Source organism: Chlamydotis macqueenii, chromosome 4 (assembly GCF_036417535.1).
Source record: "Chlamydotis macqueenii isolate bChlMac1 chromosome 4, bChlMac1.mat, whole genome shotgun sequence".
NCBI lineage: Eukaryota > Metazoa > Chordata > Aves > Otidiformes > Otididae > Chlamydotis > Chlamydotis macqueenii.
Window position 1 is genome coordinate 42,285,604 of NC_141559.1, and position 121,896 is coordinate 42,407,499.

Genomic DNA, 121,896 nt, shown 5'->3' on the forward strand with positions numbered 1-121,896 from the left:
AGTCAACTCCCCTAACCAAGAAACTGGAGCTTTACTTGCCAGCTTCCTTTAGGTTAGTTTGTTTTCTTGTGCGGCATAGACAGCTGGCTATACCAGGCCCACAGAGGACTTCTCCTGCAAAGGTGAATCTTTCACTTCTACAAAAGCAGTTGAGGTTGCACCGTTAACACCATCTTTCCCCTCAGCTCCTGGGAAATTTATAAAGGGGCGGATACAGCAGCAGCGTAGGGGCTAATGAGGCTTAATGGACCAGAATCAGCTCAGCTGCAGTACAAGTTTCTAACAACAAGAAGGCAAAAGCTCTCCACTACATTCATAAGCCTAAGCCCAGTAACACTTTTCTAGTTACGGACTTTATTGTATACCTGTGTAACTCTTGCAGACAGTAACAGAGTAGAACTGCAGCAACTCAGAAGCTGTAAACATGGATAATAAACTGATGTTGTAGAAGTACAAAAGACATCACGTAGCATCTATAGAAAATGTCAGTGTCATCATTTCATAGACCATTAAGTAACCAGTGAAACATGCCAGTTAGTTAATGCCAAATAATCAGGTAAGTAGGACTTAATGGTGCCTTAAGTTGGTCATTTCAGTCCATATAGGGTAACTAAGAGGACAGAGAACTGATTTTCACACATATTCAGTATTTTCCGTGTATATTAGAGATGCAGTATAAGTGAACCTTCTCCTTCCTGTTTTTGCATGGCCCCTGCTAGAGCTCCCACATGTTACCACAGCACCACTACATTTACACAAGTAGATCCACTGGCTACCACTACAATGTAAGTAAAGATTATGCCAAAAGGTTTGTCATTTTCTCCTAATGAACATGCTTTTTGTTAGCAATTCCTGGCTTTCACAGCTTTCCATTGCAGTGTAACAGCGCAGGAACCGTGTGGGTATCAGTCACACTTAAACTATATTGCAAAAAACAGCCCTTGCTACCTTTTATGAGCATTACAGACTGTGCCTGCCATGGAACATGGCAGATAGGGTGTTTTTATCCTCATTCCCACTTTTGTCTCAGCTAAATAAAGCAGCAAACAGATAGGGATCCCTTTATCCTTAACAGTAAATCCAACATTTTTACTTCTTACTCAGATATTTAGATCTTGGTGACATCATATACTTTGTTTAAAATCTATCAGTGTCTATTGAGTCTCTTATTAAGCTAATATTATGCACTAACACACAGCAGTAGGAAACTATATAAAAAGCTATATATATCGCAACATATTTTAATCCGGTTTTACTATTGCCTTATTCTGGACAACAAGCTCACAACCAAAATATGCAGCAGTTTCCAATTCTTTTTCTTTGGCCTGCAATAAATAAAAACTTGAAAAGGTAGTCATATTTACTCTGCTATTACACAGTGGCAAGAGTGGCTACCCCAGCCCCAGCCCTGTCCTGGCAGCATCAAGAGAACATCTGCCCAGGGCCTTCTTCCTTGTGGAAGGCTGCTCCCTCTGTGCAGCCATCCAGGAGACAAAAGGGTTGCTGAAGGGAGATGTGAATATCCTCCTATAGCAATGGAGAAGGTCGCTGCAAGTGCAGGTGTAGTCAGTCATCTTTTATCACAGGGGTCTGGGAGAGGAACAGGCTGGCTTGAGAGCAAAAGAAGGAAACCCTTCTTTGAAGGGTTTGACTGTCCTCTGGGCACTCCCAGCTCACCTTCCTTACTGAGAATCCCCCTTCACCAGCAATCTCCAGCAGTCCACCATGACCCACTGTCCAGTTCTCGCATCACTTCTGAGCTTCACTGATTTCCTCCATGTTCTTCCCACAGTCCCTGAGAACTCCTACAAGTCTCTTCATAGTGCGCCCTGCCAGCCTCCCAAAGCTTCACAGCCCCACATTTCTCTTTCTCTGACCCTTGCCAGACCTAACCACCAAAACCTCCCAATACATCTAAATAAATATTGCACGTTTCTACAGATAACTGGATGCACAAACTACCTAAACACACATATATGTTTTGGTTTTGTTTTGTTTTGTTTTGTTTTTCTCTAAGTGAGCCATAATGGTTGAATTTGAAAAAGCAGCCAAAAAATACAGAAAGAATCTATAAAGAATTTGCCAAGATGAAACCTGCTATATTCTTGGCCTACTTTTACAGTCTTTCCCAAGGACCGACTGCTGCTTGTTCTCAGTCAGGAAACTGTCTTAAATACACAATTGCTCTGACATGCTTTTATATTCATGGTTAAAAACAAGCAGTTGTTTATGAAAATCTTTAAAGCCGGTCATCTTTCATAAACAATTTTTTCCCCTCTCTTCTTTTGCTTGACATTGTAAGAATTACTAATCCTGTACATTTGACTTCCAAAGTAGTTGTCATGGAAATTAAGGTGATCTTGCAAACAGTAAACATGATTTCCCTCTAAACATGATTTCCCTGTACAGGGAGAGAAACAAGAGGTCTTGTTTGAAAGTGAAACAACAAAGTCTGTTTTGAGCTAGACTATCATATTTCACTCAACGTCAGACAGTAAGAGTTAGATCACAAGCCAGCAGAGACTATCATATCTCTACTGCAGAATTTATCTAAATTTACCTCGGCTAAGACTACATCCTCCCTCTGTCCCTGAATATTTTATAGTAGTCTTAAAATCAGTTTGGAATTGCATCAGTAATTACTCAAAGACATTAATTTCTGCTTATTTCAAAAGTGTTGTAGTAAATAAAAATGGACCTAAGCTCACCTACCACATATTCCAAAACTGTAGTGTGGAATGAGGAATTTCAGTATTAATCAAGTTAGCAGTAGGCAAGTGACAAAACAAGTTAAAAAATTATTTATAATTCCAGTGTAGACAGTTTCTGGCACAAACCTCATTTAAAAAAAATGTTGCCCTCAGTAACATACTTGAGTAAAATACACAGAAGTACTTAGAGCAGTTTTCACTCACCTCTTTTTATGTGGCACCTCCTTCTTCAATGTTTGCATAGAGCTGGCTTTTATGAAGTTATAACATGACTACTTTGCTGTCTGGTTTCAATCACAGCAGTTAAAATACTAACTTTTTTTAAAAACAACTGCTCTCCTGCTTGTTCTCTGGAAGTTTCAAGGAGAAAAATGTGCCCTTAGCTCATGTTCCCCTTGCCAAGAGAAAGTCAGGGCCTCTCAGCATCACCTTTTCAGAGGCAGGTTCTCTTCTCCACATTCATACTAACACCAGACAATGAGGACACAGAATAGGTGCAGCTGCATGGCTGATCTGTGCTGGGGATTGACAGTATTTCCATGCTGAACCCCAGAAAATTTGATGCTAACTAACATTTCAGAGGAACAAGACAAGGAGCAAAAAACCATAAAGGCTTATGTATACATTCAAGCAGTGAGAACTACATATTGAAGACTTTAAATATTAACAATTTTTAGCAGGAGGCTTGAATGCCCAAGAGCGCCCAACACCAAAGAAAGGAGAGTCTAGTCTAAGGTATGGGGCAGATAGTGTGTAATACAAAAAATAAAAAATTCATATAAGCTATTTGTTCAGGTATTGGAGATGTATATGCTATATATGTAAACCAAAACAGAATGAATCTTGTGAAACTGAGTGTCTAAATTAGTCCTCAAAGAAGAAGTAATATGTACAGTTCTGTAAGTACTAACTTGAAGCAAATGGTGTTAAGCTTTGTCTTTCGTTTAGTCACAGAAAAAAAAAAAGAGCAACTGTTGATTTAATAAACTTGTAACAGAGGATCTCAATTCTCTTAATTATGGTAGCTTACAAAACTTTCTAATGGTTTGAAAGCTCCCATTATTTTATAGTTCTTCAGCTTCAAATGCAGAAAGTTCCTCAAGCTGACAACCTCCAAATGAACACACTGCAAGGGCAGCCATCATGTCTATTTGCCCATTGGGATTTATACCTCATCACTCAACACTGTTTTACATGCAGCTTGTGAACAGCTACAGTGTCCCCCTATACCCACTTAGTTCTGTATTTATTTACTTCTTTCTCTTCAAACTCCTGATCAGCTAGAGGCATTGAAGACTGTCAGTTCTTCGTTGCTGCTCAGAAGAGAGGCTCATCAGAATTCTACCTCCTATATGTATAGCAGCTACACTTAACATTTTAGCTACTTAAGATTATTTATCGTTAGATTCTCAGCTTAATGGCACCTCATCATACTTGTAAGATATTTCTCTCTCAAAAAAGTTCAGCTCAAACTTTGTACTTGTGATAGAAAACAAGAGGTTTCGCTTTCAAATTTACTATTTGCTATTTGCTTCTGTATTTTAAGCTTCACATTTGGTAGCTACAGACTCAAAACTGCAATTACTTGCAGCTTTAAGTTTTTTGGTTGCTTGTGTATTGGTGTGGGTTTTTTGGAACAAGTAATTAGTTGCTGGTACCAAAGTTTCAAAAAGAAGAGTGGTTCATCTCCATTTTTGTAGATGTCACTGCCAAGATTTGAAGGCAGATGCTAGAAGTGGAGCAACTTTGAAAATCAGGACACCTAGTTAGGCATAAAAATGACATCTAATGCATTTCAGTTCTGAAAGCCTGGAAACAAAATTCACTAGTATATCATCAGTAGATCATACGTTGAACTGCTTTTACTTCAAAATTTTAGGAATTAATACCTAGACCTCTAGCTTAGCTTATCAGGCAAGGTTTCAAGTGACATATCTCTATATGGAAAGTGAGCATGTATGCAGTGGATGCTGAAATGTATTGCTGTTTCTTCTTCTACACACACCGTTTGAAATGCTTATGAATATAAGACAGTATTTTGGCACCTTGGATTTTTCTCCCCAGCCTAACCAGATAGTGCAGAAGCATAAGAAAAACACAGCAAACAGAGGAGGTCAATCAGCATAGTGGATTTGGCTCCTCTTGCATGCTGATGATCTGATTTGGAATTTTTCCCCCAAAACCTCATGGAAGCTCTTCCTTATCCCCAAGGAAAATATCATTTGCTTTGCTGGATTTTTCACTTCCTTCCCTTCCAACTGTACCCATACAACTAAAGAAACAATAGTTGTAAATAGTCCAAACTTGGAAAGAAAAAAAAAATATAACTGTGAGCCCCCTAAAAGCATTTTTCTTCCTTTCTTTCCCTTCCCTTCTTTTCAGTACCGGAAATACTGAAAGTACAGCCTACAGCTGTAGCCAAGGACTCAGTCACAGGAGTGTAACTGCAAGCCTCCAGTGTAATTTCCCCTAAAGATAAATAATAAAACATTCGTTTCACTTGCCTACACTTTTCTTTTTTCCTATACTAAAAAGAAGTGGGATGTTAACGGGATAGTGAAGTAGCTTCATCCTCATTTCCAGTACACAGTGTGGATAATTACATAGCTGTGGGAGGACTGAGACAATACTTGTCACACATTGTACTTCGTCCTTTAAGGATTCAGCAGCTTCCATTTATCCTTTTTAAATGCACGAGCATTGCCAGAAAAACCCCAATGCACTACTGCACATTAACTAGCAAAATGTGTGTAATTATCTAATAAACAGGCTGATGGATCATTTTGGATAATTTTCTACTAAAACACTGCCCAGATCACGAAGTGCAAATGATTATAAAAGCAGTTTAACTTCATGTACAGTATATATCACTTCAAAAATTTAGGCAGATTTTCACTGCATTATTAACAGAGATTAACAGCATTAACAGCGAGTCCAAACCCTATGTTTTTAGCAATCTGCTGAACTGCACACAATACTATCTCTACACAGCTGCATAGCTACACTGGTTTGAAGCTGCTGTCTGCAAGTACATGCTATTCAGGTGTCTATTTTTCCAAACAGTTCTGCTTCAAAGCCAGTCAAGTTGCGTCCTTCCTGCAGCTAAACAAATTTAAGCTCATCCGTATTCATCAGAAATAAGTTGGCATGAGTTGAAAATAATTCTTTTTAGAAAAAAAAAAAGAAAGGAAGTAAATCTGGCTATGTTAAACATGTTACTTTCCTAAAACCTAAAAGGAAATTATTTTACCAGGAAAGCTCTGTTTCATGAAAAATGTTTAGACATATTAAAGTACTATATTTTCCGAAGGTCTGACAACATATAAAATTTCCCTGAATTGTAGCATCTGAAGTGTTGGTTTTAAACTATCAAAGAGTCAGTATCTGCACAACCAAGAGTCGCCTACTGAAGATCAAGTCATAATTTCTCTGGCTCTTTTCCCCCAAACTGTAAGAATCCTTCCATCACAGAAGCCAGGTAAGTAATTACGAAATTAGAGGAAAATTCACAGATACCCTCAATTCTTCTTCTGCTGTTCTAAACCTTACTCATCTGTTTCTAGGTGCTTCTAGACAGAATAACTGACATAATACTCAGTGGTAATATTAATCATCAGAAATATGTATCTATGATTTCAAAACTGTATTTCTAAGTCAGTTGCTGTGTATTAGGCCCCGTAAGGAGCTCTTGTAGTGAGTCTGCCAGCAGCACAGACCCTGACACTACCTACAGCATCAGCAGGTAAAGAAGACAAGGAGAGCCCTTCATGAAAGAAATTTAATTTCACAATGTGCTATGTTCTTTCCACGCTCATGAAACAATGCTGACTTGGGGCTGGGTTTGCACTGCTCTACTGGGACAATCAGTAGCAGCTGAAGAATCTGGGAATGATAGAGGAGATCTGCATGAAGCTCACAGTGCAGCAGCTGAGCCATCCTGTGTCAGAAAGCATGCCGACTGCTAGCGGTCGGTAGCTAACTCGTGTGCTGGAGATGTGGCTGTTCTCGGCTGGAAAAGGCACTGAGCAATTTGCTATAACTGCAGCTGGTCTCATCTCCTTTGAAATAGTTTCGGGGCTCTTATATATTGATCTATTCCGTGAGAGTAAGAAGATCCTGGCTCCAAGTGACCTGCACAAGGCACACAGACCATTGCTAGATTTCCAGTAACAGGCATTTGTTACCACAACAGCCTCCTCGGAAAGTTAATTGTAAATGGGTGTCAACATTGTCTTTCTCCCTTTAATTATCCATGGTAGCATATTTGTCTTTTTAAGAGGCTTATAGAAGAATAAGTGAGTCAAGTAAGGTGATTATGAAGTTTTACCATTGTGTCTTCAGAGAGCTGTAACAGAAGAAGCCAGGCAAGCTGAAAGATGCGTGCTAATTGAGAAACAACACAAGAGGTAATTAAGAAGATTTCACAACGAGAGGAGGAGCTAACAACTGAACAGTAAACTTGTATTATCCTGTGATTTCCCATTGCCTAATCATTGCTGGGGGAAAAAGAACAAAAATCATTTACAGGGCTAGAAAGGAAGTTCTTGTTTTCCAGACTGACCAAGAAATAGCAGGATTCACAAAGCTGTTTTTCCTCTGTGTTTCTCACACCCTGCCAGGTAAAGGGAGTGGATGATCCACAGAAAGTGCTTTGGCAAAAGAAGTAGGGAGGATGAGGAGAATTTCACAGGCAATGTACAACAGCGCATTTAAGCTATCATCCTCCTGAAGAGGAAAACACTGAAATAAAGAACAACTAAAAAACAAACTAAAGCAAACAAATAAGTTTGAAAAATATATTCTGAAATGTGATGGTTTAAGCTCTCCTTCCATAGCCATTTCCACCACAGAAATTATTTCATCCTTACAGGAATAGGCTAAAATAACACCATTCTTTCGTGGTTAAACCTCGCTTAATAATATAATTTACTCTCAGTGATCTGATTAATAGATTATATGCTACTTCTCAAACAGCATTAGACATACTGGATTGCTCTTGGAGCATGCCACATCCATACTAGGCTGAGGACGTACAAGGGTCTGTGCTGAAGGGCCTCCCCAGCAATCCCCACTGCAAGCTCCCCACCACGTCCTAACATGGTGGTTAGCTGCCTAGCAGCCCACCTCTGACAAAACACAGCTGCATCACCTTGACTCAGACTGCTTTACACTTTTGAGCTGTATTTATGTCACTCACAGAGCTTTTCTGCACCTACTAGAGACACGCAAACGCCCCAACTCAAAAGGGGAGCCATAGTGGTGTGAATGCCTGGCTGAAGGCAAGTAACACTTGCTTCAAAATTTTGAAAAAATCCTCTCCTAATGATAAAGAGGAGAAGAGCGAAAGAGGCGCACACCAACACCAGTCAATGCTATGTTAGTGTTCACAGCCCTTACAAGCAGAAGCATTATTAAACATGGGAATTTCTCCCACCAAGGCAAGTTAAGAGCTGTACCAGGCAGACAGGGGTCACTTCAATGGTGCCAGGCAAGCTGGGTGCAAATTACACCCCTGGCTATAGACTGCCTTCAGAGGTGTTTGTTTAAACACATTTTTTTTTCTTCTGAAGTTCTGACAGAGATACCCATCAACATACTTTCTTGAAAACTTTATGAATCACTATTGAAGGAGGAAACATTGCTCAGATAGTGCCTTTTTTTCTTAAGGACCCGGCTTCAGCTACACTATGAAACAGGATTGCCACCTCTGCCTCCTGTCTGGAGACTTCCTTACAGGGAAGAGTGACTCTCTGCTGAGCAGTTCAGAAATGCCAGTGTGCTGAGAAGAAATACCTACTCAGAAGCCAGAATCAAGAGAACAGATGTTAGCCTGAAAAAATCAGCAGAAGAGTCAGCAATTTTTAAATTTGACTTAGAGGAAAGTTAATGGATCCTCTGTGACAGCAAATCTTCAGTAAACCTGATTTTCATTCAGCAGCTTGCTTCATAGAATTCCTAACATCTTCTATTATTTTCTTCTTATACAAAACAGAAGGAATAATAAGGAGCCATGGTGCTTAATACAAGCCTTAGGAAGATCAAATCCATGATGCTGATAGGTAAAGATCCATAGAAAAGCATTAATTAACATCTAATTAATTAATTCTAATGGTTTACTCATGGAATTATTAATGATTGTGATGTCCTCAGATCCTTCTTTGCCAGAATTAACAATTTACAGGATTCACCAGGCAGTATCTAAAAATATTCAGAAATATAATTCCATAAAAGGATGACTGAAGTGCTGGTTCAGCAAGACAAAAATTAATGCATTTTTTCCAATGTGCTGCCCTACATCTACCCTGTAGGACTTTTTCAGTTACTATGTAAGTATGAAGTGAATTTTAATTGCCCACACTATGTTTTCTGCTCAGTGACTTCTTCCCAAATGACTTTCAAAGATATTTTACCTGTTCTGCTATGTTTGTGTCACCATCATAGTCTAAGGCAGGCACCCCAACAGCAATGTTACTTTTTCAAAGCTCTCACATAGCTCAGAATTTCATTCTTAGTCCTCATATGTTAGAGGAATAGCCAAAACCAAGATAAGTATTAGCTTGGTTTTGCTTTTTAAAACCTAATACTTACACCAGATGAATGTTTCTGAATGTTCCTCCTTAGTAGTACTGCAGTATTTTAATTGAGCCAGTAACAGTTCTGTGTCCACATTTGTTACTGTCACCTCCAACCACTGGTTCAAGGGTGTAGAGGCTCAGAGTCTTCTCACAACTTGTTTCATCGTCCACTGGAACTAATCTCACTGTATGGTGAAAAGCAGGAGTATTCCTGAAGGATATGAAGACACTCTTTTGTGTCCTGCCTAGCTTTTGTACTTTGCCAAGGGAAGTTAATCCATGACTCTTCCATATGTTAGAGTCAGAGAAACATGGAAACATCTGTAATCAAAGTTTTGAGTTGTTAAGGTTCAAAGACAAACAGCTATAATGAGTGTAAACACAAGGCTGTATTCAAATTATAGCCTCTTCTGTGAAATCTTCAGTCAATCGGTCATGAGGAAAATGTCAGAGGAAGGATATTGAATCAAAATCATAGACTATAGTATTCAAGGCAAATGGCTGCAATATTTACATGAGTCATCTGTACAACATTTTGAGACTGTAGGCAATAGAAAAGAGAAAAAAAAAAGCAGAATAGAGAAGGAAGATCCACTGATTACAGTTTTGATGACAGATTTTGTAGAACTTGGACCGAAGGCCACTGAGGTTTCTGATGGGAATGTTAATTAGAGATTTTGCACAACATCAACAAAAGGCGAAGATAGCATTACTGGGTAGGTCTCTTATTGATAGAGGAAAAAAAAAGGATTTGTGTATTTTTTTAAAAATTCCCTAAAAGAGAGTAAGTGTAAAGGAATAACTATAAAATATTGATTAAATAGATCTGACAAATGGGTTTCCCAGCATAATGCTGTCATGGCTCCTCTGTGTGGAGAGATGTTCATCTGAATACCTAAATACGGCAGGAACATAGGCCATTTTGGCAAGTGTAATGAGCTTGGAAAGAATGAGAAGGAAGTATAATCCAAGTTGCACAAGTTTCTACACAATTTAAAATCTGTATGGTTGTATACATCCTCAGGCTTAAAAATAAGATGCTACATACAGAGAACAATAATAATTTTGTTTGGATGTACATAAATTCTGTAGACTAGAGGCTACATTGCCTTTGAATGTGCACAAAAATTAATGGTGTTCTTTCCATCTGGAGATCAGATCGATCACAAATACAGTTTTCGTTTGCCTCCTGACAATAAAAGAAACAGGACTCATATCTTCATTGCCAGGGAAAGCAAGTTGGAAATCGAGTTCATACTGTTTATTTTCAGACTAATGTAGTCTTTTCTGCCTCCTGCTTTGTAAGTTATTTATTTTCAAAGGGTAATACATTGCATACAAGATAAAGCCGTATGTCCATATCAGTTCTTACTTAATGCTTTTCACAAACAGCATCTAAGTAACTTTATAAAAGGCATCATTATACCCACTTATAGAGGGAAGATGGAGGCACAGACAGGTACGTTAACTTTCCCATGGGGCCTCAGCCCATTGAGTGCATATTGAACAGAAACCAGGCATCTCAAAGGCCGTTTTATCAATTCTTTCTCACACCCCTGAAAATGATGACCAAAATACAGAAATCATAATCTCAAATTATCACAGAAAAGAGTCATGTTCTCAACACTGGGAGAGGTTTCAGATGATTCTTACTTTTTAAGGCCAACTTCAGAAAGCTAGGCTTATGTTATTGGCTATGTCTCTAAGCTTTCCTCCTTAGGCATAGTAGACATAAATAATATTATTTTTTCAGATGAAAGTGCATATGCTAGTACCAACCTCACTCCAGTTACTAGGGCAACAAGGATAACACACACACAAAATGCACAAGCCAGATAAAATCAACTCCTGTTTATGCATGAGTTGTGACTGTCAGCATTGGCAAAGATTTTAAAAAACAGACAACTGGCGCTAGTTTATTAAAGAGGCAGCATTAATTTTACTCTTTCTTCTGCTGCACACACCAATTTTCATCACATTTCACTTATGTCCTTTTGACTTCACTCGCAAGCAGAAAATTGTTTTGCTTTAAGTATGGAAGTTATTATCATTCCTCCCTTCAGATTCAAGCATCCAAATAAATGAAATTTCAACAGTGCTTAGCATCAAGCAGCTTATAGGCTCTAAGGCTAGTGGAAACTCTCGGGATTAAAAGTGGTAAGAACAGGCTTAACTGTCTGGAATAATGTAGGCAAAATATCATGTCACTTTTATGTGAACTAATTTGACAGTGAAGCAATAATATTGAGCCTTATATTGCACCTAATCAAGGCTAAGTTATAGCATCATATCAAACTTTTATTAAACTAATCTTTGGAAAACAATTCTCACAGAAGTTGATTCACTCTATCAATAACACTTTAGTCACAGCAGTTGCAGCTCTGCTGTAAACAACTTGCTAATTGTATTTCTCAGCCTTTATGGTGGGAGACGTGCTAACGGATTTAAGCATGTCATTACAACAGAAAAGTTCCTCGCGAGAAACAAAAGCTTTCAAATAAGCTACCCTCTCCAGATAAATTGTAGTTGCCCCCGTGCACACCCACAGCCACTTTGCTTCTTTCTGAAAGCTCGCATGGGAGATGAGCAACATCTATTATCAGCACAAGCATGCAGTGAAGAAATGTTCCGTCCTCTGCAAGATCAAGTGTGTGCATAATGGAAACAGCGCTGTAATTTGACAGCTTAGCGTACAAGAAATCATACATTCGTTATGTTTTCTACAAGCATCTGTGTAAATCAGTGGTCTATAACCACTGATATATTGTATATGCTGGTTTTGGTATAACTTATAACACATGACAAGACTTACAATACTTAAACTAGGCATCAATGTAGAAAGTTACAGTTAGATCTTCCAAACACAGCTGGGCTGAAAAAAATTACCTAAATTCACAATATTTTGTATTTTATTTATATACATTTCATTCTAAAAGTGATGTGCTGTCTATGGGAGCATAGTGAATATTTCATTGTATAAATAAAGTAATCCTTGAACATTCTTCATGAAACATATCAAATCCTTGAAGCGCTTGCAGTATATTCTATATGTATCATTATCTCTTTTATTTTTAAACTGTTATCAGATAAATTACATGTCTATAAGATTCATCTGTCATGAAACCAATAAAGTTAGTAATTAAATATTGTGTTAATCAGAATCAAGAGTTCATCCTTATATAGCTGTATTTCCAGAGAACCATATTAAACTGGAACACCGTTGTACCAGGAATGCTATGAAACATTGCTGCCATCTACACAAATTAGTAGTGTAGAAATTTGGTGAATGTTTCTTTTTCATTTTGCAATAATATTTTAGGCAGCAGCTTTAGGAACCTTACTGCAGGGGTAATTATATGGTTTATGGCATCTTCCGATTTTTTTCTTCCTTTCTGTGTATATTTTCTGAAAGGAATACCTTTTTCCTCTGTTATGGCTCTCTAGCTGAAGGAGATTTTGTTGAAATTAATAAAACAAGGCATTTTTGAACACTGCGTAAAACATCCAGAAGAATGTTTTAAGTAGTTTTTAGAACAATTCTGCTTAAGCGTAAGAAAACAACTCCTAGGAGGACTCATTCCACTCACCCATATTTCCACTACCTCAACACATAACTTCCTGAATATATCATAGATCCACTATATTCTGTAAGTTTATATTTGCCTCAGGCATAAATTAATTCTCTCCACAACACATCCTAATTCTCCGGCCCAGCCACCCTTTGAACAGCCTAACATTCATTTAAAAAGTCAAAATGAAGAAAGAGTTCATGTAGCACTGGACTACAGCCAGTTTTTCTAGGTGAGCAGAAATCTGTTTTAGTTGATACAAATATTTCCTTCCTACAGTGAACATATTTAAAGCTTAGGTTTTTTCTTATAAATGCTAATTACTTTAGCCTTCTGAGCTATCCAAGAGAAAAGACTAGAGGGAAATTGCTAAGAAAAAAACTCCTAGGGTAACATTAAAAGAAAGCATTTTCATACATTTTAAGGGTGAAAGAAGCACTCGCGATGCCTTTTATGGACCCTTGCAAGGGCTCCTTATGCCTCAAAGTACAGCTCTGTTTACTAAACTTTTCTTTAAATTCCTATGCAAGTTTTTTCATCTGCTTTTCCACAATATAGTTCATTTCAATTTCCACAGCAGTCGTATTTTTGAGAACTTCACATGTATTCTGGTTTTTACATTAGTATACATGAAGTGTTATTCAGAGAGATGCCAGCATAGAACTTAAGTGCAGACATATCCACACCTACTCAAATGGACAATAGACAATCATCTGAACCACAGCTACACAAGAAAAAAGCCAGAAAGCTGGACACATCACACAGCAGAGTGTAGCACATACCCAAGGTGGGTATGTATAACCACACCTCCCAAAAGCGGTACAGAACTGTTGGCGCTGTGTTCAGCCTGAATTGATAAGCCCTCCCACTCAGAAGCAAATCAAAGCTAGTCTAGTTTACAGCAACTAGACTGTGTGGCATTTATGCCTGATGATTAGTCTCATTCCCTCCCCTGAGATAGCCCTGATGGGATATACTTGAGTCAACCTATCACCATACCAGGCTGCTTTCACTAGACCAACATTTCTGAGAGTCTTCCTGTGAATGGGAATCTGTGCTAACCACAGGAGAGTGGTTTTACTAAAAGGGCTGAAAGCCTTGACACTTGCTGCCACCTCTGCTACTCTCTTCCTAGGTAATATCACACAAATCGCTTAATCTCTATTTCCTTCATTTGTAAAATATGAAAAGAATATTCATCTTCTGGGGAGAGCATACTATAAATCAAAATGTTAAACATATTCATTGAGTATAAGGTGCTACAAACATGAACGGTCAGCAGACACTTCTCTGAAGCAAGAAACTGATGGGAAAATGGAATTATGGAGTTAATCACACAGTTTTTACTTAAGGAAATTATCTTTTAAGCTTCATATTCAAGAAACCCTGAAGGTGCTAAAAACTTTCACAAATTCCAGGATAATTTACTAAGCAGTGGTAAAATAAGCAGAATAGCTCTCAGCATGAGATACAACCTGTAAATAATGATGGTTGTGAAAAGACCTTGCCTTTCATTTGCTAATTTGAATGTCTACAGTTTTCACTCATTAATCTTTTGCTCAGTTTTACTGTAATCTTGGGAAATACAGTAGTTGAGAGATAAACAAGGGAAACAGGATTAGACATAAACTATCAAATGTGAAAAAAAAAGCCAACTTTCAAATAAAGGAATAATAAATTAGACAAAGCAGAACAGTTTTATTGTATACTCAACGTTTGAGGCAATATAAGTGCTATGCATTTCTTTGACAAATACATACTGTATTTGAAGTCATAAAAACAATTACAATGACATTTCCCTCCATCTGTATTGCACAGCTTACCATGCTATCCATGACTAAACATTTTAAACTAACTTCTGTGAACAAAACATCTGTGAACGAGGATAAAAGTCAGTTCAGTTTATAAGTAAAATAATTCTTAATACCAGTTACCAGTTGCCATGGTGATAACGGAGACTCAAGAAATACATATTTTGCTTGTTTGGCATAGACCATCTACTTCCCAGAAAGGTGCACACAGAGAAAGTTAAATGTCTGTAGGAAGATAATACCAAGGTCAGATACTCATCCTACTGGCATTTACACATTACCACTGAAGTTACATGCTAACACTATTGATTACGCTTGGCTGCCTCCTTTTCCTTTTTTTTTTTTTAAGCAAATAATTGGGAAGTTTTACTACAGTGAAAAATTCCTTCCATGGTAGTTAGTGAAAAATATTTTGAAATAATGTTATTTTCCTTGCAGTATTAGGTTGGCCACTGTCATTGGGTTTTTTTTGTTGTTTTTTTTTTTATTGCATGCATTCCAATTTTATATTTAAATTGTGAATCTTTAAAAAATGCATCCATGGTGATTCAAATACAACCATTCCAAAAGTGTCAGAAGTTCTGCTGAAATATTTTTATACGGCTTTAATGGGTTTTTAATGAAAAGTTTTTCTTGGCTGGAAATGTAGAGTTATTTTTCATTTAGTTACCAGACTTTAAGCATGTGAATGTTAAGTCCTTCATTAACACAGGTGTTAGAAATATCACATGCATAAAGATGTTTGCTTTAATACTTCCTCAAGGTTCAGGAAAACAGTTATAGGAATTTTAGAAACACATGTAAACTTGTCAGTAGAAGTAAGGTCCAAAGAGTGAGAAATCTTCCTTGAAATAAATTCGTATCAACTACTTGCATTGCTAAATACAAATTTGTAGAAACAATTTTCACACACTTAAAGCACAAAAGTTACTCACAAACACTAGCACTGTACTGTACAACAAGAATAACTTGATAGGAGAACACAGCATGAAATTAGGGAAACATATCTAAATAATACATCTAAATAATATATAAAAAATATATATTCTTCCACAGAAAGAAGCCAGGACTTCTTGCTGAGAAGAGCATGCTCCAAGCAGTTCCCCAAATGAAGTGATCAGAACCCTAGGAAACCAGGGACATATGTCTGACATAGTTTTAAACATAACCTAAACAGGTTAAACATGAAAGAGCAATTACAGTGGCAGAATTAGTCTACAGAGTAAGATAAAAATCATAAAATAAATTTCTATATCCATCCCATTAAAAACAAAATCTCTACCAGAAAAGTCTAAAATAGTGAGTACAGTGACAACTGAATATATTAATGTTCACCCTCCCTTGCCTAACAGTAGACTAAATGAAGCTTGTATATTTGAGAGGCGCAGATAGAAATAAAACATTTGAGGGATCAAATGTGGGGGGGTTTGTGAGGCAGCAGTACTAGCAGGGGGAATCTCATCCACCAGAACTACAATCTACTGCACACAGACTGCCAGAACCTGCCAATCCTTTCATCGCACTCAAAAAGCTGCTCATAGAAACAAATTATTTGGGGTGTGTTTGATATTTCTTTAAATTATTATTTTTCTTTTTTTTTTAGTACTTTCTCTTAAATCACAGATCTGTGCTTTTGATATGCTGAAAGACTGTTCTTTTTTAGATGAACTATGCTTGTCCCAAGAGAAGTCAAGAGAAGATCCTCTCTGGGTTTACAGGTCATAAAAATCTGGAGTCTCTTTTCAGTTCCTTAACTTTCCTTCAGTTTTTTTCCCTCCCCAGCCTCACATGGCTACTGCTGTAATAACACACAAGATCTTTTGTAGAGGAAAATGCCTGTTTAAAACAAAAAAAAATCTTGAACTTTCCAAAGTCTACACTTGAGAATTACTCAATAAGCTTCAGAGTCCCAGTCTACAAAAAGGCTTAGCTACCTGGTTACCACTTTAGACAGCTAAGCCCATGAGACACTGATGTCTCTCAAATTCTCATGGCCATGGCTATGCCTAGCTCCCAGGTAGAGGCAAGCATCTTTATCACACCCCAGCTTCATGATGGAACAAAAATCGAGCTGTTTTGCTCCTTCAGCCCTTATCTCTAGTTTAAATGGGTACCCACCCAGTATGGATAATCAGGGGACCAGGATGACCAGGGTTGCTAGCGAGCCCATCTACCCCAGAGAACAAATATGGCTTAAGAAGCTGCTGGTGCAATCCCTAACTCCTTCCAAATAAATCTTCCCTGTAGCACGTCACTTGAGATTCAAAGAAGAGCTGAACATGCTTGTTGGCCTTATCTCTGTATTGGCAGAGCAAGTTTGAAAGAAGGAAAAGGGAAGAGGAAAGAGAGAAGATCCACTGGACCTCTGCTTTCAGCAGCTCCCTCTGGGGTGCCAAAACTGCGAATGGTGGCTGCAATGGGATTGTCTCTACCCCCCAGCCTTGGAGACTTGCAGCCACTTCACAGTTTGTAGGGGCAAGAAAGGATGTCACGAAACATGCACCATGGAGCTTTATGGTTTGTACGGTGGAAAAAGCCTGCAATTTTTTGTGGGAAACAGTAAGCACTTGGAGAAATTAAAGGAAGGTGTTCTGCATCTCCCCTAGCTTTAAGTAATCTGTTAACTGATACCTAAAAATGAAGTCACCTCCAACAGTGGTGAAGATGGTAATTTGGAGGATTAGAGCTTTGCCATACATGTGTCACTGTTTGGGTTTGGGCAGCCAGTATGCAAATATTTTAACAAATAATCTGTTAGCTGTTGTCAAAGTAGAATCCTGGGCAATTACTACTTCACTACAATTATTATTCTATTTAGGAGTGTTTTATAATATAGGGCTCTGAGCAAGGGCGTTCCAGAAAGGCAAAAAACATCAGTGCAAGCCTGGCATAATTTTCTGATATCCAAATCAGTGACGCTCAGGACTGAGAAAAGCTCTGTAGGCCCAAGACTTTTTTTACCTTCTACAGATGAACCACCCCAAACTGCAATTCTAAACTATATTGGCACAAGGGTGAAAAAAGAATTTTACATTCACTAAGTAATAATGCTTCTGCTCTTTCTAGAAAGCTACGTCCACTACACCTTTCACTATCCACTGTCTCATTCAAACTCTATTCTCTTATTTAAAAGCCTCCATCACTTCTTGTGGTCACCCTTCTGTCGCTGACTATATCCTGAATGGCAGCTGGTGGTCACCCTTCCAAGGCCCAGACTACCAGCTCCACAGTCCTCACAGTATTTGGTATTGCCTCCTGTGTACACGTATCATGCTCAGAGCTCTTCTCAGAAAGAGGGCAGAACATGGCCCTGGCAACCCTAAGGGGAACTGATAGGTAGACAAGCGCCTAAATTTCTTTTGTAATATAAATACAGACTTGGTAGTTGCGAAAGTTAAATTTGACTCATAGATCCTATGGTGATTCATTGTGTTAAGGTATTTACCAACAAATACTTCATTTAATCATGGTGAGTAAGATTCTATACATGACTGCAAGCTCTTACAGTGAGTATAATTCCCATTGCCACATTTTCAAATGCCCAAGACTGTTGCTATTACACTACAGCTAGAGATTACCTTTCCACCACTACTTCTTCACCTTTGTCGTGTGCTCACGCACTCTCTGCTCTGGTGAGGGCTAGCAATTCCACCAGCTCTGGTTGCATTCAGATTTTCTTTCCACCACATAAACTGCATGCTCAGCAGCACAGAGTATAAAGTCCCATGTTTTTAACACATTACTGCTTGCCAGTGCGCTAATACTGGACAAAAACAGCAGTACAAATGTCATTATTAGTGTCCACATTTTGATTATCTGAAGGGACTTCAGAGTAATACCTGAAGCTTATTATACCAATACTGTGAATTTTGGTTTTAATTTATGTGTAACTAGATATGCTAGAACATTTTCAGGGAAAACAAATAGAATAATTTCATATTAAATCATTTTCACTTCTCACTTTAACTAAACCATTCTTTTTTAGAAGTATATGGATCTCTAATTAGAAATTAATTATGTCTCATTATTTTTACTCAAGGTTTCCATCAGAACAACATGGAAACGATCAGTGCAATGTCTAAGCCTAAGCACATCAATGAGCAGGTCAGGGGAAGTTTGAGGAAGAATATTTAGCACAGGTGAGAAATTCCATTGTCTGGGAGGACCTGAAGAAAAGGAACTGACCCCTCCTCGCTCTACAGAAAAGAATTAAGTCTCTCTAAAAAGAGAGAACAAGTAACAAAGTGAGAGAGGAGGAAATTAAGAAGGAACAGAAACAGGAAAATTTTTAGCAAGAAAAAGAGGAAGGAAAGCAACCAGGTGCCCACAACAGTAATAAAGATCTCACCCTATAACTGAGTTAGAATTGTAAAGATTAAACAGAGAGAGAAACAGAAAAAGAGCCTTTCATCTGTCCATTGTGAACAGGACAAACTATTTTTTTCACTTCTTCTTGCAGCAGCTTTTATTTTCTAGTCTAAACAAACCAAGTGTTTCCTCTCTTTCTGCATAAGTAATTATTTCTACTTTTTCCTGCAGTCTCTTCAAGTAGTCCTTTTTTTTTTTTAATATGAGACTGCCAAAACCACTTGCAATATAACTTATTTGATTTTCCCCAAAAAAGCTCCTCCCCTAGAAATGATTCACACTTCTGACCTCATGAGTCTTGAAGAAAATGCAAAGGTGAGATTAGGTTCAACATGTTCACTCTGGTACACAAACACTGGATCCATTTTGCTGAGCTTTACGTGGACAAATATATTTTGCACTTCCTTGTCATAAGCCCTGCCTCTTGCCTTGGAGGGGGCACAGCAGGAAAGGACAGCCAAAGGACACTCACAGGGAAAAGGAGGCTGAAACCTTGGCTTCTGTTGAACGCTTTCTCTCCTGTTTCTTCTAGACTCTCTCATGGCTTTTATTAGAAAGAGTGATTAAAACCAGAATCTAGTTCAGTAATCAGTTAAGTGCTTTCCTCACATTATATGCCAGGTATTAGTATTTCATAGAACAATTTTTGTCTACTTATTTACACCTTATGATACCTGATCACTGAAAGTTTTGACACAACAGGCTACAACATTATTGTAATCCTGTAAACTTAATCCATTTTGTGTTGTACTGAAGATTAACCGTATTACATTTTAATTATAGCAAGGAAATGCACGTAAAATTAGAGTTTGAAAAAGAGAGGCTTAAAAGGTTCTCATATTCTTATCATGGCTTTAAAATACACATTGTCAGGAGAATGGATCCTACTCTACGTGCCACCTTCAGCACCTTGCAGATGCCATCTTCTAACCAGCCAGACCAGATTCTTTATGGATCATTTTGCTTAGCGGTAAAGTGGGAATATATTTCCCAGTCATCCTCAAAGAGCACTTGAGATACAGAGATTACAGTAAGTGCTTGGTACAATTATAATAAAGAAAAATACTTACCATAGCCCTAGTGAAAAAAAGAGAAAGCAAAGACCTGCCAGGCTGAAGCCCTTGTTTCACATGTGTATGCTTCTTCGTGAAACTCTTCCAGCTATTACTGCAGACATACGTGTAGTCCTTATGCACAACACAGGCTGACACACAAAAGCTTGTACTCAAATCAATACTGCTGAGTTCATACAAGCCCAGAGATAATTTTTAATGATTCAGAGAGTTGTTAAGATATCAAGGATACAAAATATTTTTATTTAATTCTCTCCAAAGACTTCCTAAAGTAATTTTTAAAAATCAAGCTTTTAATAAGTGTTACAAAGCATGTGATGGATGCATTAAAAAAAAACGAAGAAAATTTTGAGTCATTTAATTCCCTTTTTCAGCTACTATTCCTGTCCAACTATTGCAGAAAAATTAGTTCTCTATACTGGTACTCAATCAGGACAATGGTAGCCTATGCCTTCCATTCAAGTTGTATTAGAGGATATATAGACTGATTCTGCACCTCTGTTTTATATTCCTGATTTTTTTTGAGAAAACTGTATTTTCTCAATGGTTTATCACAATAATAGTTATTAACAAAAAAAAATATGGTATTAGCTATGAAAAATAGTTTTGCTGTCAGTTGGATAGTTTGGATTCTGTATGTCTTCAAATGGAGCAATATTACAGGACTTTTGATCAGCTTTTTGCAGGATTTTGCAAATTGTAACTTGCATGAAAAGACCCTCATCTACATGGTTCCACTGAGGCCCGAGGATCTGCCCTCATTACTCCAGGTAACGCATAAGGGCTTTAAAGCATCTTCCTATGCATCCCAGGTACAAATAGTTACAAGTGATAAGCTGAGCGATTTCAGCACAAGGGAAAAAGGAACTTGACCAGGCTCAATCTGAAAAGTAAATCATTAACAAAAGCACTTTCTGTAGGTGAGCATTTCACTCTGTGACTAGCTGAATTCTGATTCTTAAAATCAACACAGCAGAACAGAGGGTGTCGTGCTAATGACTCTGTTTACTTATGTTATAATCACACTTATTCACATATGATTAATGACTAAGTATACAGTGAATCTATAAAACCCGAGGACGTACAGTACCAAGCGGTGTTCCTGCTTCATTGTTACCTTGGAGCCTAATGTGCTTGGTATCGGTTTGATTGGGTGGTTTCTCTCAATTCTCCAAAACAGAATAAGAGTTGACTATAACAATTCAGTTTACTGAACGGTTAGTTTTATTCCAGGAAGGCTACTATTTTCATCTAAACAGAACTTGAAGACTTGTATCAAAATGTATGGTGGAGATTATGTGAGTATAATGATCTGTTCTCTGAAATCTTCCGAAACTTTTAATTGCTCTTGAGTTGTCATCACACATGTTGGGACTCATTTCCCTGCACTGGTAGAAATTAATCTCACATGAAGTTAATTTATTTGTGATTTGTGTCTAATTCTGGGATTACTTACTGTATATACGAAGTGTCTGAAACGAAGATTAAGTATAAAGAATTATCAGTTTCTGCCTCATAATTTTAGAACTTTCAAGACAAAATGATTTGTCTTTCATCTCTTTGTGAGACTCTGTGGGTTTTCTATACTTGCACTTAGCCCTTACACAAGACACAAAATTGTGTACTATCACCTAGTTGTATTAAAAAGAAAAATGTGAGTTGTACAGAAGATACCCATTCATGGCACTGTTTTGGTGGATTTATATTTTCACAATACAGCCTGTAACTGCATAAAGTAACTGAATAGCTTTATCATTTATAAACATTTGGGTTTGTTCAAATTGTGAGAAATGTTTTAAAGCAAAGAAATGCTACCACTACAAGGGCCATAACACAGGAAAAGCTATCAATAATTGTTCCCCATCACTAAATTGTAGCAATATATTAAATGGTTTCGTTAATGCTCTTCCAGAAAATAAAAGTTCATCCTGCAATTTTAAATCTCCATTCTGAAAGCTACTATAGTTATTATTTCATGACAGCAAAATACGAAATTGCTTTCTGCATCTGGCATATTGATAATTATGTTCAGTAAGGACTTTCATATTCTTTTAATTATTAGTAGTAGGAAAAAAGATTAATTCCTCTCAAATGCTTTTTTTTTCATGTGCATTCCCAATAAATTTACAGATCAATATAGAATTTTCTAAGGGATTAACATTTTTTTCCTTACTTATTTTATTCAAAAGTATAATTGCACTAATTATTTCAATCTCATCAGTAAAGTATTTCTTCCTATAAAATTATATTGCATATGTTTGTTTTTCTAAAGTAATAGGTGTTGAATGGGTTTTACTAATGCATTTGGTTTTCTGCAATTTGGGATCTTGCATTCTTTACTGGTCCAATTAAGAACTGAAAAGGGATTTTATTCTTTGTTTCTTATTTTATCTTTTAATTACTATTAATGTATTCCTGATAATTAAAGGAAGACGAGGAATAACTCCTGCTGACAAAGCTAGCAGATCTGTTTCAGTTGGAGAAGTCAGGAAGTTCAGTTTCTTTTCTTCTACTGATATATTGAGACCAATTGTATTTAAATAATTAACACGGTATCTGCATATAGTATGTTACCTGATATTAACAGTAGTACATTATAAAATAACTTATAGAATAAATCATTTTGCTTTTAAGTCATTAAAATTGGTAAATATTATATGTGTAATAATAATGCAATAGTTTGATAGTATTATTAAAAAATCTAAGAGATTACATGTTAACTCTTAACTGTGGGAGATGTTTACACCATCTATTTTAGGCTTAATTTAATGTAATCATTTTGCATTGGTCAGCTTTTAGGACTGCTTGAACAGAGAGGGAAATTAAGTTCCTAATTTTGATCCTCTGAATTGCACCAAAATACTCCAAAATTAATGGTGTGACATATAAAGACACACTGATAAGCCCTTTTTTTTTTTTTTTTTTTGGTAATCATAGAAGTAAGAGAGCAGCGAAGAAAATGTAGGCAATGGCGTGCCTATTGGTCTCAGGAAAGACATAAAAACCTGATTACAGGCTTTCTCTGAAAAGTATTGTGATGGCCAAGCAAATTTTTATTCTTTATTCCCATTTTCATGTGTTGTGGGATGGGAAGGGAGAGAAATTAGGGGTTTGTATAAACTAGCTCACTGGATCCTAACCAGTGGAGCAGACTTCCTGGCTGAGGCATCCAGACAGAATGGGGACATGTAGTGTGGAGCCCAGGCAAATGTTCTCCCCTAAATGTCTGCTGGTTCCTCAAGATAAAGTCAGTCATGGAGTAGTGGCAGTTTTCTCAGATGAGACTCGGCAACAAAACATCAGAAAAATCACTTTCTAGCAAACCACGAGCAAGAAAGCAGGGCTTACACAGGACTGAATGATGAGGCTGTCACATTAATTTCTTGTCTGCTCTTCTTAAACACAACCTTAGATTGAGAACAAGTCTTACAAGCACACTTTAGACTTAAAGATATTTTTCAAGGAATCCCAAAACATTAATATACCATCAATTCAGAAGCATAAGAAACATGAAAAAAGAACTGGAAGTATTACTTTAAAAATTTACTTGGTTCTTCAAGATTATCTCATTTATAATTTATGTTACACATATTAGTAATTATATATGTTATATATGAACAACTGGATAGGATGGACTCCCGCAAGATCAAGAATGAGGTGTACAAAATGTTAACAGCAGCAGTTCTGCCAAATTCACCAATGCAGGGCAACATGATTATCAGAGATTACATATAGAAAACGGCTTCCCACAGTACCACGGAGGTAAAACTACCAGAAATTAGGTAAGATGGCATCTGTGACATCTCTAAAATACATATACAGGGAAAGATGGGAGGCTTTGGAGAAAGAATTTTCTATGTTTAAAAGTGCCCCTTTCATTGCTGTATCATATATTATTCAAATGAAGTGTAACACATACAATGAACTCACAGTAAATCAAAATACTAATGAAATTTTTATTTAATAAAGTTGCACACAAAGGATATCTTTGCAAAAGTGTAACTAGCTCATAGCATGTAGTTAGCTAATAAAGTAAGCATTTTATTTTAGTAGATATTCCTTATGGGAAACATTCAGATTACGGAGTCTGGCTCCGATTGTTTGTTATCAGCACAATGACTTACTGAACAAACATTTTTAGAAGGTTGTTCATATTTTAGATTGCTTTTTCCATCGCAAGACTGAATTCCCTGAACTTTACACATCATAATTTGATAAAAGCAGCCTCAGTTTTTACTGATACTTTGTTGAACTGCTTCTGGCTTTTGGTCAGGAAAAGCTGTAACTTCCTTGCTCTCGCACAGAAGGAAGGTAGAGCGCAAGTATCATTTTTCAGACTTACTGCAAATTTTACAGTCCCTTTCCAATCTCTTTTGTTGATTTTATTCATTCCACTAGGACCACACAAACCTGTTCTATCTGCACAGCTGTTTTGAAATCAGTTCCTTTCAAAAGAGTTAAATGCACATGTGCAAACACACAGAGATATGTATGAAGTGCCCACCTGGACCACCTCTGTGGAAACAGATCTGTGGTTCTGTAGATGAGGGTACCTTGAAGTCAAAAATAGCATTAAAATCCCTAAAGTCAAAAATCACAGAATCAGCTCTGGTGATTTGTCTGCCTTACCTTTAAGTGCTTAGATACTTTGTGGGAAAAAAAGCAAAATATTGTTGATTTTCTTCCTTCTGAATAATACTTATCCTTTTCATTAGAATGCTGCAGGAGAAAGACAGTATGAAAACAATTTCTCCATGCTCACATACAGCATCTGGTCTAAACTAAGCCATTAAAAGGCCAAACTGCTCTCAGAAATAACTTTCCTCAGCTGCTCTTTGAAGGCATTTTCTTTCTTGTGCAGAAAGCCCTGTCATGCTGAATACTATGCCTGCAAACAGTGCTCCAGCAAAACAGTGCATATGTGATGAGGGATGCTAGAAGCCAGATATCAAAACTAAAACAATATTTTAAATTGTAGAACTCTTCATGTTCTTTCAGTGACCATATCAGTCATTTCCCCCCTGATTTCTTCAGAAAATTCGGCTGTATTTCTGCATATTTGTCCATCCACCTGTCCCTACCAGTAACTTTGAACCTGAGTGAATTTCTACCATACTGGGCAGAGGTATGGCAATCTCTTCTGAAGTTTTGCGAAAACAGTGCTCAGTGGAGGTGAGGGGAACCAAATTATTTTTCCAGTTAAAAAAATACATCACTTTAAACTCAACAGTCATTTATGCACTGTAAGCAGTACATGCTTACTTTGGACTCAGTCACTGGACAAACCATCTTTTACTTAGCTAGTGGTTGACTCAGAAAGAACCTGATGGATTGTGAATATAGATGAAGATTCAAGGAACAAGGAGAGGAAATTTACTGCTGTTATTGTGGCTGGGGGAAGAAAGTAGGATACAGAGTCAAAAGAATCTGGAAGAAACCACTTGTTACGAGCTGCAGTGCTCACAGAACAACTTGTATCGCAAAACAATGTATTTTGAAACACACCATCCTAATACCCACAAAATCCACATTCTTGCACCTAAACTGACTAACTGAATGTGACATTGCTTAGCCAGCTAAACACCTATGTATGCACTTGTGAGGATGGACATTTTTGACTGCAGACAACTTGAAGGAAAAGTTTAGTGTTACTGTGTACAGTCCACTGTACCTAATGAATACATCTAAACATAGGCAAATCTGGGAAGAGCCACAGAAGAATTCATGGGTTTTGACAAGGCTCATTATGAAGATCACGGGAACATGCAGTGTATTAGTAATGAGGATATTTGAAGGATATTTGGGTAAGAGAGGAGTCAGGAGATTATCTATGTTTAACCATCATCATGTGTAAAACAAAGCTTTACAAAGCTATGTACATTTACACCAACTGCAGGCCTAGCCCATATTTCTTCTGTACGTTTTTTTAGATCAGTATTTTCTTAGGGCAATATTTAGATATTCCCTTCTTTTTTTTTTAAAATGAATCACTATATTTACCATGAAAGAGCTGAATAATGAGCTGCCTACACTGGCTCTGATCTGATTCTAGATGCGCAAAAGTTCAGCTCTGCAGTTTCAGCGTACATTAACGTCCCTTTGGAAACGTGTAACTACATTCAGATACTGGTGAAACAGTGAACACCTTACTTACTATGGGATCTGCCCCAGATTATTATACATAAAACTCATTTAGGGAAGGAGTCTTGTTAATGTGATTGATTTATTACTGGTAAAGATAAACTGGCTTGCTGTAGCTTCCATACAGACATTCTAGTTGGAATCACTTAATATTCAAAAAAAACAACAACTTTATTTTCTGTGTAAGTATCAAAGCCTGTCACTCCTAATAGTCAAGTCTCTTAGGCTCCACGCTCATTATAACTTCGCTAGTTTCCCTTTGGGGAAATGGAAATGCATAAATAAATTGCATATGAAGTTCATAGTGGTTTTATACTGACAATGTACACAATAATAGCATGATAACTCAAATAATCACATTATGTACAGCGGACACCAATGATCATTGAGACAAAATGTCAAGTTTTGTGCCTGATCCTGCAAAAAGTTTAGAATTCTTCAAAGTATATGTCTGGAATTGTACACCTTACAGGATTGATCCCCAGAGCATTATGCAAGTTTATTTATCACTCAGTCCCACGTCATTGAGAACCAATGTGTGTTTGATAATGTTTGCTTATTTTAAAAATGTTATTGGAGAAAATCCTGTTAATTTTTGTCATTGAAAAAAAATTACGGAATTATTAGATTGTATGGAGCATTAGTAGGTCATCTAGCCGAGTCTCGTTGTTAAAACAGGGTCAGCACTGAATTCAGATCAAGGTGGTTAGAGGTTTGTGCAGTTCAGTTTCTAAAACCTCTGAGGACAGAGACTCCACAAAATCCTCAGGCAACTTCTACTGCTTGGTTATCCTCACAGTAAAAAATGTCTCACTCACATCCAGCCCGGACCTTCCTTGCTTTGTTTCATGTGTGTTGCCTTTTATTCTTCATGCACGTCAGTAAAGAGCCTGGCTCCATGTTCTTGATGCTCTTCCCATAGGTACTGCAGAGCAGCTACTTGGTCCCCCCAAAGTTATCTCTTCTCCTGGCTAAGTAAGTCCAATTCTCTCAGCTCTTCCTCACAAGGCAAGTGCTCCAGCCTTCTGATCACCTTGGAGACCCTCCACTGGCCATCAACAAGCTCTTCTTGCTTTTCTCAGCAAGGTGTAAAACAGTTTTCCTCATTAAGGCATGACCCTAAGCTCCCTGGGCTCAATAAAAAGACCTCCATTGACACTAACCATGAGATTTGGATAAAGTCCTAGGACTAACAATGTCAAGTGATCCAAAAATGTCCCTGCTCGTCTCAACTTTCAAAAATATTGCTGTTACTTCTGAATCACAGTTTGGTTTTACTTGTGTGAGTGGGCTGGAGAGCATTGTATTTAGGGAAATTATGTTCAGTGAACATACCCCTAACTTCCTCTGACATCATCAAGACAATGACAGTGCAACTTTCACTGCTGTGGATTTAGCTCACAGCAATGATATTCATTTTAAGTGTGACAGTCAGGATCACAAAGTCGGTGTGAGCAAAAATCTTAGATCTTTTATTCTCCTTCCATGTCTTGTCATCTTCCTGACTTCAGCGGTTTTGTATTTCACCACCTGTGTCAATTAGTTATTTTGCACTCCAGCAAACCTAACCTCTGATTCGCTTTTATTTGAAGAAGGCAGACACAGCACATACTTGGTTTTAGCCTGGAGGGAGAACATTGCCTTGAATTTTAGTATTAAGTATACAGTAGCTAGTTACAGATAAATAATTAAAATAGGACTTTCTACAGAGGGAAACTGAGATATATTAAACCCAGGGTCAGAGAAAGCAATAAGGGCCTGGTCTGCCTTCCTTCCAGAAAATGGAAATAGTCCCTGACTCTTTAGTATAAGCTGGTGTGGGTCTTAAAATACCTTAATGATTCAGGACACACAGGAGAATGTGGAAATTTTAGCAGATTTTTCTCTTTTAAAAAATTTCACTGATAAAGCCAATTTCAGCAGACTAAAGCTGAATTAATAGTTAGGGATCTGAACAGAAAAGTTTAACTTTAGAAGAGCCTGCTTTTTACAAGTCAAAGAAACTTATTCAGTCTGTAGATGAAAGGCTGGAATTTATTTTTTAACATTATAAATTATAACCTAGAAATGCTGAACTGCAATTAAACAACAACGACTTCAATTGCCAAACTATTTCTTAAGGAAGGGAAAGATAGCAGTGCAATCCTAGCCTTTCCACCCCGCCTTAAGCTACTGTTCTGCTGATCCTGTTCTCCTGAATTCTTTTGTCTTTATTCTATAGCAGTCTAGTGCTCAAGGTGCACACATGGACACGTGGACTGTACTGATTTTTGTCAGAGTTTACTACTGCTCTTGTTGGGCACATCAGTAATCTTTTTGTAATTTTTTTATGTTGCTTCTATCAAGGGTGGCTTCTGATAAAGCATAGATTGGGTTCCCCCCCCATACACTTTTTTTTTTTTAAGGTGATTATCACAGTGATTCTTTATGCTCTGTCTCACAGCAGTCGCCACCTCATGTTTTCTGTTTTGCAGAGGAAGCTGTAGCGATTCTGCAGGTTTTTATTCACTTTGATTTATGATGTGCTCTCTGGTCCTGTAGAATACTTTCAACTAATCTTCAGAAGGAGTTATTGTAATGTGATTGTTGCTGCCTTAAAGCTGTTGGAAACTGATGATGCTACCAGTGCTATGGCCTTCCTAATAATTCATCCTGATCGATGGGGAGCTGTTGCTTGAACTACTCAGAACCCTGTTGGACATTTCATTCACTGGAGGATATTTAAAGGTTTATTTCTTCTTCTTTTTTTCTTTCACATAAATTTCACTTCATATTCAAGATCTTCCGGTGGGTATTTGAAAGAATTAAATGTATTTTTAAACATAAACATTAAGTAAGAAAAATCTCAACAGGGAAATGACCTAGCATCTCTGTAGTGACCATCTTAAGGCATGTGGAAGAAAAGCCATGAGATCATACTATTAATTTCCCTATGTTTTTCAGAGCTTAGAGGAGAAAAAAAGATGTTCCATAAGCAAATCAGAAACAGCCATAGACTCAAAACTGGCCGTCCTAATGTCTTTTAGATATTCCACCCAGAGAGATTGTAATATATATCAAATTTACTTAATTGAAGATAAGTGATTTTACACAGGATTTCCAATCTAGCAGAGCAGAGTATATTTTGTAAAATGTACTGAAAACACAATATAAAAATAATACCAGTGAGATCCTGGTTACTGGTCTGTATTATATGCTCACTGTTACAATGCTGGGCATCCCCATGCACCAGGAAAGAATATGTGGGTTGAAGCCAGCTCAAGCCGATTGCTCTCTTCCAGATTAGTTTGCTAATTGTTTAGTATTTCTACTCTGTGTTGTGCTGAGACACATATTCACTCCCTGGTCTAGCTAACTCAGGGAGACATTCACACCCTTTTAAAGAACTCAGGTATAAACATTTAAACCATCAGTTCATCCACTCAACTGTATGTAAAACAAAGGCCACCCTCCATCCCCTTTGTGTTGAAATAAAAATCAGCCTCCTTCGCAGCAGCTGTGGTCAGTCACATCCTGCATTACTCCCCGAGCTTCACGGGCACACTGCTCTTGCCCAGCTTCTCTGAGCCTTCTTCCATTACAGGGCTTTATTGGTCAGTCACAGCTTACTTCAGGGGAAATTAATGAGGTGAAAAAGCAGTGTGTGTAACTACACTCAGCTGTTAAATCAACCTGCTTCAAAACAGGGCAGTAGAAATTCTCTAAGTAAGGAAAATGGAAAGGAACTACCTACTCCCATGTAGTTGCCTGCTCCCTGATCAAAATTCAATCATCTGCTGTAATTTCATTCAGTTACCAAATGCCTCTGCTGCTCTGCTCCCTCAGTTTGTGCAGCGATAAACACTGCTGCTAGGTATGCATTTCCTAGGCACGTTTAGGCATGTAAACTCAGTATAATTTGTGGGGGGAAACATGATTTTGCACCCTTTTGTAACAAATCTTTGCAAAACAAAATGCCTGCCACAACCTCCAGGTTTCTCTCTCAGTACGGGAGATTATTGTAAGCACTCAGTCTTGCTCAACAACTTAAAACCACACCATCTCCTTCATGCTTTCACTCTCCCCGTAAAACTACACCAAAAGGCATTAGAGCAGCTGCCTGGTCAGAAAAGCAATCTCCTGGATTTCTGCATTGCTTTTGAAGCAAGTTTTTTCCTTCTCACCTGCTGTGTAGCATCTTGTCACCACAGGACAGCAGTGCCACCTGCCATCGCAGCACTAAGGCCCCATCCTCTGTGACAGGTGTATGGATTGTCTGCACGGGATTTACTTCAGAGAGGCACAGACAGTACTGCAGCATCCAAGAATCAATCCCTATCTCCACTGAACTGTCTACCAACAAATTTCCTTGGCTTTGCCTTCCAAAGCATATATCACACAGCACTCTCAAATTATTTGCTATGGGACAAAAAAAAAAAAAATAAATCAATGAAAACAGGTGGAATAGGTTTAATAAGTAATAAACTCCTGAAGATTTTAAAATTAAGTGCATAAAGTGAACCAGGAATGCTTCTGCAGGGTTGTCAAAGACTGAAACTAGTGAAGTGGTAACAGGGCAAAAGTGACATAGGTTGTGACGGGATAAATCTTCCTAAAGGTCAGACGGTGTAAACACTGCAAAGTAGGAAAGTACCTTCTTCAAGCTACACACCACCGCAACAGTAACTTTGTGAGCTATGCCAGTAGTAAGACATCATCAGTTATGTAGAAATTCCTTCTGAGGATCCTGATAGCATGCACACTGTAAATCCTAGATCACACTTCAGACAACTGTTATAAAGTGACAGAATGCTGAATTTGCTGAGAAATCACTCTGAAAATGCAAATATGAGGCACATTGAAAATTCTCTTCAAAAATAACACTTTGGGACAAACGTCTTCTGTGGGGTGGTAAACAAAGCCAAGTATAACGTGTACACTGTAAAAAAAAAATAAATTTAAATTTGTTTAAAAACAAACAAAAGGTTGAGACTTCTTTCCCACAAACGACTTGTATTAAAAAGAAGTTGTATTTTACTGTATCTTCTTAGAATCATAGAACAGTTTTGTTTGGAAGGGACCTTAAAGATCATCTAGTTCCAACCCCCCTACCATGAGCAGGGACAACTTCCACTAGACCAGGTCACTCAAGGCCCCATCCAACCTGGCCTTGAACACTTCCAGGGATTGGGCATCCACAACTCATCTGGGCAACCTGTTCCAGTGCCTCTCCACCTTCATTGTAAAAAATGTCTTCCTATGTCTAATCTAAATCTACTCTCTTTCAGTTTAAAGCCACTACCTCTTGCCCTGCTACTATGTGCCCTTGTCAAAAGTCACTCCCCAGCTTTCTTACAGGCTCCCTTGAGGTACTGGAAGGCCACTATGAGGTCTCCCCAGAGCCTTCTCTTTTCCAGTCTGAACAGCCCCAACTCTCTCAGCCTATCCTCATAGGAAAGGTGCTTCAGCCCTCTGATCATCTTCGTGGCCCTCCTCTAGACCTTCTCCAACTGGTCCATGTCCTTCTTATGTTGGGGGCTCCAGAACTGGACACAGTACTCCAGGTGGGGTCTCACCAGGGCAGAGTAGGGGGACAGAATCACCTCCCTCGACCTGCTGGCCACGCTTCTCTTGATGCAGCCCAGGATGCCATTGTCTTTCTGGGCTGCAACCACACATTGTCAGCTCATGTTGAGCTTGTCATCAAGCAACACCTCTCCTCAGGGCTGGTCTCAACCCACTCTCCATCAAACCTATATTTGTGCTTGGGATTGCCACAACCCAGGTGCAGGACCTTGCACTTGGCCTGGCTGAACTTCCTGAGGTTTGCACAGGCCCACCTCTCCAGCCTGTCAAGGTCCCTCTGGATGGCATCTCTTTCCTCCAGCATTTCCACTGTACCCCACAGCTTGGTGTCATCAGAGAATTTGCTGAGGGAGCACTCTGTCCCATTGTCCCTGTCACTGACAAAGATGTTAAACAGGGCTGGTCCAAACACCAGCCCCTGGGGAACACCCCTTGTCACTGATCTCCTCTGTCACTTGGAGAAGGAAGTTATCATTGACACATTCTGGCAACTTCCTGGATTGCTTATGCCCTGCTGTGTTGTCCCTCCAACAGATATCGCGGTGGTTGAAGTTCCCCGTGAGGACCAGGGTTTGTGACTGTGTGGCTGCTCTTATCTGTCTATAGAGGGCCTCATCAACTTGGTCTTCCCAGTCAGGTGGCTTGTAGCAGACCTCCACTATAAAACCCCCATTATATCTTCTAAAAGTTTTTACCTGAACCTTCATATTTAATTTAGTTCTACATAAAAGTGTTATGCTTTAGATCCTGGCTAGGAGACAGGTGTTTACTAGTCCAGGTTTCATCTGCTGATGGCAAGCCTCAAATGAGACGGTAAATACTTCATAAAAGAAGTGTTCAGCAACTCTGCAGAGCCAAAGGAGAATTAAGCACATTCAGAAATCCATTATTTTGCCTGAAAGATACATTACAAGGACTGTGTTGAGTTTTTTGGTCAAAAATTTACAAGCCTGCAAATCTGTATATTCAAAACAACTGGCTTTTCTATGATCAGTCCCTCCACTATATTTTTGCAAATATGCATTCATGCAAAGCCCTTTTTTTTTTGTTTTGACTGCTTCATGAATAAAGATACAGATTCAGAAATTATTACTCCTTGCCTCCATTCTGACCAAGAGGTAATACCTACTTCAAAAACCACTTTTACTCATTTTTCCTTCCAAGGACTATGCAGGAATCCATCCTTAAAGCATTCACTAAGTCAGTCACTTATTTCTGATTTTAGTTCAAGTATCAGAAATGCTGAAAAGATGACCGACTTAGTGGTTCATTTTGTGACATCACAAACCTGAATGTGTGATGCAAATACTTTGAGATAACTAATATTTATGGGAATTGAACCTGTTCAAAACTGATGCAGAGATGAAGTGCCAGCACCAGTATTTTAAATCATATTTGCATAAATGCAGATATGTCCTACTTTTCTCTCCTCCCCAGTGCCACCATTCTGACCAGCAAGGGCTGTGCCAGGTTCAGAGAGCACTTAAACTGAATGCCACATATGCTTATGGTTTCTACCTTTGGTTTAAAGTGCAGGCTCAAAGTCTTTGAATCTTGTATTTATTACTTCCATCCATTTGTAACCTACTATTCTTTATTGTTATCCTCATAAAAGTGTTTTGTGTTTTGGCAACCGTAACATAATATTTGATGGTGTGTTGATTTGAGATTGGTTTTGTTTTTCCTCTGAAGATCAATGAGGTTTTTATGGCTCAGACATTTTTGGAAGCACAAATTATGGAGCTAGAAAGCTAAGTTTCATTTTTTCCCAACTCATAACTTACATCAACATAAATTTTTGATTCTACATTCTAACAGTGTCTTCTAGCACTTATTTCCATAGTGATTTTGTTTATTAGTAACCTTTGGTTTGGGGTGCTCAAGCATTTCTGTCTGAGCTGTGGAGAATTATGATTGAACTAAGGTCAGCATTATTTGACATGCTGGCAAGGTGGGAGGGCAGGTGGAGGTGGAATGGAGCCTCACATACCATCTGGCCAAACAGCACTCAAACTCCACACTTCTGCAAATGGCACGTGCTAGGAAACTTTGGTGAATGACATTTGAAGAAGTATGTGTACTGTCAATAACTAGGATGTCAGGAGGATATAAGATCTCAGTTTCTGAGGCTAATATTTGCAGTGTCCTATCCTAGAGATACGTTAAGTGACAAGTGAGACCTAGGGTACACAGACAATTCCCACACTGACAAAGATGGGATGGAACATATCTTAAGGATGAGTCTGCAATTCATTGTACATACATGTATCAATCTACAAAAATTGGCACGGTCTCATTGTCTTCTCAATGGCCATTATCTATCTCCATAACTTCAAAAGATTTCTTTTCTCATTATTTTCCTGATTGTTTTAATGAGTAAAAAGGTACTATGTATTTTATGTCCAGTTACAAAAGTAAGACCTTGAATTTAAATAATGAACAAATGGCAGAAGGATATTTGTCAACTAGTAAGTACTTTCTTTTTTGTCTAAAGGTGTGTTGCCCTACTGGTACCTCCTTCAAAAATCTTAAATTTTTGACCATACATTATTTTCCTCACTTAGCCACTGACTATTTGTTGCCCCTACCTTTGCTTGGTGTGTCTAAAGTAATGATCAAACATATCAAGAAATTATGTCTTCCTTCTCATCTAAAATATCCACTTCCTGCTTGGTGCTTTTTAATTCCTTTGCTAAAACGAAGTGCGATCAGTGGCCACAAAATCTGTATGTGAACGTCATTACTACTCACGGCACACCACATAAAAGTCTTTCAAATGTATGTAAAGCGAGCAAACAAACAAATTCATTAGTGTAATCAGTGCAACCTTTGATTCTAGGAAGTGTTCATAAAAATACTCCATTTGTATTTATAAAGTATACCCCATTTTTCCTTGAAATGTAAATTTCAAGTTAACAGTGTCATTTTAATCAGATGTATTGACTGAGACTAGGAATCATCATAAAAGATAACCTTTACACTTGGTACACCTGGAAAAGCAGGTAGAATCCTCAGAGGAACTAAAGAGGTTAACCAGGAGACAGAGCTAAGCAGCTTTCAACCTGTTATTTCCTTCTACATATGTATGGGTCTGTTTATTATTCACAGATTTCTTAAAAAAATAAGAAAAATCATGAAATAAAGTAGCACTGAGAATGAACTGACAGTAATTTAATCAGTTACAAAGCAACTAGAAAAATGGTGTTGCCTTCTACATGGTATATCAGAAAGCTATCTCACACTTAGCAGTAACATCATTTCTTTAAAAAATCACTAGGCACGTAAGCAATCTATGTAGCTCATTCATCATTTTCTCACTAGTCCTTCCAAATTAGAAATACCATGAGAAACAGACATTGAAGACTGTCAGGTATATAATGGATTAACTTTGAAAGATAAAATAATTTTTTTTTAAAAATTGTGGGAAAGAGATACATCCAAAAATGTGATTTCATTTTAATGCAAAAAAAAAAAAAAAAAAAAATTTTGTTTTGTTTTCGGTTTTTTCAGGTCTAACTTTAGGGGCAACTTCCTCAAATATGGTCTGTCCTCCTAGGGCTTACTGCAAGTTTAAGTTCTGTTTCATAAATTAAAAACTTTGCATCCTGTTCCGCATGAAGCAAGGACAATTTAATGTTGTGATTGTTAATTTTCAACAGAATTATATATGCAGTGTCATAGATGTAAAACATCTCAATTAAAGGCTGCTTTCTCCTTTAGCAGATACAAGGAACGATTTTTCCTGCTCCGAATTTTAACCCCATTATGGATGCCCAGTTGCTAGGAGGAGCCCTACAGGGAATTAGTGAGTATCTTTACTGATTCTAACACATCTTTTTTTTTTTTCAGGAAGCTCTCATAAAATAACAAGCATTAGGCAAAATAAAAACTCATAAAATTAAAAGTATCACCACATATCTGTTGATTCTTCAAGGTATCACAATGAGACACACTGGTGATGTCCAAATAAATCATATATTTGCATTTACAGGAACTAAGAGGTGATTAAGAAAAATCTAAAATCTATACCAACACTTACAGTAATGAATGCTTTCCTCAAGGGAAAAAAAAAAGAAAACTGAATTCTGTGTTACCTCACTACAGTGAAGGACAACAAAGGAAAGGTTTTTAATTGTAACTTCAACAATTAAATATTACCAGGAACTGTTAAGTCTTTTAAAATATCATAGAATCATAGAATGGTTAGGGTTGGAAGGGACCTTCAAAGGTCATCTCGTCCAACCCCCCTGCAAGGAGCAGGGACATCCCTGACTAGATCAGGTTGCTCAGAGCCCCATCCAACCTGGCCTTAAATGTTTCCAGGGATGGGGCATCCACCACCTCTCTGGGCAACCTGTTCCAGTGTTCTACAACCTTCATTGTAAAAAATTTTTTCCTAATATCCAATCTAAATCTACCTCCCTCTATCTTAAAACCATTACCCCTAGTCCTGTCACAACAGGCCCTACTGAAGAGACTCTCCCCAGCTTTCCTGTAGGCCCCCTTGAGGTACTGGAAGGCCACTATAAGGTCTCCCCGGAGCCTCCTCTTCTCCAGGCTGAACAGCCCCAACCCTCTCAGCCTGTCCTCATAGGAAAGGTGCTTCAGCCCTCTGATCATCTTCGTGGCACTCCTCTGGACCTTCTCCAACTGGTCCATGTCCTTCTTATGTTGGGGGCTCCAGAACTGGACACAGTACTCCAGATGGGGTCTCACCAGGGCAGAGTAGAGGGGGAGAATCACCTCCCTCGACCTGCTGGCCACGCTCCTCTTGATGCAGCCCAGGATGCGGTTGGCCTTCTGGGCCGCAAGGGCACACTGCCTGCTCATGTTGAGCTTCTCGTCCACCAGCACTCCCAAGTCCTTCTCCTCATGGCTGCTCTCAATCCATTCTCCGCCCAGCCTGTATTTGTGCCTGGGATTGCCACGACCCACATGCAGGACCTTGCACTTGGCCTGGTTGAACTTCATGAGGTTGGCACGGGCCCACCTCTCCAGCCTGCAAGGTCCCTCTGGATGGCATCCCTCCGCTCCAGCATGTCGACAGCACCACACAACTTGGTGTTGTCAGCGAACTTGCTCAGGGTGCACTCTATCCCACTGTTTGTGTCACTGACAAAGATGTTGAACAGGGCCAGTCCCAACACAGACCCCTGAGGGACACCACTCATGATCGGTCTCCACTTGGACATCAAGCCATTGACCACCACTCTCTGAGTTCAGACATCCGGCCACCTCCTTATCCACCGAGTGGTCCGTCCATCAAACCCATGTCTCTCCAGTTTAGAGAGAAGGATGTCATGCGGGACCATGTCAAATGCCTTGCACAAGTCCGTTGCTCGTCCCTTGTCCACCGTCATCAAGTCAGTCATCAAGTCAGTCATATCAGTCATAAAGAAATAAAAATAAATTGAGTAGAAATTTTAAAGAATTTATTACCTTTCACTTGGGAGCAATTTTTGCTTTCAGTCTATGGACATATCTGGTTTAACTGCAGTCAGCAACTAACTACCATGCAGCCACTCACTCACCATCCCCCACCCCACCCCAGCCCAGCTCCCCAGTGGCATGACAGAGAGAATCATCAGAAGGGTAAAAGTAAGAAAACTCATGGGTTGAGATAAGAACAGTTTAATGATTGAAAGAATATAAAATATAATGATGATGATAACAATAATAATAATAAAGTAATGTCAAGGAAAGCAACAAAAAGAGAAATAAAACCCAAGAAAAACAAGTGATGCAATCACTCACCACCCACCGACCGACGCCCAGCCAGTCCCCAAGCAGCAATCGCCTCCCCCCAAGCCAATTCCCCTCAGTTTATATGCCGGGCATGACGTCATATGGTATGAAATATCCCTTTGGCCAGTTTGGGTCAGCTGTCTTGGCTGTGGCCCCTCCCAGCTTCTTGTGCACCCCCAGCCTCCTGGCTGGCAGGGCAGTATGAGAAGCTGAAAACTCCTTGACTTAGTGTAAGCACTGCTCAACAACAGCTAAAACATCATCTCAACATTATTCTCATCCTAAACCTAAAACACAGCACTATACCAGCTACTGGAAGAAAATTAGCTCTATCCCAGCTGAAACCAGACCAGGGCAAAAAAAAATATTTGTCTACCAAAGCATGTTTCTCTGTTCAGATTATTCTGTTTTCCTGTGGAACATTGTTGGTCTTGCTGAGGGTCAGAATATTGATTTTAAATTTTTTACTATCTATCTGAAACATTTTTCTCACATTGAAATTGTTTACTGATTCAGAATATTTATGCCCCTTGGGCTTTTCTCAAGGCTGTACAGCACCAAACCTTGCATTCTGTTTTCAGTTTCTTTAATGGAAATGTGAGGACTCAGTCAAATGAACCATGATGGGTATTATTGATCAAGGAAAATCTGAAGTATCATTTTTATTAAGTTGGCTACAAATGAAAAGTTGTAAATATTTTGCTAAACTTTAAAAAGTACTTTTAATGCAATGTTGCTGACACAACAATGCAGAGATGATTCTCTTCATTTAATACTGTAAATACAAGTGCATTAATCTTACTTTTAATTTATCTGTTAAAGTACATGGAACAAAATTCTATTTTCAAGGATAATTGGCAAAATAAAAAGCTCAGCTTCAGAGGAGTTTAATTCTCCATAGCCTTTACAGGCACTGAACCCGGACCCCACATCACGCCCACAGATTTATTCTTGTGAAGAGGTTCAGTCACATATGTTGTCCCAATGATACCAGTAGTATTATGCAAATGAATAAAGTTATTTAGGTTTTTAATGATTTCCTGAATCTTTCTTAGTTTTTACTGTAGAGACTATTCAAGCTGTACAGATTCCTACTGATAATCATTTTCTGAAAAGTAAAAAGAAATCCTTACACACAGAATTTCAGTAATACTTCCATTTTGTGAATTTGACGGAAATGAATCAGGCTGATGTTAAATCAGTGTCATGCTAAAAAGTTGATGTAACTGTGGCCAGATGATCCAAAAGAAAGAGAACTAAACCTGGTGTATAATGAGCAAATACAGACTTCCTCTCCCAACTTTAAAAAAAAAAAATGTATTTGGTGTCCATTTACATTTGTGCCAAAATGCAACTGGTCAGTTATAGATTATATGATAAAATCTGCCCAATAAGCTGTAATAGAAAAAAATGTGTATCTGTAACATATGTGTAGATATATATGTGTCTATATAACAGCGACTGGTAGAAACTTGAGAGACTACCCTACTCCATTCAGATGCCAGCTGATCTCATGCTTTGCAACCTAACTCATCTCTGCTGCAAGCGTGATAAAGTCAACTGATTTACACTTGGAAATACATTTATGCTGGAATGTCATTAAAATGCTCAGCCATCTGAACTTACCAGGAATCAACTTTTGGGATGGGTAAAAAAAAAAATTAAAATTATAAAATAATTTTCAGAATATGTTAATCATTATCTTCTTTCTCACAAGCAGTTAATACTGATACATTATAGAAGTTTAGCAGTATGCTTTAGCCATCAAGCAAAAGATCACAGGTAACCTTCAACAAAATGCCCTTGGAAATTGGTTAAAATATTATTTTTTTTTTAAATTTCATAACATATTTTATATAGTTCCTCTGGAAAAAAAAAAATCTATCTTCAGCTTTTCAACAAATGCTCTGACCATAATTTGTCATCCCCATAAAAGGGATTCCTAATCCTGAAATGACAATTTAATCGACATCAACAGGGCATACAAGTATGACTTCCCAAGCTCAGCCACAAATTCTGCTAATGTGTCTAGTTCTGAATAGCTGAAAGCCTCTATCTGTTTTATTGATGCTTTCAAATCCATTGAGCTAAAGGGAGATGGTGATGCATCTGATAATAACAGACTACTTCATTTTTTGCTGGTATTACACCAGCAAATGAAAGGTACATAAGCATGGTAAATATAATTGATATTGGTAAAAAAAACAGTGGGATATGAATCTGTTGCTCTATTTTTTTCAAGGAATTAGATTAATGTTCTTGAACAAAACATGAACAATCACAAATGTAAGTGAATAACAACACTTCGTTAATTTAGAGTCTGTGTCTTGTTTCCTTTACAGGTTGTGAAAAAGATGTGCTGATTGATATCCTAACGCAGCGTTGCAATTCACAGCGGCTTATGATTGCTGAAGCGTACAGAGATATGTATGGCAGGGTATGACAGAGCCATTTTGTACTTTCAGTACTTCTGTCTCTCCTGTCTCCAGTGCAGACCTCCCTCCTCAGGTCAGTCACTGGAACCAAAAGCCTGGCAGACAGCTGACTGGCACCAACAGATTGGCACACAACTTTGCTCATGTAACTATTGATATCTCTGACAGTCTCAAATGGCCAGTCATATAGCAGTGGAAGTATATTTGCCCTGCACAAAGCTAAAGAAAAGGGACATGAAAAGTTTCTTCTTCTATAGTTCATTCTCCTCCTCTATTGACCCAATCAGAATTTCCAGGCAGACTTACTTCTTCCTCTAAGTACTTCTGGAGATTTCTGCATTACTTTTTTCAAGTTTTTGGTATACATAATAAAATAGTACTGTATTTGGGTCGAAACACGAAAGAAAAACACCATACCAACAAATACAGGCAGTTCTATCTTACTCACACACTGATTAATGTTCTCATCTCAAGCACTGACATTGTCAGACCTCGTACTATGTAATCCCATCCATACAATAAGCACAATATTCATTTGAGCTGCCTAATGTTAAATTTATGATTCTTTGAAAGGTTCTTCAAAAATTTTAAGACATAAAAAGTTGGGGGTTTTTTCAAATTATTTTTATCCGTATTTACTGTATATAACAAGGTAGGTTTTGTTACAGGACTTCTTAAACATGCACAGAGATAGATATCCTTATTCTATTTCAGATCTACTATTGCTAACCAAATGACTTTGGGAAAGTTGCAACGCCTGCATCTTCCTGTTACTCCAGCTATATAAGGGCAAAAATAATAGCAACACTTTTTGTAAAATCCCTGTGAAATCTAGTGATGAAATGAGATACTATTGGAAAGCTATAGAAAACTGCTGTGAATAAACTGACCAGTTGTGCCCTTCCCCTAATAGAAGCCAGCCAAACATTTTAAACAAATCCAGTTTTCTTCTTATCCTGAAGCATGAAAAAGTAACAGGTCACTGGAAAACACCTTGAAGCTCAGTGTATGCTTGCCATTGAATCAATCAGTCTGGATAAGGACGGTGAGTTTGCAGAAATCCTACCACACAGCCATCAGCCTTAATTAAAATTAACTAGAAATGGTTCATTCAAAAACTCCACATTAATTGCTAATTTGGTAGTCTGCTACACCACCAGTCTGCCAACCAGTAGAACAGTTTATTTTCTTCTTTGGGTAACCGAGCAGTTTTCCAGAGATAGCCTTTGTGCCACCTGTAGACCAAAATACCTCACAACCGTTGACCTCTAAATATGCTGAAACACCCCGGTTGTAGTTTAGCCCTGCTCGGGACCAAGCTACGCAGCCTCTCACTCACTCTCCCCACCCTCTGAGGGAATGGGGAAGAGATAATATAACAAAAAGCCTGAGGTTTGAGATAAGAACAGGGAGAGGTCATTCAAGTTATCATTACGGGCAAAACAGACTCAACTTGGGAAAAACTATTTCAATTTATTATTAATAAAACCAAAGTAGGATAATAAGAGAGAACAAAGACAATTTCCCCCACCTCTCTCCTCTTCCCAGGCTCAAATTAATTTCAAATTATCTCTACCTCCTTCCCTCTCCTGAGCGGCACAGGAGGGATAGAGAATGGGGGTTGTGGTCATCTTCTGCCACTTCTTCCTCCTCACATTCTTTCCCTGCTCCAGCGTGGGGTCTCTCCCATGGGCTACTGTCCTTCACAAACTGCTCCAGCATGGGGTCCTTTTCCATGGGGTGCTGTCCCCTAAGGGATTCCTAAGAACCAGCTGCCCCAGTGCAGGCCTTCCACAGGCCACAGCCTCCTTCAGGCACCCACCTGCCCCAGCGTGGGGTCCTCCACAGGCTGCAGGTGGATCTCTGCTCCTCTGCGGGCCTCCCTGGGCTGCAGGGGGACAGCCTGCCTCACCATGGGCTGCATCACGGGCTGCAGGGAATCTTATCAGGGGCAACTTTACTCCTCCCCCTCCTTCTTCACTGACCTTGGTGTCTGCAGCCGTTCCTCTCACAAGAAATTCCTAACAAGCAGGCTCAGGCAGATGCCTCTCAGGTTCTCTTCACATCTCCTCTCTTCTCTTCTCTCAGCCAGGCCAAGTTAGGCCCAGATGGCTGCCCGATGAGAGGCCAGAGAGTGAGGGCTGCAAGGCCCACAAGGCTCACGCCTCCTCCTCTCTACCCCTGCTTCTGCTTCTTCACTTCTTATTAATTATTTTATTTTCCCCTCTTAAATACATTATCACAGAAGCATTATCACTGTCACCAATTGGATCAGCCCTGGCCAGTGCCAAGCCTGCCCTAGACCCTGCCAAGTCCACCAGACAAAGGGGAAACTTCCAGCAGCTTCTTGCAGAAGTTGCCACTGTAACACCTCCGTCCCCCCCGCCGCTACAGAAAACCAACACAACCCCCTTACTTTCCTAGAATTGGAGGAAAGAGAAGGGCTGGATTTAATCAGTGTAGCGGATTGATTTTGTGTTGTTACTCACAAGCAAACTGTTTTTATATTCTGAAACTCATGGACCCAATCTTGGCTATACATCCACAATTTTAATTTAAATGAATCTGTAAAGCACTGGGTATACTTGATAGCTCCAGATAGCAAGATACTCATGATAGCTTTCAAAAAAACCCCAACTAGTTCTACATTTTGTCATTTGAAAATGAAGGTCAGTACAAATTAGTTCTAGTCTAGTTCAGAGATGAAAAAGGAATTATGATTTTTTTTTGTCTTGCCTGTGATAGTAGATATACTGAAATAGCTAATCTGGTTAGTGCTTCATGTAGTTTATTTTATTTATCCCTCAAAACTTTGCTGTCTTGGGCAGGAAATGCCAAACGAGACAGGATGTGTCTTGCCCTGAATTGCTGCAGCGTACACTTCAGAAGATACTTTAGCACACATCAGTGATAGCATTTCACTGACTGCAATCTGTATTCATCAATATACCGCATGGGCAAATGTGCCATTCGGCAGTTACAGCTTATAAGTGGTAAACTGCAGGACAGAGAAGACAAACAGCTAGGTAATAACTGTTTTAGACTTCCCAGTTTAGTCCATGGCAAACCTGTCAGTCCAGTCCTCCACCCTCTTAATTTAAGTTCGGTCTGTTCAATATGGTAGCCACTACGCCCATCCATTTGACAAATGTAAAGTATTAGAAGGAGAAATAAATAAAAAAAAAGAAAATATATCTTGAACTGACTGCATGATTCAGACATAGAGACAAGCTTTAAGATTCACTCTTACAATTAGCCTTCAAGGATTTCTTATAGCAGAGACAAATAAGGAAATGTTAATAATGACAACTTACAGATGTCTGTTCTTATTTTTCAATACTTCACTTCCCTTAGTTCTGATTGCAGGAATATTTTTTAATTAGTATCCATTTGTATTATTAATCCATTTTTCCCAAAGGCATGTTGTCAGAAGTTAAATGTCTTAATGAATTAATTTCTATTCCATGTGTGATTTAGTGGTTGTCAAAAGCATCTAATGTGCATTCACTGAAGACTGCGTACGTTTCTTCCTCATAAATTTAATTTTTAACGTGCTTGTGTTCTCCTTCATTGCTACTCTAGCTACTAATTTAATTATATTCAGATAGGTATCAAAACCAAAGCACAAACCCGAAAAAGATGCATCTCGGAGAAAAGACCAGTTTATATCATTGGAATAATTTCTGGTACTCCTTTAAATTTAGGCTTATGTCAGAACATATCTAACAGCTGCCCAGTGTTGTACAGAAATAAAAAAAAATAAAATGAGTGCACAAGTATCCTCTTAAACAGAAACAGCAATAGTATAACTATCAAGCTTTTGGCATTCACGGTGTTTTGAAGGATGCTACTGGGAGAGCGTGGGGAGGAAACTCTCATGCATTAGTCAGCTACCTGGCAAGCCAGTACTGAGACACATGCGGGGGAAGAGGGGAGGTTCTTTTTTATTAATCCAGCATCTGTCAGAAACAGTGAACTCAGTTTGAATGTAATATATACAGAAATTGAAGAACATAACCTTTCAGTAATCCAAAGCAGATATTTTTATGTACTAGGAGCAATATGGATGACTTTTTAAATTATTCGCATAGCAACACTGAAAAAAGCACAGGAAATCACCTGTGTTCTATGAGATTTGACTTCCAAAGATGCTTAGCTCCCACAGATTCTCATAGGGAATATGCCAAGGGAAGCTGCAGATGCTCTGCCATGTTATTCAGGTTTCCAAGTCTTTAAATAGTAGTTGCATTTAAATCCCTAAATTCTCTTCTGTATTCTGATGAACCAAAAATACACAATCCTATGTGGTCTGCTTGCTTGTGTGTCTATTGCCGTCTCACCCATACTATCAGAAGAAAGAGGTACTATTTAAAAGAATATTTTTCTTACTTAAGTTTAGCCAGAATTCATCATTAACAGTTCATCTTTATTCATTTACAGAGAAAACCACTAATATGTTTTTTAAGCTGTCTTCATAAAGTGTGCCTATTGAAATAATTCTGTCTATGCATTTATTTTTCTTTTCAAGGATCTGATAACAGACTTAAAAGAGAATCTCTCTCATCACTTCAAAGAAGTCATGGTTGGCTTGATGTATCCACCTGCCTCCTATGATGCCCATGAGCTCTGGCATGCCTTGAAGGTACTTGTCTAATTCAGAATTGCTTAGAGTTGCAGCCACTAATTACAGTACTGAACATATGTTAAATTTATTTTTTTGACATTTAAATGGTTGATAAACTGCTGAAAGTCAGTACACTGGAATAGTGTAATACTACATAATACACTAGGTCATCAGAAATACAGTGCTATATGAAGTTTATTCACTGGTATACTAAAACCAGCATAAACAATATCTTAGTCATGTAACAAATACTGATTTAACACCCATGGTAAACTCAGTAATTGAAGAAATATTTATACAGGGAAATGTAAGGCCCTGATGTAAAAAAAGTTGCCAAAGTTGTATTTTTTTTCTAAATGTGGCTCAAAGTTAAACTTTCTTATTCTATCTTGATTGAGATTCATATGGCCAAAGTAGAAAAAAATAAGCCACATGTGTCTCCAGGCTTAGGCTCGATGTCATGTTCTCCCATTAGCCCAGCTGCAGAATACTCATCAACACTATACATCTGCATATCAATAACAGCATATGCAGCGTACCTGAAGTCAATTCAAGCTTACAAAATTAATTCAAAACCTGTGGGAAAATACAGTGATTTGTAGCACTGCATGCACGGCCATGATGCTTCCCTTAAATAACAAGTTCTGTGGAAGACATTACAGACAGTAATACTCCTAAATAAACAAAAAAAAAAATTCAAAAACCCAACAAGATAGATGCACAACATAATACTTGTGCTTATACTTACTTCAGATTGTCTGAACACATGCTGGGGATGTGTGCACAATCTTCTCATCTGGTTTCTTTCAGCAAATCCTAAATTCTTACTAAAGCTATAAAATTCTTCCCATTGCGTTTCTGCCGACACTAGTCTTGCTTCATTGTCCACTTGTTAACATACACACTGAAATTCAGATTAAGTAGGAATATGTTTGCAATACAGGGTTCTACTATTACTTTAAAGTCATTTTCTATTTAAACAGGTAGACTATGCAAAAGTACTCTGCATTGCTCCAGTAGAGACTGCTATTCTTTCATTACTTCTGATAAGTGCAGCATTGCTTTCTTCCAAAAGCTGTGGTTTCTACTAACAACAACTTTTCTATTTACTTCTTTCCACACAGGGAGCAGATACAGAAGAAAAATGTCTAATTGACATATTAGCCTCAAGATCAAATATGGAGATCTTCCAGATGAAAGAAGCCTACTTAATGCGTAATGGTTTTCACAAGTGCACAGCAGTAGTAGTACTATGTGTGCTCTGGATGCATTGGCACACATGAAGGAACTGAACTGCAAAAATGACTTCTCAACACTAACTGGTTCCCTTCCCCCTCCTCTCCCATAACTATATACAAAAGGCCGAAGGAAAATCTTTAAAGTTGAAAATATGTCCTAGTATTTTTAAGATGTATTGCTGCCAATGACATTTTAAATACTTGGCAGCCACATTTGGGGATTTTCAGAAACTTTTGCACACTTTACTAAAAAAAAATGTACAGAAGCCATTTTCCTTCAGGAAGTGGTTACTCAAGCTGGACACTCCACTCACCTGCCTCGATGGGGCATTTCCAAGTATCCCATCACCACACAGCAGCAGCAGTGGTAGGGCTGCACCCACAGGTGGGTGGACAGGCAAGCCAGGGCAGCGGCTGAGGGTCCCCAGCAGGGCAGAGTCCCTCAGCAGGGCCCAGGCAGACCAGCCAGCCCAATGGCTAGGTCCATGTAGAACCTGCATGAGTTACTGTGGAATAATCACCATAGCAAATGAACATGTATTAGCACCCTATTTATTTATCCTTTGTTTGCTAATTTTCATTAGTACTATTCAGAGCATGTTCATTTGTGATTTAGACTACATGTTTTTGTTTTAACCTAGAATATAATAATGATCTTCAACAAGACATTGATTCTGAGACTTCAGGTCACTTCAGAGATACGCTCATGAACCTTGCTCAGGTACTGTAAAAACAAGTAGTATAACTTACATTTCTAAACAAAATCATAAAAACTTTTGATTCTATTTGAGAAGTCTTAAATTTTAAGGTGACTGTGGTTAAAGCTAGTTCAATAGGACTACACTTTTGAACAAGAGAGGGGAAAGAGCAGAAGAGGAAGAGAACTTGAATTCCTCCCTCTACTTTGACTTTAGCTTTCAGACAGAGGCAAAGGTTAACAGACTATTTTATTGAGCCAGTCCCTGGATGTTCAATTGCTAACCCTCTGCGCAATCTGTCTCATTTCAAAAGGAGTCTAATTGCATGTACAAATGAGATTATCTTTTTTAAAGCTCTGTTTTCTCTATTGTTAGAATATATGGTTTATAATTCAGTATAGGCATTATGTAAAAATTGAGATATATCCATATTTGATTATGAAAGTAAGTATTAAACAGTTCTTTGGTTTAAATATTATGCTCTTTGTGCTACTGCACATGCTAAATCACAGTATGTCTGCGGGCAGTAAAACGAACTGTCACTATCACACACCAACTTGCAGTTTTACCAATTTGTAGTTTTATCCTACATAGCTGGTCATCAGAACGGGTTGCCCACAGAGGTGGTGGATGCCCCATCCCTGGAAATGTTCAAGGCCAGGTTGGATGAGGCTCTGAGCAACCTGATCTAGTTGGGGATGTCCCTGCCCATGGCAGGGGGTTGGACTAGATGACCTTTAAAAGTCCCTTCCAACCCAAACCATTCTATGATTCTATGATTATTGTCAGATCATGAGTTCCCATTCCCATTGTAGTCACTGCACTGATTATTTTAATAACCTTTTGTAAACCAGAGTAACAAATAACGACAAAAGGACTGCCAGGAGATAACAGCATACAGAAGGTATATCTGTATTTTCATGTATGTGTGTCTGGGAAAAATGTTTCTTACTAAGATCTGAAATGGCAGTAAGCTTCAATGAGGTACAGAGATAAAGAGCAGATGTTTCAAATGTAGAAGCTATAAACAGGAAATATTTTTTCTAATGTTTGACTTTTTTCCCTGTAATGAAAACTCTTTCTTGCTTAAAAATGAAGAGCTATAGGTTAAGCAACATCACTTCTCACCTTTATTAAAACCAAGAGACACATTTTACTTGTCAAAATAACATTTTTCTCAAAATAAAGAATAGTTGCAGGAAATTTCAACTTTACTCAGTTATACTGTATACTTCTGAAGACTATTAGTTGAATCATACATGTTTGGATATGATCTTATATTAAAAGTCAGTTATATTTCATTAGAATATATCCTTTGTAGTTCTAGTACCACGCAACTTACAGATTATTCTATAGCAACATCTCCAATGCATCCTTTAATGTTTTTTTCAGAAACCCTTTGCTTTGATTTCTGTTAAATCTTGGGACTCATGACACACATGTCTGACTGCAGACAGAAGTCAATGTGCTTCACACATGGAGAGCAAACTATTCAATTGCTATAGTGTGGTATTGATGGTTTTCATGTCCACAATGAGGCAGATCAGAAGTTACAGGTTCTGGAGCAGTAAATCCTTCTTAAATAAATTAACTGAGTGACAAATTCAAGCTAACTAATACTCTAGTACGAGACAAACAGCTTTTGTTTCTAACTCTCTTTTTTTTTGGTATTAATTGAAATAGGATCATTTTCTACAGTTTAAAAAATAATCATCTATACTGTGGGATTCTCCAGCAAAACTCTGCCAAGAGTAGTCACTGTTAAATGTTACTGGGGAAAGTGGGCGTTTGACTCATGTAGATTACTGTTTAACTTATTGTTCATGCGTCTGTCTCTTTTTTCTGTGTTTTCATGTGTATGTAACTTCATGCAGTCATTCCAGTATAATTTCCTTCAATAATTTATCTTATTACTAGGAATTCCACCCTTTACTGTTTCAAATTCTTACAATTTAATTAAAATACAGATTAACATTTTTTACACTAAAGAGCTACGAATCAGTCATTCTACAGGTTGACAGCCAATACATAATTTTAATCCTCCTTTTCACATATAGGGTAAAATGACGGTAAATTTTAAACTAAAGTAAATTGCTTCAAACACGTATCATTAAGGCAGTAATTACATGCAGCTTGAGATTGTTAAGACTTCTGTAACCAGGGCTGATTTGTAACCTTACAAGACAATTACGGTTAAAAAAGCAATTCCAAAAGTTGTGTGCTTTCCTCTTTTTCTAACTACATAATTCAGATCATAGTGTGTTTACTAAAGCATATCAACTTCATTTGTCTAACTGAAAAGCTATTAAATGTATGGGAAAACTAGAAGTATTCTTCTGTGGTTTATATATCAAAGTTGTCAAACAATTTCCTAGTCTTGGATCTTCATTTTAGACAACTACTATAAGCAAGCAAAATCTCCGTTATTTGATGTGCTTGCTCCTCCGGTTTGTGCAGGGAGGAGAAAAAAGAGAAAAGATTCTTCTGGTAATACACATATCGATAAGAAGTAATCAGTGAATGGCAAATGTAACTCTTATCCTTGTTTTCCCCTCATAGCTACGTGTTATAGTAAGCAATATAACATCCATAATGCTGGAAATGGTGGTAGAACGCTAGTGGTAAGGTAAAAGCTTATTTAAAATGGGACTAAAAATGGGATAGGTTTATCCACTTCCCCTATTTTTCCCTCTCAGAAGACCATTTGTCATTCCAGAGTTCCTCGACTTAGAGGAAATGAAGACGTAACATGACAACTTGAAGATATTTTCTACAGTGGCAAATACAGTCATTGAATACGTCGATCCAATCTAAAAGTCCATATGTGTTATCTCAAGAAATAAAACATAGTTTCATATAGAGACAACTTTATATTCCTACAGTCTTTTAAGATTTAACTTTTGAAGAAAACATATCTTTTTTTTTTTCCCCAAGGGAACAAGGATGGAAGGATATGCAGATCCTTTTACAGCTGCTCAGGATGCAATGGTAAATATAGTCAGGTGTGAGCTTCTCAAACATAAAAAGAACAAATACAAATGTTGAAAAGTGATTTAGGACTTAATTAAAATCTTTTGCATTTTTTTCCTTTTTCTGTTATATTAGATCCTATGGGAAGCATGTCAGCAGAAAACAGGCGAACACAAAAACATGCTGCAAATGATTCTCTGCAACAAGAGCTACCAGCAGTTGTGGATGGGTAATTCAGCAGTTCAGCTGTTTGAACACAGAGTGGAAAGGAAAAATCTGACTTGCTAATAAAACCATGGTTTACATATGAAGAAGCTCAGTGTGCAGCAGGTTATTAGTCTGAAAACTAAGTGTGAACTGTTGAAGCTTTCAGATTCCCACTGATGTTAATGGGATTTTGGAAGTAATGCAAAACTGAACTTTGCCTGATGACTACATACAGCTGTAGATAGAACAGACAGACAACAGGATGCCTATTCATTGAGAAGAACGCATGACCAAAGAAAGGCGTAGGCTGTGGCTGTACTGAGTTTACACACAGCACAGCAGGATAAGGCAGATTTTTCTGAACTGTTTTCTTAATTTTTCTTAAGTAACTCTTTGCTATAAGTGGAAACCCCTTTGCTGTGTTGAAACTTTTCCACAGAAGTTTCAAAGAAGTTTTTGATGGGAGCACTTCAGGGCCCATATCTGTGCTCTCATAATGAACATACACACAGAAACTTAATGGGATATTCTTAATTAAAATAGATAATCAGACATAATTACAGATTGTAAGAAAATTATGTGACATCATCCAGACCTTCATCAGAAGGCCAACAGCATACTAGCTTGCATCAGGAACAGTGTGGCCAGCAGGAGTAGGGAAGTGATTGTGCCCCTGTACTCAGTATTGGTGAGGCCGCTTCTCAAATACTGTGTGCAGTTTTGGGCCCCTCAGTACAAGAAGGACGTTGAGTTGCTGGAGCTCATCCAGAGAAGGGCTACAAAGCTGGTGAGGAGTCTGGAGAACAAGTCTTATGAGGAGCAGCTGAGGGAACTGGGATTGTTTAGTCTAGAGAAGAGGTTGAGGGGAGACCTCATTGCTTTCTACAACTATCTGAAAGGAGGTTGTAGGGAGGCAGGTCTCTTCTCCCAGATAACTTCTGATAGGACAAGAGGAAATGGCCTCACGTTGCAGGAGGAGGAGGTTTAGGTTGGATATTAGGAAACACTTCTTTACTGAAAGGGTAGTCAGGCACTGGAACAGGCTGCCAGAGGAAGCCACCATCTCTGGAGGTGTTCAAAGAATGTGTAGACATGGCACTCCAGGACATGGTTTAGTAGGCATGGTGGTATTAGGTTGATGGTTGGACTTGATTATCTTGGAGGGCTTTTCCAACCTTAAAGATTCTATGATTCTATGATCTTCCACTGGAGAAAAGAAACCTGTTGATCTGTTTGAGACATCTTTTGCTCTGCAGCAGAAAAAAAACCCAGTCTGTTTGGTGACAAGTTTATCACTGTGACCAGCTGTATTTCTTATGCCAACTTCTAATGGTAGCTTAGAACTACTTTGCTGTCATGGATCCACAAATTAATTCCTCTATCATGACTTCTGTAAGGCGGGTGATGATAGGATTAACATAATGTAACACACCTGCTTTTGCTCTGCTCTCTTTCTGTAGCAGAGATTTGAGGGCTCTGCCTGTAATGTAGTCCTCTGTGAATTTTGTAGTAAGCAGTGAATTGAAAATTTTCTTCTTTCCCTAAAGGAGCAAGCATGCCTTATATATTTGTGTGTGTAAGTCTGGATACCTGCAATATCAAGAGAGTGTCCATGTCTGGACACTGACGTGTTACACATGTCATGCCATGGCTTCTTGTCACAATCTGTGAATCTCTGGCCAGTTTTAGCCAAGCTGAGCAAGGAAGTTGTCTTATTGACATGACATTCTTACAAGTTCTGTAAACAAGCTTGCTAGATAGAGAATTTATTAAAGCTTCCACTGAAACAGAGGCTTTGGTGTGCATTCATTTTACACTGTATACTGGAGAACCCAGAGGGAGAATGTCCTGAAAGCCAGGTGTCAGGCTACTCATTTAGATGGCCTTACCTGGGGGATATAAACATAATGAAACACTGAGAATAAATAGGGGGGAAAAATATAATCTCAATAATTATAGTACTGGGGGGAAGCAGGAGAAAAAAAAAAAGCAAGTTAATCATTATTAATGAACTAGAATAAAGCAGGATTTTTTTCTTCCCCAAGTTTTCCAGGAGTTCCAAAATATCTCTGGGCAAGACATAGTAGATGCTATTAATGAATGTTATGATGGATACTTTCAAGAATTACTGGTGGCAATAGGTAATGTAAAAATATTATTTTATACTAGCAGTAATCTCTTAAATCTAGTATGGTATCTCTGGTGCATCAAGAATATTATTTTTCTCATATTTTTATCTACTTTACTCTCCTATATTGTGTAATTACATTTTCACAGATAATTAGAGAATAATATTTGAACTACTTTTCCATGTTTGTGTAAATATAAAAGTGTATACATGCAGCACTAGATTCTGACTGAGCAGAACTAGTATCTGCTCTTTGTTTGAGAACAAATTTTGTGTGATCAATGATAACTGCATTACCAATTTGTTCTACACATATTAAATAATTGTCAATGTTGTCAGGACTTCAGTGGTATATAAATGAGTTCCAAGTTTTATGTGCCTTTGTTTTCCATTTATAGAATAAGGATAATAATCTTTTTACAAAGATGTCATGTGAGCATATTCACAGATACTTAATAAGCGCTTCAGTGCAACAGCAATGAGGATCCTCCCAAAATAAGTACCAGAGATTTTAAATTTTAAATATAGTTATGTTTGTGAAAAGTGGTAGATTAATTTTAAGCTGACTCATGGACAGTGCTATCCCAGCTTTATATTTCAAGGAGCTCAAACCCAATAGAAATTATTTTATAATAATATTATGTTTACCTGTTGCAATTCTTCTCTCCTAGTTCTCTGTGTTCGTGACAAGCCTTCCTACTTTGCTTACAGGCTTTATAATGCAATTCATGTAAGTAATCTTTCTTCTTCACATATCATTAAAAATAGCTTCCCTATTTTTTTCTTTGCTTGACTACTCTAAAACAAGTACTTACAAATCAGTCCATTCAATCTTTGAGGTGTGATTGGTGTTTTAAAACTGTTGATAACTACATAAATTTCAAAGTAGTAGTGTCTAAGCAACAGTTAGGATTTAAGAGTAACAGTAAAAGGTTAAATATTTAGATTCCTTTAAAATATATCAGTCTGGTAACGTTGTTGATTTTTTTTTTTAATTGAAAACGTTTCTTTGGTATGGACTGTATCTCCCCCTGCTGTGCAAAACTCAATGTGCACTTTTCTTGCTATGCAATTTTGGTCTCTAGAGATCTAGCAAGCATCACTAAAAATTAAATCATAAATTAGTGTTACGTAAAAACAAATGGTCATATTTTCTTGTGGGGCTCAATGCATATATTTTATCTTTGTGCATAAGTGCTAACATACTAGAACAAATGAGGGCCAATAAAAAAATGTGGGTAAACGCAAAGGAGCACCTACAAATTCTTCCTACTAGAGGTCACTGAAGACATTTTCTTTTGTTTTTCATTCATTCATGAAAATAATGAGACATTAGGTTATATAAAAATAAAGTGTAATCTTTTAAGTTTAATCTTTTAAGTGTAATCTTTAGAAGATGGTCATAAAAACCAGCCACAGGTAAAATGTGAAATACCATCTTAGAGCAGGAATGGCAAAGATAGGATTCAAGCCAGAACCATTAAACAGGGCCCTAGTATACACTTCCAGATGCTGCCACTACTGCTGTCCTCTGATGCAGCTAAAACAGCAACAGTAGCAGCAAAGAACCAAGGAAAATCCCAGGGGCTGAGAGGAAGAGGCAGTGTTCTGTCTGAGTGGTCAAAAGAGGATTCTGTCACGTGATGTGAAAAAGGTTTGCCAAAAGTACCAGGAAATACCAGCTATCAGGAAGTGATGTTTCTCAGTGGTTCTGTATGAAGACTGCTTTTCAAGTTAAAACCTCATTTTTAATTTTAAGAAATATCACATAGATAGTTTTCTTCTGTATTATATTCAGATTATGTATGTGATGCAGGAAATGTTTTTAATGATTAAGAATAAACATTTGCATTTTGTTTTAATTAATATTTTACTCTGTTTTCACAAAGTGTTTTAATGAAAACACACAATTCTCAAAAGAAATGTGAGAATTTAAGTGTTTTTGCAGCCAAGTTATTTCCAGATTATACCAAAAGCTTTTTATAATTTTATAATTTTATATTTATCATTTATAATACAATATAAGTAAACCCACACAGGATTCTAATGCTTGAAATCATAGTCCACAATGGTTTATAAGAAAGATTTTAATCTAGCCATCAAATATATATCAAATATGCTATATGTAGCTTTTTAACATATCCCATTACTTGGGTTTTTGAGAACAAGATTTCAATATCAATGGCTAGTCGGTAAAATTACAATTTAGCTCTGAACAATCTAAATTGGCCATCAGTCGTCTCAACCCTAAATCTGTTTTGATTACTTTTACTGCCACTAGATGTCCTCGTTCTCCACACGATTACAATATGAAAATTTATTTAGGAACAGTTACAATAAAACACAGCTGAATACAAGCTATATAAATTCCAAATAAATGGTTTAAAATATCACTGTATTTACATTTGGCAGCAGTTGTTGTGAAATAATATTATTGGTTTCAGTATAATTTGGATGGGCTCCACAATGACAGTCACAACAGCTACCTACAAACTGAATATCTAAGACTCCTGGCAGAAGTTCATCAGGTTTTTCTTGTCAGAAGTTTCCGTGCATGGTTAAACACTGATATTTGGGGACTCTTTGTCATTCAGTAACATTAATTATATTATTTGAGCATGTGAAAACTCTGTAGGATAAAACTTTTGAACACTTAGACTCCTTTAAAATCTAGGATATCTTTATGGGTAGCCCAATTATTTGGCTTATATATTAAACATTAATATGAACATATACAGATAGGCAAACACATGTTGTCCTACTGACACGTTTCCTCTGATCTTCTTTTATTTGTAGGACTTCGGGTTTCATAATAAAACAGTTATAAGGATCCTCATTGCCAGGAGTGAGATTGACTTGATGAATATACGACAGCGATACAAAGAGAGATATGGGAAATCACTCTTTCATGACATTAAAGTAAGTTTTTACACACTTTTGCATATATTCACCACTAGGATCACACAGACTGTGCTAAGCCTTACCAGAAAAATACAGAAGGTTAATCTCAATGTATAAACACAATAGCTATCTGTCCAGTGCCTCAGGCTGACTTCAGTAAGCGAGCAGTGAATTCTCAACTCACTCTCATTCTGTGTGATTTTGTCCCTCCCCAATAGTAAGAGGAGCATATAAGCAGGGTGGGAGAGCATATGCTGAGGACCAGTTTGTGTGAATAGTTTCTGCACTAATTGATACCATCTTCTTTCACACTGTCCTGCAAGGTTAGGCTGATACCATCTTCACACAAAATTGAGATTAAAATCTTGTTTTATCCATGTGCTTGGATAGTATCAACCTTCAGAAAAACTATTCCTCTTGCACTCTTGCTCTGTATCTTAAAACAAAACTCTGACACAAATTGTACAGAAACGATTGTTGCTAAGACACTTTACCTTTTTTTTTGTTGCTATAATCCAACTGCAAGATGTGCAGTAACTGTAAGAAATCGCTCATGATTTTTTGCTATTGAACTTAATGCTTTGGTATTAAACAGGTTTGATCCAACCTTTCAAAGCTACATTGTTTCTAGGTGCCCAAGCAATCAAAGCCCAAGGAAATTACCTAGAATCCTAATGAAAACACTGTAAAACTTTACAAAACCTTACAACATTAGTCTAGTTACTGTCACACATTAAGAGAAGAAAAATTAAGAAAACGGAGTCACAGAAATGTTGATTTTTTTTTTTTTTCTTGCAGCATTTTGCTTCAGGGCATTATGAGAGTGCTTTACTTGCCATCTGTGCTGGTGATGCTGAAGATTATTAAGGAAGACGACGACTAACTTTGAAAGCTGTATAAATCAATTTTAAATACAAATTGAAGCTATATACAATACACTAACTGTAAGAGATCACTATTTTACATAAAAGAACAGAAAAAAAAATCAGAAAAATTGTATTTGCTAATACTAAATCTTTCTTGAGACAGGAAAAAAATCTTGTCAGGGTTTTATCTCTAGTTCTAATTAATATTTCCATTTCTGTGATTAATGTGAATTAATGAAGCAAGTAGTAAAATAACTCCATATAAGCATATGTTTATCGTTTAGTCTCACAACATCCCAAAAACTAGACAATAGGCTCTCGGAGAACCTATTCACTTCCACACCAGAGAGAAAAAAACATTTTGATTTATTTACTGTTAGCAGTATTATTTCTCCTTTAAGTATTTTTTCCTTTCTTTCCCACTTCTTAGACCTCATATTTTATGCTCTTGAACATTATTGCTTTAGTTACTATCAAACTAAGCCTCTGCCCTAGTCTATTATCAGTACCAAGGAGTACTTTTGTATTCTCTTTCATTTAGCCCACATACTTAATGGCATTTTCCTTTTTCCATTTGAAATTAAAGAAAAAAAAATTAAAATCAAGTATCCTAAACCATTCTTGACTTAGTGCCATGCACTGGAAACCCCTGGAAGACAAAACATTACATAGCTTTGAGCAGAGAAGTTCCAGAAGATTAAACACTGACCTTCCATTTGCGCCTCTCTCACTTTAATCATTAATTTAATATTGACCTTCAGAGCACTGAGATATTTCCAGGATGCCCTAGGCAGTGTAATTCAGGACTTAATAATAGTAGGTAACACTGCACCTCCAAATGAGGCTGAGAGACCCATTGTTCCTCAGGACACCAGCAAACATAGTCTGACAACATCTGGTGACAACTTCTACCACAGTGAGGAAAGGTGGCAGAGCCCGGCCTTGAGCCCTCGTCCCACAGCAAAAGGTGACACCGCTTTTCAGTACCTGAGTCTGTTCAGCCCAGACTATTGATGGGACTTTCCAGCCTGCATGTTTGTACCTCCTGTCAGTCTCTTATGCAAGCAGACACAAGTAAGAGAAAATGTGGTAATATTCACTAACATAACTGCCCTTTGTTTTTCTTCTGCAGCTACAAGGTTTCCAACCTGACACAGACACTTGATACTTTTTAAAAACAGGTGTTTTCTGCAAGCATAGGTCTGTATGACTGAGTAGAGCACTACCATAGACATACAGATATGTGGCTGCTTTAATGCTGTTTGCTCCTGTCCCTTCCCTCAGTCTGTGAAAATAACACTATTTTCAGTGTATCTGGCTTTTTTTTGCAAATACCGACTTTATGTTATAAATCTATTGATTTACAATAAACTTGCAATTTCAGTTGAGTCCCTCTTGAGTTTGACACATTTCAAAATATTTCAAGTGGATAAAAGAACTGCGGAAGGAACAGCTTTGGGCGGAAAAATAAACCAAGAACAAAAACGAGAATGAGGTGAGCACTGCCCCAGTTCGTCAGCACGAACAAAATCCTAAACCTGAGTTATATTATGGTTTTGCAACTGTGGTCAGAGGCAGCTAATAACAGCCGTACCTCAGCTCACTTTAACTGTGCACGCTTGCAGGCAGGCGTGAGGACACGGCCCTCAGCTGCAAACGCCTGGTTCACCCGCAGCTTCCCGCAGAACGAGCTCCCGAGGTCCCCTCGGGACAGGCAAAGCGGGAATTCCGTGGAAAGCCGGTCACAAAATGGCGGCGGCGGCGCTAGGGCCCGGCGGGCCGCCCGGGGCGGGGCACCCTCCGCCCCGCCCCACAACACCGGTGCTGCGCTGCCGGACCACCGGTCACACTCGGACAGCTCCGCGTCCCGCCCCCATGGCACCGCCTCATGGCTCCCGTCTGCCGTGACTGGGAAGCTGCGGTGTCAATCTCACTCGTTCTCCAATCGTCACCGCGCCTGTCCTTGCGCCTGCCCCTGCTGCCGGCTTTCACTTCCTGGGAAGTTGGTGTTTGGAGTCCGGAGGAGAGAAGGTGTTCGGCTCCTTCGCTGCCCACTGCTGCCGAGCTGGAGGCAGCGGAGCGGCGGGAGGAGCCGGGGCTGCCCAGCCGGCCCGCCTGCGAGCCAGACCCGGGGCAGCGGGAGGAGCCGCCCAGCCGGCCCGCCTGCCAGCCGGGCCCGGAGCAGCAGGAGCGGCGGCCTCGGCCGCTCGCCTGCTTGCCGCAGATGGAGGCCAGCCTGACGTGCGCCGTGTGCCTGTCCCTCTTCGAGGAGCCGGTGACGCTGCCCCTCTGCTCGCACAACTTCTGCCGGGACTGCGTGCTGGAGTGCCTGGCCTCGGCCGAGGCCGCCCGCCTGCAGCAGCAGCAGCGGGGCCAGGGGCAGGCCCGCCTCTCCCGGGGAGGGCCGGGGCCGGGCGCTGGCGGTGGGGCCGGCGCCCGGGTGTCGTGCCCGCTGTGCCGGAAGCTCTGCCCGCTGCCCCGCGGCGGCGCCGCCGCCCTGCCGGTCAACACCACCCTGGCGGAGGTGGTCAAGCTCTACCGGTCCGGCGCGGCGGGGGCCGCCAAGGCGGGGGAGGCGGAGCAGGGGCCGGGGCCCGGCCTGCTCTCCCCGCTGGCGCTCGGGGGAAGCTGCCAGAAGCATCCAAGCCGGCTGGTGCAGCTCTACTGCCGGATGTGCCGCCAGGCCGGCTGCGGGTTGTGCGTCTCTGAGGAGCACCAAGGCATCTTCCACTCCGTCAACCTCATCGACACCATCTACCAGGAGGAAAAAGTAAGCACGGAGCTTCCCGTCTGCGCCAGGGGCCCGACTGAGAGGCAGTCTTTTCTGAAAAAAAAAAACAAAACAGCACTGATGCGAAGAATTTATTGCATGTCTGGATCCAGTTTTTCCAAATTCAGGAAGATGCTTGTCCTAGTAACAAAAAAAAATTCCACCCACAGATATTTTGTTCGTAGGCTTTCTGAGCTGGCGTAAGTAATTTGGGTCATAGATGATTACATATTTAGAAATATATAGTTTAGGTAAGTAATAATAAATGTAAAACCTGTTTGCATGAAGAAAGCAGCTGCCTGGCCTAATGGTTGGTTGGCTGGTTGTAGTGGTAGTACTTGTGATTTTTGCCAAAATAGCTACCATGTGGGCAGAATGAGCTTTTCCTGCTCTGTGCCTACTGGGTGCAGGATAGCATGGAACACAATAGTTCTGCAGTGCAGTAGTTGAAACAACTGCAGAGCAGTGATGAAAACTATAAAAGTTTGAGTACAGCACTGACTATTCTTTAAGCCAAAAGTTGCTTTCTCACTGATTTCCCTTCTGCCTTTCCTGACACCAATCAGGGAAACCAGGGGAAAACAGTCTTTACACTAGACTTTCTATGTAAAACTTAGTGATAATGTAGTGAGGGAAAGCAGGAAAAAAACGGTGGTAATGCTAGTTTAAAACCAAACAAATAACTCAGTTATGGACAGCTTTCTATTTTATCAGCGTGAGGCATTAAAAAAAAAGTGAATATCACACAGTTACTTGTCAAACTGGAATAACAGCATTAAAACTTACATTGTGATAGATGTGTGCGTATGAGGGAAAAAGGTTAAAAAAAAAAAAAAAAGGCTGAGGGAAGCAATGTTTCAACTACAAGGTAACCCTGTAGCTATTCTAGCAATACGCATTGTAGGTGAGCCTAAAAACATTACTTTGAGAGAGAGAAATAGCAAAAGAAAGTTTGTGTACTGATCCAGGAAAGCTTTAAATGTTATTAAGTGATGTTTTGAATCACAACCTTTGTTTAATATGTTGTACAGAAGAACACCTCATAATGTGATTCTAGATAACCACTGAAATGTATTTATTTTGTGGAATGGATAAAGTCGTAATAAGTGTTTCAATTGTCTTGCAGTTAACTTTCTTCAGCAGTCTGAAGAAAATGAGAATAATAAATGAGAAGCTTATGAATGAAATCTCAAGTCAACCAAGTGATACAAACGTGAGTTACAGATACTAGACGTTTTTAATAGAGAGAGAGGTGTGTATATATAGGTTAATTGCAATGTGGAGCATACCAGTGCTTCTTGTGGTATAGATGTGCTCTGAGATTACTTACAGAAATGACTCCATGTAGACGTTGCTACTGCATTTTCATCTGGTTTTATGTTCTCGTACTCCTAGATGGTGCTGAACAATGATGCAGAGATAATCGCACTAGAATTTGGGGAGATTTTCAAAACGCTGGAAATGAAGAAACGACAATTGCTGGAAGATGTTGAAAATCAAAGAAGTAAAAAAGAGAAAGAACTTCAGATTTGGAAGAAAATGAAGGAAACTCATAAGAAGACTATTGAGAATTTTTTGAAGGATTGTGAAAAGCTTGTTCATGAGTGTGATCCTCAGCGTTTCCTGGAGGTGATGGCCTTTTTGTTATTATTTGATATTAGTTGTATAATGAACCTCAAATGTCATATAGAGCTTGCTATATTGTAGATCATGATAATGACTGGATCAGGAAAAACAAATTCAACAAGTGAAAAATACAGACTGACATTGTTTAACACTTCATGCTTTTTTTTTTTTTTTATAACAGTGCTTTTCATTTTAGAAAAGTTTGAAAGCTTGCTTTGCAGCTTATCAGTGATCTCCATGAGTTCATCAGACAGTTACTTTCATTAGTTTTCAGTGAAGAAAATAATACTGACTGCATAGCTGTTGCTGTAGCACTGGCTATATTATGCTACCAGGTGTGAAGCTGCCTTGGTGCTGCGTAGCGAGTTATTTACTAGTACTGCCTTCAAAATTGTCTCGCATTTATTTACTTTTCGTATTTGTTTTCAAATGCTTTGTCTATTAAGCACTTCCATTACCTTTTTAAACTTGTAAGACATTAAAAATGTTTTCTGGGGAAAGGCTGGAGCCAGAACCAGTAATTTGTCTGTGCTGCACAGTGGAGTACCATGTTGTGATACCTGAGCTAAGGTGACTACTGATTTTTAAAACATGTTGTAAACTTTGCACTGAGGTGTGTGACGGGGATAAACGAGCCAATTCAAAACTGGCTTAGGTACTTTGACATACACTGTGCTACGTAGTATATACAAGTCTGTATACAAGACCCCGAAAGTCTTCCTCATAGCGTTCAAGGGAACTGCAGAGAAAAATCAGAAACAGTGTTTAGAGGTACTAGAGGAACCCAAGACACAAGCTTAATCTTCACTGTTACCGAAGCTAGTGTAGACCTCTTTATCTTGTTTATGTCAAACGCTGTGCTGTAGTTGTATGGAATTGAGGCAGATGGTAGATATTGGACAAAGGACTTAAAAAAACCTCACTAAATTCAGTAGTTATTTAACTTTAAGACTTTCTGTTTCCTAAGAAATCGCAGCATATTGCTGTTTTCCGTAGTGGGTCTTTTTGCTACTTTCAGATAAATGAGAATCTAAGAAAGTACTTGGAGTTTAACTAAGTTTCTGGTTCACTTTTAACTAAAGTAAAAGTGACTCCCACTTCCGGAAGAAATGTTATGACTTCAATGATTAATATGCTGTCAACTAGCACCTTCCTGCCTGCCCCCCATAACAGTATAGAACTCATTTCAATGAGGTGGGCTTTTAGGATTGTTTAAAGGTTTGGTACAGTGAGATCACCAGGTTTTTATAGCAAAGCAGCTAGTCTATACTCCAGTTTTTCACTTTTCAGTAGCCATTCTTTGGGAAGTGTCACTTGACTACAGCACAGTGCACTTCATACTGCTGTTGTCTGGCTGATTTAAAACTAAAAGACAGCTTTTTTTTTTTTTTTTTTTAATCTCGGTGTAATAGCATCTTGAGAGCAAGTAGCAGAGGCTTCTCTCGCCAAGAAATAAGAAATAGTCTTTAATCTGGATCTTTACAAATATCTGAAATTATTAGATAACCATATGGGTCATGATTCACTATTTGAATGCCTTCATTTGACTCTGAAGGAGTTCTTTTTAACACAAAATATTACAAGATAAATCATTGTCCCAGACGTTATTTCTTCTTACCTTTTGGCTGCTCTTTTTTTTTTTTTTTTTTTCTTTCATTTTTTTAAAATATTAACATGTTTATTTCCTATAGTTCTGTGAAATGAAGACAGGGAGTTCAGTCTGAAGTATTTTAATAAAGCAATAATCTCCTTTTGGGAGTTGGAGGAGAACTCATTCATATCTTACGAATTCTTGTTTTGTTTATAGGTGGCCTGTGGCTTGAATACAAGGTATATGTATTTTTTTTTTCATGCTTTGTTAGTTCTCTAGTGTAACTTTAACATTAAAAACTAAGAAAATAGTTACTTTGGATGTGGTCAGATATAGTAACTTAAAATGAAAATAGTACTTAGTAATTAAGATGTTATAATGCTTTCAGATTTTTGGATGCTCCATATTCTGAATTTTAGGAAATAAGTCAAGAATTTTACTCAGGTATTATCTGGTATTAGAGATGATCAATCTTTTTAACTGGCTCCCTGACAAAAACTGAGTATAGGAATTCATTAATGCATAGCGATAGGATATTTTTAGGTGTTTTATTTAAACTCAGAAACACTGAAGCAAGCCTGGAGCTTTTACAGAAATCTAAGTCTAAGAGCATGTATGGAGATTCTGCAGTGTCTTCATTTTGGTATTTGCAGTGCACATACTTGGATATTTGTTTCTAAAGATTCTTAATTACATTTCTTATCACTTTTTAAGCAAAGGTCAAGAAAGACTTTTGGAAATTGAGTTCTTCAGAATCTGTTGTGGTTCAGACTAACATTAGCAATGCCCTCTGGAGAAAAAGTGTAATTTAGATTCAAGTATAGTACACTAAGAAAAGCGGGAGGTTTTTAATCCTTTTGCTCAACTACAAGCACTACTTAAGCCTTACTTGACGATTCACTTGAATTAGGTTTCATGTGCAATGAAAATTGCAAGAAGAAAAATCTAGGAGACTTGACAATTTATTGAAGACTTGATTTTTCTAATGTTTTCTCCCTCTTAGTGATTTCTTTTTAATTTTTTTTTTTTTTATTGGGCAGGTGTAATTTAGTTGTTGGCATGTAAGCCTTAATAAAACTGTTCAAATTTGGGTTGTTGTGTTTTTTGGTTTTTTTTCCCTTTTCCAGAATGAAAACTCAGCTTGATCTGATGAATATAGCATCCAGCTATGAAAAACCACCAGAATATACTCAAAAGAAGATGGATATCAAACCTGTGGTTAATGAAATCTTGGCTTTGAAGTTAATGCCTGTTAATGTAGGCATTGTTAAAGGTAGGATAGAGGGACACTTAATACAGGACAAGATTCAGGAAGTCACTCTAGGAAACTGCAACTTGTGGAACTAATTGCTAATAAGCAATCTGCGTGGCAAAAGTATGCAAGTGTTCAGAAAGCAACTGAGCAAATTAATGGATGATAAATTCATCAAGGGCTTTTAAATGCATTTTATGAATGTGTTTAGCCTAGAAAGTCCCCAGGCTGTATTTTTAGAAGCTGGGGGAGGCATCATTATAATTTTCCTATACAACCAGTATCGCCACTGTTGGAAGTGTGTTGCTGAACTACATGCGCATTTATTGTAGTCTAGTAGGATTTGTTGTAGTGTAATATGAACACTAACTACAAACTCATTAAATACTTTTACCCCATAGGAGAAAATGTTAGGCTTTGTATCAGGGCAGGCATCTCCAGGTATTTAGAAAACTTCTTATACAGGCCTCTTGTTTTATATCACAGAAGTTTCAACTTAGTCTCACTTAGGTCTCACATAAGGTGATATAGTTTTGTTCTTAATTGTAATCTATGTTTAGATATGCAGGAACCTTTCAATATTTTCTATGCTTAATATGCTCTTCATCACTGTTCTTGTATTCTTTCTAATAGATCTACCTTCTGGAGGAAATGAGAATTCAACAAAAAATACTGTATTTAGAAATAACATAAAGCAGTGGCAGGACCAGAAGAATACACCCAGCACATTTCTTGTAAGTTATTGACTATGGTGCTACAACACTGTACTATCTTGTTTATTTTGTCTTATCAAAATGAAGTATAATATCTGCTGCAAAATATTTTTCAGCCTGTAGCAGGACAGGAGGAAGCACTAGCAGACGGTAGCAGGATCTGTACTCGCTTGATGTCAATATCAGAAATGTCAGCATTTCAAAACATGAGTCATGAGGTATGATTGGACATTTATTGTAAGTATGGCCAGGTTACTATTTGTTATGACACAACTGTCTAAATAAGCTCTTATAATTTTTCAGTTTTCTTAATAGAAAGGTACCTTTCTAATTCTAGAATGTAACTCTGACTAGGTTATCAAAGTTGTCAGGATTTTACTCTTCTTTTTCTTTTTTCTTCAGAAAGCTGGAACTTAATCTTACTACTGACTTCAGATACTTTATATTTGAGTGTGGCTTTTTGAGTCACATCTGCAGCTTTCTAATCCAAATAAGTTTCTCTGTTGCCTGTTTGAAGAGGAAGTCATCTGGCTGTGTTCTGTTTTTCTGAAGATAATAAATTCACTCTTCTAAGGCTACCTAAATTTCTGATAATTTGACATGAAACCAAATCGAATTTCTTTTTTGTTTCATTTCCAGTGATCTAGTTATGCAACTACATTTTTTTTCACTTAATAGCAGTTCCATGTAAGTGGCTGAGTGAGTATTGTTCTGTACGGAATGATTCTAGTTACAATTAGTGAAGCATGGCTAGCCGTGAATCACATAATATATGTTCTGAGAATACCAGTGGCAGATGATTAAATGAAAAAGTTGCTTAGGTCCTTTAAACATAGAGTTAATTTTCTTTTGCTGTATTATTTTGGAGAATATCTGTTTTCTCTTCCCATTGAGGACACAATTTATATAGTTATTGCATCTGGGGGGGGAGGGGGGGGGGAACCAGCCACCATCCAAACTTGTTTCAGATAGTTGTTTTTCATGACAATTTAAGAATTTGTTGCTTAATGTCTAAACTACTATTTTTAGCTTTTCTGGTTTTGGCAGTCACTTTAAATACAGTTTTCTGTAGTCTCCTATTTCAAAACCTACTTTGTCGTAAGGGTTCCATGTGTATCTTGTTCAATTGTTTTAAATAACTTTCTCCATAATGACTTGTGTTCTGTTGCCTTCTAGCAGCCGTGGAAAAATACATCATAAATGCTATAGAATATATGAAAACTTTTTTTCAGTCAGGATTGTATGTGATTTCTATAACCTCTGAATCCATGAATGCAGTTTCACTCAATGGGAATTTTTTTGCTGTAATTGTAGGAATTGCGTTACAAATACTATATGGAACATCAGAAGCTCACCGATGAGTTCAAGACACAAACCTTACCTGCAAATAAAAAGTATAAATTTGTAAGTGCTGAGGCTTTGAAAGATAGGTCTTCAGGAACTCCTTTTGTGTCTTCACCTGCCAAAGCAAATAACAGAGATAAAGTAAAAATGAGAACCCTGCAAAGAGCAGATGGCTTTGAAAGAAGCTTTTCTGGAACCAGTAATCACAGCATCCCATCCACAAATATGAACTTTTCTGAAACAAATGGAGACTTAAAATTATTTAGTGAGAGAAGTTCCCAGGAAGTAACCACTCCAGCCTTATCAGAAAACTCTAAAGATTTAGTAATTAAAGAAAAATTGCCAATGCAAGCATCGGCAGCTGTTGTTTCCAATGAAATGGACACAAATTCAAGTGCTTTGTCTGGCTTAAAAGCAGCAGCATCAGTAGCTGTTACTGTTTCAAATTCAGAATTTCTAGATGTTTCTGCAGAGAGACTTTCTGCTTCACCTTTTGGTTTCAGTGCATGTAACAACTCATTACCCAGGCTTATTAAAGATACAGGTACATTTTCCTTTAAAAAGAAGGACAGGAAATATGTTTTCCCTCAGTTTTATCTGGGAAAATGTGATCATGCGGATAAAGCCGGTAACCAGGATGAAAGCAAATTTAGAAAACATGGTCCTGTAACCAAAACGACAGTTTCTGGTGCTTCAACCATTCCTAATTTAGACTCAGCAGAAAGTGAGAAGCCAGATTTTTCATTTCCCTTTGTCAATTCAGAAAGAGATTGTTTTGCAGGATCGGGATTCAGCAATTCATTTAAGGTTTTATCATTGTCTTCATTTTTTAGCCAGTCTGAGAAGCCATCTGACAGAAGTACGTCATCTCACATGAGAGAAAAAGCTGTTTCTGCAAAGGAAACAGCAGAATATGATACACAGAAACAGTCTGTCTCATGCGAAGAAAAAGCTAATGCCTCAGAATCCATCACAACTGTAGCTTGCAGTACTTCAGAAACCAGCACTGCAGCTGGAGTGAGTGATGTCCCAGAGTCACCCTTTCTCCCCAGTAATTGTAGATTTTCCTTCAAAAATAGCTGGTTTCAGTTGCCTTCACCAGTATTTTCATTTGGAAGTACTGTCAGAAATACCTCTGATTCGCTGACTTTGTCCAGGGCTTTGTCTGGAAATGGTATTGAAAAAACAGAAAACGAGAAGATGAAATCTCTTGACAACGCACCTCTGAATCTAGGGAAGCCTCCTGTGTCTTCAGAGGGTGCAGAGCCTGCTTCTAGACAGAGTCATCCAAAATGTGAAGGTTCATTCTCTCCTGTGAGCTCATCTAAGAAAACTGAAAGTTCAGAAATGTTTGCTGATAGTAATTCCTCTTGTAATCAGCCTTTGTGTTCAGTTGTCCTTCCTGTTACATACGAGAATGCATCTTCTACTCCACTTATTACATCAACAAAACAAGAAACAAAGGTAAAAGATGAAGAAAGTGAAACTGTTGCTGAAAACACCTGTTCCTGTCCTAGGAGGGAAGATGGACCGGAGTCTCTACTGTTTCAGAATGCAGCTTGTTCTTTTCCTGGCACATGCAATGATCCATCTTTAGGAGGTTCTGTGCTTACGGGAAATGAGGCAGGAGGAATGTCAAGTGACAGCGATTCTGATGCTGAAGAGCTAAGTCAAACATCTGTCTCTACCGATACCAGCAGTGCGTCAGAGTATTTTTCTGTTGCTGAAGATAAAATATCTACTAGAAGAAAATCGGAGACATGAAGGGAGAGCGAAATGGAAGATAACTGTACTTAAATAAGTTGGAATTAAATAAATGCTACTTAACACATTAAAAAGTGGGGATACCTGTGATTTTACAGCTGTTATTTTCCCCAGTTCTTGCCAATTGAGGTATCCCTGTTAGAAACATAACTCCTTATCAGCAAGTGTATGGTGCACTTTGGTACTTGCAGTGTGCTAAAGAGATTTTTTATTTTTTTTTTTGTAGGACAAACACAAGGTGAAGAAACAACCAAAAATCTTTTTTTTTAAAGACTTAAGCATGACCATATACGCTGTATCTTTAAGAATGCAGACCTTCCAAGAAGTAACACTGGAGTATGTGTGGGTGATGGGGGACTAGGTATCCCAGGAAGCAGGTTCAGGGAAGCCTTGGCAACAGGAAGTGGTATATTGCTGTTTTGGTACAGTAGCACTTGCACTAGGGTAAGATCAGTCAGGAGATTAGAGAAAATAGCATTCACTTCACAGGCAGGGAAGGAGCAGAACCACGGGGAAAATAAAGGATGTTGAAGGGCATTACTGAAAACTGGTTTGCGTATCTCCCTTTGGCTGTTTTCTATGACATATTTATTGTCTATTGAGGTGCAACTTCTAATGTCATTTCAATAATTTCTCTTATGCTTTTGAAACATCACTTCTTGTCATACACTGCAGAAGGGTATCAGCTATATTTCTGAAATGCTGCCTTTTTGAAAGCAACCATCACAATTAATTTTCCATTTCTTTTTGGCACCAGTTTGGGAACCAGTGGACAGATGCTAACTTGATATTGTGATGAAAGCATTAGGAGAATCTAGCTTGTAAAACACAAGAATATCTTTTTAAAACTTGTGTAGTGACAGGAAAAAAAGGAAAAGAGCACTTCTCACTTGTAAGTATTAATGATTATCATTAAATTTTTAGTCTGTGAAATATGATACAAAATGAAGATAAAAATACCATCTTTTCTAACTTGTTAACCATTTTGTTGCATCCAAGAGATAATTGGAGTACTATTTCAGATTAAAGCTCTGTTTCATCTAGTGTTTACTCTCCAGCTAGCCGGTGCCAGATTTTAAATAAATTAATCCTGCATTAGGTAGATATGTAAACTGCCAAGTATTAGATCAGAATGTTTAATATCTCTTCAGCATTTTTCACTGACAACTAGATAGTCCTTTTTTTTTTTTTTTTTTTAATCCGAATTACCTTTAACTTCATAAGAAAAATATTACTTAAATTTAAACCTCTGCAAGGCTTACCAATATACATACTGTCACAGAGTACTTAGAAATACTACTCTTGGTTTAGGAAATGTTGACCTAATTTAAATTTGATTTGTGTTAAATTCTTGGCCTCAGTTTTTCTCTGGCAGTGCATTCCTTTATGAAATGTGCTGAAAAATACTTTCTGAATTTATAAATTTTGCTGATCTTCCCTTTGACATCTGCATTATAGTAAGGAAGGTGGTGAAAATTCTCTTTATTGTTAGTTTTATAGTTCTTTATGTTCATCTCTTGTCTTACTGTGTTTCTATTTTCTTCTAAGAATTGTTCTGCTTTTACCTTGAGACATTCTTGTTCTTCTGTGTGTATAGGAGAGAAGTGTTAAAAAGGTATTAAGTTAAATTACTGGAAGACAAAGTCTAAGCGTGATGATGATGGCAGAAAGTGTCATGGCTGGAGGTTGATCTCGCTATGAAAATGAGAGAAATCGAAGAATTTTAGAGAGACAGATAAGGCATCTATAAAACTTGTTGCCAGAAGGTTGTAGACAGTGTTTTTCTGCTACAGTGATGAAAAAAAAATTCCTAATGAGTTGGGATTATTCAGAAATCCTACTGAGTTTCTTAAAATTGCTTATTTTTGGTGTATCTTCTGTTCATTTCTATTAGTGTTTCATATGAGTTTGATAAAGTTAAATTTTAAAGCAGATACTTCATCTTTTAGTGAAAAGACACCATTATAAAATCATAAAGCAAATAAACAGAGTGTGATACACTATTTTTCAAAGCAGAAATTGTTGGTGTGTGAGTTCAGTACAGTCCTAAGACTGCTTTTCAAACATGGCAAGTTGTTGTCTAAGTGCATTATAGCTCAGCACTAAGGTTTTGCAGGGGACACAAATGGTAAGTGGGCTGTTTTATTTACACTAGGTCATAGTAAAACTACAGTCCACCTAGATATTAAATCAGTAGAATTATCAATTTTTCTGGTATTTTCACAAATTGATTCCTTGGTCATTTTGACTAAATCACTCATCCATCTTTCACTGTAGACTCCTTACTAAAAGCCATAACAGGAGTGAAGTGCTTTTCATATACATTGTTAAAAGTGAAATGTTGACTGCTATTACTAATGCTTTAAGAGACTGTCACGTTCCAATTTCAGATGAGAGGAAGGCCCCCTTGCTTTCCAGCCTACCTCACACCTCTCACACACCAGAGCGTGGTTTTGCTCGTATTCTCAGGAACAGAATTAAGATTGAAAACAGAGTCAAGCGTCAGGTAACTTTATTAACCCGACAACAAGTTTGCAGATGCAAGAGAAAGGAGAGAAAGAAAGGAAAGAGAGAAAAGAAAAGAGTTTCAATTACAATAGCTACCACCACAGAGCTTCAGTGTCCCCACAGTCCCGTTCACTCGATGGGGGAACGATCTGTCTGATGTTGGTCATTTCGATGTGGATTCTGTCAATGTGTATTCTCCTTTTATGTTCGTGTACTCATTGTATTCCAAGAGCTGGTTTTCCTAGCCACACCCCTCATGGTGGGCAATGTATGCCCATTACCGGTGGAGGGGGAGCGGTGGGGGAAGCGTAGGGCTAAATTTCTCAGAATCAGCTCTGCATTCAGGTTCGCAGGATAACAGGAGTTGGCTTGCAAGATAACGGGAAGCCACTGTTCAGGTGGTGGTTTGATGTTTCGACAGTGTTGAGACAGATATTCGACAGTCTTTTACAAAGACATTACAGTCTTCATAGAAAATCAGTACCCTGTGACAGACCTAATAAGGATTTTATGTTTACTCATCAAATAGCTGAGAACACAATAGGACTGATTTCTGACTTTATTCCTTAGTCAATTAATTTTATCTTAGCTAAAAAGATTATCAGGGAAACATGAACATGGAAAGCTCTAAATAAGGTCATTTTTACCCTAGTTAAGGAACAGTTTTGCAAGATTTATCTACATATGGCATGACTTGTCAGACAGTAAAGAATAATTTGAGTAAATTTTACTGTCCAAGCAGAGTTAAAGCAGTCTTTTCTACCACTATGTTCCATTTGTGTCATAATTTTGTTTCACACACTAAAAAAAAAACTGGAAGGGAAAAAGATTTTAAGTCAGTTGGTGGTAGGTCAGCACCATTTCCTGACTACATACAGGTTTTCCTCCCAATATCTCCTGGCAATATATTGCACGTAGCTTAATGGTGCCTAAGGAGATTTCAAGTCAAAGACTTTGTGAGTGATCATTTGATGAACACCAGAGTTAATTGTCCTTAAAGCACACTTTGCTTATCATCAGTAATGTCTATCACTATCTTGGTCGTCATTATAAAATTGTGTGTGGCAATGAGGACTGTTGTCAAGGCCTGATTTTCCTAGGTTATCTACATTTAGTAGGTGTGTATATATTTTTTTCAGACTATGAGTAGAGTAAAATGTAGTGTTAAACTGAAGAATTTTCAGGAATACTATGAAAACACTACTGAAAAATTTGTGCTTTCCAGCAAAACCCAAGACAATAGTTAGGAAATGTATTTTACTAAACTCAATAATTTGTATTGCAAGGGACTCTGACATGTATGTTGGGGGTGTCCTGGATCTTTCTGACTCCTAAGGATACAAGAAAGTGAAAAATGAAGCACTTCTACACATGGTTGGAACTTTTTATTAATCAAACTTCATTGTACTTGTATAAAACCCTCTTTACACTTAAAATTTTGTAGACTAAAATTGCAGACTGGTTTAAAAGCTTTTAGAATGGTTCATGAAAGCACTACTTCATAACCTAATAGAAACCTTGGAAAATAATTAAAACTACTTATTTGATTATAACTGCCAAAGTAATTGCTGAACATCCTTCACAAATGGGCTGAAAGCTTCCAGTGCTGTCCTACTAAGGCTAACCTCACCAGCTGTCAGAACTGTGACATTGTTAAGCGTATTTCTGAGAGCTATCTTAAAATATATATCACTGCCTGAAAGCAAAAAAAAAAAATGCAATGGAAAGATATGTGCAATTATCTAGTTTTGTAATCTATTAGAAACAAATTCTTAGTTGACATTGGAGCTGCAAAAATGTCGATGTGTAAAGGTTAATTTTCTAAAGTAAACTTTGTATTACTAGTATTGGATATTGCTAAAGATTGATTATGAAACATATTTGATAACTCAGAGCCCTAGTCACTTCCTAACTTAAAAGGCAGCTGGTCTGTGTGCTAAGAGCATTATGTACTGCTGGGGGTTTTTGTTGGTTTCTGTTGTTTGGTTTTTTTTCCTTCAGGTAATAAGCTTCAGTTTCTTTTCGTAGATTTCGCCCAGTTGTTGAAATGCCCGTAGAACATTATCGTTTGGATCATCACACAGTTCACTCAGTGATGTTCTGTATTTTAATTTAAAAAATAAATAAATAAAACATAGTTTCATTTTAGGTTGCTTTAAAGATGGAATATATATTGTATATTAAAAACACAAGTTTATCATACCCAATAGCCTTAATGAGAAGTGAAAAATCCTTCAGTGCGTAGTAAGCATCTCCTTCATTTAACCTAAAGAAAGAAAAGAAAATGCAAATGGATATGCACTATAAACAACTGTTTCACCTTTTATAAACCGTGCCATTTAGATTGGGTAAGGATGCAGAGAGCATATTGCATAGCCTCAGACAATGACATACCAGTTTATTAGGATTACTGTAGAATAACTGTAAACTTAAAATAATAATGCTATAGAGACATGTTTCTGTAGTTATACTAAACATATAAAAGACTAAGGAGTAATATTTGGAAAGGTAACTTATTATTATCTTGGGAACATAGTTTCAACTGTTTGAATAATCTATCACAAGCTAAGCTGGAACACTGTACTTTGGACAACTCTGCTGGCTAAATAGAGCAAGAGATAGTGCAAGCTTTCTACACATGATGAAGACTCTACATTTTGCAAAAAGGACAACTGGTTCCTGAAAAGCAACTTAATAAACTCAGTTCCTAGTAATTAAGAATACCACATTTTTAAAAAGTTACAATTGGTATTAGATCGAAAACAACAGAACTAGAGAATGGTTTGGGCTGGAAGGGACCCTGTCCAGCCTGCCTGCCATGGGCAGGGACATCTTTCACAAGCTCAGCTTGATAGAGTCAATGTGATTCTCTAATCAGTATATTTCCTCATGTCTTGATAATGTGGCATTAGTGTCAAACTCGGCTGTTCTAACTATAACAGCACATGGAATGTGTACTCTTATTGTCCTTATTAGAATCTTCTTTGAAGAGCTGACAAAAAAGAAGATAATATTATATGCTCCCAACAGGACCCTCAGGTAGCAGAGTGAGAGGGTATTTTCTTACTCATAAATAAAAGTTACTGTCTATGAGCACAAAGGGTAAAATAGAGACACTTGATAGAGCAGCTGAAAGAGGGAGCTTGTGGTTGAGCTTTTCTGAGCTGACGTTGGACATAAAACATACACAAATGGCTTCATTAAGAACTGCAAGCTACAAGTTTTATGAAGAGAAGGAGTTAACGAACAAGGTTACAGAAGGCCAGTGAGATTAAAGGCAAAAGTGACAGTGATGAAAATGATACGGCATCACATTTAGCAGTCCACCTCTAAAAGATTGACAAGGATAAAAGGGTTATAAGAGCAAAAGAAAGTAAATGTCAAATTTAAGCTTCTGAGAAGAAGAAACAAGACTGATGCAGTTTATCACTTCCTTAATAGGAAGGGGAAAGTGTCTCAAAGATTTGTTCGGAACACTATTAAGCGTGAGAGCTTGACAAGCTCTCCAGAAGTTTTTTTTTTAATTTAAAAAGGTTTTTTCCACAAAGAAAAAGATCAGGAAAGTCCCTGAAATGAAGATGCCCAGTGCAGTAGTCTTGAAGATGTTAACATAGTAGCAGAGAGATGTCAAAAGCTTGGTGAAATAATAAAGACAGGAACAGATTAAAGGAGGAATTAATAATCGCTGTTAAAAGAAACAGGCAAGAGAGTGTAAAAGAAAAAACCTTAAAACTCCAGTTCTGGAAAAGCTAGATCATAAGTGATCCAGGAGGAAAGAAGAGAGGAAGACTGCATGTACCACAGGCTTAAACATGAAAATATGAGATAGGCAGTGGTCAACCAGTTGGGCACAGAGGTTTTGGTGGGTTGTTGTTCTTTTTTTCCCTTTACAGAGAAATGATTGATAGTATGATTGAACTATCAGGACAAATTGCTAAATGCTTAGAAAAAGATTAGGAAAAGGGGAAGTATTGAAGCAATACTGATATAAATACTGAATTACTGGCAAATTTTGCCTTGCTACTGTGAAATTCAGCCTTCTATGATGACAGTCTTTCTGTACCAAAAAGGAGTTTGTGTTTTGGATGCAGCAAGCAACACGAGGTAGTTTGAGATCATCCCACTGCATAGTTAAAACAACTTGTATATATATGGTACTGTTTTGAATACCCAGCTAATACTTTACAGCCATTGCCATTGGACTTTAATGGAGTGCATGTTATATCCTCATTAAAACATTCAACCAATCTAATCATATTTAACAGCTACTTCATCCCTAAGTTCTGGAGGGAGAAGGCTTTAAAAACAAAAATAAGTACTTATGTACAATATTGTAAACAATGCTGGTGTTTAACCATACTTTAAATAACCTACCAGTTATCAGTTGTCAATGCAACCAAGGAACCATGCTTATAGAAGTCCAGTGCATATGCATTGAGTGGCATCCTCCGTCCTTGATTATCATACTTGTTCAAATAAAGCAAGGGGCAGTTTGTGACATTAATTCCAAGGGAACGTAAGACAGCCTAAAAAAAAAGAAAGAAATAACTGCTGAGTAGCTCTTGTGGTTTTGTTATAGGCCTGTTTTGTAAAACCTACACCTTTAGACCCACAGCTGGAACATTCCACACTTCTAATCCTGAACTACTCCAAAAATCTGCACAAGTACATATAGGCTGTAGACACAGGACAGAGTTTGTTAGTAAAGTGACTTACACTGCCAGTGCAGCTCTGGGATGTTCTGAGTAAAGTCTGACTAGGCAACTGGATTTCTCTTAAGTTTTAGATGAGGATTTTTTCCATATGCATAGATCATCTATTCAGACTCTCTCACTGATGCTTTGAATGTATTAATCAACCTTAAGCATGGAACATTTTGAGGGTGAAGGTGAATTTCAAATCCCCAGTTGTAGGAATCTCATTTTTTCTATTGCAGAATTATGAGTAGTGTGATAACTCCATAATACTACAAAGCCCATGTAGAAGACCACAGGAAAATGCAAGTTGACAGTAAACATGTTGATGTATATTACAATTAAGCTAATTCATATGCTGTCTAACATGCTCACTGAAATGCTAGTTGAGAAGCAAATGATCAATGCAATAATGCCTCTCTTTGCTAGGATACCTGAGACTACTGTGTGAATTATTGTTTTCAAAAATGGACTCCTGATGTGTAGAAAACAAACTGGGGATATGGTTTGAATCTGTAATGTTAGAGTAATTGTCTCAAAAGCACAAGAAACAGAGGTGTTGCAAAAAACCAAACTATTTACAGATTTATTTTTTTTTTCCTACATCCATTTATTCTGTGTTTCTTGCACTGTGATAATATGGTACTACTCAATGATGATTTTTTTTTTTGAGACCTTTCAGATTGTTTTTCCTAAAGAGTATCACTTGAGCGTAGTGCCATCATATTACAGAGAGGCAAGAAGACTGTAATAAAAAAAAAATATTTTTATGGAACTGTAATAAAATTCTGCACCCCATTAAAAAATAACTTACTTTATTAATTATCTCCCCATGAAATAGATCGTTATCAACCATTCCAGATAAACATGCAAAAGGCGAGATGGCAGATATGCTTTTGGTCTTGTCCATCAAGTAAGATGCTAGTTCAGAGCCACACCAATTCTTAGGTGTAAAATCTAGGCAAGAAGTTTTAAAAACAGTGTAAGCTACACAGACACAAGCATCCTTTCAGCAATCTATTTTAAAAGCAAGAAATTTTCAGTTCAGCAGATGATGACAGGAAATAGAGTTAATCCTCTAAATTTAAATCCTTGGTACATGTTTGTTTCTTTTGTTCATAAGAACCTCTATGCAATTGATTATAGCATATAAGAAAGAACTTTCTAGCAATGATAATTATTATGTCTCAATCCCCTCTCCCAACTTAAGCCTTTCTCCTTGACTCAACTGTAGCCAAAATTGCTAACAGCATGAAGTTGTTCCAAAAAACAAAGGGAATGTTACTATTAGAAGACTTATTTTACCTCCATCTTTTATTTTGTCCTACATTAAAGAAAAGCAGTTTTTTTCAACTTGTATTCACAGATCTTAACAGCTGGACATCTAATAATTTTTATTGCTATCCTCTGGACTATCAGCCAACATTTTTCTTGAAGCTCTCTGTTAGGGCTTAAGTATGTGAAGGTTGTCGCATACAAGCACTCTGCCTTATGCAATCCAGTATAAATTTCAATTTCTGTTTTTACAACAGCATGCTGTTTCAGTTGGCTTATGGTCTGACTGTAACTTCAGCCACTGTCTGTAGAAGACCTGTCTAGTTATTTCTAAATATATTTTTACTTTTGCTTTTCCTTTTCTAAATAGAAATTTATTTTTTTTTCAAACTATCAACAATATTTTAAATCCTTATGCTGCAACCTTTTCTACTTTGTGTTATGGTAAGTATGCTGTAGTTACACTGTTTATGGCATTCTTAAAAATATCTCAGCAGTTTGATATACTAATTTTTTTGCAGCCTCACCCCAGATTATGGTAAGTAAGTACAGAAGTCTCTACCACCTCTTGAACTGGGCATGGTTTGATCTTGCATTTCTTTTTCTGTAAATCTAATGGAAACCATTTCTTTCAAAGTGAAATAACTTCAGCAAAATGGGGAGAATACAATCATATTATACTTTCCATTTAAACAAGAAACTTTACTATTCAAATAGAATAGGAAATTCAATTTCCACAGCTCACATCCCAGGTAAAAGAAGCATTAGTAACACTAATACATACAAGGGAATATATATCCTGAAAATGCAAGGCAGCCCATACTTTGCCCTTCTAACTTGGAATTCCATCATTCTGTGATTTACAGCTCTTCATTTCCTACATTTTTCTGGTAACATATCAAGCTGTGGGGTCCCTCCATTGTTAAAACAAACAATTCTAAATTGAATATGAAAAGATAGGATTTCACTATAGCGTTGCTAATGTTATACCATTATGCAGCACTTCCAGTGCTCTGTACTGGAAATGGAAAACTGCTATTGACCATCTCAAGCCATACATAGTATTCAATCTTGTTTTGCTTTGCATTCACCTTATCTGTTTATCTCCTCTAGTGCCTCACCTTTGTATTAAGTTGACATCCACTTCATAAAAAATTTTCTATGATCTAGGTATCCCCATACTTGAAATTCAAAGTAGATTATAAGATATGGTAGCTTGTAAGGTGATTTGGGCTTTTTTGTTTGGTTTTGTACACAGCAGAGATTAAAAAAAAAAATTACCACTGTAGGAAAAAAAAGGCTTAAAAAAATACAGTTATCTACTATAATTAAAGTGTTCCCTTACTGCAAAAATAGTATTTTTGAAGGCATGGTATTTTTAGAGGAGCTAGGCAATGGGATAGACATTGCTTTTATATCTCTCTTCCAGGAAGTAACATGAGATTATGTAGTAGTTAAATATTTTTCACCCCACGGCAATCCATATTGTTTGGTAATTTTATAGTCATGCCTTTTCATATTGCTTTGGTTACTGGACATCATCTATTGGCATAAGTAACTTAGCTGATTAACTAATGGTGCAATATTGTTCTTTAACTGTTACTTCAATCTTAAGGCTGTTCAGATGTTGAAAATCTAACCTTTGTAAGGCTCAAAGCAATTCAAGTATCACAGGCATGTGAGGATCTGCAAATGCACTGATGATTAGATAAAAAAAAGCTTTTATTCAATAATTACATTTAATATATTTTTCTTTTATAAAAAAAAAAAGTCTGTTTGATTTTTATTTCCTCTACAAAATAATTAAAGAATAGCAACTAAAATGGTCCTTTTCTTGTACAAAACTTCTATCATATACATATCTAATGCTTGTAAAACAAAAGTGAAATAGAAATTGTATCTCTTTATTAGTGTGTCTGAAGTCACTATTTTTTCTTTACAAAATAAGAATTAACCTAACTTTCCCAATGAAATCAACTTCACAAATTATGAACATGCATTAACTTTTCACTTCCTACCTGTCTTTGACAGTGGAAGTCTGTATTCTTGTTCCATATCTGCCAGCTTAGCAATGGTCAGAAGAAAATGAGCAAAATTTTCCTCTACTTTGGTGTTGTACTCATTTACAGCACCTGCAAATTCTTCTGGCAGATCTTCTAAGAAGACCTGAAATAACATACAATTTATTGTTTAATTCAGGTAATTTTTCCAAAAGTGTCAGTTCTACATTGGTATATACATAAAGTATTAGTGTACATATAGCATATTAGTGGAAAGAAGGAAAGAGCACAGCTCCAAACCCTACCCAACTTGTCAGACTGCCTGACCATCTAGAATTAACGGATCTTAAAGATGAACGTGAATTTCATGTGGAAAAAGGCATGGAAGATGTAAGTATATAATTGCTAGATTTTTACTTACAGAGCAGTTGGCAAATAGCTCTATTAAAGATGTTTCAGCTAGCTGAAAAGGGACTTTTGAAGGGCTGCTTTTCTCAGATCTTATTTGCATATCTTGGTGTTCAACAGGTTCACTGCCAACATGACTGACTGGTGCTTTGCTACCATTAGCCAGAGCAGTCCCATAATCCCTCCTACATGACTAACCACTTTTTACAACAAATAACATTTTTCCTCTTGTAATGGTTCCTGGAAACTTGCCATCTGGACGAAATTTCCTTTCTTGCTCCAGCCATAGCTGTGTCCTCCAAAATTTTAAGGCTTTGCATAGCACAGCCAACAGGAGCACATTACAAATGTTTCCCTTCCTGCTTGTACCCATGGCGGGTTAACTTTGTGCACAACTACATGCTATGTCACTTATACTTTTACATTTTGCAGTATCATGACAGTAACTGTATAATCATCTGTCATCACTAAAACGTACTTGAATAATATGGTACTTTTCATGTAACCTGACGGTCAACTGCTGCTTCTCTGGTTAAATCAAGGCTTCTTTATTTTATTCCAGCAAATACTTTTTTCATTATTCTAGCTACTTGTATTGTGTGTAGGTGGCAGGGTTTTGGCAGGGCAGGGAGTGGGGAGGGTGTGTGGTTCAGGGCTGGCTGCTGTGAGAAAAGTCCAAGGGCTGCCCTGTGACAGGCACAGCCAGCTCCAATGGCCCCACCACAGGCCAAAGCTGAGCCCATCAGGCACAGGTGCAGCACCTCTGTGAAAACTTATTTAAGAAAGGGCAAAAATGTCACACAGGCAGAGTGAGAAGCAGCAGTGCTAACACTAAGATCAGAGAAGGAGGGGGAGGAGGAGGAGGAGGAGGAGGTGCCCTTGGTGATGGAAGTGGAGATTCCCCTGCAGCCTGTAGAAGACCACAGTGGAGAAGAGATTTCTCTGTAGCCCTCTCAGTGGAGACGGCCATGCCAGAGCAGATATCCACACTGCAGCCTGTGAAGGACTGCACACCAGAGCAGCTGGATAGTTCCTGAAAGAACTACTTCATTGAAGAGGTACACAACATAAGTTGCAGAAAAGACCAATGCTTTCTCTACCTTTGACTGGAAAAATGTGTGTTTATATTTCATTGAGCAGGCTGGAAGATATTTTCTCCCAAATAGGTTTGCTAGAATAAGCACTAGCTTTTCCAGGACATCTTCTGAAAAAACAGTTGAGCCTATGTCAAAACAGAAAGTAATTGGGTTAAATATGAAAGTGAAATAAAAATAGTCTTTTTTTTTTTTTCTTAAAATTAAACAACTCCTATTTAAGATTTTCCTTTCCAGCTACCACTGTCATGACAGAGGTTATGCAAAACTATATTGGATAAAGAATAACTCATTATATACAAAAAATTCTAGTAGACAACTAAGCAACTAATAAGAATACAGTATTAATTTGTACATATATGTTCACATACTGCAGCATGTCTCAGTGCTACAGAATGGATTTTACTCATGTAATAAGACATTAGTAGTACTTTTTAATTTGTTGATAACCAGAGTGGTCATCCATCTTATTTGCTACATGGCATTCAAATATTGCTCTGGAGTCAGAAATATTAATTTTTCTATGTATAGCATTCTTTTCTACCTCATCAGAATGTTTCACAAACAGCAAATTTAGGTTCGTGATACTAGCATTGCCATATGTATGCCTTGGCTTTCTCAGACAGAAATATAAGCATACGCAGAGTGTGTAGAGGCAGAGGCCAAGGATATGAGGATGAATGCTGGGCAAGCAAAAGGTGGCAGCAGCAAGAAGGCACCCAGAAAATTTTAGAACCATTGGGGTTACAGAGCCTGCCATAGACTGCAATTAAGATGCATGGAGTATTATTTACCTTTAATTGGCTGGCACAATTTGTGGAATAAACCTTTCACAAGAAAGCTCACTAAAACAAAATTTGAAGGCTCATAATAGTGCAAGTGTGTCACAAGTCCAGTAAATCCTATGGGCTTGCCTTCTTGATTCAAGTAGCCCTATTTAATTTAAAAGCAGAAAAAGCTCAGTTATGAAAGATGAACTTGGATATGACAAAAATATAAAATGGTGGCATTCAGAAGAATAGTCTTCAACCTAATGCATAGGTACCTATTGAGACGATTCAATTTCCACTGAAATGCAAAAATTTGTCCTTTCTGAAAAACAAGTCACCACCTATTCAAGTACTTCCATGGGAGATCTTCATCTCCCTGTGCAAAGCATAAATCTTGACTTCATAGTTTTAGCACTGATTTAGATCATGTTGCAAATGAAAAGTGCACACGGTCAAAGTAAGATTTGATGCAACTTTCATTAAAAAAAAAAAAAACTATTAATCCAAATGTTTGATAGGATAAAGGCACAGCAAGCAGTGATCTGTTAAATATGTTGCTGCAAGATGTTTGGGTGCTAGAAGCTTATATCGTTTCAAAAAACTTTGTTGATGCCTCTTACTGCCTGTAGTTCTGGGCTGTAAGACAAATGGAGTAATGCATAAAAAGTTTCCAAAATGGTATCCATCAAATTGAAACCATTACTATGGAGAGATACACCACTAATTTTCAGTCTTCTCCAAGTCCTACTTTCTAAATTTTGTTAGAGATATAATTTCTCCCAGTATTTTGGAAATCGTGTCATCCTTAGTATGTTTTAAACTCCTATCATTTCACGAGCATACATCTTCATACACAATACTAATGCACAACTCTTACTTTCCTCTTACTTTCCTAATCAATTTGTAATCATATAGACCATATCCTAAGATTTTCCCCATTGGATTTTTTCCATCACATAAGTAGCTCAGAATTAACCTCAAACTTAAAGCACTCTAATTTTATCTATTTCCTTAAATTTCTTTCTAACAGAAAGAAATAGGCTGTTGCTATGGAATATAAAATATGGCGTTCTTTAAATTAAAGCATACTAACACAAAAAATGAGAATCTGTAGATTTAAGATTTAAATCTACCCTTTATGAGAACAAGTTAAAACTTACCTCTTTGATAAGAAATTGCAAGGAAAACATAAAATAAATTTTTAATATTTCAGCATATCTTTCTTTTCTGAACGACATCAGTGAGTGCTTCAACACTGACAATGCCTAGTCAAACAAACGGGAAAAAAAAATTAGAAATCCAAGAGAATGTTTATATTGTAACAAGCAAATAAATTCAAGAACCAGCTTTTGTGCTTTGTTTCATCAATTGGTCTTCAGGGTAAAAATCCTTAGTGAGGGTTATGTTGTATTTTTATTTAAACTGAATGCCTAACTCCAGTAAATGAAATGAAATGAAATGAAAAATCTATCTTATGTTTGTCAGATGTGTGTGCATTTTCTAAATTTATGCTGAGGTTTATAAGGTTAATTACATGAAATTCATATAGAGATCTAAAAGACAAGGATTTAAATATCATTAAACAAATACCTGATAGTTTTGAAATTACACTTTACACTTTAATACTTTAATATTTTAATATTTAACACCAAAGCTGAAAAATTCACTTTGTTATCTTAAGACAACTACATCTGAATTCATTCAGTGAGTCTCTTAGTGAGTCTCTGTGCTGAAGAGGATGTAAAGAACATCATTTGGAAGTAAGAGTTCCTTAATAGTTACAAGAGGAGATCCCTCACCAACTTGTAATCATGATCATGCGTTGTTTACTTTAATCACTACATTAAGTGGCAAGAATAAGAATTTTTTGATTGCCAAGAATTAGTATGCGTAAACAAGTGAGTAATACATAGCACTTTCTCATGTTTCAACTGAGATAGCATTTCATAGCTCCCTTCTTCCCTATGGTATGTTCACATCTTTTCTTCAAATAAAGTTGAAATTTTAAATGTTGGAAGACTTCCTGATTCTCCAAGTTAATGCAAATATTGCACAGAGCAGGAATCAGTAAAAATACCTTCCCAACAGTAGCATTTGTTCTCATTATAATATTTATTGCAAAGAATAAATGCGTGAAAACGGACAGTACAATACTGTGGAGAAGATGGCACAGGTATTAAAAGCCGTATAGCAGAGTATGCAATTTCATCTGAAGGCAGATTGCTTACTTCTGAAGTGCATAACTTTCTGCTCATGTTAAAGAGATATAATTTAATTCAATTAAGAAAAAATATTAAACCTTTGCTTTGGCATCTGCTTTGTCATCAGCCTTCTCAGCCAACAGCATGAGTCTCAATATTAAGGAAATAGTCAGAGGAAACTGCCCTTTCAACTGAGGTACGTTGGATTTGATAAGTCTTTCAACTTTGGGAAGTGGGATATCATAGAAGAACACATTTCCAATCAAATCTTGTCCCCTTCTTCCAGCACGTCCTGACATCTAAGAATAAAATATTTAATAATTATATTATTACAATAACAAAATTATTATTTTTTAAACAAAATATACCTAAGTTGTACATAATGTACATACATCTATACAGTCTTAATAATGCATTTTGGCAGAATTATTAAATTATTAAAATTATTAAAATAATGTGTGCAAATATGTTGTACCTCAAATATAGCTGGTTTACAAATGTGATGGGTTTATTAACTTTTATAAATATGAACTTCTAAATTCGATAGAAGACCTAAGCACTGGCCAGGATGCTTATGTTCTCTCATATGTCTTTTTAACATTTATATTTCTTCAAGCTTTAACTTAGTTTATACCTATACACCAGCTTTGTTTTCAAGTTACATTTAGCTCTGAATTATTTCTGGGTAGATTTGGGGCAGAGGCAGTCTCAGTACAAATAAAGAGCAGAGAATATTAATAAGGAGCAGAGAGTAGCTGCCTAATGATGTATTCCCTTGCTTGGATCACCTGTCCTTGGTCAGATCCATTGTGGGGACTTGCCCTTCGCACCAGATGATGTGACAAAGCTAGAGTCACATCATTTATGTGCAGCAGAAGGGAGATGTGCATAGGTTCGGCTGCTACGGAGATCCACTCACACTCTGACTCTAAGAGCTACCTGCCAGGTGATGCCATCAGCTGTATCTGGTCTATATGGCCTCCTGAACCAGAGGCAAACTGGCAGTACTTCATGTAAATCAGGTTTGAAAAGTAGCACAAGAGCAGGCAACAGGGGCTAATGAAGAGGTTAAAGTCTCAGCCCATCCAGTAAGTTGTACCTTGACTGGAGACATTCTGCTTTATTGCATTTGCAACCTCATCTACGCACTGCTGTGTTGCATTGTGTGGAGTGCCACTTCCAAGATGGAAGAAAGTCAAATCATAGAGTCATAGAATCATAGAATAGTTAGGGTTGGAAGGGACCTTTAAAGGTCATCTAGTCCAACCCCCCGGCAAGTCTTCAACCAGATCAGGTTGCTCAGAGCCTCATCCAAACTGGCCTTGAATGTTTCCAGGGATGGTCCCTATTAATCCAGTCAGCAATCTTTCTTTTCCTTGTTACATCCCCACTGCATGTTCTTAAGAGCATGTTTTTCCACATTTGTGGAAAACAAAACAGCTTTTGTCTTTCCAGATCACATAACTGAAAGCCACATCTATGCCTTTAATTCACATACATTATTTGTGGGCTGGCAATTCTGAAACATTCATAAAATCACCTTAGCTAAACCTACGATTGCCACCAAAATGAACAGCTAAAACTCAGAACATACCCAGAAGTATAAGCAAAAGACATTTTTTCTGAAGTTGTGTGCGAAGACAGTACGCGTACTGTTCTTGTAATAAAAAGTAGGAGGTCTATTTCCATACCTGTCTGTAATTTAGAGCATCTAAAAAGACAGAATCTTCAGCAAAGACAACAGATTTACATGGCATGTTGATTCCTAAGGCAAGTGTTGAAGTAGCTGTGACTACCTATAAAATATCAAACATGAAGATACCTATTAGAAACATCAATATCCAATTTAAGAAAAACCCGGTAATATCCAGGAATACATCAATAGGAATTTTACTATCATTTTTTGTATAGCTAAACTTTAGTCTGATAATTTAACAGAGCTATGAACATACATGAATTTCTATCTCTAGTGTAGTTCATGTAGCTATTACATATACATATTAAAAACTTTTGTATCCTGAAAATTTATACTGCATCTTTTATGGAACACAAATTGAAATAATATTGAAATTGAACACAAATTGAAATATTCCATGCACATAGTACAAAATATCATAATCCTTTAGGTTCATTTAACTAAAACACATTCAGTTGGCTGCTGCAGTAAAAGACAATTAAAAAATGTTTCTACAAATACATTAGCAACAAAAAGAGAGCTAAGAAGAATCTCCACATTTTATTGGATGTGGGGGGGAAACACAGTGACAAAGACCGAGGAACAGGCTGAGGTACTTAGTGCTTTATTTGCCTCAGTCTTTAATAGTAAGACCAGTTGTTCTCTGGGTACCCAGCCCCTGAGCTGAAAGACAGAGATGAGGAGCAGAATGAAACCCCCATAATCCAAAGGGAAATGGCTAGTGACCTGCTACACCACTTAAACATATATAAGTCTATGAGGCCGGATGGGATCCATCCAAGGGTACTGAGGGAGCTAGTGGAAATGCTCACCAAGCCACTTTCCATCATTTACCAGTAGTCCTGGCTAACCAGGGAGGTCTCAGTTGCCTGGAGACTAGCAAATATGACTCCCATCTACAAGAAGGGCTGGAAGTAGGACCCAGGGAACTACAGGCCTGCCAGTCTGACCTCGGTGCTGGTGGAGCTTTTGGAGCAGATCTTGAGTGCCATCATGTGACACATACAGGACAACGAGGTGATCAGGCCCAGCCAGCATAGGATTATGAAAGGCACATCCTGTTGACTAATCTGATCTCCTTCTATGACAAGGTGACCTGCTTAGTGGACAAGGGAAAGGCTGGGGATGTTGTCTACCTAGACTTCAGTAAAGCCTTTGACACCATTTCCCACAGCATTCTCCTGGAGAAAATGGACTGTTTATGGCTTAAACAGGGGTACTATTTGCTGCGTAAAAAAAATGGCTAGGCCCAAAGCATTGTGGTGAACGGAGTTAAATCCAGTTGGCAGCCAGTCAGAAGTGGTGTTCCCCAGGGCTCAGTACTGGGGCCAGTTCTGTTTAATATCTTTATCAATGATCTGAACAAGGGGATCGAGTGCATGCTCAGTAAGTTTGCAGATGACACCAAGTTGGGCACGAGTGTTGATCTGCTTGAGAGTAGGAAGGCTCTGCAGAGGGATATGGACAGGATGGACCGATGGACTGAGACCAATTGTATGAGGTTCAACAAGGCCACATGCCAGGTCCTGCATTAGGGTCACAACAACCCCATGCAATGTTACAGGCTTGGGGAAGAGTGGCTGGAAAGCTGCCCAGTGGAAAATGACCTGGAGATGGTGGTCAACAGCCAGCTGACTATGAGCCAGCAGTGTGTCCATGTGCCCAGGTAGCCAAGAAGGCCAAGAACATCCTGGCTTGTATCAGAAATAGTGTGGCCAGCAGGACTACAGAATTGATTGTCCACCTGTAGAAAGCACTGGTGAGACTGCACCTCGAATACTGTGTTCGGTTTTGGGCCCCTCACTACAAGAAGGACATGGAAGTGCCAGAGTGCATCCAAAGAAGGGCAACGATGCTGGTCTAGAGAGCAAGTCCTATGAGCAGCAGCTGAAAGAACTAGAGTTGTTTAGTCCAGAAAAAAAAAGGACACTCAGGGAAGATCTTATCACTCTCTACAACTATCTGAAAGCAGGTTGTAGTGAGGTGGTTGTCAGTCTCTTCTCCCAAGTAACCAGCAACAGGAAACAGCCTCAAGTTGCCCTAGGGGAGGTTTAGATTGGATATTAGGAAAAATTTCTTCACCATAGGTGTTGTCAAGCATTGGAACAGGCTGCCCAAGGAAGTGGTAGAGTCACCATCCCCAGAGGTATTTAAAAGGCATATAGACGTGCTGCTTAGGGACATGGCTTAGTGGTGGTATCATGAAAAGCCATATAAATAGGGTTTGGAAACCTTAACGTCAAGATATTTTAGATGAGCGTGACAAAATCAGTGCAATATGTTTTACCACTGGTGAAAGGTACACTATATTTTTAATTAAATATATGAAGAAAGTGAAATTAAAAAAAAAAAAAGAACTGATCCAAATTTACCAACCTTGATATATCCCATTCTGAAAAGCATCTCCACAACTTGTCTTTCCCTGGAGGCCATAGATCCATGATGAAACCCAACACCTCTAAGTGCCATCGTTTGCTGCAGATAACTTCTTTTCTCAAACCTAAGTCGACGAAAAATCTTCCTCAAAGTCTACAAATAAAAAGAGATGTTAAGCATTAACCATACCCAAGTATTGTTAATGAAAAAAAAGTCTTATCAGATTCCAGGCACTACAGAGAAATTTAGCTGTTTACGATCTTCAGGTTCCCTGAAGTATGTAATTGGATGTGTACCATCAGTAGCTTCATTATGACAACATATCCAGGCTCTTCAGTATACTTCCTTATAGTATCAGTTCTTTTCACCTTTGCAACTAATGCTATTACAGCAGTTCCAATTATCACACCATGCAGCTAGATGCAACTACACAGGGCAAGCTTGCATGTTCATGACCTTCCTACTTGAAGCACGGCCTCAGGACCATGTACTGTGTGTTAGGAATTTGTTCTGTAATAGTAAGTAGCTATGTGAAGCTGATCTTCTTTTGCTTTTGTTTGTCATCCCTGCTTGGTAACACCATCTAATCTCACTACACAGTTAGAAGCTTCCCTTTCCCAGACTCAGAAATAGCACTGACTTAAGCTTTTTCTGTATTTCCTGAACTTCCCTCTGTGGCTAAGTGCCATCTTTTCCAAAGTCCAAGCTATTTCTTTGCTGCCTTTACTGATGTGCAACTGTGGGAAGTAATGTCCCTTCCACACTGGCTGACAGCAGTCCAAAAATGTCATTGAGTTCCCAAGTTCCCAGGATAAGAAACCATGAGAAATTTCAAGTTTGGTCCCAAAATACAGAATTTTCCTCTTTCAAGACATATTGGAATAAGTAGAAAGCATTATCAAGACACTTCATCAAAATTTTGAGTACCTTGTCTCTGAATTAAGACCTACAGATCACAATTACTTTTTTTAATTAAAAAAAAAAAAAACCCAGTCATGAAGAGACAGTTATATGAACCACAGTCATGTTTCACAAAATTTAGACCAGAGGGAATCTCCTGGATCAAGGCCCAGTCACTCACTACTACTTGAAATGACCTCATATAAATATCTTTCATAAATTATTCCTTAATTTTTTGTATACAAATATATACATTAATATTTCTCATGGACATCTGCAGATTTTCAGTGCTTTTCACACCTTTTCTTTCCTCAGGGGGCATAAACACACTGAACAGCATGGAAAACTGTGCTTTGCGGGGACTAGAACTTTTAGAGCCTAAAATAATTTATTATTTAGTATTTTTACAAGGTATGAAGGGCTGTCATAGTTCAGCCCCTACCGGGACCAGACTACGCAGTCTCTCTCTCACTCCCCCACCCTCCGAGAGAATAGGGAGAGATAATATAAGAAAAATGGCTCAAGGTTTGAGATAAGGACAGGGAGAAATCCTTAAAGTTACCGTCACGGGCAAAACAGACTCGACTTGTGGAAAACCATTCATTTATTACTACAAACACCCGGAGAATGAGACAGAGAACAAGATAACCTCCCCCCACCCCTCCCTCTTCCCGAGCTTAACATTATCTCTACTACCTTCCCCTCCTGAGCGGCACAGGGGGGAAGAGGGAATGGGGGTTGCGCTCAGTTCATCACGCGTTGTTTTACACTGCTGCTTCATCATGGGGGGAAGAACTCCTCACATTCCTCCCCTGCTCTGTTGTGGGGTCCAACCCATACGCCACAGTCCTTTGTGAAACTGCTCTGGCGTGGGTCATCTCTTCCACGGGGTGCAGTCTCTCCAGAACATCTGTCCCAGAGAGCACTCCACAGGCCACAGCCTCCTTCAGGCATCCACCTCCCCCGGTGTGGGGTCCTTCACGGGCTCCAGGTGGATCTCTGATCCTCCGTGGACCTCCATGGGCTGCAGGGGGACAACCTGCTCCACCATGGTCGTTACCACAGGCTGCAGGGGAATCTTGGCCAGGAGCAGCATTATTCCTTCCCCCTCCTTCTGAACTGACTTTGGCATCTGCAGCCGTTCCTCGCACAAGAAAAGTTCTTCACAACAGGCTGGCAGACGCCGCTCAGAATCTCTTCACATCATCCAGCTCACCTCCTCTCCACTTCTTGCAGCCGGGCCGGGCCGAGTTGGGCCCAGTCGGTTGCCTGGAAAGAGGGTAGAGGGTGAGACCTGCAAGGCCCATGAGGCCTGCGCCTCACCCTCTGCACCTCTGCCCCCGCTCAGCTTCTTCACATCTTCTCTCCTCTCTCTTTTTTTTTTTTTTTTTTTTTTTCCCCCCCCTGTTTTCCCCTTCTTAAATATGTTATCACAGAGGCGTTATCATGGAACATTCTGCTACCAATTGGCTTGGCCTTGGCCAGCAGCGGGTCTGCCCTAGGCCCAGCCGAGTCCACTGAACAAAGGGGAGCGACTTCTAGCAGTTTCCTACAGAAGCTACCACCTCAGGCCCCGCCTCACTAAACAAAACCACAACAAGGGCTTAAAAATATTTTAGTAAGTACACAATGGTGTCACATGGCCTATGCTGATGACTCAGTCAGAAAAATAGGAGTCTGAGATCTGAATCAACAAGTAACAGAACTGCATTTCTGATAGTTCATGGAAATGAATTAATTGTAGTATAAATCCCAGAACTCCTATCACAAGGACAAGTCAACATCTTTTTATTTGGCAGAATGGACATTGTTCATACATCTTAAAAATAAAGTTATCTAAGATTGATACCTGGAATCAAATATAAATGGAAAAATTCAGAATGTTTCATTAAGTCAATGCATACTGTTATGAAGTACAACTGCATTACACATTCTATGTGTTTTATGTATTTATGCACAAATTCGTGAACTTCAAGCATACAAAACAAAACCATGTTATAATTATCAGTGAATTACTTACATCTTCATCCACTGCTTTAGGATCAGCATAAGTACACTCAGGAGGGATAGCAGTCAGCCTTTCAAGTCTTTTTTCTAACTGGTTTTTTGTAGTCAAAAGAAGTTCCATGCTTTCCATTTTACTGGAGCTCAACTTTTTGGTATCCCTGTATACAATAAACAATTAAAAGTATTCTTTCTGTAGTTAACATACATTTCTCACTTTTAAAATATTCTTTGGATACTGAAAGATGCAGACTCATTCCCTTTTAAACTGTAGGCTCAAACATGTAGATAGATCTGTTAATGTAAATTTGCTGATAATGCTAACAAGCTTAATTTTGCTTGTATGCAAAACAGCAAGTAATTCTTGGGTGAAGTAGAGTGGAGGAATTGTGGTGATAAACAAAAATGAAGGAAGGTGAAAACAGCAACTGTAAGTACCTCATTTTACAAACTAGTAAGCTAACAAGATTGCACAGTAGAAGAATTAAAAATGAAAGAGAAATTTACTGGATTTACTGCCAATAATAACATGGTCTGTAAGGATTTAGGACAGAATTGGAAGAAGAGATGGGAGGGAAAACTATTTAGAGGCAGATTTTCAAGCTACTTCAATGTCTAAATACGTATCTAAATTCCTACTGAATTTTCGAGTTCTCACTTACTACTATTAATGGATCAAGACCAGCCCTGAGGAGAAGGACTTGGGAGTGCTGGTGGACAAGAAGCTCAACATGAGCCAGCAATGCGCCCTTGCGGCCCAGAAAGCCAACCGCATCCTGGGCAGCATCAAGAGGAGTGTGGCCAGCAGGTTGAGGGAGGTGATTCTCCCCCTCTACTCTGCCCTGGTGAGACCCCACCTGGAGTACTGTGTCCAGTTCTGGAGCCCCCAACATAAGAAGGACATGGATCAGTTGGAGAAGGTCCAGAGGAGGGCCACGAAGATGATAAGAGGGCTGGAGCACCTTTCCTATGAGGACAGGCTGAGAGAGTTGGGGCTGTTCAGCCTGGAGAAGAGGAAGCTCCAGGGAGACCTTATAGTGGTCTTCCAGTACCTCAAGGGGGCCTACAGGAAAGGCAGGGAGAGAGTCTTCAGTAGGGCCTGTTGTGATAGGACGAGGGGTAATGGTTTTAAAATAGAGGGAGGTAGATTTAGATTGGATATTAGGAAAAATTTTTTACACTGAGGATTGTAGAACACTGAAACAGGTTGCCCAGAGAGATGGTGGATGCCCCATCCCTGGAGACACTCAAGGCCAGGTTGGATGAGGCTCTGAGCAACCTGATCTAGTCAGGGATGTCTCTGCTCCTTGCAGGGGAGCTGGACTAGATGACCTTTGAAGGTCCCTTCTAACCCTAACCATTCTATGATTCTATTAAAATCAGCTAAGTTCATTCTGTCTTGATATTATGTCTAAAGAATGCAATGTAAATTGTCATGATTAAGAGGACAAAATCATGATGCTTTACGTTCCTAACAATTCTAATAACTATAGCCATATTTCATTGCTAAATGCCTTACAAAAATCCATACTCTATTATGATAAAAATCAAGAAAATTCAAGGTTAAGGGGGAAACAAATACAGTACAACCGAAGCAAAAGGGTGAAAAACATTCAAAGAACATCTCACCAATCAGGTGAGCTCACACTTCAGAGATTCACCACTGTAATTAGCCATGGTGAAGCTAAACTATGAAAATATTCTCCCACAGGGGCTGATCCAGCACCAGGGTCAGATGCTACACTGTTTTTTAGAGTTTCATGACAAAAGTTACTGTCTGGAGAAAGACCCATTCTAACATCTTGATATCTCTGGTCAATTTGGAATAATCCACTATAATCTCATACTCAGGTGTCTCTGATTCTTATGTTGCAGTGCCAGCACCTTACCCATGTCAGCAACACTGGTATCTTCCTGCTGCCTGACTATACACTGGGTACCACTGACTGATACCTGCCATACAGCTGCTCCTATGGTATGGGTTGCTACAGCACAAAGAGGAGCAGGGACTACTATACGGCAAGCTGGATGAATGTGCTGCTGAAAGGTACATTCTTCAGAAATAAGTTATCACAAAATTACACTCTGTCATAATATGTAAGCTTTTTAATAATATATAGTTATAATACTTACTGAGGGTTGAACTTTGTTAGCGTTTTTTTCACTTTTCTTAGTTCGTCCCTTAAACGTTCTTTTTCCCTCTCGCTGTTAGGGTCTTGTTCACTTTTCTGTTTTTTCAGCAAATTGAGGAACACATTCTTGGCTGCACATTCCACAGAATCCACATTAAATCTTAAAGTAAATAACATATAATATACATCAGTTAGGTGAACTCTAATAAGTTTTTATTTATATGTAATGCTGTTACAATAATATTCAGTGAGCCTTATCATCTGACTGTAGTTAGAATCTAATCTTTAGAAGCATATCCCTATTCCATCTCCAAATCATAGTCTGCATTCACTTTCAAACTGCTATTATTCCAAAACTGAGTGGTAAAACATAAAATTGTTCTGCCAATAAATTATCTACAGGAAGTATGCTCAACTCTACGTTTCCTTAAGCTGGACACTTGGACATACAGATAAAGCAAACTGTAGCTTAAGTAATTTTAAACTTTTCTCAGCTACCGAGTTGAGAATAGCCATAAGTCACCAAGAATTTCTAGAGACCCATCATTCCAGGGTAGGTGAGAGGAAGGCACTTACCTATCTCCCCTAGGGAGAAGCGCCTTGAAACTTACTGAGTGCCTCAAAATGATGTTGCAGTTCATACAGCAGCCCCGAAATTATTCCCAATTTAAAGGAATTAAAAATACCTAAAAGCCCTTTTAAAAACTGACCGTTTCAGATTAAAATCAGCCATAACGTTAATTTACAACTGCACTCATAACTTTTTCAGCATTGGACTGTTTGGAGTTTAACTGAGATTAAGACTTCGCCAGCTTCACTCAAAAAGTATTTTTTTAAATTCTTGTTGCAGCAGCCAGATCCTGTTAACTAACACCATACAAGGTGTTGGTAACACATTATATGTGAGGTTGCATCCTAGTTCATTAGAATATTCACACATTCATTCAAATCTAGCAGTCACCAAGGTCAGGAGCAAAAATTGAAGGACTTTATCCTTTTATCCAGAAAGGCCAAATACAGATTCTAAGGCTAGGAGGTAACCTCTCCTTAACTTAAGCTTTTCAGATCTTCAGAGCTCAATAATATTAATTTGCCGTTTACTTTTTTTTCCCCTTTGAAGCTCAGATTGAATGATCTGATTTCTCTCTACCATTGAGTTTATTCAGCCATAAGGAGTACTAAGTGCTGGCAGCCTGTTCTTTTCCTTGGAGGCTCTAAGAAAATAAAAGCAAACTCTAAGTACTGTTTTTTCCCTACCAGCAATTGTTGCGATAGCAATTTGACTTCTGCAGCTCCAATACCTGCTCTCTCAGGAGTCTCCATTAATTCCATGCTAACATACTACTATACAGGATAACTGCTTTGCAACCTCAATCATCAAGAATGCCTTAGGGAGAAAAAGCTTACCAGCACCAATGAAGCATAAATATCAATTACTTCAAGTCACTGTCTACTACTTGTGAGGGCTACTCATCCCCTTTATCTCCATTAAAATTTCTCCAGACCAGGACATTTAACTGGGAAGATTTTTTTTTTTTTTTTTTTTTTTTAAATTCTGACTCTTGTCCCTTGTCTGACTACAAAGACACTGGGGAGGTCTACCAAGGGCTGTTACACTACACCTGTGCCTTAAAAGACACTGAGATAACAGATTTCTGTACCTTATCCCTTGATAGTTCATTTGATACCACTAGGTTCTGCCTCCATGCGCACTGGTCTGGGATGTGTTCTTGTCTCACCAGGATAAGTTATCATTTGTCTAGAATATTCAGTCCCTTGTCAGAGCCATAAGTCACCAAGAATTTCTAGAGACCCATCATTCCAGGGTAGGTGAGAGGAAGGCACTTATCCATCTCCCCTAGGGAGAAGCACCTTGGAACTTACTGAGTGCCTCAAAATGATGTTGCAGTTCATACAGCAGCCCCAAAATTATTCCCAATTTGAAGGAATTAAAAATACCTAAGAGCTCTTTTGAAAACTGTCCTTTTCAGATTAAAATCAGCCCTAACATTAATTTACAACTGCACTGTCACTGAGAAATAGAACAAGAAATAATTTACCAGCAACTAGAGTAATTTGAGATGTGCCATCAACATGTATATTCACTTTTTGCTTCTTCTTTTCTAGAGTTCTTTCAGAAATGCCTTTTTATCAACACCAAGAATGTGAGAACTGAAATGGCAGTAAGCATTCTACCCCTAATGTCCAGTGTAAGGAAGGGCAAGGCTTAATACTGAGATGAGAAAACTTTCAATTTTTAGATGATTGTTCCTATGCATTATTACAGTGAGAATATGCGCTAGACAACTTTACTGATAAGCAGCTGCTTTTTATTATTTTATTATTAAATCCAGCATTGAGGTACATCCCTATTTTACTAATATTAGCAACATCACTGACAGTGATGGCATTGTCAGAAGGCCCAAACTCAGCCATGTTTGATGTTATGTAATTACATCTCACATAGGTGCAAAACAGGTTGATTGATGCCTGTCACTGGATGCAAGATGAGATTGTTAGAGGCTATGCAGTGGAACCGTCACCATGTGACAAATGCAAACATTAACAGAACCTCATTCCACCCTTTTCCCTAGCAAATCTGCCCCTACATACACCATTTGCACCTCTAAATAAACAGCATACACTTTCCACAGTTGCACTGACTACACTGGGGCAAAGCAACTGAGAATCTGAGTCTCATTTTAATGTGATTCAGTTTCTTGTAATTTTCTCAGACATCATGCATGTATTCTACTCTTTCTACACAGTAATTAAATGGTCCCAGTTTTATTTCAGCTAAACTTTTAGTGCCATAAAGATACATGGGTTGATAGAGCTTGTAGGCCTTTACTTGGTATATTGTAAAGCAAACCTAACAAAATCATATAAATGGCATTTGCCAAGCCAAATCAATGCTTATCTCAAACACCCATTTTTCTGAATATAGGCAATACACATGTAATACATGGAATGTAAATACTTACATAAAAAATATGGCAGGCAACTTATCCATCTCATGTAATTTATCAACAAAGCTTGCAAAATGCTTCCACTTTTCTCGTTCTGAGCAATCCACAGGTTTTGGCTTAAGGTGCTCCAGTAGCTTGTTCACCTGACCAAAGTAGTATTATTGCAGAGATTTTAATGGCAGAAACTTCTGGCTGGAGGCTAACAAATATGAAGACTCCATTTTCCTATGTTGACTTCTATCAGCTCAATTTTTTAAAACCATTCAGAACTGCAGTAGCCACTTGCAGTTTACAGACTAAAAGATCTGCAAGTTATCAACCGGCTTTGGTAAGAGCTCAAAATGCAAATTGTTGTAGCATTCATGGCTACTATCACTGTGGAAATCATAAAGTATACTAACATACTGATTATGACATATTTTCACTTTTAAGTGTCATATTTCTAAAGATTTGGGTTTTGCCCCAGATATTATTTATTTTTCTCTTGGTTTTGATTCACCACCTCCTCATATTCCTTTTTATGACACAGGAATAGGTGGCTTCCAATCAAGAATTTGATTTTCTGCTCATTGCTTTAATTTCTATCTTTCACATGAAAACACACATACTCTCTGTGGTTACACAGAATGTTTCAAATAGGCAGCCAAAAAAAAGAGGTAGACTGAAAAAGCAGAGTAATGGTAAAATATTCTCACTAATTGTAGGAGGTACGTAAATGAACCACAAATTGAAATCTCACAGCAGTATCTGATCCCCAGAGAAGCTTGTGAAAACATTACCTTGAATAAGCTTATGGAATTGCTACAAATATTAGTGCTTATCTTTCAAGTATTGCAGCAGTTAAATCTAATACATAATGAGAGGATAAACTCCCATAATTATATTATTACATATTATTATTATTATATTAAAACTGCACACAATCTTACGAAAGTGTCCTGTAACAACTGTTACCTTCTGTCTTTGGCCAAGCACAATCCATCTGCTTAGCTCTTTCTTCAGTTCCTGTTCATATTTCCTCACATCTGCCTTTTTTATTACTACTTTATTCTTGAAAGAGACAAACTCCTCAGGATCTAGCTCCTGAAAAAAAAAAAAAACATTAATATAAAATATTGCAGTACTTTGTTATCTATTTATTTGGATACATTTTGCCCACAGCTGTGTATACACACCTGTGCCCTTGGCCACTTTTGCCAGACTTTTACCATTGTGTCATAAAGCTGGATGCTCTCTCGTGGAGATAGAGAAAGATCTAATGGAAAACCATAATTCTCAATCTGCAAGAAGTTTAAACAAAAGAAAAATAAAGGAATAATTTTCACTGAATCCATGTTGCCTAAATGTAACAGTTGCTAAACAAAGCTGATATTAGTACTATACTTACATGGTTGACTGTTAATGCAGCACACGGATGACAGTGTTCAATGACAAAATCACTGCCCTTTAGAGAACACACATACTTTTCCAAATCATTGTATCTTTCTTCATATAAGACTGTGAAGAGACAAAAAAATGCTGTCATGATACACTTGGTTGTTTTAAAAAGCAAGTATTTAGTCTTGCAAGATTTGTTTTTATTTAAAAGAAAAAACAAAATAAAATATGCTGAAGTTCACATAGGATGATTGAAGTTTTTGCAGAAATGACACTAAAATTTACGTCTTAGTTAAAAAATATTCAGATACACACCTAGTCTAACACGATATGACTTCTTTTGTTCTTGTACTTTAGATTTCACTTTACAGTTTCTTGTATTTTCAGTGTTCATAGAGCTTCTTTCTATTGTATTCTTAGCACGTTGCCAATACCTTTTCACAGACTGTAACCACCTACAGTGCAAGAATAAAATAAAAGAGTTGTAAAAAATACTTTTTAAAAATTGCTACAGCTATTACAGAAGAATTACTACGATCTGCTCAATTTCTCCTACAGAATTTCCAGTCTCCCTCTTACCATCTTCAGCACAATTTTCTCCAGCTTATACCAGGATGCGAACTGAAAAATGTGAAATAGCACTATTTTATATATAAAATATAGCACAGGTGTCTTCTCTGATGATGGAGAAGTGTGCTTATCAGGCTTTGGCAATTCAAATGCATATAAAAGCCTCCTAAATTCCTCTGCACAGGTCAATCGTAGGGTTTGAAGGAACAGCAGTGCCAGTTCTCATTACAAAGTTAAGACTTACAGTATCATTTTGTGTCAATTGGGGGAGTAATGGTAGCATAATCCATGTAACAATATAACTCCATATCACTTGCCTCCCAATAGTAATTGGCTTCTCTATCTAAAACAGCTCATATTCAATTTAAATACGCTCTTATGAGCAAGAAAATTCCACACATACTCAGTTAGGTGTTCTGGGTTACTGACAGTAGCAGAGAGCGCCAAAAATGGACACCGAATTGTCACCAGAAGATGCTCCCAAACCTCTGCTCCAATTTCACCACCAAGACAATGGACCTATGTTTTTGGGAAAAGGGATTAAAAGAAAAGAAGAAATGTTCCTTATCAAGGTGCACCCATAACAGTTGTTTTATGTTTTGGAAAAATCAAGAGAGTTTGTCAAGATCAGTACTGAATAATTCTTAAATTGTAGCAAATAACCACAAGATCCAAATCAAATGTCCAATAAATCCTTCTCCAGACTTCACTTGATAGCAAATTAATCTAAATCTCAATACTACATTCACTGTTTCTACCCTAGATACTCACTGGCACCATTAGCAGTTAATTCTATATACAAGAATGAATACAGTACGAATTTTAAATTTAGCAAGATTAATCACAGACTTTTTCCCTGGAAAGATTGACGAATATCATATGATGTGAAACTTGTATGATCCCAGTCTGGAATGCTCTGTTTGTGCCACTGTGACTAGCTTTTAGTTTTTCAGTTGACTGGCTTGAGAGAAATATAGGAAGCTCCTGGTAGCTTTGACTAAACTGTATGTCCTCTTGAGGACTAACAACAGTTTTAAGTTCTGTCACTGGAGTACATAAAAACCACTATCAGTGAACAGGAAAAAGCAACTAAGTCTGAAATAATATTTCTGAAAGGTTTGTTGGGTTGGGGTTTTTTTGTTTGGCTGGTTTTTTGGGTTTGTTTGGTTTTTTACCAGCAATGATGTGCGTAATGAAAAATTGAGTCACCCACATTTTTCCTCAAGATTTTTTGTATATTTGTTAAATTAGTTACTATGAAAAGATGCCTACCTCATCAAATATAACATATTGTATCCGTTTGGTCCAGTTCTGGCAACGAGGAGACAGCATCAAGATTTCTAAACATTGAGGCACAGTCACTAGTATCTAAGAAAAAAGGTTTGTAAAGCATTATTTTCAAGTAAACTGACTAATCAACTACAAATAGATTCTATATTTAAAAAGCACTTAAAAATATATAAGTATTTTATTTCAGGGTAAGTAAAAATGAGTGAATGATTTGTCACTGCTATCTTCAAGAAGGGCAAGAAAGAGGACCCAGGAAACTACAGCCTGGTCAGTATAACCTCAATCCCTGGGATCAAGGAGCAATTTGCTGGTGGTGCAACTCAAAGAGGTGATGGAGTAACTAATCCTGTCAATCATTTCCAAGCACGTGAAGAACAAGAAAGTCATTAGGATTACTCAGCATGAATTCACCTAGAAGTAGTAATGTTTGACCGACTTTGACCAACTTCTAGGATTAAATGACTGGCTTGGTAGATGAGGGGAGAGCAGTGGATATTGTCTTCAGTAAGGCTTTCAACAATATCTCATATAAGATTCTCAGAGACAAGCTGTTGAAGTGTGGGCCCAGAAGTTGGTGATTAGTGGTACAAAGCCTAGCCGGAGGCCAGGAACTAGTGGTGTACCCCAAGGGTCAATAGTGGGTCTGATCTTGTTTAACATCTTCATTAATGATCTGGATGATGGGGAAAAGTGTAGCCTCAGCAGGTCTCCTGATGACACCAAAGTGGGAGGAGCAGCTGATATGCCAGAGGGTCATGCCGCCATCCAGAGAGACCTAGACAGGCTGGAAAAATGGCCTGACTGGAACCTCATGAAGTTCAACAGGGAGATATGCAAAGTCTTGTACCTGGGAAGGAAAAACCCCCACGCACCAGTGTATGCTGGGGGCCTTCCAGCTGCGAAGCAGCATTGCAGAAAAGTGGATTTTTTTTTTTCACAGAACAGTGGAAAAATTGCACAGCAAAGTGGATCCTGCACTGAGGGTCCTGGTGGACCAAGTTGAACACGGGGCAGCAATGTGCCCTTGTGGCAAAGAAGGCTAATGGTATCCTCAGCTGCATTAGGAGGAATGTTGCCAGCAAATCAAGGCAGGGGATCCTTCCCCTCTACTCAACACTCATGAGGCCCCACCTGGAGTCCCGTGTCTGGTCCTGGTCCTGGGCTCCTCACTACAAGAGAGACCAACCTAGTGGCCTTCTACAATGGAATGACTGCACCAGTGTACAAGGGAAGTGCTACTGATGTATTCTATCTGGACTTCTGTAGGGCATCTACTGTATGCTGGCAACCATGGGATTTTAATGTTTTTTCTTTTAACCAGAGCAAGTAATAAAGTGCATGTCCCCTAAGAATTAATAGGGGGACAGGGTAGTACAGATATGCTTAGATTTTTCATGAACTTTGTATTTAGTAATGGCACAATTGTTATAATTAAAATTAACATTTTCAGAAGTCAAATGGAATACAGAAGGCATTATTATTGTGTATTAAAACACTCAAAAATATACCTGAGAATTCAAGACGTCATTGCGATAATCTCGTGTGAAGACTCCACACACTACCAATCCATCTGGAAGATTCTTGGTGAATCGACTGTATATAGTTCCCACCACTTGGTTTACAAGGGCCTTAAATAAAGCAGGTCATTAACAAAACTAGACAGTGTACGTCTAAAGGCATGTGATGGCCCAAGACAAAGACATTCCATTTTGGCACTGTTATTAACGTACTAGACTATAATGTACAATGTAATGTACATTGTCAACAATATTGTATGTCAACAATATTAACTTTAAAAAGAAATTATATTTGATTTTCAATTGTACTGAAATGCTTTCAAAGAAATTTAGTGTCGTGTAACACGAGTTATAAATTATAAATTCTGTATTTTATTTATTTTTCAAAGCAGTTAAAAATAGATCACATTCTACTGTGTTTACAAGCACTTTGATGGTCTAAAAGTCTAAATTGATTTTACTTATAGAAAACAATCCATAGATATTGTTACTGCATAACAGCACATGTAATTCACTATCCAAAAATCATATCATTGAAAATTAAAACAAGTTTTGGAAGAAATCAAAACATTGTGCCTCAGCACTTAAGTAAGTTTTTAAGTATTAAGACAGAACTCTCATCAAAAAATATCCCACTGCCTAGAGTTTCATAAATTTTCTCTTGAAGCATCTAATGGTGAACTCAATTAGAAAAAGACAACTTGACTTGCTTAGTCATTGTTCTGTTCTAATACCACTTTCACCATGTTGGTAGGCTTTTGGTACTCTCATCATTTACTTAACATGCTACTTACAGTGCTTTTGTATATATTAGTGTTTCTGACCTTAAATTAGCTATATAGATATTAATAGACAAAACTGTACATGAGCTTAAATAGTTTGAAGATTTTTTTTGTAAGCATACTGTTTTTAATAAATGTAGGTGTAAAACAGAATGTAAAGATTTAATTCCTAATTAAAAAAAAATATACATCAACTATATTGTGTAACAAGTTACCTCAAATGGTTTCAGAATCATGCTTAGAAATATCACAGCCATACATACAAAATATGTAGTAGGATGCAGCCTTACCTTTGTAGGAGCAACATACACAACTACTCCTTCATTGCTTGTTTTCAGAACTTTTTCCATGCAGTAGTATGATGCATATGTCTTTCCTGATGAAGTGGGAGCGACAATCACTGCAGACTCATTATTATCTACAGCATCAAGAAGTTCTCGCTAAAAGTAAAGTTGTTACTTATATCAAAATGTCTTGTTATGAAGCTTTTAGTGAGTAAACTAGCTCCTTCTGTGAAAATCCCTTATTTTTGCATGTAGAATTTATGTAGAAGATTTTAGACTACAGAAAGTCAGAGCCTAGCCATTTTAGGACTGTGTTCTTTTCTGTTAAACTGTCAGTGGAAAAAAATGGAACTGCCAAGTATAAGCTATTTCAATTATTTTGTCTGACACCGGTATTAGAATATTTGAAGTTCAAACATTGACATTTTCAAATTAAAAATAAAACCAGTTAACTCAGCAGTGGGTAGTTTACTTCCAAAAACTTAACTGTTTTACAGAAGGCAGGGTTTTTTTCTTCCATTATAATAGTTACATCAATAGAGTCTAAATATCTCTTCTGCTCCCTATCATACATGATATTATTCTGTTTTCTTCCGCATTACTGTTGTCCTCCATCCTCTCTTACCTTACATAGGTCTGTGAAAGTATGGGGGAAGAGGTATAGAAGAGGAAACAGAAAAAGTACTATATTTCTCTATCAGCACATATGCCAAGTTCCAAGTTGCTTTTCAAGCAAAAGACTTTTTTGTAGATATGGACATGCAAAGCAGCAAATTCAGATGGCCTCCTCAGTCCAATAATAACAAAAAAAAAAAAAATAATCTGAGTTAGACCTACTCTGCTTCAGATAGAAGAGTTCTTTCTCAACTCATACTATGGGTAATTCTTTAGAAACAAATAAGCAGAGGATGAACAGTCAGAGATTATCCAAATGTGGCATTACCACCATTAAATATGGTAATAAGTAGTGAAATCCCATGGATTTGGCATGTCTTATGTTGAATTCCTGGGCTGAGCTCTCTGTAGAAAAGCTCTCCATGTAGAAAGAACATAGAATACAGTCCAAAATGATCTACTGAATTTGTTAAAACTTATTAAAAAATTAAATTTGTTAAACAACACTATTTTTGACAAGTAGTAAAACAACACATTTTTAAATAGAAAAAAAAATCAAATATAATTTCCATTAACTTTATGCAAAAAGTTTGTATCTTATTACCTGCCATGTGTCTGGTATGAAATGTTGCACGCGAGGATCTAGATCATTTCTCTCTTCTCTAAGCAAGTAATAATCCATGTATTGTAGCTGAAAGCGAGCTGGGCCCACTTTGATAGCATAGTTGCTTATATTCTGGTTCTTACTTTCTTCTGTCTAGATGGTCAAATGAAAATTCAAGTTGGTTTAAAAGCTAGCAAGAGGTTAAGAAAATGGCACATCTTTTGCTCTGTGGAACTCTGCAAGCTTTGAAAAACACATGAAAGCAGAGGTGATATTTAAAAAATTTCTTGCAGAAATCTACACCATATAGCCTTACGTCAGGGTTATGCTTGTATCTGTTCAAAAGAGACTATGTTCTAAAAATGTCTTCCATAGCCAGTGGTGGTGTTGGTAGGTGTTTTTGTTTTCAGAAGAGCTAACAAAACTGGCTAGCAGGCAAAGCTCAACCTCTTCAAGCTGTTGCCTACCAGAGCCTTCTCATCCTGTATTTGTCTCTTTTCTTCAGCCTAACCTGACCCCTTGTGCAATGAATCACAGTTACTAAAGGAAATTCAATATAAAGACTGAGTGTGATCCCAAATTTTGTAAAGCATTATATTTTTAAACAATGCCAGTATATCCTAAGACATACCAAATTTAATTTTCATGGACATGTCTCATTACAACATCCTATTCTGAAAGCTGTTTAGAAAAACATTACGTGTTACAACATACACCAGAACATCAGAAAAATCACATAATAATCTAGGTTATCAGTGATGTCTGGATGACAATTAATCTAACTCACTGCTATAGAAGCAGGTGCAATTAGATCAAGTCATTCAAGGCTGTGTTCAGCCAAGTTTTTAATATCTCCAAGGATGGAGATTTCATAAGTTTTTCAGTTTCTTGAAAGAAATATCTTCAGTTAGTCCTGAAAGTTTCAGTTACTCCTAAAATTCTCCCAACTTTGCAAAAGTAATAATCAGAAATAAGCAGCTGCAAAAGTAATAGAAGATCCAAAATGCACTGACTGATCTAGAGCCCTTCTGAGCAAGACATTAAAATTGCCAATGTATCCCCTTCTATCACCACAGACCTTTACAACAGACTTTGAGATCCTCGAATCCTACAATCCTACTTCCTAAAATGTAATGTACTTTATCTGGGGCAAATACCCTTACAATAACTCTGTAGTCAAGGGCAAACAACCATCATACACAAGTTGAATTAATGTAGAAAAAAAGACACAAATAATTTCCGCTTTTCAAGGGAACAAAATTTCTTACAAAACAATCACTTCCTTCCTCACCTCTTAGTCCTGATTCTCAAGGAAGGATGATTGTTGTTGATAAACACTTTCCAGAAATAAGCTTCCAAAAATTTCTAACTCTACTGTGCCTGAAAAATGAGACACTTAAGTGACTGACAGTGGTTTTATGGTTCACTGTAATCTTCCTTCCTTTTGCTATTGACTCTATATTCTGCAGGCTGTGAGTTATATCCTTTCTCTTCTGCCTGAGAGCCACTTTAGCATTCCCTCTCCCTAATAACATCTCATCTACACACAAAAGTATCAAAACTGTTCTTAACATTAAATCAGTACATTGCCAACATGCAGAAAAGCATAAGGTCAATCCTTAGAGAAATTATTTCAGAGCTGAATTCAGTGTAACTACTGGTGGTCTCAACTGTGCTAACAAGGACAAGCAATCCAGTATCTGAAACTGTTTCCTTCAGAGGTGATCAGTAATACAATAACAACAGAATAGTTTTCATCCACCTCTGCAGTCTCAAGTATTTCCTTTTCTGAAGTAGAACATTTGGGCCTGCGCTCATCACTTAGCTTTTAAGTTATTTTTCACATGCAGAGTTCAGCTGATGTGATAAGTTGAACAGCAGGTACCTCTCGGAGACATCCAAGGTCTCAGGCAGACCTAACAAGAGCAAATCAATCTTGACGTATGCTTCAAAGGGTATCTTTGCAGACATAAAAAGTTCTATTTACTAAAGGGGAAGTGGCCTATTGTGCCAGCCAGCCCTCACATCAGGCAGAGAAATGTATCCATGGAACTAAAGAAGATTAATATCTCAAGCAAGAATAGACAGTTCCAAATCTTATGGCACAACACAAAATAAAATAAGCCCAATACAGTTCTTTTACACACTATTTGATGCTTAAGAAAACACCGCTGATATTCAGCTACGGATTCAGTTACAGTAGAATCATTACTATCTATCAAGTCTATCAAGTTACCTGGGCAGACAGAGAGCATGCCAAATTCTCAAATCCAAGAAGTCTTAGATATCTGGTCAGCTTTTGTAGATGTGATTTCTCTAAGAGATCTTGATATTTTTCAAGGAGGATATGAATTCTCCTCATGACTTGAACAGCTTTGCTTAAATCTTTAGATCTGTCGCCTTTAAAAAAAAAAAAAAAAAAAAGCCTGCAGTTACTTGCGACCCAACTGTATCATTGGGAGTCTTCCGATATTAGCTATTTTTAGAACAAACTATCTGTTCAACCACATTTATGACAATTCATAAGTTCATTTTTAAATGAACTTCATTTAAAGACAACTAGACAAAAAACAATCCATACTACTGTGACCTCTACAAGGAGTGGCACTGAAGACCAAGCACCCAAATAATTCTATCCTTTTCTGCACGCTCAGCTATAAAAGGAAGTCATACTTCTGACACCAACGCAATAACTGAGCTCCCTCTTTTCACCTTTCTGACCCACAGATTTGTTACTCAGTCTTATTAGCAACATATTTCACTCCAATGTTTACAGTCCTCCTCAACACGTTTAGAGCAGTGTGTGTTTGGACCCTCCTAACTGTGGGTATGGACTGAACAGTGAAACAGGAGATCACTAACCACAGCACAGACTTCTGCGCAAATCATTATAACCATTCAGACTGTGAGCTAACAATTTCAGTTAATTAAAGAATCCACTGCAATATAGATACATTTTAGTGTGCATGATACATAATCATTAAATATATATGCACAATTACTTATCTATGGAATGTTTACAAAGCAAAACAGGAAAGCACATACAATCTAATTTAATTGGATACTTTACAGATGACTCAAAGGACCCTGAAACTGCAAAAGGAGACCAGAACCTGTAAACACTTAAAACCACCTTTCATGCTCCTGAAACAGGAATGTATTTACCTGTCTTTATTCCAGCTGAGAATGTCCAAAGTGACTCAACATCTTGGCTAGGGGGAGTGGAAGTTGAATACTGAACATGAATTTGGCTATCATACCTTGCTCTCTGCAGTGTTCCTTCCACACTTCTAAACAGGCAGACAGTCCTGTCATTTCTATGCTGAACTTCACTGATTTACTCTTAAAGGTCTTGAGAAACTTCTCCAATTTATTTATTCCAACAGTCAGATTTGCTTTTATTTCCTTCTCAGTTGGTATACACAAGGCTTTCCATTGCTCCTGTTCTTTCTGTTCTTCTTTAGTTTTCAGTCGCCTGCTGTTTTCCTCTGCAATTGTTTCTGCTTTACTTTTCTATCCAATAAAATGAAGATAATTGAAACTAACCATCACTGTGTGCAAGCATCATCTGGAAAAAGTTAATCCATAAACTCAATCACAGCAGGTATATTATAGTTTTCAATTCATCTGTTTGCTGTGTTGTGTTTTGGGAATTGTTTAAAATAGTACTTCACTTTGAAGAAGATAAAATTTCTCAATCCAAATATATGTTGCTCAAAATAGCTTCCTTAGGCTTCATTTTAATCCAGTATAAAGCTTCACAAGTAGAATAAAAAAGCACAAATGTGGAAAAATAAAATAGCAAATGTCTGAAAGTTAAATTTCAGTCTTTTATTTTATACATGTGCAATAGTAACTCTGATCATATTGAGATGCTTTTCAATAAGTTAAATAAAATTAAGACTTCAACCTTACTTGAAGTTAAGAAAGTTATTTCGTATACTGACTTTTACAGGTAATTCAACAGGCCATAATCTGTAATCCGTAGTACAGTCTATTATGAAATATAACTCAAATTACTATTGCTCAGTATTGTTCATGAGTATGGAAGTACATGCTACATACCCTGTGATGTCTGACAATGTTCATAAGTTAGGATTAATTGAAATACCTACAGGATCTTTCAAAGAGAATGTTTCCAAAAAGTGCAGGGTAATAAATAATTTAATAATAGTTTTTCCAGTACTCCTCAATAGTCTCTTAAAGCAAAATTAAATTCATGAACACCAGTTTCCTTCACTCTACATTATAACACTGGCCATGAGCCAAAACTTATCAGCCTTTACAGAGTTCATATTTATTATTTATTTATTTATTTATGCCTGTTAAAATATAATCACTCATCAGAATTCCTAACTAGAAACAAAAATACTTTTGCCAATTACCTCATTAAATTTCGAGTACAAAGGCAATTCAAGTTTCTTCAACTGAGAACTACTAGTGCATTCAGAATATAAAACTTCAGCTGCGGGACTCATATAGTAGAAATCCTTTCCTGGATAATGGACAAAATACTTGGAAAAAGCAACTTGAATATACTCACATGCTTTTTTTGTGTCTTTTTAACAGCAGCATTAGCATTCCTTGACACATCCCCTTGATGTACAATAAGTTTTGAAGGGCTATCTTCTAAAGTGCTTCCATAAAAATGAAGAAATGTCTGTAACTTCTGTATTTGTCTTCTTTCTTCTGGATCTTTGGATTTTGCTGCAAACAAATATAATTGATTTAAAAAACACTCTGATAGAATTCCAGCCTAATCTATTTCCAAGAAAAGATACCTGAGTAATGGATAAATTTCCTACAAATTCCTCATTGACTTAAGGCCTAAATCACTTTTTCAAAGAGGCCGGTTACTAAGACTGACAAAAATCCAACAGTACATCAAATTATTTGGGAGACACGCAATAGACTCAAATTCAAACTACTTTAGGCACACATTAAAAACTCTGGAAAACTTAACAAGCAGGATGCCTGGAAAGAAATTATAACTATTTGAACAAAATGCCTAGGTTTCTCACACAGTCCATGAAAATGGGAAGGTGTCTTTCAAAGGCAATTCAGATTATCAGAAACAGACCTCTTCCCCATGAAAACAAGACTCTTGTCATAAGAACACAAATAAAGCTGCTGGAAGGACACTTATGCTAGCCAATGGAATATACTGAAACGAGCAGGTGTGTACTTCCACACTCAAGCCTAAGTATTTTTCTCTGCCCTAAAAATCAAAATTATGAGTCAGTTTCTGAGTGTTAAGACCCATCTCAGAAGATTTTTCTGTTTTTCACAAGAAAGACTGAAATGACACATGCCAGCATTCAGAGTATTAATGCAATGCACAGGAGAGAGAGGGCACTCTCTTCAGCTGGAAAGGACATGCGTCTTTCACTACAACATTACAGAAAGTGCTCTAGCTATTATTCTGCAAGGTCATGCCCTCCAAACTTCCAATTGAAATCACAGTGCACAGAAGAATGCAAAAAATCATCCAGTCAGAAAGATGAGCAGATGGAACCCTGGTTTCATAGGTCATCTGTGAAGCATTTCACAAGAAAAAGGGAACGTACCATGAACATCTGACCACAAGCGCTCATTCTGTCATACTCACTAGAGCTATTTAAGACAATACACAATGCATACACATAGCGTACAGGCATGTCACAGAATTATAGAATGATTTGGGTTGGAAGGGACCAACTAGTTACAACCCCCCTGCCACAGGCAGAGACACCTTCCGTTAGACCAGGTCACTCAAAGCCCCGTGCAACCTGACCTTGAACACTTCCAGGGATGGGGCATCCACAGCTTCTCTGGGCAACCTGTTCCAGTGCCTCACCACCTTCAGAGTAAAGAGTTTCCTCCTTATCAGTTTAACCAGTTTAAGTATGATTTAGCTATTGCAGTAGCTCTAGTTTGACAAGTATTTATACAGTTGAAAATATTTTCTGAAAGGAGAAGTCCTTCTCCAAAACCATGATAACCTTTACAACACTGTTCTAGCCAACACAGATACATGGGCTTTGCGTTAGTTTTTCTTACCATCAGCATTGCACTGTACTCGCTCGTATTCCTCAGTCAAAGGTCTGCCAGAATGCCAGTGACGAAGCTCATGAAATTCCTTGGATTTAATAAGTGAAGTAACTGAAGGATCATTGCTGAAATATACAAACATTGAACAGAGCAGAAGTTAAAAGTGTTTTCCAGCATCTCTAATGAAACATTCAAAAAGCTGGGTATTTATCAAAACACAATTTTACTGTGGCAGAAAAGCAACATAGGGTTTAATACTACTTCTCATACAGTGGGTCAAGATAATTCAGAAAAAAAATACTGAAAAACAAAGTAAAATCCCATTTTTTTCACTTATTTTCATACAGATTAATCACTGAATGCAATGTAGCTATGTAACTCATACAGTGGCTAAAAAATTCTCAGCAGCACAGAACCCACTCCCACAAGTAGTAGAGCAAATGTAAAGGATAATCTCTTCTTACTTTTTTTTTTTTTTTCTGTATTTTTATTTAACATTTTTCTTCTCCTGAAATCAATCTGAGTTTTACTATTTAGGATAAAGCCTTTCAAATACAAATTGTACATTTAGAAAAACAGTTCCAGAATGTAGAATAAAAAAATCACAGACTACAATGCAAACAAATAACAGTATGAGAAAATATGGATACATTGAGACCTTTTCCATTCTTGTTCTGAACTTTCTGTTAATATTTACACCAGGAAATGGAAATGTGAAATTTTACCCAGTCACAGCAAAAGCACTTCTACATTTGTACAAATTGAGCATAATATGGTTATAAAGTATAGTGGAGTAGAAAATAAGCCCATATAATATTATTTCATTAGAATAAAATTCATATATATACCTTCCTAAAACAGGTAGGTCTTTCAAAACATCTCCAGCATATTCTTTAACAAGATCAGATTTCACCGAGATTAGTCCAATCTTAGGAATTTCTTCTGCGTAGTCTTTAAAGTGTAAAAAAATAATTAATATTGTTTAATTAATAATATATTTAATTGAATATCATACTTCAAAATTCTGTCAGTTACATTATAAATGAAATTCTATAAAGTAAAATTGGCTAAAAGTAAGCAGCAGTTCACTAGTTGCCCTTTTCCTGTTTCTTCTTAAGCATGGGAAGAAGAATGAGGCAGACATCATTATTGCTTCTGAGTAGGTATTCTCATAATTCATTTTAGATGCCTATGCTAACTTTTTGAATGCTACAGTCCATTCCATTCCTGCACTGATTCCACAAAGACCACAGTCTCCTAAATACGCACTTTCAACTGCACTTACATTAGATGACTAAAGATGACACATAACACTGTGCATCCTTCCTACGTTTGAAGTCTAGCCACAACTTCAAGGTCTCCAAAGGAGACAGAGAAATAGGTAACAAATCCTGTGCCAGAAGATGGCTTAACATCCCATAGATAACATTGTAATTTTTTGCCCACTGGAGTCCACTTTGCCCGCTTAACATCTTTGAAACCAGCTGAAGAACACTCACAAACTTAAGTAGAATTATATTCTAGCCTTCACTGAACTTCTTACCAACTGTCTCTTCTAAAGATTTATACCATTTGACAGCTTTAAACTAAAAATTTGAAGGCTGTAACGAAACTGGTTCTCAACAAATGTCAAATGTCAGGGGAAAATCTCTACCTACTCCTTTCAGATATTCAGAACAGATCTTTTAAGTGTGGGAAGAAAACAATCTCCGAGCTGCCCATAGTTCCCCAACTATGGGCAACTAAATAGGATGATGGTGTAATTTAAGATACTCATGGGCAAGTCACATTCCTACAGCCTTCAAGAATTGCAATGTGGGCTACAGTGATGGCTGGACTCTCTCCCATTAGGGCAACAATTCTGTATTTCACTTAATTTGCTGCTCCCACGCCCAATACCTGCATAACCCTATATCAACATGTACAAAGACATTCCTCAGAGACAGTCTTCCCGCAACATAATTGTTATTTTACTTATAATTATTATGCTTTTTACTATTATTTCTATTACACTAATCATAATGTTTTTTTTACAACACACACAATAGATTTGGAGTAGCAATCACAGAACTAAACCCAATTCCTACTCAAGTCAGTAACAATAGTTGTGTTGTTTACACTGGAGTCCGAATTTCACCCATAAGGCCTAGTCAGACTTATTCTGGCATCAGCTGCAAGTTTTGCTAATAGGTTGAAAGAAAGGAAAAGAGGATCCATGAAGCATGGATTAGATTTGTGATTAGCATAAAATCAGATCACTACTTCTAGAGCTTTTTGTGATAGCAATTAAGATCACGCTTCTCACTCTCTAATTTGTGGAGTTGTCAGTACCTCTAAACACTGTCTGTTGCTGTTCAAGAAATAGTTGGGAGGTCTTTCGTACTGGGAAAGCATCTCCTAAGCTGTATTTCACAGACAATTTTTGTACAGTGTTCCATAAACATTGGTATTCATTCTCCAATTCTTTCCCCAATTCCTTTTCGAACTCTAATCCTGCACAGGGAAGAAAGAAAGAAAGAATAAAATAAAATTAAAAAAAAAAGGTGTTTTAAAATTAAAAGTTTCCTCAAATAGAACCTACTTATTCACATATGCAGCAACAGGCACAAAGACTTCAGTCCTATCAAAGGTCTTTGGTCATTAGAACAAACCAGAACAGAATGTTGTATATTCACAGTTTTTAATAGCCCAAGGTATAAATAACTAAATGTACTGAGATTATGTATTTTGGAAAAAAACCACCAGATTTAGACTGTCTGTGGGAGTCTGCAAGCTCCACAGCTAAAGAAGAGTTTCACAGAACCATAGAATAGTTTGGGTTGGAAGGGACCTTTAAAGGTCATCTAGTCCAACCTCCCTGCAAGAAGCAGGGACATCTTCAACCAGATCAGGGTGCTCAGAGCCCTGTTCAATCCGGCCTTGAATGTTTCCAGGGATGGGGCATCTACCACCTCTCTGGGCAACCTGTTCCAGTATTCCACCACCCTCATTGCAAAAAATGTTTTCCTTATATACAGTCTGACTCTACCTCTGTGTATTTTAAAACCATTACCCCTCATCCTATCACAACAGGCCCTATTAAAGAGTTTCTCCTTGTCCGTACTATAAGCCCCCTTTAGGTACTGGAAGGCCACTATAAGATCTCCCCAGAGCCTTCTCTTCTCCCAGAGGAGCTATTCTCCTCCGACAGGCTGAATAGCCCAAACTCTCTCAGACTGCCCTCATAGGAAAGGTGCTCCAGCCCTCTGATCTTTGCGGCCCACAAAGGTTTCTCTCACCTTTGCCTCCAGCAGGGTAGGATCTTGAATTGATAATATTCTTTTTAGTGCCCAATAATAGGTATCATTATAAAAATAAATGTTTCATATTCCTAATTTATATTTCCTTTAAAAAAATCCTCTACACTTGCTTTTCTGAGGTACACACAGGATATCTTGTGACTAGATTCATAAAGAAAGGGTTCTGTCTTAGTATCAGAGAGATAGGCTAATGGCAGAGGATTTCAGGTAAACAGAAGTACCGCAAAAGAACATTTGCTACATTTTTTTTTCCATACTTCCTTGCTCTGTCAGTTTTTGTAGCTTTTTTGTGAATCTTAACACATCTGATGGTGTTCTTAAAGCTCCAGCTCCCAAATTCATGTATTTATAAGACAATATATGATTTTGTCTGAAATCAATCTCATCTGAAATTAAAAATATCCAATGTCACAGTGACAGTAGAGATGGAATCTAGTTTCCATTATAGTGTTGCGCTAAGACAAAATGAAATGGATAGAAAACTGGCTAAAAACCATATGGTTGAGAATACGCAATAACAGTGACCCAGAGCTCTTACTACCTATGCAGTATATTTCTTCCTTTGCCTAAGTACAGGTGGCACACTGAAGATATGACACGGTGAAGTATTCTGAATGAGTACTAATGAAAGACACTACATGTGATCTTCTAGACTTAGCTATAGAAAAAAGATTCCCTATTATTCCACAAAAAAAGTATCCATTATAACATGGGCAATTAGAAAACTGTGCTCTTTTCTGCTCATACAAGCAGTTTTATTCCCATTTTGCAGATTAATAAAGTTAGAAATGTAAGAAAGCAAACTTTTCAACAAAGATGAATACCTTCAGTGCATTTGTTCTCATAGTAATGTGCAAGATTCATGAGCAGTGAATCATCATTTAAGTCAGGCAGGTAAGTTAAATCCAATTTCCAATCATTTGTATCACTTAGCTGTGTCAGAGCAAAATACGTACACAACTGTTGCTGTTAAAATAAAGCAAACAGTTAATTCCTATGGAGCATCTTTTCATGTGGAGGGATTAAAGCATCTCCAAAGCAAGGTTGACTACCACAGATTTATGAAAAACACCACAGTCACTTGACTTCTCCGTGATCAGGAAAATGCCTTCACTGTTCTCCTTCACTGTTATAACTAACTTTAAACAATAAAAAGACTTTCCATCAAACTTCTCATACTGGATGAGACCAAGTACCCTAACACTAATGCTGGCTAACTGGAGATGTCTAAGAGGTCAAGTATAGAGATATTGCCCCAAACATTCTCCTAGCCCCAGTAACTTGTGTCTCACAGGATTCCTGAACAAAGTAAGGTTTGTTTCCAGCATGTACATTACATTCTTTGATCTCATCAAATGACTGAAGTAGCATACAAAGGAAAATGAAAACTGAAATGACAATTGCACCTGATGGGAGAGGAAGTAAGATAGTGCTACACATACCATTTTTATTAATGGCAAAACTTGCTTAGTCCAGCAGGATTTCATGATCCTGATCTGGGCTCTCTGTGAAAGAGGCATGTGAAGAAGAAAAGCCACTGTAAGACACTGAATCCTACAGAGGTCAGCTGCTTCTTCTGGAGACAGAGGTTTACTTCTTCCCTGTTGAGAGATGACAGATAAAAAGTTGACCATGTCCTTCAGTGAAATAATTGTGTTCACTGTTAGTTAACTCAGTGGTTTACACTATGTCAAATAATATTGATCTATTTAAACAATTTGCACATTGTAATTACTTGTGGATACACTTACTTCAAAATGAACATTCTTGTAGTGCTGGTAGATGCATATCCATCATCGTGTAAAAAAAACAAACAAACAAACAAACAAACAAAAAACAAACCACCACCACCAAAAAAACCCCACTGAACCAAAAACCAAACACAAACCACTCTTTTCCAAAATCAAGACAAAACTTAAAAACAATTGTCACTGTGTCTGGCTAGAAATGTTATTAAGAGGAAAAGTTAATATCTAGATATAGGCCTCTTTTCTCAATTGCACAGCAAAAAGTCTGTACAGAAATCCAGCTGTGCTATCCACTCACAGATATCCTGTAGTCCACTGAATACGTGTCTTAAAAGATTACTGATATATTGCATCTATATTAACTTGATGAAAATATAAATCTTGCAGTATGGTCACAAAAATAATGTCATGACCACATCTAGAAAAACTTTTTTTTTTCTGAGATATCTTGCTAACTTCAGGAAAAGTGTATTCCTTTGTAAAAACTAGTATGGCACTGAACATTAGGAAAAGAAAAATGAGTGCAACTACCTTCTGAGGTAAAGCTTTCCCCAGGAATAGCCAGTCTGGCAAGGGGTACAGTGCCATCTACAGAGACACTGTGCTCCTTTAGAAAAGCTGTGGCCACTGTAATCAGCTGAACCAGATTACTCACAGAGCGCGGTCACAAAGGAAGCAGCTAGGCCTCTCTTCAGTTTGGGATGTAGAAAGACATCCATCTCTCCTGTTAGCAAAATTTTTATAGACACTATGCTGAAAAGATATAAAAAATTCTTACTCTTGCTGATCGCTTTGTCTTTGTTCTCACAGATGTACTGGCATTTTCCAGCATCTTGCTGTATATTTTTAATGCCACAGAAGAAGCAAGAACACAGACCACACGTCGAATATCAGATCCTTTAGGCCACAGTTGTTTCAACAGCTGGACAGTCTGGCAAACCTGTAGTCATAACATTATGAACAGCACAAATGACTGCTATAATAAAAGTTACCAAAAAAGGACAAGGTTTATCCTTTACAAAGTTCCACCAGAGAAGTGGAGAAAAAGGATATGAACACTACAGAAGGAAAAGTGGGCACAATCATTACTGAAAAGAGTTCTTTTTTGTCATGTTCCTGAGGACACCAGCAGCCCTGACTGTCCCTGCGCAGCCCCTGGGGCCTGCACCCACCTGACCAGGGCCCCATTTCAGCCTCTTAGGGCTGTCAGTCCCCGCCCCACCAATGCTCCAGTGTGGCATATTGGCGAGACAGCAAGTGAGCCCAAAAGGACATGGTTTATTTCTACAGCAGTGTTTTATACTCTTTACCCAGATGCTCTTTGTCTACAATCTCTATTCCTATAGGGCAACCTTTTTGCACGAGCTCTACCACCCTGCTATTTGTCCAATTAGCTTTACGCTCTCGATTGACGTTGTATCATTGCTCTTCTTCACACCGTTGCTTCTCAGCACGTACTCTTGCTTTGTCCATTGTGCTCAGGTCCTGTTTGCTTCGATACATTCCCCCCTGTTCCCATCTGCATTACTCGCTTTGCTACATTCGCTTACATCGATACACTTGCTCATATTCCCATCCACTACACTCCAGCAGTGCCAGTCTCCAGCTCCCCATAGGCCAGCAGGCTGACAACCTGGTCTGGCCTCATCCCATTCCCAGGGAGGTGGCCCAGCTCCCAGGGTTGCAGCTGCCCCTCGGCTGCCCTGCTCCTGGCTGGGGCAGTGGGTCAAGGTCTGGCTACCAGGCCCTGCCCTGCCTGCCCTCACTGCACCCCGATGCGTTTCTTCTCCTAGGGTACCTAATTATTGAACTTGCCTCAGGAAAGATAATTATAATAAAATATTAGCAGTAGCCAGGCAGCCATGTTTCTACTGACTTTAAAATACTTTCTATTTTTTAATGGACTGAAAAATAATCAGCTTGCTGGACCAGTATCATTCCCACTGAAGATCAAGGAAGCCTTGCTGCTGTTCTCTGCAGGACCACAAGTACAGTCACAACACTGTAGTGTAACTTAACACTCAGGAAAATTGCAAGGGTATATTAGGCACTAAAGGTATAACATACACACAAAATACCAAAGTTTTAGGGTTAAAATATTGATAGACAAAATTAATAAATCTATCATTTTAATCATGGGAGCAAAGACCTTGCAACTGTAATCAAGCTCCTAAAAAAAATTCCCAGATTGTGAACACTTTTATAGCTAACAGAGCGTGCAAGCTTTGGCAGCTGCAACAGAGAGGTTTAGATTTTGAGATGTCTCTACAGATAAGGTTGCCACTGGCAGCAGTGCTGACTCTTGCCCGCCACTGCTGAACATACCCTCCCACACTCTACACTCAGGAGCCAGCTGCTGCTGTGGGGATAAGGCAATGGCCACAGCGTGCCCAGAGGGTAGTAGCCACAGCCCCCCAGATAGCTAACGGTGGATTTACACCACAGATGGTGTTTTATACTGGATGGGCTGGTTTCTACATGATCAAGACAGTCGCCAAGATGGAAACATCCCTTAAGCACCCCACCAATTAGCTTCCAGCTGAACTATCCTACTTTAGTGAACTTTAAAGAAAGAAACAGCTTCAAGCCGCTCTAAAGAGGAGTGGGCATAGAGGAGACCTTCTTAGACTCAGAGCATCACTTCAGCATATAAAAAAGCACCTAGTTCTCTTTAGGAAAGAACTTCAGGTAAAGGAATGGATGAAGACAGTCAACCAGAGGAGAAAAAGGAAAAAGGATCAAAGAGGTCCAATTACCTCTTCTTCTATGGTTTTCAGGCTTAGCTTGAGATGTTCATATAGACACACGAATGGTTCTCTGTACTTGACCAGGTTTTCACAGGCATATTGCAGATCTCGTTTATACTAAGAAGCACAGAAATCAAAGTTATATATGAAAGTTAATAGACACAATGCATCAGGGACTACAGAAACCACTCAGATATATAACAAACCTCAGTCTCCAAGAAACATTTATTCTAAATAAAACTCCTTTAAAAATCACAACCCTGGCCTAAATGCTAGTCTTGTCTACCATATTACAAGTCAGCTAAAACAAGTGATACTGAAGATACAGGAAAGGCTGTATGTGAGACTACCATATCTTACATGAACAAGGACGTGAGATAAGACTACAGAAAATAGGGCAGGAATTTGCCACCAATCACAACGTTTGCCTGCTAAGGATTTCAAAATTAGTAGATTAAAGATACATAAAATAAGCCAAGTATCAGTGCTTTATAATTTTAATATGTAAAATATTTATATTTTTTAATTAAATCTGTTAAGTAGAACTATCACCGTTAATGCAAACCAACAATGGAGTTGTGTATGTAACTTACCTTCTGAAAAAACAATCTGTGTTTAAACACATTCTGAACGTGGTATCCATAAACTCTAAGAATATCATACTCCTGTCCTGAAGCAAGTACGACATTTATTTTCTTTGACAATGAATGAGCAATTAAAATAGATAAATAGTCTGTTTGGAGAGAGGTCAGTCCTACGTCAGATACGATGATGAAGTAAGGATAGCTTTTCTTCAGGAAAATCTCCCATTTGGATGATAAACAATTTGAAAACTCTGTATGAACAGTGGTGCCTGTGTTATGCCTCAGGTGCTCTATTAACGCAGTACGTAAGAAAAGAAAACAAGGATATGGAAAGTACATCTGTTCTGCATCCTGTGGGAGATAAAAACAATGAAATTATTCATTTACATTTGTTGACCAAATGAACAGTTTCCCAATCCTGATTAGAATCAAGCAGCTGGTTTTGAAGGAGTGCAGTGGTTTGAAGAGCAAATAAATGTTACTTGGTCAGTACCTTGAAGAAAACAATGACATATTTTGCTCCTTTTTCAGTGAAATCCTGCAGGAAGCATTCAATTTGGTAGAAGAAGTTTAGATATTGTATCTTCTCATCTAAAAACATAAGTAGTAAGGAATCTCCATCTATGACAAAGAATTCAGACTCAACAAAGTCTTTTAACAGACTGACATACCTGAAAGAAAAGGAAATAGCACATACATAACATTACTCCAAGAAATGCTGGAGACATGGGATAAAAGAAATATACTTACTAATAGATTTTAAAATATATGTTTTTGTTAATTAAATCAACTAAACATATAATGTATAAATTAAATCAATAGCAAAGCATCTTTCTTGAAACTAAGGTTAGTCCTAAATAGTTTGCAATCCTTTCAGTTATTGAATGTATTAGCAATTGTCTCCTTTAAAACTGCAGATATTTTTGTAGCATCTGAGGCTTCTGTGACTTATGTGACACCTCTTGTCCATGTCTGCTTATGCAGAAAGCGTTAACTTTTCTATAAGAAATACTCCACAAGAGACAATCACAAAATATATTTTGAGAGCCTTCCTGCCTGACTTTCCAGGTAAAAATAGCGAGTGGGTTATCAACAACTATCACGACAATGACAGCTACCTCCCTCATCCAAGGAATGTCTATGGCAAGAAAAATACCTTAACAGCAAGAGGAAACCAATAACAATACATTCCTTCAAGAGACCAAAGAACAAAGAGACTTCTTAATCCCCTTCCCATTTCAGAAAACCATGAAAGCTGGTAAGATTTGCGTTAATCAGTCTTAGGCCAAACTTTTAACAAATCTTCACTGAAGATGACAAGTCTAAGCAGGCAGCACCTCAGTAGTTTTTAATACATCCTAGGAACTGGCTGCATTCTTCAACAAGTCATGAAAGTCCCGGGACATGATGTTTTGCCTAGGACAGACCAAGGAGTCAGAAGAACTTTTGCAGGTCCAAATGAAGAAGAGGCAACCCTTCTAGCAAAGATTATCTGCTTTCATGTTTGTCTTACATACTACACTGTCTATCACAGGTTACAATAATAATGCATATTATGAGAATATCCATACTCTAATAGTAAGAACATGCCTGTTTTCTTCAAGGCTGTCAGAAACGCCTGGTACACATCACCTTAGATCCACTTCACCTTAGATCTGCACACCTGGGAAGACCCAGTTTTCCTTTCTGGCTGGAATCAATAGCCTCTACTTTACAGGCCCAGTCTGTTATCTGATGCAATGAGTAGCCTTCCATGAACAAAACCTATGTAAACTTCTGTCTTACACATTCAGATTGTCTACCTTTAATTAATAGTAATCTCATTAGCACATCAGCTCCAGAATGAAGACAAGACACTTCACTGTCAATGCAAACAGCACTATTAGTAGCCTTAAAATATGTGAGGAAACATGCTCAAAAAAAAGCCTGACAGAGAATTTGAAAAAGAATAAATAGCAATAGTTAAAATTGTAGATCAGTTCCTAAAACATACAGATAATCCCTGCTTTTTGGGCAGACTTTCTATTACATTAGGAATCTTTGTTCTGGAGGAAGTATGAAATCCTAAGCACGTCTTAGGTGTCCTGGTTTTCCACAAACCTAGGAGACAAGCACATAGCTTCTTTCCCTAAGGGGTGCTACACTGTGATGTCTACTTAGCTCAGAGAAACAGTTTTTATTAATATTTATTACATTTTTTTTCCATGAACCCCACTGTACTTACTGAGCTCTTGACAGGCATGCCCAAATGTGTAGCCTCAACTTCTTCAGAAATTCAACATGTTTTATTTCTAAAATAATCAGATACATGGTTATTGATCAAACCATATAACCATTACTCATTAGTTAATTACAAACGAGCAAAAAGGCAGGATACTGCAATAAAAGCCACAGACACAAGCATAAGCTAATAACAGCTCCTCACCAGGGCTTTGGGAATCACATTGGTGCGGGAGAACTCTGAAATCCTGGTCTTCAGTTTGTGATGCCAGCTGTGTCACTTCAGTGGTTACGATACCATGAGCATCATTGTAATCTAGGTCTTCAGCTTCTTTTTCTCTATCTTCCTCTTCTTTAAGCATCTGCTTAATAGCTGCTTCTGCTATGTCACTGGTGTCATGATGCTCATCACTGTTGCTTTTACTCCCACTCTCTTTATCTTCCTTTGTTGGAATGAAGCCTATTTTCTCACCGTCACTACACTCACTATGCTTATCATCATCACTAGCATTCATATTTGCATCATTACGAACAACTTTCTTGAAATTACGTTCTGCAGAATCCGTCACAGATCTTGATTCTGGCATCCAAAAAAAAGAAAACTCTAAGAAATCAAGAGATCATTTTCAGGAAATACAGTGTGCTCTGATGCTTCAACCATTAAATTACCAACTTCATAATCACACTGGAATAAAACTTTAAGAAAAATCAGAAAGCATTTTGTGAATATCCCTGTGAGACATATTTTCATGTGGAAATCAATAAATATTTTCACGAACTAGAAGGAAAATATCAGCTCTTGTCTTTCTTAAAGTTTACTAAAGGGGAGGATTACATATCTGTTTTGCACTTTGTATGAAGGGACCCTTGCCAGGCGTTAGTCATAACTTGCTATATTAGCTACATTTACATGGCATGCTCCAAGGAATGATCCATGTTTCCTGGTTTAACTGGACTGATCATGCTAGTCCAGTCACAAGTAGGCACATCACAACATCTTTGTTGCGTGATAGGGGTGATGATTTGGTATTAATCCCACTTTTAAATTGAGTTTTAGCTTTTTTTTTTTACTTTTTTTTTCCAAGGGTAGAATTCTCAAATCTTGAGTGAGCATACAACTGTAATGGTTAGGGTAACTCCCCACTTACGAGGTCAGGATGTTCAGTTCCTTTGAGCTAAAGAACAAACAAGCAGTTTGAGAAAAACACAGTCCCTATCACATCAGCTCAATTTTTCTGAACTTCAGTTTTCTCTAGTTTCCATTCAGGTAACAGCCTCATGCAGTATTTATTGTTGCAGTATTTGCCACTGTAATATTCATATGCCTTAGATATGGTTCTCTCTCATTTTCCTGAGACCATAAAAGGACTCTTTCATCTTTAGATGTGATTTTCAATCTTATAACCTTTCTTTAAAAACTAACAAAAGAAACTAAAGTGCAACTTCCATTTTTCAGATTTCACACACTCAAAACTAAGTTACAATTTTCTTTTTAACTTCCACCTTGCATTAAACTCCTAGCAAATGAAGTTGCAGAAAAACGACACAAAAATAGATTTTTATTATCTACTTGTAAAATGCTGTGCACACTAATACTACTGGTGTGCTTAACATAACTTTACAGTTTAATACCTATTTTCATTAAATGTAAGCTGTTTATATACATAGAGCTACATAAAGTTACCTTTTGTGTACCTGCATATGTACTTTTTCTCAAGGCAGCAATAAACCTGAGAATTTTCTCCATTTTCTTACCAAAATTGAAAAAGCTGTATCAAAGGCTTAAGAACACCATTCTGGGATGAATTATGTATTTTTGCATGCAGAAATTGTTACTTACCTAGAAAATGACCATCACTACTTCAGCAATCTCATAAGCAACTGCGACTTTCGGTATCTGAAAATGTAAGGTCAGTTGTTCTCAAAGAAAGCAAAACTGTATCTGTCCATACCCATGTATGGATTGCTATATGTCCTTTCCCCCGCAAAAAAAAAACAAATAAAAAATAATTTTTAAAAAAGGCTTAAATAATTTGCTACATCAGTGCTTTTCTGCAGCACACACACTGACATCTGAGGTGCCTGGGGCTACAGTGTAGGCAGGCAGAGGCTTTGACAGCCTGCCAGCATCCCTGTTGCCCCTCCACCCTAGAGGATGCTCCCTTGCTGCCTTGCAAAGTCCCAGATGTTCCCCTTAAACCAAGTGCAACCCTAATGCAAACTCTAACCCCAGCTCCAGCACCGTGCCTAAGCCCAGCCACAGCCCCCCCCCAAACCCAACTCTAGCCCTAACCCCGCTCTCAGCCCCAAACCCCAGCGTGAAGGCAACCCTAACCACAACTTCTAACAAAGCCCTACCCGGACGGTACCTGTCGCCGCTGCCCCGCCCGGCTCCGGCGCAACCCCACCTTTAAGGCTGCGGTCGGGTCCTGCCGCCGCCCGCCCCGCCAGCTTTCGTTTCCGCCCCAGACCTCCCGCCAGCTTTCGGTTTCCATTCCCGGCGCGGCCCGGCTGCTAAGCTTAGGTTTCGTTTTCGAGATTCCAGGAGAACTGCGTTCCTGAGCATGGTACTGCGAAGCATCACCAGCACTTCCTCGTTCCCATTAAATTACGCTTTTCAGTCATGGTGGCTCCAGGGAATGGTCCAACAGCCGTTACGCCTGCATTGCTTAAGAATATTGTTAACACAGGTTGCATGTACAGCGCAGAAAATATTAATTCCTATTTCTGTCCCTTTATTCATCACAATCTATTCTTCTACAAGCCTGTTTGGTTAAAGTAGGAAGTTCCACATAAAAATAAACTAAGAGATATACTTTACACAACTTATTAGCATTTACAGCAAATTCTTTAGCAGTAACAGTACTGGACCCCTATCACTTGGATTTGCAAGGGAACTTGGGTACCCGAGTACTGTTGAAACAACATTTAGGAAACTAAAGTTTATGTATCAGACTGTCTTGGCAAGAAGTGAAAAGCCCAGCTCCTCTTTAGATACTTGTGCAGGATCCTGCACAGAAACCTACTGAGGTTACACAGACATACAGGCAGGTTTTTAACAGCCTCCTTGGTGGACAGCTGACACGTAACACTTGCCATGTAAGCAGATCAGAGGTCTTTTCTACACCCTGCATTTCCTTTGAGACCTGTACTCAAAAACTGAAACTGAGGAGAACAATATCTTTTACAGTCCAGCACCACACCCCGGGTGCTCCAGCACAGCAGAACTGTTTTGTTTACCTAGCCAAGATAAGCCCCTGCTCCCTCCTCTGAGCACACTTTCTTTTTCTTTGGTAGGCAACAATCTGGAAAATAACTGGAACTCTTTATTTCCTTTCCTCAAATTAAATGAGAGATGATCTTTAGCCCAATGCTTCCTCAGATTTTAATATAACTTCAAATTAGGTCCTGAAGAGAGACCTTTAGATTCAATTCTCCATCCCTTCAGATGATGCCTTTTGGTTCAGAGAAGCGTATTTTAGGTCTGCCATTCACCTGTCTAGAAGGCAAATCAGACACTTTACTTCCTGGAGGAAGCTGTTGCCCCCTCCATGAAAACATATTTAAGAAAAAGCAAAACCACCACTCAGAGGGAAGTAGGAGGTGGGAAGGTGTGAGAAACACCAAGGTCAGGTTCCCCCTTGGAGGATCCTATGCTGGAGTAGGCAGATATGCCCTGAAAGAACGACAGCCTGTGAAAAGTCCACATTGGAGCTGATTTATTCTGAAGGACTGCAGCCCATAGAGAGGACTCACACCGGAGAACTGGTAAAGTATCAAAAAAAAAAAAAAAACCAAACATTATGTCCTGACTAACTCCCCCAGCCCTCATTTACTCTGTAGCCCTCAGGGGATGGGGAGGGATAGAGCAGTCAAGAACGAAGGCGTGAAGTTTCTCCGAGAAAGGGGAGAGTGTAGGAAAGGTGTTGTTTAAAAGTTTGAATTTTGTTTCTCACTATAAAAATCTATTTTAATTGGCAATAAATTAAATTACTTTTCTCTAAGTTGAGTCTGTTTCACCTGCAGTGGTTACCTGCAGTTAGAGCAGTCTCCCTGTCTTTGTGTCGACCCACAAGCTTTTCCATCCTATTTCCTTCCCCCTCCTGTTGCTGGAGGGGAGTGAGAGAAGAGCTGGGTGAGCATCTGGCAGTTGGCCAAAGTCAACCCACCACACTCTTTTAGATCTCTCTACATAATACAGGTTGCCCAGAGAGGTGGTTGATCCCTGGAAACATTGAAAGCCAGGCTGGATGAGGCTCTGAGCAACCTGATCTAGTTGAAGAGTCCCCTGCTACTTGCAGGGGGGTTGGACTAGATGAAGGGACCTTTAAAGGTCCCTTCCAACCCAAATTGTTCTATGATTCTATAATGCGTGAGGCAAAGAGGGAAAGGCTAGATATAGATGCTTGAGATGAGGATTCAAGACAGCCATTCTTTTGAGCACAAATCAGAGTGCCTAAAACCATCAAGCAGTTGGCAGTAACCATCTAGTATAGAAAAATAGCTGCAGAAATTCT

At 38.0% G+C, this 121,896-nt stretch overlaps 3 protein-coding genes across 8 annotated transcripts; 2 read left to right on the plus strand and 1 right to left on the minus strand.

Annotated features, from left to right (window-relative positions):
• The first annotated feature begins 35,539 nt into the window (after nt 1–35,539).
• On the plus strand, nt 35,540–57,052 carry ANXA10 (annexin A10). Its single transcript, XM_086747704.1, has 11 exons — nt 35,540–35,618; nt 39,901–39,995; nt 44,522–44,635; nt 45,742–45,832; nt 46,497–46,576; nt 49,488–49,541; nt 49,659–49,752; nt 51,776–51,871; nt 52,530–52,588; nt 54,655–54,777; nt 55,558–57,052. Exons 1-11 carry the CDS (start codon nt 35,579–35,581, stop codon nt 55,624–55,626), a joined length of 915 nt encoding a protein of 304 aa, XP_086603830.1. The 5' UTR covers nt 35,540–35,578; the 3' UTR covers nt 55,627–57,052.
• A 598-nt stretch (nt 57,053–57,650) lies between these two features.
• LOC104474996 (uncharacterized) lies at nt 57,651–66,759 on the plus strand. 2 transcript variants are annotated; one of them, XM_010119558.2, is made up of 8 exons: nt 57,651–58,395; nt 59,522–59,608; nt 59,791–60,024; nt 61,829–61,851; nt 62,740–62,885; nt 63,498–63,598; nt 63,694–63,795; nt 64,892–66,759. In XM_010119558.2, exons 1-8 carry the CDS (start codon nt 57,850–57,852, stop codon nt 66,683–66,685), a joined length of 3,033 nt encoding a protein of 1,010 aa, XP_010117860.2. In that variant the 5' UTR covers nt 57,651–57,849; the 3' UTR covers nt 66,686–66,759. The 2 variants fall into 2 exon arrangements, with proteins under 2 accessions (XP_010117860.2, XP_086602833.1); XM_086746707.1 differs by lacking the exon at nt 59,522–59,608.
• A 3,804-nt stretch (nt 66,760–70,563) lies between these two features.
• LOC104487336 (putative ATP-dependent RNA helicase DDX60) lies at nt 70,564–119,822 on the minus strand. 5 transcript variants are annotated; one of them, XM_086746708.1, is made up of 39 exons: nt 119,749–119,822; nt 119,220–119,276; nt 117,585–117,959; nt 117,384–117,450; nt 115,653–115,830; nt 115,169–115,510; nt 114,585–114,692; nt 112,607–112,768; nt 111,523–111,681; nt 110,905–111,046; nt 109,113–109,274; nt 107,630–107,732; nt 106,791–106,906; nt 105,295–105,458; nt 104,012–104,264; nt 102,988–103,151; nt 100,752–100,904; nt 99,539–99,688; nt 98,458–98,577; nt 96,932–97,027; nt 96,063–96,178; nt 95,405–95,544; nt 95,100–95,209; nt 94,888–94,992; nt 94,667–94,795; nt 93,728–93,855; nt 90,745–90,903; nt 88,628–88,772; nt 85,708–85,860; nt 83,327–83,431; nt 81,734–81,934; nt 80,595–80,699; nt 79,459–79,597; nt 78,671–78,792; nt 77,181–77,328; nt 74,702–74,844; nt 73,568–73,719; nt 71,397–71,459; nt 70,564–71,293 (listed from the first exon to the last, which is right to left on the minus strand). In XM_086746708.1, exons 3-39 carry the CDS (start codon nt 117,892–117,894, stop codon nt 71,191–71,193), a joined length of 5,415 nt encoding a protein of 1,804 aa, XP_086602834.1. In that variant the 5' UTR covers nt 117,895–117,959; nt 119,220–119,276; nt 119,749–119,822; the 3' UTR covers nt 70,564–71,190. The 5 variants fall into 5 exon arrangements, 3 of the variants coding, with proteins under 3 accessions (XP_086602834.1, XP_086602835.1, XP_086602836.1); XM_086746709.1 differs by lacking the exon at nt 94,888–94,992; XR_015258423.1 differs by lacking the exons at nt 70,564–71,293; nt 74,702–74,844.
• Nucleotides 119,823–121,896: the final 2,074 nt, after the last annotated feature.

Coding starts and splice junctions, on each gene's coding strand:
- ANXA10 (XM_086747704.1), top strand. CDS start 35,579: ATGGATGCCCAGTTGCTAGGAGGAGCCCTACAGGGAATTA. Junction 35,619..39,900: donor AGGAGCCCTACAGGGAATTA/GTGAGTATCTTT, acceptor TTTCCTTTACAG/GTTGTGAAAAAGATGTGCTG. Junction 49,542..49,658: donor CAGCTGCTCAGGATGCAATG/GTAAATATAGTC, acceptor CTGTTATATTAG/ATCCTATGGGAAGCATGTCA.
- LOC104474996 (XM_010119558.2), top strand. CDS start 57,850: ATGGAGGCCAGCCTGACGTGCGCCGTGTGCCTGTCCCTCTTCGAGGAG. Junction 59,609..59,790: donor GTCAACCAAGTGATACAAAC/GTGAGTTACAGA, acceptor TCGTACTCCTAG/ATGGTGCTGAACAATGATGC. Junction 63,599..63,693: donor ATACACCCAGCACATTTCTT/GTAAGTTATTGA, acceptor AATATTTTTCAG/CCTGTAGCAGGACAGGAGGA.
- LOC104487336 (XM_086746708.1), bottom strand. CDS start 117,894: ATGAATGCTAGTGATGATGATAAGCATAGTGAGTGTAGTGACGGTGAG. Junction 115,511..115,652: donor ATGTCATTGTTTTCTTCAAG/GTACTGACCAAG, acceptor TATCTCCCACAG/GATGCAGAACAGATGTACTT. Junction 97,028..98,457: donor ATGACGTCTTGAATTCTCAG/GTATATTTTTGA, acceptor CTTTTTTCTTAG/ATACTAGTGACTGTGCCTCA.